Source organism: Anguilla rostrata, chromosome 1 (assembly GCF_018555375.3).
Source record: "Anguilla rostrata isolate EN2019 chromosome 1, ASM1855537v3, whole genome shotgun sequence".
Taxonomy (NCBI): Eukaryota; Metazoa; Chordata; class Actinopteri; order Anguilliformes; family Anguillidae; genus Anguilla; species Anguilla rostrata.
This window is the reverse complement of record NC_057933.1, coordinates 73,694,916-73,807,686: the sequence shown is the minus strand read 5'-3', so window position 1 is coordinate 73,807,686 and position 112,771 is coordinate 73,694,916. Positions and strand designations below refer to the sequence as shown.

Below are 112,771 nucleotides of genomic sequence, written 5' to 3'. Positions count from 1 at the left end.
ATTGATAAAGAAATTCTTTGTTTTTACTGCCCTGTTGCAATGTCATGGCACATTGAACTGGGCTGTCAGGAACAGGAAAATACACATCTCAGATTTGGTTGAAGGACATGACAAATACTTTTAAAAGGCTTTAGATTTAGAGTAGTGCAGTATAGTTTTACAGTAATGTGAACCTTTTACATAAAAAATATACCATATTTTAAGGTTTACTGAAATGTACAGTATTCATCTGCAGTGTGGTTTGTTATTGTTTTGTTCAGTGTCTTTACTTCAAAGGAGGAGATTCGGAGATTCATGGAGCACCTGGCAATACTGGGTTGAAAATAACCCAGTCGTTTGGTCCCTTTTGCATAGTGCAATGGCTGCCATTGTCATTTTTAGGTTGCGACAACTAAATTATGTTTACTATGTTAGCTATTGTGAGCAACCAGAGGTATAGTAGCCTGTTCATAATACCAGTGATAGCTTGATATATATTTTAAAGAAAATAAGGCTGACAAATGCATATTTTGGAAAAAATACCCTTAATGTAACCCTCTCAATGTTGTCAGTCGTATTTCAGTGTGAACAGTTTTTGAAAAAATCAGCCCAACTGCAGCTGACATATTAATGTTAGAGTCCCTATTCTCTAAGCCAGTTTTACTGTATTATCAATGTGGCAGCTTTACCATCATTGTCAAGTGTCATTTGGTGGGACAAAGTATTCAATCTGCTTAGATTTCAGCACTGTGTGGCTAGCTCAAGTGATCTACTGAATGTGGAAATATATTAGTATCATTGTGTTAATAAAAAGTGCTGTAAATGCTATTCCTTGCCTCTCTGCCTATGCCAGACATCACCGAGTCATTTTGCTCGTTGTATTCATACAACTGCAGCCTGTAGGGTACCGCTGAAGGTACCGACTGCTCATGTTTTTCTCTTTTCTGTTCTATCTATAAAATGTATTGATCCAGGAAGAATGTAAACTGGTATTGTCTGCTTCTGTTGATTACCACAGTGTGAGCTTTCAGCGCCTAATTTTCGCTGGAGCAAGTTCGATTTATTTTTACAACACTCATAGGAAATACAAGGCGCTCATCAGTAATACTATTTCCGGGCCGTGACAGCCGTCTGACTACGTTTCTTTTCTAGTTCATGCAGCTAGAGTTCTGTGGGCAGCAGGCGGTGCAGTTGCTCAGCTGCAGTTGCTTTTGCTGTCCCCAAAAACACTGGGTAGGTAACGATATACTCCATGCCACTAGTGGGAGCGTATATCATAACACAACGGGTAATACAATTTCGCGTCACTTTTTAACCATAGAATAATAGGTTTTTTGAGTGGAAATCACACCACAGGGAACGACCAGGGATGTAGATATAGAAAGAGTAGTGTTGTTTAGCTAAGTTAGTTGTATGATTGTACGTCGAAAGGTAAAAAACCTTGTTTTCTTCGGAAGGTGTATGGGATTTGTCACCAAAGGTAAATAAACTTCTGTCTATATGCATTCTTTTGCGGATAAATTAGCCACAAAATCGAATGACTACCAAACATTAGGTAGCCCAGAAGCTATATCCGGTGGGATCTTTTTAGCGCCAGAAATAAGGGTATATCGTCGATAATAGTTCATCAATGGCGAGCTAGCTATATAGTCAGGCAAATGGGAGGAACAATAGCACAAGTGTTACGGGTCAAAACCAATCCAAGCCCTAGATATTACATAATGCATGCTGGTTCACTTGAAGTAACGTGAAAATAATTCAGTTTCGCAAGGTTAATTGTGGCTAAGCGTGATTGGGCTTATAGGTACACTGGCTTCCAGTTTCTTTTTGAATTGATTTTTTAATTTTTACTTGTCTTTTTTAATGCAAGTCTAGGCCGAGAATACATTGCCAGTCTTTTAAAAGAATACAGCCTACCACATTCCCTTATATCCTCAATAGAAAAAAAACTTGCTGTCCCTGCCACATTTTTTAAAATGAAGACATGGCTTGATTTGTAGCTTAACATTGACATTTGTAGCTTGATCTTGAATTTATGAAATACTGTGCCAGATTTGTAGGGCTTATAATTCTGTTTTTATTGTTTAAAAACCCATTTTTCTACACAAAACAAAACGTGTACCAGATCTGTTATTGCAGCTAGCCAGACAAAACACAGATTTTTTTTATGTGTTGCAAATTTCCAGTGTTTCTGCCACTGGATTATTATTTACATTTAGAAAGATAATATAACAGTTTGGGCATCTTTATGGCTTAATGGCGAAGGAATGCGTCTTGTAACGTGTATGTTGCCAGTTGGAGCCCCGCAGTGGAATTCCTTTATTAAATATTCAGCTGTATAAATGACTGTATTCAAAGACCTATTTATAATTGTATGACAACAATTTTGATTTTGAACAATTTTTAAGACAAAAAAAGCTTTCTTTGTCTCTGCACCTGTACCCCAAAGACGTTTGCTGGATGGCTCAGGATGGTGACCTGTGATAATTCCTTTCTGTGCTTTGTTCTGTGCCCCAGTGATACCGTGTGGATGAAGATACAAGAACGCTGGAGCAGCTGGAGCATACTATTCTTTGAGAGGACAGGCAGTTTGCAAAAAAAGGACACTCAAGTTCAAGAGAAAACGACTTGCAGAGAACAGTATGGATATTCAGAAATATCAAGGACTTGTAAACTTGCCATCGTGTCATTCAAAACAGAACAGCTTTTATGAGCTAATGAAAATTCACCACAATTCTGCTAGCACTTCTCCTGTAACTTTGAAGCCTTTGTTCTGTTTTGGCTGTAAAGGGACATTTTCTGACAGATTTTCATTGGAGGAACATGCATGCACAAATGTCAGTTACATCTGTACCTGTGGAATGGTATTTCAGCAGTACTTTGAGATGAAAGGTCACCAGCTGGAGCATGGAGATGGAGATCTAAGCCGCTTCCTGCAGAACTGGAAACCGACGAGACCGCAGGAGCCTGAAAAAGTACTGACGTTTGATTCATTTTTCCCAACCAAGGTAGCTGATCTGCCTAGGCATGTCAATCCAATGACAGAACAAGTGAAAACGATCACAGCGAGTCCCACCCGTAATGTGGGTTCCCTGGAGCCCAGTTGTCCCCGTGGAGCCACTGTGGATCTTCGCCGACGCTTTCTGCCCGTGGTGCGCCTGTGGTCTCGTCAGACATTTGAGACAGGAAAGAAGTTCAGGTGCGGAGCATGCCGTCTGTCCTTCCACAGAATGGATCAGCTGATAGAGCACCACCGATTTCACACAAAGGAGGGGGTGTACGGGTGCCTCCGCTGTGGACTGCTCCTGGTCAGCCAGGTGTCCCATCCCACGCACCATCAGTGTGGCACTTACTTCGCAAATCCCAAAACAAGGTACACTGTCGGGAAAGTTCTGCCAAGGAAGCTGGCAGAGCAAGAGGGGAAGACGTTTTTCCGCTGCCCGTGGTGTCCTGTTGCCTACCAGCTGGAAATACAGCTGCGAAAGCACGAGATGTTATGCAGGTTTGGGAAATATGGGATGGTGAATGGGCTACGGGAAAAGAACATGCTTCGCTGCAGCGTGTGTCAAGGCCACTTTAGCTCGGCTAAGAGAATGCAGGAGCACCGTTGCTCAAACCGGCCTGGTTGGGTCCCCGGGCAGGTAATTGGAAACAAGGTTCACAACCACACAGGGGTGCCTAAAGCAACAAGGGTGCAGGCAAATCAGTATTCAGTGCCCCAGAGGCATCAAGAGGAAGAAGTAACTGTTAGGTTCCTCTCCTCTCGTAATCTGAAAACGTACACACACCAGCCTCCGGACAATGCTGGCAGCCATAGGATCATTGGGGAATCACTGAAACTAAAAGGTTTGGAAATGGCACCCATATCCAAGCCAATTATTGTAGAAAAAGGTGACGTGGATATAGATGAGGACTGTTATGTGGTTGAAAGTGCTTCTACAAAAGCCAGTTACCCTCGACCATGACCCACCCCCTGTTTTGCTACTGCCAGAGTATTGAAACTAAGCACACAGACGGGCACATGAGCATGTCTCATTGGTGGTCATCATTTGCCAACTAATACAGAGGCAGACTAGCTTCTGAATACTGGAATGATAGATCTGCCCAGCCATGGGTTAGGGCCCCAGCAGCATTCAAGAACTGAGATATGGTTTATATGTCCTTGGGCCATGCAACATGTGTTAACATCTAATAAGACCTGTGCTACATTATTCAAATGTACGTAGTATGTACTTCTATAGATGTACCCCCTAGTGAACTATATAGGACCTTGCGCACTGAAAAACCTGTCCTGTTATGTCTTTTCCCACTTTCTATGCTGTAACGCTCCACCACTGGGGTTCCTATACCTTTTAATCCCAAGGCCTCCTCGAATGACCACCATGTGGCTGAGGACGCCCTCACTTCCATGAAATGGTTTTTTACCGCTTTGTCCAACTCCCACTGCAGGCTGCAGTTCAAGGGCTCATTAACACACGAATACATGGACGCATATGTGAGTCATGATCATACTGTATAATGGGTCCTTCTGAGACAGCTATTTAATGCATTATTAACATTAATAATTGAACTCAGTGCACTCCGCATCGATGTGTGAACCAAGAAAAGTTTATTTTAATCTAAAACGTAATTATGTATTAAAATAACCTACGAAGAGAAAATAGATTTCTATTTCTCTGAGGACTTCATGGGGCTTCTTTGTAGACTTCAGTTTGCGAACCCCTGCTCTACAGTGTGAGCGCAAATAGTTTTTAAATGCATTTTGGTATTGTATATACGTACCTGCTGTTCTCAGGTATTGTGTTGCAGAATGTTCAAGTTACCAGTAATAAATATTATGTTAAATCTTATGTCAACCTTTGCCTCCTACTTGTCTTTAATTGCTTTGCTAATAATTAGGCTTTCGGTATTTTGGGTAAGGTTGGCAACATTTTTGTGACCCTTGTGTGTTAAGTTTTTGCGCATTAATGAACTTTACACTGAATGTAAAATCAAAGTGTGTGAAAAGTGGCAAATTCTTAGGATGTATTGACTTCTGTTGAAGAGAATGACTGTCACCAAATGGAAAGGTAAGATTTAGTGTGTTGTGGTCAGATGAGAATACAATTGAACTTTTTGGCAATGCACACCATTGGGATGTTTGGTGACAAACGATAAATGCATACAAGGAAAAGCACCTGATACCCACACTACAAAATATGGTGGCGGATGCTTTGCAGCTGTTTTTCTGTTATTGGTCCAGGGATTCTGGTTAAGATAAATGGAATAATCAATTCCACTAAGTACCAGGATGTTATAGCCCAAAACCAGGTTGCCTCTGCCAGGAGGTTGAGACTTGGTCTTAGGTGTACCTTTCAACAAGACAATGACCCCAACACACATCAAGATCAACACAGAAATGGCTGCATAAACACTCCTTATCCTCTCCAGGAGAGGCTTCAGCAAATAATATTCATACGGGTGCCAACAATTTTGAAACCAAAGTTTTGCAGACAAAAGCACTACTCAATAAAAAATATATATCTTTGAAAAATTATTGTGTTACAAGTATGCATCTACCCTATATGTTTAAGCTTGAAATATTACTTGTGTGTGTTGTTCATTTTTTTCAGCCATTTTTGCTCATTTTCATGACAGGTGCCAATAATTCTGGAGTTGAGTGAATACCACATTCTTATCCAACATATAGCCTCAACAGTGAACCCCTGGACTGTGACACCCTAAAAGAAATATGAGGCGGAGCACTAGCCAATAGCCCCCTGTGCAAAAAGAATTGGTGGGACAAAATGAACACAAAACCAAATGAGCAAAATATTGTTGGCCCAAAATGAGAAATTCACCATTAGCTCAACTCGAGACAACTCAAGCTAACTGAACAAGCCAAACAAAAACATGTGGATCATTCTAATTATACATATGAACTCCAACCTTACACAAATTGAATATCCTGCAGTATACTGTAAATATTTAACCTTTTTTGAAAGTGTAACAATGTATTTCACAGCAGTGTATTTTAAAATACATGGCTAAACATGTGAAAGTATAATGAGTATAAATAATTTCATACATTTTCTAATATCTGTAATCTGTAACATTTTAATGTCCATCAGACCAACATTTGACCAGGTTTTGGCCAGTGAAATTCAATGACATTTTTAAAAATGGCCGCCATGGGGAGTCTTTCCTGGGACATGCTCTGCCTGTGTGAGGAATGTGGTGCTTTTAACATAAATCGCACAATTCCAGTAGAAATTGTACATTCTTTACTGCAGTATCCGCAATTCACCTAGTTGGGAGGAAACAGGCAATCGCGTTCTTACGTAGTTAATTGCATTCTAGGCATGATTGTCCTTGTAGTTTATCTCTCCGAAACTTCCGCCGTCTGTCCACTATCGATGAAGTCAAATGATAGGCAGCTAGTTGTAGCAAGCAAAACGGAGCATCGACTTCCTGTCGACCACGGATGTTGCATGAGAAACAATAGAAAACCGCACAAAATATAAAAGAAAAAAAAACTAGCGAAACAAGCACGTGCACGGAGTCAAAGTATGCGTGCATGTTTTGGGGAAAAAATAGTCAATGGCGAAATTATCTGTTTTTGATTCCAATTGGTTGTAAGTACAAACCATGAAAACAGAGCCTGAGGCCGAAGACTAGGACTGCTGCAGCTAGCTAGCTAGCTAGCTGGCTTGAAAATCGAAAAGGACTGGCGCTGCTGCTGGTAAGTGGCTGTGATTTGGGAAGGAATGCTGAGTGTAGCCAAATACCTGACTACCGAACTGAGAGGTTAATACCGACATGCGACGTTTAATTCACGAACTAGTGAAATAGTGGGTCAGAAAAACGGGAGACGCAAATACAACAAATTTTCAAGGTAGCTAGTTGGCTATATCATTGCCACTGAAGCTAGCTAGCTACAACGACAATCTTTTACAAGCGAGCTACCTTAAACGGAAAATGTCCTAAAGGTTTTGAAGGTAGCAAGCACAATATAAATGCAAGGCATGAATCTGTGAGGTCATAGTATTAGCTAGCTATACCAGCTTGTTACTTCAGCTATGTGTAACTAGCTAGCTACTTGTATTTCACTATTTGTTAGCTGTAAAAGCTGACCTTATTTCGGTATCCAGTGACCGGCTTGCTAGATACTGTTTTTTAAGACGAAAACTGTATCGCTAGGTGCACTAGTGGCTATTCCGCCCATCTTTAAAATGTAGCTAGGATGTCCTTGAATTCCTTGAGCTTGCTTATTTCATTGCTTATCTTGTGATTTGTCCCTAGTCTTAATTATAAGCTAGCTAGCTGTCACCTTCGGTTATACTCATCATTTTCCAAATGATTTGTAGGTAGCTAGCTAAAAGTACAAAAACACAGAACGTCCATAGCTAGACTAATGTTAGCTGTTTATCTGGCAGGTTAACGAAATCCGAATCATTGACTCACAAAATGGGGGCTGATGCTGTGCTGGGCATAGTTGTGGTCAGGGGTCTCCCAGAAAACACGTTAAATTAACTAAGTGATTTTCATTGGAAAAACTAACAAGAAAACATGCTTGACGCAAATCTTTTTCACACACGAAGTGTTCAACGTTCTTTACTAATCCAAATCTGCTGTATCAAATGAACAAGCTAGACTAGGCTGATTCTTTCTATGCATCAGTTGGCTAAGCTAAACATGAATGTGGGCTATATTTAATTTAGCTAACGTTACGTAAATTGTTTCTTGAAGTGTGGTGAATTGTTCTAGGTATGGGGTCACGCCCCCCTTCGTTACTCTTGTTAGATTTATTCTATAAGAATGTCCATATGTAGCTTTCACTTTGGCCTACAGTTTTGTTAAAGGCATACTATGCATGATTTCTTTGCCTTGCTGTTGGTCCTTTTCTACAATCAAAGAAGTCTCCTCCTCCGTCTTCAACCCCGCCCACTCACCCCCCAGTTTCCAACCTAGTCACAGATGGGGAATTCATTAGAAACTACCAGTAAATTTCAACCATCAATTACGGGACCAGACCACAAACAGTACATGTACAAATAATTTGAAAACCAGACATTTTGTCAAAAAACCAGATGTCTGGCAACCCGAGCTGGGTAGGTACTGGTAAGATTACGTACAGGTCCAGTAGAAAACAAGCCAACTCCTCCAAATGTGTCCCAAACACATTTTAGTACAAGAAACAGGCAAAGGTGCACAAATTCAGCTCAAATGCATGAAGGCAGAGATTGTTAGTGCAACATAGATATACCTTGCCATGGTTATTTTATTATATTTTCAAGGTAAAAATCCAGCATAGTTTGCCTTTAATGAGAATAGGGAAACATTGCTTGAAAGGAGATTTGCCTGGCTTGGCCTATTTTTCAGTTGTAATATGCAACTAGCTATATAGAACATTGTTCTCATTGTCAACATAAATCGTAATTAGAGGTTGTTTAAAATGTAGCTCTGAATCTTCTGCTAGATAACAAGGTTGCTTGATTCTAGGTATTGTTTGCTAATAACAATTTTTACTATGAAAATTAATAGCTATACATTGAATTTTCTAGCTTTCTTGCATGTCGGGTAGCTTGCAAATTTTAGCAGTTCTCATACTAGCCCCATTGGCTTTGTGCTCATTTTTATTTGAGCTACAGTTGTAACCCCGGAATTGCAAAAAGATAACCATTGTTTTAGTTAGATATAAATAAAACGGTGTCTTGAGACACTTTTATTGCGTCGCAGAACGATTTGGCTCATAAGGCCCTCAAGGGGAAACAAATGCCAAAAATGCATGTCCAATATTCGTAGCCTAGAATTTGTATTCAGTCAGATCAGCTGACACCGGTTCGTAACATGTCGTGAGCAAGCAAATGTCTGAGGAAAGTATATCTCTTTGGAGTGTATGCTGGCAGGATCCAATTTTTTTCTGGATGAAAGTGAATGAGTAGTACCTCAGTCTTAATACAGAAAAGACTAAGTTATTAAATTAAAAATTATTATCATCGTCTGGTCAGTTCTGAAAACAGTACCTACCTATTTGGTGACATAGACCAAACAATCTCCAGCCATGCAGCTTCTTTTTTAAGTCCTTGTGTAAAGTACTTGTGACATCATAGATAAGCAGACACTTCTATTTCATGTTTTAGCCTCTTTTCGTCCATGTCCACAATGTCTCCTCAGCATTAATGAAATACAGTAGTTCAAATGCAGTTCCACCAATATAATTTGGATTTGGGGTACACCACCAAAATGTCGTTGAAATGGAGACAGAATGAGTGATGAGACAGAACTGGATGACGTTGCACTCTAAGTTAAGCCCTGTGCTTTGTTCAGGGTCTGGTTTGTACAAGTGACTGCATTTCAGTGCCAGTTTTAGTGAGGCAAAGCACTTCATAGTGTGTGGTTCGTACTGTATTGACAGTCATTATTTAGAAGAAGATGGCCTGGAATACAAAATGGGATTTTAGACGAAGCAGCATGTCTGAGCAATGTATTGGCACAGGGATCTCAAGCTCAGCTCCTTGAAGGCTGCAGTGTTTGCTTGTTTTTGCCGTGCTGCAGAACTCAGGTAATATTTATTAACTAATGAGTCCATGTAGCCTACTTGGTTTCCAAAGCCTTAATTGGCTACTGATTGAAACAAAGCCGCAAAAATAGATGCATAGGTCCATATTTACTAAGGATTTGTGGGGCGTTTATAGACCCTAAGGAGACAAATAGCTTTTTCCCATATTTACTAAGGTGCTGTATCGGAGTTGTGTGCAAGTAAAACAACAGAAATGCAGCATCCCTAAAATTTCCATGTTTGGGTTAATGTTGTATTTTAGAGTGTTCTGATGTTAGACCCAAAAATATGGGAGGATAGAATGGAATTGTATGCATACAGCTACAGCTTATTTATCATGGCTGGTGGTCATTGCAGCAAAGGTAATTGCATCTGTTTTTAACATCTGCAAACAGTGGGTGTTAACTTCTTTCCAGCACAAGATCAATATGGCCATTTATAAGAGTAGACATTGCAGTGTGCTAGAGTATGGAAGCGTCATTTAGAGTTTCCCTTTGGTGTGTGTCAGTATTGGCACCACTACTAAACACTTCTTGCTGGAATACAGGCAGGTACTTTTTCAGCACTTGTTACTAACCCTTGGAAAGTTTCGCTCATGGACTTTTCACCATTCCAGTGGGTCCTCCTCAGTGTCTGCCTTTAGTGTCGAAAGGTTGGCCTTCAATTCACACACTATTGCCTCGTTCAAAGAGGCGGAATCAGATTTGGCTGCAGTTTTTTCCACCTGATGTTTTGCAAAATTGCAAACAAAGTTGCAAAATACTAATTTGCATAGGCTCCATAAGGCAATATTTTACTATATTTCATAGGAACCCTCATGGAAGTGCATGTTACCCTATGGAGCTACCAACCACAGTGGGCACTCAAATAGTCCGGATTCAATCTAAGGCTGTGAGGGTCACTTGTGCATCACAGTGTAATGCCATGACTTGAATGAGCTGCTCAGCAGCCATTTTTCCCTGCTTATACAGCTAGTTTAGTGGGCCGCTGACTACCGAATGCAATATAGTTTTCCATTACTCTGGCTTAACACAGTATTTTAACTTCTGAATTGTTCGTCCAATGATGTGCTCCAAATCTTGCAAATGCTTTTATGTAAAAACGATGTCACAAAATGTTTTGAATCATATTTATTTAATATTCACTATTATATATTTACCTGCGACAACTGAGCAATCCTCATCTTGCTCGAATCAAGCTATGAATCTAGCTAGTGAAAATGAAGATAATTCCTGAGTTGTTTGGTTCTGTTAAACGCATGACAACAGTCGGTCAGCTAACCATACTGCACAGAGTAACCTGTATCCCCCCTTTCATACCAAAGCCAAGCCATAGCAAACTCATGTTAAACTCAGGTCAAGACCAGGGTTGCGATCCTGGGTCAGATAACACAGGTTGACCCATTCACACCGATGGCAGACACGCATTTTACCCTGCGTGTTGCTTCGGTGTGAAAGGGGTATTCATTTATGTCAGAGGGATATAATTCTTTCCCCGTTAGTGCAACAAAATGTAAGTGTAATGTGTACTATTTAGTGATTTATGAATGTGCATTTTTTTTCTTTTTCCAATTTTGACAAAATTTTCTTGTCTTCCTCCCGAGTGAGATTATTGACACTTATTGTCCCTGTGTACTTGGGAAAGGAAAGTTAAAACTGCTCAATTACAAATTGCTTGGGTATTGCTTGGTTAGTTGGTTGGTTAGTTGCTTTAAAATATCTTTATGTGCATTGGTCATGGTTTTTTCTTACATGCAGACTGAAAACCTGCCATTACTGTCTCAAATTTGCAGATAGAAGTTAACAATAAATTAACCAAAATTGCAGATTTTTGGTTAATTGAATGCATTATAAGATTTACAGTATGGGTAACCAAAAAACTGAATATAGCAATGGGCAGTTTAATGCACTACGTATAGCTAATTTTACACCAAATACAAAAGAAAAACAAAAAATGAAATCTGCAGTGCACCATTTCCAAAATATTTTCTTTTTGAAATTATTTTAGTTTTTAAATAAATAGAGGGTATGCACATGACGTCACCGCAGGCGAAAGTGCCGCGGTTACACCCACTGAGTGGCAGAAAGACTATGAGTGACAGCGTTAGCATTCAGCTTGAATGCCGCAAAGACACAAAAAACATCTAAAATGGGAAAGAGCTGTTGTGCGATTGACTGTACAAATAGATTCAATAAGAAATCTGAGCTATCTTTTTACAGACTGCCGAAAGCTAAAGAAAAGAGAAGCAGATGGATCGCTGCAATTCGCAGAAACAACTGGAATCCAGGCACTGAAATGTGGATTTGCGGTTGTCATTTTGTGTCAGGTAGGCTATGTTGGATTTTTGGGTAAAATCATGCCTTATGTTATGTACTGTATTGACTACTCATCAATGAAATATTTAGCATCTTTCATTTATATTCTGTGTAACTGTAAAGTTTTTGTCAGCACTTATTAAAAAACATCCATGATGATGAGCCTTGTGTTCTATAAACAAAGGGGGATGGTTAGATCGTATTAGCTAGCCAAGCATATAAATTATTAAGGTATGATTTTACCCAAAAATCCAACATACCTGACACAAAATAACAACCGCAAATCCACGTTTCAGCGCCTGGATTCGAGTTGTTTCTGCGAATAGCAGCAATGCATTTGCTTCTCTTTTCTTTAGCTTTCGGCAGTCTGTAAAAAGATAGCTCCGACTTCTTGTTGAATGTCCATGGACCACTGGTTATTTGGTAAGTTATAAGGATCACTGTCGAGTCCAACTGCCTTTAATTTAAGCAGATAAGAGTTTGTTTTTCTCTCGGTTTTGCTATTTCCTATACTAAAGACAGCCATGTCACAGCATGTTTGCCACTCAGTCCTGTCTGAGGGGGCGTGTTCCGGTGGGAAAGTGAGGTCAATGCATACCCTCTATACATGAGCTTTTTTATGCAGTACACTGCCATAGTTGTGGTGCATGTATGCTTTCATAAGAGTACCTTTTTCTTGTTAATGAGTGGTTATTTCTCCTGTAATTTAGAAGAAACATTTGCATTTATCTTTTGAACCTTTGAAAATGATACATGAACGTGGAAAAACAAAATATGTATCAACTCATTTTTAGCTTGCATTGTTTTATTGCTATATTTAATAATAAATTAATCTAATGAACTTTTCTTTTTAGTGGCCTGCCAGTTCTCGTGAAACAACCCTCAAAGAAGTCTGAAAAGGCATTGTGAGAGAAGACAACACAGGCAAGGTTTCCCTATGATGTTTGAAGAGGAAGACGTGGATCACCAAACTGGCAATGACAATGAGGAATATGGAATGAACAGTGGAGGAAGAGCACAAGGAGAGATTGGAGGACTCCCTGTGGGAGATGTGACACCAGCAGCAGTTGTAGCAGCTCTCTCTGAGTACCTGCCCCACAGTAAAGATCAGTCTCAAAAAAATCGAAGGGGTCGATCCAAAAAGATTTTGCAGCTGAAAGAGGGGAACCAGAGGGAAAAAAATGATTTGGAAGCAGTATTACATGGTGGACCTGGTAATTTAAAGACTCATTCCACTTCTTGTCAGCAACAGAGTACAGATTTAGATAGAGCCTTTGAGAATGGAAGTCCCTTTGACCAAGTTCCTGAAGGGATAAGTAACCAAGAACATGGGTTTGCTTTGTCATCTACTAAAAAACATAGGGACATTTTTACCTGTACCGTAGCTGGTGAGCAACAGGTATCTCCTGAAAGTAGTGGAACAGTAGCCACGATTCAAGATGACTTTCCTCCCTTTTCAGGTAGCAGGTACAACGAGGTAAAGTCAAACACTGAAACTCAGTCTCACCCAGGTGCTACAGAGAGGTTGCACAGAAAGCCTCCAGATAAGTACCCGGGAGGAGGCGAGGGCAGGATTGTAGTTGCACAGATGCCCTGGATTAGCAGTCTCACAGAACAAGATGATGTAAAGGGTGAGAATGATGCTAGACTCCATCCCAGTGGCAGGCTGTCACAGAACTCTTGGAAAAATTGCCAGGGGCAAGGCAAAGACAGAGGAATAGCAATTGAGGAGCAGGAAAAAGTTAAAATGGCAGAATCAGTGATACTAACAAAGACCCCTGCACGGACTGGTGAACTAACGGATCAATTCAGAGACTGTCAGTCTTCATCTGTTATTCCAAGTGTATCTCAGAGTGAAATGTTCCAGTCGGCAGGAAAAGCAGTGAAAGAACTGGTACATGCAGGAGTGCCACATGAACCTAAGGTCAAACGTGGGCAAAAAGATGGTCCACCAAAAACAAACTTGCACTCCAAAACACAGGTTAGGCGAACAGTCAGTGGTTCTCATGAGCTTGGCAACTACTTGGAGGAGAATAGAACCTGCAGGAAGAGAAGTTCAAGCAGTTCTGACCAGTCAAAAGAGAAGATTAGAAAATGCAAGATGAAAGAAAGTGATAAATCTCTTGAGAGTGTTAGAATGGACACAACTGTAAAGAAGGCATCAAGTAAGGCAGATGTTAGACTTGTGGATACTAATGTGGGCCAGATGCAACCCTCTAGAAGTCTTTCTAGTACAGGACCTGACCCTGTAAATCCTGCTAATGAAAAGCCGAAAAATAAGATGGGGCGGCCACAAAAGAAATGTGAATATATTGTAACCAAGAAAACCATAGGGATATTGGGAGCTGACTGCAGTGCCTCTGTAAAAGAATGCTCCCAAAAAGCATTGTCTCCCAAAGACTTTAGTGACAAAAAGACATTGGAGACAACTGTTTGTGTTCAGAAAAAGAAAAGAGGCAGGGGGAAATATATTCGGAAGCCTGTCTGCATAATCCCACCTCAGGAACAAGTTGTGGGAATGGCAATTGAAGGCACAGCAGAGACTCTCTCTTCATCCAGGAAACCACATTCGGTACAGGAAGTAATTGTAGGAAAACAGGTAAAAGGTCCAGAGTGTAAGGCGAGGGCACTATTGGACCTTAAAACCACAACTGCACCAACCCCAGTTGGATGTTCGCCACATGAACAACAGAAGCGAGGTCGTCGAAAGAAAATTATTTGCTTGACTGAAAAGACCTCTAATTCTTTTGAGCCACAGAATTGCAGTGTTTCTCAGAAGGTTATGTTGCCACCATCAAAAATTAAGACTGAGTTAAAAGGAATGGCTATAATGTCCACCACAGACAGAAAAGGGAAGGGAACTGTAAAAGAGAAAACTGAAGTAGTGAGTCAACACGGTGATGGAGGCAGCATTGCTGTTGGTTGCAGGAACAGGGCGGCAGATGAAAAATTGAAACGTAAAATTGGTCGGCCATTCAAGAAAAAGACTCTAATTAAAATGGCGAAACAGTTAGCATTAGCGCAAGTAAGAACTGCAAATGCCACAGACATATTTGAACGGAATCAACCAGAAAATATTCCTCTCCATCATCCTCAAATATACAAGCTAAAGAGGGAAAGGAAGAAGGTTGAGTTGTATTCCCCAGTATCACCGTTGAGAAGGTACAGTCGGGCCTGCAAATTAAATGCGAATTACTTAGATGAGAAGCAGGAACACCATCCTGCAAGTAGCCATAAACCCCTTTTGTCTTCTGTCTCCAGTGTCACTGTTGCTCATTTGGATTCAGGGAAAACAGTTTCCCGATCTTCAGCTGTTCACTCCAAGAAGGATTCAGAGACCACCGAATCTGAAGGACATGATTGTGTTAAAGTGACTTGGAAAAAAGCTAAGCATTTAAAGAACAAAAGGAAAAGTCAAGTGAACATCAAGGTTGAAGAAATTCAGCCATCCGTGTTCACTGAATTTTCAAAGATACAAAATCCCAGTGCCTTCCAGGAACGTTTACCTATGCTTTCGAAAGAGACTTTAACTTCTTCCGAGTCTGTCTCAACTGAGAAGATACCGTTGAAAAATTGGAAAATGCGAAGTAAGGCAAGAAAAACTGATCAATTGAGGTCCAATACAGAGAGTGGCCAGTCGCTCAGCACACAGTCTCGCCATCAAATACACAATGACAGTGCAGCAGCAAAAGACACTGTACCTTTACTAATCCCGAAAGAAGAGATTGAAGAGACACCTAATGCAGCCGCAACTGAGAACAAAGTGGTGTCCCACAAAGATACCCGTACTGTAACAATGAAAAAAGTCAGGAGAAAAGGAAGAATGTCTCAGAAAAAAGTTGTTGCAAAGATCAAATATGAGCCAACAGTAGATGCTGCTTTGAGTAATGTCTCAGCATCAAAAAATAAATACGAATCTCACTCCAAATCTTTACCAACAACTCAGAGTTTGATTGAGTCCAATTTATCTGGTGATAAAGGATCTCGAAGGCGAGGGAGACCATGTAAAACTAAAGCAATGATTCCGACTGTGAAATCTAGTGAAGAGGTAAAAAAAGAAATAGTGGATTATGAGTCATTAACGGACCAAAGTTGTCCCTTGAAACCCCCAGGCAAGGTTATGTCCTGTCTGAACATTTCTGGAGAGAGTGAAATGAAAAGACCACGGAAAGTGGACAGGAGACGGAAAAGGTTTAGACGTCAGAAAGCTCTAGAACTTAAGGCATCATCAGAGGTTTTGTTAAACCCCTCAGAACCAGTTGGGAAATTTACTTCACAGATTGACCACAGGGAGGATGTACATTACATCTCACAAACCCATTCCAATAAAAGAAAACTAGAGGCAGATGATCAGCTTTTTAATGATTCAAATTCCTTCACAAAGAGGCCACGGAAAGCATTTGGCTCAAGGAAGAGGCGGAGAAGAAAAAGGTCCTGGTGGGATGATAGGGGAAAGGATAAAGACGTGCTCACAGAGAAATACCCGGATAGTTCGCTGAAGCCGTCTTTGCCGTCTGTTGAAGGCAAAGCAGAAGTGGCGGTGGTTGTGAAAACAGACTTTGATGTGAAAAGGACTACGAATCAGGAGTCGATTAATTCATATCAGCATAAGATGCAAAACGCAAATAAACTCCCCTCACATACCCGAGCAGTGGCTCAGAGATCTGGGACAGACAGAATTTCAGGGGAAGTAGAATTTTCTGACCAAATCAACCTCTCTACAGAGGAAAAAAATAGGCCTACTGAAAAGTCATGTGGTTACCAAGGCCATTCAGAGCCACTGAAAAATGCTTTTCTTAATGAAACTGAAGGGGTGCTATTTCACGATATCAGCATTTCAGAAAATCAAAGATGGGTGAGTAATCCAGAAAATCTAAATGACCAAAACTTGGCAGTTAATAATTCAGGACCACTAGCAGAATCATGCAAAGGAACTGTCGGCTTGGTGACTGATGAGCTTCAAGAAAAACAAGTAAGCAATGAAACAGTGACTTCCTCATCTCATGCTTTAAAAAATGAAGTGAACGTGCTTGAGACTGACAGTCCAAAACCAGATGAACTTCTAAAAGAAGACATTACTAGACAAAGGTCTGGAAGATCCAAAAATGAAGACCAACAGAAACAAGTCGTAACAAATGAAAAAAATATCTCGAGAGATGGGTCAGTCATGCTGATTCCTAAAGAGACCGACCAAGTGGAAACAAATGTTGAAATGTGTGTGTCTTCAGAATCCAAAACCCTAAATCCAACAAACCTGAGGCCCTCCAAGACGCTTGATGAGGAATATAGTTTATCTGATGTCTTTCCGAATGCCCCTGATGTTGAGATAAACCAAGCAATGTTTTTACAGCAAAATGTGTCCATACAGGACCTTCCACCAGATAAAAAAGGGTGGGAAAACTATCAGGATGGAGTGGAACAAAGTGACCAAGAATTGGAGGAAGAAGGATGCATTGAGGAAGATGCTGTGGAGAGCATGGCAGAAGAATTGCCTCTAAGTATCCATTCTAAGATTCGAGGTCCAGGACGCCCACCTAAGGATAAGGAGAAGAAGCCTATAGAATGCCAAATTTGTGGCCGTGCTTTTCATCACATCTCGGCCTATGTCATTCACCGCCGTGTCCATACAGGAGAGAGGCCCTACAGTTGCCAGGAGTGTGGTAAAACCTTTGCTCAACTCTCTAATCTTAACACTCATCGAAAGACTCACAAGTTACCCGATGATCTACGCAGAATGTTTTCTGATCAGGAGGAACTTCTTGTCCATTGCCAGAAGAATGCCGAAGAGCTAAATCGCCAACGTTTGACCAGACAAGTGAGCAATGAAGAAGATGGGGAGAAGAACCAACATCGTTCCTTTCCTTGTTTGAAAGACAGGAAACCCCATGTGTGTTCTGTGTGTGGAAAGGGATTTCGCTACAGCTCTATGCTGAAGATCCACATGCGTGTTCACAGTGGGGAGAAGCCTTACTCATGCAAAATTTGTGGCAAGTCCTTCAGCCAGGCATGTAGTGTTCGTGTTCATGAAAAAATACACTGGTCAGTAAAGCCGTACATCTGCAACCTTTGTGGCAAAGGATTTTCTCAGCTCGGGACACTGAGAACTCATTTTTACTCACACACAGGATTGTATAAAGAAGGTGGCAAGCAGGTAAGCAACAAAGTGATATTCCAGTGCCGAACCTGCAACAAGAGCTTTAGTATTTGGCATCAGTATAACTTCCATCTAAAATCGCATATCGATGTCCAGTTTTTTGCTTGTGATATCTGTGGTCAGCAATTTAGGCAGATTTCTGATCTCAGCTTCCACCGCCAATCCTGTGGTAAGCAGACTATAAAGGATACCGTACATCATTCATTTGTATTTGACACTTTGCAGAAATCTCAAAAGCAAAAAGGTCTGCCATTTCAACCACACCCTATACAGCATTCACAGCTCCAAAGCAACCATCAGTATCAACCACAGGGCCAACAACAAACATTTTTTCCGAACTATAGTATATCTCAGCAACAGGTTTACCATTTACCTGAACATAAAACCTTTTCTGAACTGATGAACCCTCAACCACAAAGAGATGCTTCCCAGCAGAGGAAGCATTCTTCAAGAAGTAAATGGAGGCAGATGGCTAGCCCTGCCTATTCGCAAATGATAATAAAATCCCCTCGTAAACGTTACCACTCAAGGCACACTCTCTCAACATCAGCTCATCTAGATCATAAATTTGACCCACGGAAGTATTTGTGCCCGCGCTGTGGTCGACTATTTAGGCACTTAGGGAGGCTTAGAGCCCACATGCTGACCCATGTCCATGGTCACAGCTATACCTGTGGGCGCTGTGGGAAAACACTGGAAAACTGGAACAAGTTCTGGCTGCACCAGCGTATCCACCGACAGAAACGAGGACGTTTCTTTTGTCCTAAGTGTGGTCAGGGCTTCCGCTTTGCTGGGATGTACAAACAGCATTTGCAGGAACACAAAGAGCTAAGAGTATTTGCTTGTTCCTCATGTCCACAGACATTTTCCCATAGAGAAACTTTGAAGGCTCATCAGAGAGAGGAGCACAAACCACATAAGTGTAATGTTTGCGGGAAAAGTTTCCACCTTCAGGGAAACTTGCAGCGACACAACCTTGTTCATCGTCATACCCACCCAGAATGTTGTCCTCACTGCAGTTTGTTATTCCCCAACATCAGTGGTCTACAGGATCACATGATTACTCATAAAAGTCCAACTGGCCCACTCTTGGATGTGTCGGCACAACAAAATCTATTGCCATACCAATGTGGGGAATGTGAAGCCAGTTTCAAAAACTTGGATTTGCTTTTCCGTCATCAGCTCTGCCACTCTCCCCCCAGGGACAGGAAGCCGTGGCGTAATGGAGAGATTGTTGGCTTGCAAAATAAGGGTCTGCATGTCTTTACTTCCCTGGATGACACAAGTGTGTACCCTAGTTCCTCATCCTCGGATCCCCAGGTCTCTGCTCTTTACACTGATCCATCTTCCCACCAACAGGGTTCTCGGATCAGCCATACCTATTCTCCTGATCATTCTCAACTTGCAAGCAACAAGCCCAGTCAGTCTAGCAAGTTCCAGTCTCTAGAAAACAACACACACCTACCTCAGACACTGACACCCTGTACAGCTGTGCCTTTTTCTGAAGCTCAACCTCTCAGTCTCCCACAATATCCCCAGACATGCAACCCCGTCCAGTCCCCTAGCCATAAACAGGTCCAAACCTCTCCAAAATTTGGAAAAGTATTTACCCAAAAGCCGCTCCGCACCTATGAGAAGTCCAAGAGGGGTGCCCCTTGCACCCCATCAACATCTGTGAAACCCCAGAGTGAAGAGGACAGTAGGGACAGTTTAGAATGTGTGGAGTGTGGGGCACAGTTTAATCTTGTTCCAGAATTATATGAACATTACTTGCAGCACGCCAGGGGAGAGCTGTAAGGGACGATAAGATAAAGAAATGTTTTGGAAAGACTAAAAGTATATTGATTTTCATTGTTCATTTTGGACAAACAAAACCTCACCCCCTTTCAGTGGAGGATTTGCTTTCTAAAGATGCTCAGTACATGTAAAAATTCAGATATTTCTATTAGTGGTTGTCTCACAGGTGGGGGGAGTGAGTACACAATACCTCAGTGGTATAGACAGAAGGCTTGCAATGCTGACCTTTTAGAATATATTTGTGTTGGGGGGGAAGGGATAAAGTGCTGTGTGGCAATTGCACGCATCTCAAATACTGCAGGTATCTTGGTATGCTTTCTAAAGTAAGGATTATGTACTTACAAATCACCCTGTCATTAAATGTATTCCTTATGCTGCCTCTGGGCATTAAAGCTTAATGTAGTTTTCATGTTAAGTTGAATGAGAGGATCTTTGTTACTTTTCAGTACAACTTAAAATGTCTCTATTGGTATCATCATAATTTTAATTTCCATTAGTCTGATTTCTTTCCCATTTCCACTTGTAAATCTACCACAAAGATATCTGAGATACCATTTTGAATAGGGTTGTAAGTTTTCTTTTGCAAATGGGAACTGTGATGTCATTTAAGTTAGTGAGCATTGTTTAAACTGTGAATTCAAATGTATGTCTAAGATTGAGTAGTGCAGCATACAGATTGCATCATTTGTGCCCTAGGACATTCTGACTGCATCAAATAGCCTGAAAACATGTATTGAGTGTCCCCATGTCCTTGGAGAGAAGCGAGTGACAGAAAGTGTCTTTGTAATATAATGTTGTAATTTGTTTTACAGTGTTTACAGTTATGTTAAGACAACTGACTGCACTGTCTTGCAAAAAGTTTTGTAGAGTTTGTGTCAGAGCACTTGGTTGCTGATGTGAGGATTAGTATTTTTGCAAGAAGTGTGAGGTAGATTTCTGTACTTTTTATTTACATTTTGTCTGCCCCACCTGTACCATATTAACCAGGTGTGCAGTTGCCTCTGTGATTTCCTTAAGCAAAAATATTTTTTGTTTTGAAGTGGGAGCATTGCAAAGTAGAAGTCACCGCAACACCATACCGTTTTGTACAGTTTTAAAGGGGTTCCTTTTTTATCTCTTGTAAATGTCATGAAGAAAGTTGCAGACAAGCCTAACAAAATAAAGCAAAGATTTTTACTCATTTTTCCTCTGTGTTTTCACTTCATGCATCAGCTTTTCAAGAGAGGCAGATACCCTTTTCTAGAGCAACGGCTCTAATGCAAGGGACCATAAGTGCAGCCACCATAAGTATTTAGCAACATCATTAAAGTACTATATGCAAGTTCAAGTCAATTTATATCTACAGAATACAAATGAAATTCAGTACTACTACTACTACTTCTAATAATAATAATAATAAATTGCTCAAATACATGCTATTAACAAATAAAAATAATTATGCACTCAGATGGCATCCATAAAGCATGCAATGCTACACTGTCACTATGACTTCCTGACTCAACTGATTAACTAATCATGGCCTCAGTAAAGACCTTGATAAGTAGAGTGAGGTGTCTTGGTGCCAGACTAAAACAATAACCTGCATACTGCACAGTGTTTTTCTTTCTTTCTTTTTTTGGATAAGATTGGACACCCCCGATTTACAGCATCTAGGTTAGTATTTGTAAGTAAATTTTTAACAAGAAATGATTTCTTATTATAAAACATGATTCATGTCATTTAGAGTTTGATGTTTTGAAGGGGCAGAAATTGTAATGCCAGTGTACATTAGTCAGGAATTGTCCTGACTGAACTACCACAACTCACTCCTGGCTTGTCTCCCTGCAGGTGCCATTAAGCCTCTACAGCTTATTCAGAACACTGTCGCTCACGACTGACCTACAGTCAGCCAAAATACACACTTCTCATCTCCCTCAAATGGCTTCCAGTGGTGGTCTGAATGATACACGAATGTCTAGTCCTGGGCTGTGGTACTGCAGGAGGAACATCACCCTCTTACCGGCAACCTGCTACCAAACCTTACGCTCCTGTCAGGCCACTCCTTTCTGTATCCACTACCTTGCCGTGCCGTGCCGGAATCTGTGCTTCCGCTTTGTTTTGCTTTCCTCACTGCCAACTGACCCGCGTCGGGCCGCAAGTACCCATGCCTATTTTAGCTACTGCTCTGGGGTAGGTACCAAAGGTACTATCCGTGCTGCAATTCGATACTGCAGACAGTTGATTGGTCAATGGAAATTGTCACAAATACGTCATGTTCATGTTTATTCACCGGCAGCAACCACCATTTAAAAATTTTTAAATAACTACGGTTAATCCAAAACCAAATGCCATGAAAAATGAAAAAGTACAGCATAGCTTCAAGTTCCTCCATTGTGTTGCGTTGTGTCTCGTGAATATGTACGTCACTACCATGGCGTGCTCTTATGAGGCTTTACTCCGCTTTACTCCTCCCATGACTCCCCCTACCTTCACGGGTCCGTTGTGTAATGGAAAAGCGCAACGGGCAACACGGCACGGGTAGGATACGAATGCTTGCCGTCCTGTACCGTGCCGTGCCGGTCAATGGAGAAGCACCATAAGTCTCCTTACTGTCCTAAAGTCACCTACTTAAAGGGGCCCCTCATCTCCATTGCGTTCTCTTCTCTATCCTTGGAATGAGGACAGCAGAGTCACCTGTCTGTTTCCACTGCGAACTGACCTCCGAACCTTTTGTGCAGGTTTACTAGCCTGAAACTATATTCTATAACCTATTCGCTTCCTATTTATGCTCCCTTTTATATTTCCCACTTGAACCTGATTTGGCATCTTAACTTTATATCATAAGATTATGTATGAACTGCTACAATTGGTTGTGGTCTTGATGACTATGCATCAACACTGTTCATTGCCAAACCCTGCATATGCATGTACTAGCATAGTGCCGAATTATACATTATACATTTTTGCACAACTTCCCGTTTAAGACACGGCCTTTTCCGGTTTTCTATCTGAATGCAGATAGGTAACGACTGATAAGTGGTTATGTACAGATAGCCTATGACATCCCTGCCCACCCCTTTTGACACATAAATTATACTTAAAATGTATATGTATTTGTTATGCACCATTCTTTACAGTGTGTTTTTTTTTTCTTCTTTTTTTTTTTGTTTTTTTGGGTGGTGGATGTATGTAAATCGCCATGCTTTTTTTGAGCCGTATCGTATGTGCAGTGTTCACTACGGGGCAATTTAGGTGCAAGTATTTGGGTATGGGTATTACGATCACGCACAACGTAACAGGGAAAGATAAGCCAATCCCTTCTTGTAGCGTATTCATAAAGCGACAGTTCTTTTCCATCCGAGGAATAAACAATTCAGGTTACCTCATAGTAATGGATGGATAGCGAGCGAGCACTTATATTGTTTACAGATAAGCTGTAAATGGGCAGTTTCACCATACAAATAGGAATGGGAGCAGGCTTAAAAAAAAGTTTGCAATGACAGATTTTAAATAATGGCGAGCCGACTCTTGGCTGTATATTCCTAACAACGCTATTGAACCACAGACAGCTGAGCTGTCCTGGAACGGACAGCAAATCAGGTAAGATTACCATCGACGATATGACAAGTAATAGACGGTTTCTGTTATAGCTGGTCAGTGTTTGTACTTAATTTTAACAGTGCCGATTGTGACAACAATCATGAAATGCATTATTGGCGTCATTGCGGTGGTATTTCTTTAAAAAATAAAACTATACATTGGGAGAGTATGCGCTCAATGTAACAAAGAATAGAATGTGTTGACATTGAATTGGCGCGTTTGCTAGCTACCGCTGTATGTCTCGGGCGGAGTTTCGGAGCAAAATTCCGACAAATAGCTGTTATACGGCGGGCGAATTATACCGAATTGCGGGGCTTCTTACGCACTCTAATAACGTTCAGTATTTAAATTCTAACTCTCTCTTCGTAGTTGTCAAGAGGCTAATTCAATGTGACACATTTCTAATAATAATTTAAGCGCTCCCGAGGAAAACAAATGTAAGAGCAGTACAATAGTTATCATGCCATGTCAAATATTTACCAGCAATACCCCATTCTACTTACCACGTTTTGTAGCAAACCAACTAAATTGAAATTGCAACGGAATGATTTCCTTTGGGACTGCCATCCGTATCCAGTCTAAAAAAGAGAACAAACAGTGGCATTGCATTTACTTCACAAATGAAAAACGAAACGTGACCCTCGGTAACTGTTAGCCCATGTTTGCATGTGAGCAAAAAACTAATATCGTAGTATATTCCCTTGTCCACTGGGAATCTTGCGTTTTTTAAGGTATTTCTTTTGGAATAAATAAAAAAATAAGAATGTAGGCAATCGGTATTTAAAAATTATTTGATGAGTATGTCTTTACACAGGCATCACACATGTTCCGTTAAAATAAAGTCTAACCCTTTTAACCCTTTGTGTAGTTAGTTTTTTTTTCAGAATTCTTAGTCAGTGTCCTAGAACTCAGTTGCTTTCAATTGCCAGTAGTAATTGTTACATCAGCTTTATAATTTCTGTTCTGTTAAGAACATTGTAATCACATATTTGTGATCATACACTGTTAAAGTTTTATTAAATAGAGCTTATGACAAAAGATTATCAAAATGCCCCACCAGCATACCATCCACCCAGTAATAATGAAATCTAATTACTCCTAGGAGGACGAATTAATAAAACGTTTTATTGTACTGTACCATGATGTACCAGTACAGTTACTTTCAATAAGCTGCTGCTGCTGCAAGTGTATCATTTTGTAGCTTTTGTTGTCAGGACCCATAGATTCTGGAACAGCCTTCCAGAGTCTGTTCAAAAGTCCATTTCATCCTTTAAATCCAAATAGAAAACTCACTTTTATAGGCATGTATTTAACTGATTTGATCTTTTTTTTTTTTTTTTTTAATGTTGGGCCATTTATTACAGTTAATTGTATTTTATTATAGTGTATTATATTTGTTTTTATTATATTCTGTTTATCTTGTATTTTGTTCTTTTATTTTGTTCAGCAAGCACTTTGTAACACTGTGTTTTGAAAAGTGCTATACAAGTTATTATTATTCTGGCTCTGATTATTATTTTTATTTTTATTATTATTATTATCATCATCATCATCTCTATTCAGTTGCGTTGTGGCCATTGACTCCTGTGCTTTTAGACATGTTTAACTGTGTGCAGTGTCCTGTCACGTGGCTTTCTGTTTTTGTCGAAGTGTGCAATGGAGTCCATTTGTGTGAAGGGTGGAACCCTGGACACTCTGATGGTCACCGTCAAGCAAGAAGAGGAGGAAGAGCAAGAGGAATCGCTATCCGATTCAAAGGCAATATCCCTCCTGTGTGTGAAACAGGAGGAGGGCGAAGACAAGGGTTCGAAGGAGCTGTTAGGTTTGTATTTATTTAGAGGATAGTGAGTGACTTTCTGCTCTTTCTTTCAATTTTACAAACCGCCCTTTTGATTGGATTTTTTTTTTCTTGTAAACCCGTCGTCTTGTAAACGCTTTGTCCTCCGCCCTACCTTGTGTCCTCCAGGCCATTCCCCGCTCTGTTCTGCTAACGCCCAGACCCCAAAGGAAGACCCCGACGCTCCGGCGGGAGAGAGAGAAAGGAAGAAGGTGAGAAGGCGTAGGAGAGAAGCGAAGGCGTGGCCGCCGTCGGTGGCGGTGGAAGGCGGGGCGGGCGGCGACTCGCTGTGGCGCTGCCGGCTGTGCCAGCGCTGCTTCAGCTCATCCTGGGAGCTGACAGGGCACTGCTGCGCGGGCGCGGCGGGCGCGGCCGGCGGGCCCGACGGCGACGCGGCGGCCAAGCTGGGGTTCTGGTGCCCCGTGTGCGGCGACCGCTTCCTGCGGCCCACCGCCTTCATCCTGCACAAGCGCAGCCACGTGGGCCAGTCCCGCTACGTGTGTGGGGTGTGCGGCCGCACCCTCAAGACCCTGCGCAGGCTGGCCACCCACCGCCGCTCCCACGCCCGCGGCCCCTTCCTGCCGCACCTCTGCCAGGACTGCAGCTGCAGCTTCCGCAGCCTGAGGGCCCTCCGCCGCCACCGGGCCCGGGAGCACGGCGAGGAGAGGGAGGCGCTGGGCGAGGCCGCGAAGCAGGAGGAGGAGGAGGAGCAGGAGGAGGACGGCTCCGTGCCCATGCTCTCCTGCGGCTCACCAAACCACTTGCGTAAGCGTTATTTGCGTTGCTACTTCTTGTTTGCTAGTTGGTCTTCGCCTGTTTATTTATTTTTTTTACACGATAAAATTTTTCCAAAGACATCACAATCCACTTTTTTAAACCTGTATGATTCAGTAAATGACAAACCACTTCATTTTTAATAATTGCTTGCCCACTTTTTTATATTTGGCATTTGTGCCTCTGGAGGTTCAATTGTACCCCTTTTGCACTCCTGCAAGGATCGAGGTAGGTATAGCCTGCTCTGTACACCCCAGTAATACCCCCACTGTGAGCCAGTGACTTATTTCCCCGACTGCAGGCCCCACAGTACAACAGGGCAACTAGTACAGATCAGAGGAGAGCTGATGATAAGTTCTGGCCTATAGATGACTGCCATGTCATTGGGGAGGAAGGAATGGGGTTTTACATCAAAAAACCATGTCACCAGAGAAGCCTTGTCACCATAGCAAATTTAGCTTGCCAGCTAATTTTGGGACAGCCATGATGACAGTGTCCCTGTCAGATAATTAAGTAAATACATTTTAAAATACTGCCCTCGTTATTGACCCTGGAGCAAACAGCACTGGAGGGTCATGCGCTCCTCCCCCCCTCCCCCCTCGTGTTGAAACCCTCTTTCCTCTGACCTCCCACGCCCTCTCAGCCCAGCTGTCCCAGACGCCCCAGTGCGCGCGCTGCTTCATGACGTTCCGGGACGCCGAGACGGCGGAGAGGCACCTGCGCTTCAAGCACCCGGCGGAGTACGAGCGGCAGCTGCGGGGCCGCACCGTGTTCGCCTGCTGCGCCTGCGACCGCACCTTCCCCTCCTCCCGCCTGCTCTCCGCCCACCAGCGCACGCACAGCAAGTGGAGCCTCAGCTCGCTGGGCTCGGAGGGCGCCCCCCAGGACAGGAGAGGAGAGGGTGGGGCGCAGGAGGGGCGGGCCGAGGGCAAAGGCAAGCACCTCGCCTCTAACGGTGCGTGCCTCTCCGCCTCGCCGCTGTCGCTTGTTGCAGCCGGGTTCCCGCTCTTTTTTTAAATGTGTGTGTTTGGCAGACGCTGTTGTCACGAGCAGCTTGCGTACCTTATGTTTCTTTGCCCATCTGTACACTTCGGTACATACCAGGAATCTCAAGATCAAATCCTTGGTGGCTTTTGGAGTGTTTCAGCACACAAGTGCTTAATGTAAGTCATTGCTTGGCTACGGTCCACACACTTTATTCTAAGGCAGGGATGGGCACTTCTGTTCCTGGAGTGCTGGTGTGTTTGCAGACTTTTGTTTCCACCAATTGCTCTGGTCCACTCATTGATTAGACATTGTTAAATGTTTCATACAGGGACACAGAAACAGTCGGCAACTGCCATTCCATGGGCTTATCTAGAAATGTAGCTAAAATGTCAGATGGCATAAATGTTTGGGCTGATTAAGTAATTAAGGTCAGTAGTTAGCATGAAAACCAGAAACTGATACAGCTCTTGTTGCCCACCTCTATTCTAAGGACTTAAATGGCTACTAAGGAAATCACTAGAATCTACAGGCATTGCAGTCCTCCCAAGCTTTAATTTGAAATCGCTGGTATATACTTGAAGCATTTGCGGTTGCTTTGCTTTATCGTACAGCAGCAGTGGCCCACTTGTCTTTAAGCCCCACAAAACCTTGGAGCACCATTTTTAAGGCTATTTTTCTCGGCTCGTGTTTTCTAGGCAACAAGATCGACAAGGGCGGAGCTGGTTCAATGCGCTGTCGTCACTGCCACATCATTTTCGCGGACCCTCGCACGTGGGGGCGTCACATGACTGCCAAGCACCCCCCGCCCACGTCCGTCCAGGCGACCCCCGGCTGCTTCTCACTCAGGCCGCCGCGGGGCCAGCCGCGTCCCTACAGCTGCTCCACGTGCGGCGAGAAGTTCATACAGGAGAGTTCCCTGATGAAGCACCACACCGAGTCGCACGCCAGCTGAACACGATGGAGCGGAGGCGAAGAACCAGGGCTCGAATTACAGGGGAGCCAGGGGGAGCTCAGCCCCTGCCTCCTGGAAGAGACTGGAGCTCCCTCAAAAAGAGACCTAAACCCCCCTTGCTTCGTCATCACACCCCCCAAAACACCCCCCCCCCCCAAACCCCCACCCCCCCGAAAGCCAGAGTGTAATTTCAACCCTGGATTGAACTGAGAGGTAATGAAGGAAAACAGCAGAATGGTAGCTTTGAGGGAGAATGAGACATTGGAGCATCAGGTCTTCTGTGTAGAATGTGATGGATCCATGTCTCCAAGGCAGCTGTTGATACAGAAAAGCAATTCTGCAATGTTGACGACCAAAACCAACCCAAAGCTCTGGAATTTCCGAGAGAGTGTAAATAAAAATACTGTGCAATTTTGAAACTGTCAAAATAATCCCTAGCCCACCCACAACCAGATTGGTTTTGTTCATAATAACCCTTTTTTTTTTACTTGGGAGTCAACAACAGAAAGTAATTAATTTTCATTACATTTCAGGACTGTTGTGGAGTCCATTTAAAGGGAAACAACAGCATGCACATCTTTATATGTTAGGTGCTACTCCAAGAAAGGAATAATGATATTTTTGTGTGATTGTTGATTAATCTGTCTGGTGATTAAGAGTGATGACTATGTGTAACTTCATTCATGTTTTTATTTATTTTTATTTTATTTTTTGCTGCAATGCCAAGGTGGTGTATTGAGTTTTAACTGTTATTCAAATGTATATTTCCTTTGAATTGGTCATAAAAATAATTTTGACACTCTGACATACCTGGGTGATATAGTAGAGAACTGTAATGGAAGTCTGAGTCCTCAAGAGCACTAATAGACAACACATTAATGTCCTTCATCAATAAACCAGTCCAATTCACTGTTTTGAAGATAAACAATGGGTTTTTATTTTACTATGAGTGTTGATGGTGCCACATCTTGCTCTCTGTGCCACTTGCTGTCTTAGTTGGAAGCGATGGTATTCTGAATCCAGGAGTTGTAGTTGCAGACCTTGACATAAACCCCAGGCCTGTTTTTCTGGGCACAGCCATATCCCCAGGACACAACACCCTGGAGCTGACCACTGCACACCACCGGGCCACCAGAATCACCCTGAGAGAGAGAGAGGTGGGTAAATTCAATACAAAGAGAACCAGCAAAAATAGATTTCCGGGAGTGTGCTGGTAACGATGTGGACCGATTGCTCATTGTGATCGAATGATCCGGGAATTTACCTGGCAGGAGTCCTTGCCACCCTCCAGGAAACCAGCGCAGAACATGTTGGCTGTGATTTCCCCGGGATAGGAGTTCCTGCAACTGCTGTCACTGAGGATGGGAGCGTTCAGGCACATCAGACGGTCGGGGTAGGAGGCTGGAGAGGAGACAGAAGTTGACAAATTGTTCCCCCCGAATTGAGTCCCAATGCCTGCAGCCTGCCTACAAACTTGAGCATGACTGCTGACTTCCCAAGGCCCACGTGTCACTCACTTCCACTGCTGAGGACGTTGCCCCAGCCGGAGATCAGACAGCTGCTGCCGGCCCCCGCGCATCGGGTTGGCAGGGAGACGGTGTTCACGTAGCTGTTCAGGGTGGCGGGCTTGCTCAGCTTGATCAGCATGATGTCGTTGTCCATGGTGTAGCTGTTGTAGGAGGGGTGAATGATAACCTTGACGGAGTCGATGAACTGCTCGGTGCCCTCGTTGGTGGCGATGTTGTGCTCACCCATGCGCACCTGGACACGGCTGCGGAGAGACGGAGGCCCGGGTCAGTTCTCTTAACTGAATTAACGCGTTGGCTTTATTGAGGACATGACTCTTACTGAGGTGTAACGCCCTCAAAGTGAATTGTCTCAATATAAATCTGCGTCATTATTTTTGAGTCTATGTGAAAAGATCAAGTCAATACAGATTCCTTGTTTCTACTTCTAGAATGTCTTTATTTTGGTGTAGATGTTTGTGATATCTACTACATATAGATTAATAGACAATAGCACCTTTGTACCAAGTATATTCTATGCCTGCTTACAGCATGGGAAGGCAAAGAAATCATCTGTCCGTCCATTCGTTATCTATACCCGCTTATCATGGGAAGGGTTACGAGTATTGCTGGAGCCTATCCCAGCATGTATTGGGCAAGAGGCAGAATTACACCCTGGACAGGCTGCCAATCTATTGCAGGGTACGCACACCATTCACTCACACACTCATACCTATGGGCAATTTAGAGGCTCCAGTTAGCCTACTTGTATGTCTTTGGACTGTGGGAGGAAACCCACATGGACACAGGGAGAACATGCAAACTCCACACAGAAAGGCCCGAGCCGAGATTCAAACCCACAACCTTTTTGCTGTGAGGTGACAGTGCTACCCACAGCACCACCGTGCTGCCCGCAAACAAATCATAATATTTTTATAGAAGAGCACTTACGACTTGCGGCAGTGGGCTGCAGACACAACCCAGTCCCTGGTGATGAGGGACCCTCCACAGAAGTGATATCCGGCATTCAGGGACACTTGGTAGGGCACCGAGTTCTTCCTGCACTCGAACCCTCCAACAATCTTGTCACCTTCATCTTCCACAGGGGCAGCAACTTGAAGAGAAATGAAAGATGGGTTCTGAACAAATTTTAACATAGATCCTAAAATCTGGCCCTGGTTTTCTTTTCTCCCAGGTAATTAACTGAACAATTTGTTCTACCGATTGGCCTGACTTGACTCCCAGGTGAAGGGGAAGGTGGAAAGCCAATAGTCTCAGCCCGCAAAGAGCGTGATTTCAGTTACCGGGACCTGTACTCATTAATGTTACTCCTTACAAGATGTGGAAGGGAGGAAAATACAACTCCAACAAATTAAAATATACCATATATATCATATGTCCTCTTTTATCATAAACAATTACCAGTAGTCCCGTTCATTAAGTACGTTTCAGAAATGTTGGAACAATGAAATTCTATTTCTCTGCACCAATTTATAAAATTATTTGAATGCCACCTTACAATAAGTCAGGAATATCAACAAAATTACATTAAATGACATTAATTATAAGTTTTTCTTACATGCCACTCCGAACAAAGCCAGTAGAATGAGACACTTCATAGTTGCACTGTCCGTTTGCTCCTCAGTACCAAGGTTTTCTGCATGCCTACTTTTATATGCCCTGTTATCTCTGTCCTTTTTTTTTTTTTCCCCCAGGAGTGTATATTTAAACTTTTAAATAATAACTTGTCTGGGAATGGACATATGGCAATTGAAGAAAAAAAATCAATGGACAAATACAGTTTTTCCCATTAAGGTTTGTTAGTCATTTTCACTTTCCATAAGTGCTGCACAAAATTCTACGAATTTCAAGGTATTGATTTAGAACTAGCTCAGGTGGACAGTAGCCATTACATTATATATATATATATATATATATATATATTTGGGTGTCGGTCCAAAAAGGTGTTCAGTTGAGATCTGGTGACTCCGAAGGCTATAGCATATGATTCACTTAATTTTCATACTCATCAAACCCTTCAGTGACACTCGTGCCCTGTGGATGGGGGCATTGTCACCCTGGAAGAGACCACTCGCATGAGGATAGAACTGTTTCATCATAGGATAAAGGTGATCACTCACAATAACTTTGTATTGATTTGCAGTGACCCTTCCCTCTAAGGGGACAAGTGGACACAAACCATGCCAGAAGAATGGTCCCCACAGCATAATAAAGCCACCAGACCCATTTGTTCTCTTGGTGTACACCACACATGCACTTGCTCACTTGTTGGGAATATGGTGAAGGATGAGTCATCTGACAACATCACTTCAGGTGCATATGGTTTTTGCACCTCTGAACTCTCAGATGTGCATTTTTCTTTGTAATGAGAGGTTTATGAACTGCAACCCTACTATAATATCCCTCTCTGTGTAGTTGTCAACAGACTGTTCTTGCTGACACAGTTTGAATTAACATTTTCAGTCACCTGAGGGAGAATTGCTCTTCTGTTTTTCCTTACATATCGCAGTAATGCACAAGCATCATAATCATTCAATGTTTGCTTTCGACTACAATTTCCAACTCTACTTACTGATGTCTTTCCTGTAGATTTAAATGCAAATGTCACTTTTATCTCTGTTCTTATTGAACCACTAGCCAGTTGAGCAGTCTTTGTGACTGATGCTCCTGCCATCCATGTCCCAATAATATATATATATAGTACACACATTTGATTCCAAATGATTACCGTGAAAGACCTGTGTCAACAAGAAGTTAAAATGTAGCAGGCCCTCTGGACCAAATATTGCGAGCTTCTTACAAAATATTAAGGTTCATTTTTCAGAGACGGATCAATTATACCACCAACATCAAAATCTCATGAGAAATATATATATAATAAGTATATCAAGAAATAATCGATTGTAGATTATAGATACAGAAATGAGTAAAATAATCACAACTGTCCTAATGGAAATGGTCACCTGTACATTTGTCCCTCTTGAATAACCATGATTCATCTGTCCACAGTAAATACAGAGAGGTCCAGTTCAGACCAGTTCAAAATGGTGTCTGCAGGTACATTCATGATTTTTTTTCTTCCATGGCTCAAGGACAATTCATTGATATACCTGGGAACTGGCATCTGGCAATGGAACTTTATGTTTAATCAAAAATAGAAATGTGATAATAGGGACATTTTTTGTACCACTGGTAAGAACGTACATTGGTTTGTGCTTTTGGAACACAGTCTAAAGTCTTGACCAATGTAATTTGTGTACAATATTCGTAATGGGCCATATAAATTGTAAATATGTCTATATTTTTATTTGCTTAGCATGTGTATGTATGTGTTCTGTTTGCCCATTGTAAGACTCATTTAAAAAAAAAAAAAAGACTTTTTTAACATAAAGAATGTATGGTAGTGAAAGGGAATATATATTCATATATATTCGTATATATAAAAATATTTCAAAGCATTAAAATGTGTATTATTAAATAAGATTTTGGAACTGATTCGTATTGTTGTGTGGTCTTCAATAAAGCTCAGAAAACGACACGAATAGTGAGCAGCTGATGTGTTACATCATAATTTCTCAGTATTGTCGTGCGAACACTACCAGTGTTTCCATTACTTAAATCAAAGTGGCGAGGAAGTGGGACGGGATTTGTGAGTGTACCCATTTGGGCTTGAACCCCTGTTGCAAGTGGGTGGTATTGTCACATGGCAATGCCGGTACCAATCCAATCTATGATGCGTCGTAATCGCTTATTATTTGTACGTTAAAATATATATACACTCTCAAAAAGGTGTTAGTGTCCAGCAGACTTTTTGTTTTGCTACTTACTCTAAACATATTTTTGTGTCAAAATTACTACTTTTGTGTTGCAAATATACAATGTATGTGTCACAAAGGGAGACTTTAACACAAAATGTGTTGTCCTAGACATGGAGATGCGTTAAAAATAATGACACGTTATGTGTTGTTTTTAACACACGCATGTTACGCAAAAATTGTTTTGAGCTGTTGCAATTTATGCAAACAAATATGCATTGCCTGTACTTGTGAAAACGCTATGCTGGTAATACGAGTGTGTCTTATTGAGAGAGGGAAATTAAGTTGCACTTTGATTTTTAATTCACGTTTTATTTATTTATTTATTTTAGAACATTTAGTATTTTCCGTGCAGTTTTATTATATTATATCCCAAGTTGAGTTATAATTGAATTGATAAAGTAGCCTAACTTCCAGTTAATAGGCTATCACAATGCTGATTTTCTTAGTTCCCTATAGCCTATTTGGCGTCTGTTTCAATGTGATCCATTGAAATTTCACCTCCTTTTTATTTCACATTTTTACAGTTTCAGAACCGTACTTGCTTTTTAAAGTTTTCTTTTAAACAACTTGCGGGATAGAAGGTTAAGGCACAACAGTAATGAAAGTTGGTCCGAGAAGTATAATAACGGCAAAAAAGCATACACGCTGCGTCTGTGGTAAATGTACCGCAACAGCTTATTCAAGTGACAATATTACACTGTAGTTTAGTAAACTACCATGTCAACTTATCTTTAAATTTTGTAGGTTAATTATGTAAACTTTCCACGTGTATCCAAAATATCAGTGTGCATTAACCACATTTCAGAATAAGCTTTGATGACGTCTATATCCAGCGACGCTTTCAAGTCTGTGTACATTATCTGAGAGGAGTCGGACATACGTAGAAAAGGGCCAGGGGGATTTTATTTTTCATTTATTTTAATCATTATTTCTTCGATTATTTGTTACCACCACTTTAAGGTGAGAAGTGCTATTTTGCCTTATTTAGTTACTTTCACTCGAATTATTAATGTCGTTGCCAGTCATGTTTACGACAGCATTGTAGCTGGCTAACTAGCTCGCTTGCTAGCGTAATTTATGCGGAATGCGCAACCGTTGCGGATGTGGTGCAGAAAAATGCGCATTGATGCGACAGCTAATATTTTTACATCAGCTTGGTAATAGATAGCTAGTATTATCATAGTTCTTGAACATTATTGTATTCACGATGAAATGTTAAGATTTGTGGAGAATTCTGGCTGATAATATTTCTTCTATTGTTCCCTTTTTTCTGTAGGAGTGAGCAACCCCCCTTAGTTATTTTACTGGTATGAAAGTGGCTTGAATGAACATGTCTGTACTGTTGCGGTGATCTCAGTATTTATGTGCCTTAATGGTTTTAGTACTGCATTTGTGTTTGCACATGTATGTCTAGTGTTTGCATATCTGTGTATTGTCAGTGCATTTGTGTGACTTATTTGAAATGCCTTAGCACTTTATCACTCAGTACAGGTGTATATATATGATGAATAAATGTTTTAAAAGTATTTAAAGCTATTTTGTCAAGAGACATGAATGGTAGTATATGCAAGTGAGCTGGTACAGTGTGAGCAGTGATACTGGTGCCTTTTTGTGTGTCTGGCCACCTAGCTCATTGATAAGTGAAATCACTGCATTTGAGCAGGGGTATGAATGCCTTTTGATTTTCAGGCCAATCAGTTAGTTAACCAGTCAAGCGTATGTTCAGAAAAGGCACTGTGCAGTGTACAGCCCACTGTTGTGTAAATGTGATTGTGTATCTGGTTGCCTGGTCTGGTCAAGCACGTCTGCAAACCAGGCTTGATCCATGACTGAGTATTACGAGGAGGGGGGGTTGCTGTATGAGCACTCACCCCCCATGCACATTAAAGTGGAGTCTCCAGAAGGACCTTTTGGAGGGGGCGTGTCTGAGGATGGCTTCACTAGGGAGGACGACGACTCGGAGGGGAGCTGTGACAACGGGGAGTTGCCGGGGGCCCTACCTTTCAATGTGGTGGTTGTGCACCCCAGTATCATGACCCCGGGCATGTCCGCAGACGATCTTATCCCCCATGAACAAAGTAAGCAGTTGCCCCCGCCCCAATTAAAGCCCCATAAAATACAAACATTTACAGACAGTGGAAGGGAGACTCACTTTCTCCCTAAATAACACCATAGGGAGACAGAAACCAGCTGAAAAATGACTTCAGTTGTGTTTTGCTGTTGTAGATAGCAGTGTCTCTGCCGCCATGGTGGCTGGGGGCGGGGGCAAGCGGAAGAGCCGGTTCAGTGGGGCGGAGCTGGAGGTGCTGGTGTCGGAGGTGACGCGCTGTGAGGGGGAGCTCTTTGGGCCAGCAGGCAGGCTACGGCGCCGGGAGAGGGAGAGGATTTGGGGCGGGATCCTGGAGCGGGTCAACGCCGTGTCCCGCGTCCCCCGCACCCTTCGTGAAGTCAAGAAGCGCTGGGACGACCTGAAGAGACGCAACGGGGGCAGGCTGGCCGATGCCCGTCACCGCAGCTGCTGCCTGCCGTCCGGGCGAGGTGCCTCCACGCTGGGCCGGTCTGCTCAGGGGAGTCCCAGGCTCCATCAGGCCCGACAGAGGCAAGGGAGCAGGGGGAAGGCTGGTTACCTGTGCTTCTCTGATAATGATGTAGGTAGGTGGAAAGTGGGGCTTGATTGTAACTGAAACATTGAACAGTGTACCTGAAGTTATTTTTTTACTCACTCGCACATTTGTTAGCACGGTCTTTAAAGACACTTGTGGTTTTCTGTTCAAACAACAGACACATTTGGTTGGATTTCCCAGTCTGTATTTGAATGTCATTTCTAAGGGCCACTTACTTTCTGGGTTTTTGGCAGGCCAAAATACTGGTACAAATGTTTATTTTTTGTGTTTGTTTCTGGTGAACTTAAAGTTCATTCAAAACTATGGATTGGTAAATCATGTTAATTTCAAATGACAGCAAAAAAAAAAAAAAAACACATTCTTAAAATCTAAAAATTCTAAGGAACACAAAAGATTTATTGTGTGCAACCATCAAAGCTGTTCCTTCTCTCTCACTTCCCCCCTCCCCTTCCCTCTCCCCCTCCCCCCAGTGGCTGCTGGAGCTGTGGACGGGTTGGAGAGAGATGGCTTTGAGAAAGAGGAGGAACAGTCCGGAGGAGGTGGGGACGAAGGCGACGGGGACGGTGAGGGAGGAGACAGCAACATGGAGGACAAGCTGGGACTGGGGCTAGGCCTGGGACTGGGGCCGCCCCCTGCGTCGGAGCGTTGGCTGCCTCCGTCCCCCCTCTACAGTGCCCCGTTTCTTAACGGAACGCCCCAGCCCAGTCCCCAGCCTTCTCTCGGGGCCCCACACGGCCCCGTGGAGGTGCCCCTTCGCGGCTCATGGCTGGAAGACGAGCTCAGGGGCCTGGGAGAAGCTGCGGCCCATCTCGGGGACCGGGTGGAGCAGCACCTAAGAGAGTTCGGTGAAAGTTTTAGACGTGACGTACGGACGCTAGTGGCCTCACAGGAAGCCCTGTCCACCAGCCTACAGCAGAACAATGTACTTTTGCAAAGACTACTGGGAATCCTTGAAACGCAGCAACAGCAACAGCAGCAACAACAGCAACAGCAACCGCAACAACAGCCCCAACACCCAGGCATTCCTCCACCCCCAGCTGCACCACCAATCCCGGCGCCACCTGATATTCTAGATGGTACCGTCCAGGCTGATCCGTCAATAGAAATGGCTGGGAGAGCCCAACGCCCACGGCGGGGGAGGACTGGTGACCAGAGACGCAGACGAAGGCGCTAGCCAGAGAAAATACAAATTGGCTAAAACAATGGCTTTAAATATTATGAGCAGCCCTTCTTTGCTTGGTCTTTAAGTTGAGCTTATTGTTAGGTTACCCCAGAATTACCAAAGTTTTCTTCAGCTTCTCAGCCCAATAATGCCTTTAAGCATCACAGACAACTTCATTTGCAAAATCAGTCCTAATAAGTAACAGCACTGACAAACTAGATCCATTCCGATTCATTATATCCACAAGCTCACAGTAAATATTCTTGTTGATAGACAATCAAAATTCTATTGGCTCAAGTCATGATATGGAGACATTAAAAATTGGAAATATGTTTTTCCATTTTATATGCACCTGTGTAAAGACCTAATTTAGAATAAGCACTTTAGCCGCTGGTTTAATAGTATTATTTTCTTATCCCTATTTTCTGAAACTGAAATATGCTGGTTTTATTGTATGCGCTGTTATCTTGCATGCAGTTCAGACTGGAGAAAATAAAATGCAAAGGATCTGCGAATTGAGCTCAGCATTCATGTACAATTTTGCACAATTTATATCTTGTAAATATTTAAAGGATGTGTTCTGTCAAGTTGTATAAAATAATTATCTAAATGTAAATAAAGACAACCTGACACGGCAGCATTTCAGTTGTTGTTTTGTTAGATTGCATTTAATGTGTATGATTTCCTGGATGTACACTTTGATTAATTTGACATTTTAAATAATCGTAATTAAACTTAAATTAAAAGGTTATAACCGATACAAGCACTTTGAAACACATTTTGTGTTGCAGAAACGGATCACTACAGAGACATCTAATTTCAGGAAAAGAGAAAAGGATATATGTTTTTGTGTGTTATTTTTGCATATATATTTCGTATAAATTGATGCACCACCTCTCAAAAAGGCATTGAGATCCTGTTTTTGTGTCTGACATGCGGTTGACTTATGTCCTCAGTAACTACTCATGTTGCGTGCTTGTATTGTACGTGGTATAGCGCTTCCCTGGTTGAACTGTTCTTGGTCAATTCATTGCCCTAACCCGCCCATAGTGAAAAGAATGTTCAGGTAGTTCAATGCATTTGTTTGAGCGACTCACTCGATAGAACGCGTCTGAAGGCATCGCACATTTAAACAACTCCAAAACGTATATTATGTCAGGTGTTTTGACAAATCGTCGGTTACAGGGTTTGATGTGGTAGATGAAGGTGAACAATTCGTAACGTTATAACAAACGCAAATTCGGTCAGCCAGTGTTTCAATCAACAACCTTAATCAATGAATACATGTTAAGTAATTGAATGTATAAGATGACACAACGATACTCGTATTGTTCTGTAAGAAGCAACTCTGTGACTTTGAGTGAAATGTGTCAGAAATGTATGTCGAGGTGAAGGCTGAAGTTAGTTCTGTTGCGGTCGATCGGATAGGGAGCTGAACAGGGTGCTAGCCATGGTAAGTGACGTCATCGCAACCGGAGTCTCTTGCATTTCTAAGTAGGGAACAGGGGTAGCGTGGGACAAAAAAAATGGCCGATGTGCATTCACCAGAACCCCAGAGACACCAGGTCGAGTCGCTCAGCTGCTTGGAAGATGACCCGAGGGATATGGCAGAGAAACACGAGGAAGGGTGTTCATCGAGTCCGCCTGGTTTTGCCGTCGGTCATGACGACAGTAGTAACAAGAACGAACGCAATTCTGAAAGTAAAGTATCTGGTGATGGTGTGGCAGGGTTGCGCGGTAGTCAGACTGAAATTAGCATTGCCCACCAGACAAATAATGCTACAATGGTACCCAATCTTGTGATTGACTTAACAGCGTCCGAACATGAGGCCCACACGCACCCCGTCGTTTCCTGTGATAACCAGCGGGAATTTGAATGGTCCGAGGCGGAGGAAGAGTCGGAACTACACAGAGATGCAGTGGAGTACGATGAGAACAACGGTCAGTAAAGCGTATTGTTTTCAAAACGCTCTTAGCGAAGAAGCTAACTGGCTAGCTAACATTAGTTTGTTACAATTTCGTGATTAAACTACAGCGCAGTGGGATTAATTTAGGAAACTAAGGTACAGTTCGCTGGTTATTGTAGCCATCTTGGCAACAGACCGGTTTTAATAAATAATATTCGTGGGTTGTTTAGCTCGATACGTTATTTTAGAAAAATACATTTTTGCCTAGCAGTTTGTATAGTTGGGCTACTTCTCTGTAGATATGGCAGGACACTATGTATGCAAATACGAAAACAATGCGAGTTATAGATATCTGCTCTTGCTGTTGTTCCCACCACGTTGTTTTGAATATTCTGTAAACATCGGTCTCCCGTGTTCCTGTGCAGTGCCAGAGATGGGGGTGGACGTCTCACCCAAACTAATTGACAATGGAGTGGAATCAAGCCCTGGAGGGGAGGAGGTGGAAGCTGCCAAGCCTTCTTCGCCATCCCAGGACAGGGAGAAAAAGGTAAAGGGCACGGACAAGGAACTGGGAGAGAAGGAGGGAGGGACGGCGAAAGCCGAGGCGCCGGTGAAACAGAAGAAGAGCCGGCTGATATGCCGGGAGTGCGGCAAGCTGTTTACGCGCCGCGAGACGTTCAACCTGCACCGGCACTTCCACACGCACCAGGACGAGCTGGCCTCCCTCACCTGCAAGGAGTGCGGCCTCACCTTCCAGCACCGCAGCAGCCTGATCAAGCACCGCAGCGAGCACAAAGAGAAGAGCGCGCCCGTCATTTTGGAGAAGAGGGTCCACGGCAGGGAAGGGAGGAGCCTGCAGTGCGCGCACTGCGGGGAGACGTTCCGCACGCTGGTCAAGCTGAGGTGCCACGCTTGCCGGCTGGCCCCGGAGAAGCCCTACCGCTGCCCGCTGTGCCGCAGGGAGTTCCAGTACAAGGTGTCGATCAACGCCCACATGCAGACGCACTCCCTGGAGAGTCCCTTCCGCTGCCAGGAGTGCAACAAGGGCTTCCAGTGCGCCAAGACCCTCCGCGTGCACCAGCGGTCCCATGCCGCCCTCAAGCCCTTCGAATGCCCCGAATGCGGCCTGGTCTTCCGCCATCGCTCCATCATGGAGGACCACCGGCGCAAGCACTCGGCGGGGGGGCGGCCCCACCAGTGCGGCATCTGCGGCAAGCGGTTCAAGTTCAGCAGCCTCCTGCACCAGCACCAGTTCCTGCACACGGGACAGAAGCCCTTCCAGTGCCCTGACTGCGGCAAGAAGTTCGCCTTCGCGCAGAACATGCGGGCGCATTGGCGGCAGCACCGCAAGCTGGTGCACGCCTGTCCGCGCTGTCCTGTCACTTTCCCGGACCAGAGCGGCCTGAAGGTGCACATGCAGAGCCATCGGGCTTCAGAGGAGGGCCTGGCAGGGGCGGTCCAAGTGAACGCAGATAGCGGCAAGGTTCGAGAACGGTCCCACACTTGTCCCCTCTGCCCCCTCGTCTTGCCTGACCTGGCCGGCCTAAAGGCGCACATACTGGTCCACGAGGCGGAGGAGAGGTTTGGAGGGTCGGAGAGGGTAAGCATGAACAATGGTGAAAGTCAAGAGCGCCCCCTCACCTGCCCCCACTGTCCCCTGGTCTTGCCTGACCAGAACAGCCTGCAGGCTCACGTTGTGATCCATGAGGTACCAACGGAGGAAGACGGTGTGGTGCTGAGGGTAGGTCGAAAGCCAGGCCCCAAAAACGTACAGGAAGTACCCGGGGGAGGGTTGAGCGGGGACCATGCAAACCGTAAGCCCCTGAAGTGCCCAGAGTGCGGCAAGACCTTCCGGCACCGTTCCGTTCTGGAGCTGCACATGCGCATTCACTCCAGAGACAAGCCCTTCCAGTGCAAAGTGTGCGGGAAATCCTTCAAATTCAGCAGCTACCTGCAACAGCATCTGATCATCCACACAGGCCAGAAGCCCTTCAAGTGCCCGGACTGCGGCAAGGACTTTGCCTTCCTCCAGAACATGAAGACCCACCAGAGGCTGCACCAGCAGAAGCCGTATCGCTGCACCCAGTGCCGCAAGGGCTACAGCGAGGAGAGCGAGCTCCAGCGCCACATGGTCTCCCACACCGGTGACAAGCCGCACAAGTGCCAGCTGTGCAACAAGAGCTTCGGGCTGGCCTACCTGCTGCGTGACCACCTCAACACCCACACTGGGGAGCGGCCCCACCGCTGCCTGGAGTGCAACAAGTCCTTCCCCTGGCTGAGCAGCCTGCTGGTGCACCAGAAGATCCACGCCCGCAAACGGCAGGGGCTCAGCCAGCCTCTCTCCCTCCCGATGGCGGCCCAGAGGGGCAGGGGTCGGGCCAGGGGCGGCAGGGGCCGGAGAGGGGGTAGGTGGGCATCTGCCTGGCCCAGGTGGGGTGGAGGAGAGGGCGCGGGTATGCCGCCTTCGCCGTCTTATCCGGTTGCCGTGGCGAGAGAGCCAGAGTGGCCGGGAAGGCTGGCTCAGCAGCCGCCCGCGATCTACGCCTCGCAGTTCAATTTCCAAGAGCAGTGGCAGCAGCACCAGACACAGCAGCAGTGGAGGTCAGAGGTTTTGGTCCAGCAGCAGCAGCAGCAGCAACAACAACAACAACAACAGCAGCAGCAGCAACAGCAGCAGCAGCAGCAGCAGTGGAGATCAGAGGTGTTGGCCCAGCAACAGCAGCAGCAACACCAACAACAGCAGCAGCAACAACAGCAGCAGCAGTGGAGAACAGAGGTTTTGGTCCAGCAGCAGCAGCACCACCAGCAGCAGCAACAGCAGTGGAGATCAGAGGTTTTGGTCCAGCAGAAGCAGCAGCAGCAGCCCCTGAGTTGGGCAGATGTGCCCACGTCAACCCAGGTGGGCCGGGCCAGCATTCAGTACGGTTCCCCTCTCCCTCCGCATGTGGACGTTGCCAGCTTGTGGGGCTTCCAAACAACTGCGTCTGTACCCCGCACCCTGAGCTCGCCTGCAAAATCTGGGGAGGGACTTGAGCAGAAGCAGCAGCAGGCGCCCGCGCTGGGCTGGGCGGATGGAGCCTCGGCAGTGCCGATGGGCGTGGTTCAGCGGGAGTCCTCCCGTTCCCACATTGGCAACGGGCCTGCCGTGTGGGGCTTCCAGACACCCCCGTCTGTGCCCCAGACCGTCGGTTCACCCAAAAAACCCGGGAACGGGCAGGACCAGCAGCAGTCTGCAGTGTGGACTAGTGCGCCCGCTCCAGCGAAGATGGTCCCGAGTTCGGTCCAGTACGAGGAGGCCCATCCCAGACGAGGGAACGGAGGTGCTAAGTTTGGATTTCAGCCTTCTCTAGACGGCCCAAAGGCCCTGAGTTCTCCAAGTAAGTTTGGGGAGGCGCAAGACCAGCAGCAGCAGAAAGCGCAACAGCCAATGATGGCTAATCTCCAAGCCCAACCAGATCAGACCACCCCTGTTCTCTCACTGCCCCCACCCCCCGCTCCTCCTCCTCCTCCTCAACACCATGCTTTACCTTCTTCTCCCTCAGTTTCCTTAGCCCTTCCACAGACTCTCTCTTTACCCGCCTTGCAAACCCTCGCTCTCCCTCCCCCTATTTCTCTGTCTCTTTCTCTTCCCCCTCCTCCTCCTCCTCTTCCTCCTCCTCCTCCTCCTCAGTCCCTGCCCTTACCGCCCACTCAGCCCCACCGTCCTGACGGCAGCGGCGCCGGCTCGCTCCCTCCCTCCGCCCAGAACAACTACCTCGCGCAGAAGCGCATGATTTGCGAGAGGCTGCCCTGCCCCCCGGCCTTGCCGCCGCTGCAGCCTGCGCCGCTGGCCAAAGTGCACCAGGCCGACGGCGGCCGGCCCCTGCCATTCGCCCGCAACCCCCTCCTCCAGTGCATGATCTGCGGACGCTCTCTGCCTCGGGAGCTGGACTTGCACTTGCACTACATGCAGCACGCGCAGGGGGAGATTTAACGCCCCTCCCACCTGCGAAGCTCGCGGGCACGCATCGATAAGTATTGCTTCCTTACTGTAACGGTCATTTCAACTGCCTCTCTCGTTGTTCTCTCTTTGCTTCAGCCAAATAAATATCGGACACAGGTCGCTCAGCTGTTGTCAAGCTGCTACAGAGTATCAAGTCTAAAATGCACTTGGTGGATTTATCAGTAATTTTCATGGAATTTGTAAATGCTGGAACATTGCTGTAACTTTATTGGTGGGAAGTCATGCAACCACAAGAAAGCATGCAGCATGTGCTATAGGTTTTATACCTTAATGCATAGAGCTATATAGTGTGTGGGCTGGAAATGTACCTGCATACATACGTCGTTTTAAGTGATGACTTTCAGTGAGAGGACTTCAAAATCAGTTTTGGCGATTGGAACTCAGTTTTGATGCTTGTCATGTTCAAACTTTTTTTTTTATTATTAACAAATACACTTACATTTCATAGGATTTGTTGAAATGTCTTCATTGAACTGGCCTTTGAAATGATGTCAAATGAAGTTGATGATGCCACACAGTTTGGTGCCTGTGGCTTGTATGCGTCAGGTTGTTCGCTAGTCTATTTTTGGTTTCCTAAGTATTGTTTTTACTGTTGCTTATTTAAAATGCAATGATTTTCAGTGTCATTTAAATCCATTCCATCCATTGGGCTATTTTTTTGTCTCATTTCAGTGGTAAATTGTCCCCAATCAATGCAGCCTTCCAAGAAGCTTGCATGGGCAGTCTCGTTTTGGAATAGTAACACCTCATTGAATATTAATTTTTCTTTCTTTCTTTAAAAAAATTTTTTTTTAAAGAACATTTGCAGTGTTGAATTACAGACGGTGCGTCATATTAGGCGGACAATGCCTTTTAGGGACTGTGATTGCAGGGGCCAGTGAAGTGTCTGGAAAGACCTGCTTGTGCTTTACTACTTTATTTACAATGACTATGTGATTTCTTTTCAAAGTATAAAAGAATTTTGTTTCAACTGAGCTGTTGCTCCACGAGAAAGTCCGTAACACTGCAAAGTGGCAAACAGTCCACCTCCGATATTCAAAAGAACTTTATACATATGTACATTTTTTTTAAGAGAATTTATTTGTAATCTCTTAAGTCAGAATATGTGAAGCACCACCATTTTAGGTTTGGTGTGTGTTGATGTGTGCTTGAGGATTCAGAATTTTGTGTAGAGGCCCGATTGCAGCGAACAAATAATTTTGGTCACTGTTAATGTAGACCTAAGGCTTAACTCATTACTCCCATTGGTACTTAGGATGCATCAGAACAGGAGTTTGGCGCATGCTTGATTTATTGTGGTCTTCTGAACATCTGATCTCTGTTTTTGAGGCCATTCATAAAATGGGAATTTCCAAGGAAATAAAGCAGAACGATTCAGTCTTTAACTTTGACATTTGAAGAAATCTGGTCAATATACACTAGTGCAGTTATATTTAAAGGTTGGTCATAATAGTAAATCATTTAACAATATGTTTCTTTTATAAGTGAGAATACAGATGATACTTTTTAGTACTGTTCCTCTGTGGGGGGGGGGGGGGGAACAAAACATCAGTGTTGATTCTCTGTTGCACATGGCATGTGATGATTTCTTCTGTCGTGTGTTGCAATAAATCTCAAGTGCCTATGAAGGCCTCTGGATGCAGGAAAAGTACTTGCTGTGGAAGCAATGCTGTAACAATCTGTCATTTTTTAGTTTTCTTGGCCCTGTCCGTTCCATTACAAAGCGGGCACAAGCAAAACGTTCAGGAAAGTGAAAAGAAAATATTCTAAGATTATTAAAAAGGTGGAAATGCAAAGGAAATAAGTAACTGTCCAAAATGTATCTTAATGGTAAAACTGTTCAGTAAAATGCTTTTGCCAACATGTGTGCCTGTGTCCTTGACTGCAGGTTTGATTACTACATAACTGAAAATGGCAAATTGCATGAGATCCATGGTGGACTTTGTTTAAACATTATAATGCAAAAGATCTGACCGGGGTTTTATTTAGATTTTTTATCATGCCCTACAATCCATGACTATTAAAACGACTAAAGTAGACAGTATACTTCGTACGAAGTAGAACTTTTTGAGCAAAACGAAGCAATCAGAATAACGGACGAACAAAAGGACGCGGTGGAGAACTTTTCGAAAAGTTCTTTCTTGTTCTCCGACCTACCCCTCTCAGCTATTGGTCCAAATGTCACAGTTGGTTACGTCACGGTTGAGAGTTCAGAGCAAGCGGCCAAAACCACACTTTACAGACAAAACTCTCCATTCTCCGTCCTACTCTGATTTAGAGGGCGAACGTACCATCTTCTTCGCCTTTTTTTCTTTTGCACAGCTAGATAAACTAAAGCCACTTTAAACTTTTTGTTTTGTGTTGTGGTCTCGCGTAGCCCTTATCTTTATACATCCATGGCGTAGCCGCGAGACGGAGGTCTGGTTGAGATTCCAGCCCCGGTTAATAGCTGCCTCGTTATTATTCGTAGTGACTTTAAACGGTGCGGTGTTCTCACTGAGTATACCGACAACAGTGTTCGTGGACATGTTCGCCGGTGGTTCTCAATCGTGAAGTTCTTTCTTCTTACTGAGTATATTGCCAGCTTAAGAAAATGTTTCCCCGCAATGCAAGAATAATATATTACATTACATTACATTACATTCATTTGGCAGACGCTTTTATCCAAATATATAATAATAATAATAGTGTTACAGAATCATATGTATAACGATGTGGAATTTGTTGCTGGGTAGCACATTTAAACAACCCTTTGTTGGGTAATTCACTTAAATTTGACCCCTAGGAAAGAATTAGCTGTAACCAAGGTGTTGCTCTGATGCTGGAACTAAGTGGTTTTGTAACCCCCTGTTGGGCCATAGAACTTGCTCTCAGCAGTCAGGGGTGACCTCGGCAACAACCTATGTAGGGATACAACAAGGCCCCAGTCCTTTCTGGTCATGGGGAAATCCCAGAATGGACGACGGTATGTTCTGGGTCAGTGCATTCATGGGGGCAGTACTCAGTGAGCACTAGGTGCCACTGATACATAAATTACCTGGTGGGAAGATGCTTGAGAGCATACACCTGAGCATTGTGTTTCTGCTCATTGTTTAAAGATGAATCTAAAACGATTGACCAAATTACTTTTGGGTCCAGGGTCTGGCTGCCCTTTGGGTGGGTTACCGTTAGGCTAGATTTTCAAAAAGCTACAGTTACCTTATTACTTTGAGGGCCCTGGACAATCCCAGATTGGCCCTCCATGCTTGATATAAAATGCATGTAAAACAACAGTCACAAAAAAGTTGGTTATTTTACATATACTTCATAAAAGAAGAATTTATTTCAAGATTCAAGAACATGGACTGGCAACATTTTAAAAAACTGCAGTTATTAAAAGATAAACTGAATCCGTTTATGTGTAGTTTTTTTTTTTTTTTTTTTGGTTTGCAGGTCAATGCGTGTATCCTTCTTTGGGGGCTATAATAGATGATCAGTTCTTTCCAGTGGTCTACCCCTCATTTTTCTCTTGCCATTTTATTGTTTTCAGCGAAGTCCACCACAACACCATCCCAGAGGAGGGTCTTGAGCTTCCTCCTGAAAGTAAGTGGGTTTGTTGTTTGTTTTTGATAGACCTTGATTGACCTTGCCTCCCACAGGACCTGTTTGATGGTGAAAGATTTATACAATTTGATGAGAAACTAGAGTGTACTGAGTTTTTCCACCTTAAAACAGCTGACGGTTGTTACACCAGAAATTGTGACTGTTGTGTTTGTGAATTCTGTGACCCTAGAGGGCGCTGAATAGCAATGTCAGCGAATTCACTGCCAGATTACATATTTTGACAGCTGTTACCATACCGAGTGACCTCTTGTATAGTGGTCTGTCTGTTGAGTCCTGTGAAAAATTCTTCAGTTACAATGGCAATGAGTGTGACAAATCTTACCTGACAATATTTGCTGAGCCTCTCAGTATTTTATTTTATTTTTTACGTAGTTTTCATCGGGTCACATTTTTCTAGGGCCACAGAATCTGACAGCCACAGATTTTTGGTGTAACACCGCAATAATAAGTTTGCGTATCCACGTGTAGGCCAGAAGCAATCCATGTCACTAATCTCTTGGATTAAAAAAAGTATAAATAAAACGGACTTTTATGGAGTGAGCATGGCTACTTCCAAGTCTAGTCCCTTCACTCTTTTCTTGCTCTGGGCCTTTGGTGCAAGTGCATGAAAATTTTCCATGGGATGTTGTGCCCTTCACAGAGGACCAGAGGAGGACTTACATTTTTTTGCTTCCACTGTATTGTTTACATAGGCTATATAATTTTATTGAAAGTATTAGCCATGGGCATAGTATAGGGCATCATGCCTTGCAGAGACTGGATATTCTCTGGGCTTTCAGAGTATTCTATTCAGCTAGTATGGTGGGTAGTGGTTACAGTTTATTACAGATTGATCAAGCACATGAATGATTTGCAAATTGGTACACAATAAGTTCCACACGATGCTCAAAGTCACTGTTGTACACTGTGACATCATAGGGTTGTGACTGCTCAGAATGGTTAGCCTGCTTAGCTTCTTGCTAGCAGCAGCTGGGTGCCTACAGTGTCGGTGTAATTGGGGAGGTTGGAGCCGGAAGGTACTGATCCAGCAGGCAGTTCAGTCACAGAGGCAGGCTTCGTAGGATGGTGAGAGTACAGGGAGGCATCTGTACAGGATACAACAGACAGTGGAGAGTGTAAGCAGTGTGAGAGGTAGTAGGCAGGAATGGAGCCTAGTGGTGGTTAGACTACGTCTGGGCCATACATGGCTTAATCATTCCCAATGTAGGGTTGACAGACATGCAATCGGGCGCTGTTGTGTGTGTCGTGTGGCTGAAACAGTGGAACATGGTTTTTGAATGCCCAAGCTATGTGACAGAGACAGGCAGATGGAGGAGAGAATTAGTGAATGGTGGCTGTGCTAATTTGACTCTTTTCAACGTATTAGGGTACTCATAGATAAGCGGAATTTAGCTGAATTATCTATTGGAATTCCTTAAAGGTACAGGACTATATTCCAGGATTTATTAGCAATGTTCCTTTCACCACAGTTAGGGCTAGAAATTCAGTTTGTCAGCAATCGAGTGGGTGGCAGTATGTGCCGTATAGGTGTAACTCGCCAATGAAAACCAAACAATTAAAGAAAAAAAAAGCCTGTTCTCAGGTTGTCTATGGTATGGTTCGCCATTAGAGAGGGTTGGAGAATTCAAGTTTTTAGGAATGTGGTTCCATGAAAGGCTTACATGGAGGGTTCACATTGATAAAGAAATTCGTAATTGTGGAAAAATATTAGGTGCTCTGCAAAGCTTTGCGGGAAGCGACTGGGGAGAAGAGAGGGTGTCTATGATCTTAATTTATCAAGCGTTGATAAGATTTGGTTTTGACTATGAGAGTACGTATGTGCGTAGGCTGCTAAATCACTTCTTGATATAATGAATATTTTTCAGGCAAATACACTGAGAATTTGTTGTGGGGCTTTCAGCATTACACAAATTCCTGCTTTATTACTAGAGGTGGTGGAGATTTCTTTAGGTTTCGTGTAGAGTTGAGATTGCAGTAATGGGCTAAATTCAGTAGCTTTAACAGTCATAACTGCTGAGACTTCTTCAAGAAATTTTAGTTTTAGTTGTAAGAATTTAGAAAGGGTATTTTCTGGGAAGTGACAGTGAATGGGCTATGTCAGGAGAAAGGATCATTATAGTTAAATTGACTAGATTAAGATGTGGGCACTGTGGGCTGAACCAATGTCTAAAGAGGGAAACAGTCATATAGGCTATGTGAGTGTGCCTGAGACAGTTGAGCTTGTTATTACAACATGTAAGAAATATAGGAAAGAGAGGAAGTTATTATTCAAAGGTTCCAGAATTAGGAGTTTCTTCCTTTAAAACTTTACTTGGTTGAGACAAAAAGAACCAGCTATTTATTTATTTAATGATTTTGTTTAATTGACCAGTAGAGGGCAGTAATACGACTGTAGACTACCTGAAATCGCACAAGAAGAAGAAAACCAAAGCAGTAGTACCAGCAGCATGGCTGTAGCGGGGAGAAGTAGCCGAGCTGGTCCGAAATAACGATAGCTGGTAAGGTATTTAATCTATTTGCGACATGTGCACATACGAACGCAAAAGTCCAGCATGTGAACCGCATCGTAAAAAGCAAAGTTTACTGTTACTGAAAGCATGGGTATGTCGTTTCCTAGCGATAGCTAATGTTATAGACCAGTTTCTGCAGCTAGCTTTGCCTGTAGCGTGACTTCCCATACAAATACAACGGTTCCTTGGTCTGTAGACAAGTTCTTAAAATATTATCTGAAGCAATGTTTATCAGATACCCTCATAATGAACCTACCATTTGTTAATTATGAACACTAACATTGGTGTCGCTGGTTTAGCAACTTAACGGCGTGAATTTGTCTAAGTCCCTTGGGTTTCTTGCCTTTCCCTGCACTATCTCTTCTGTTTCTGTTTTAATTGTGCTAAAAAAAATTTTTTAAAAACGGCATGAATTTAGCTTCCTAATCTGGTCTTACTTGAGGAGTCTTACTTTTTTTGGTTTATTTCCCGCTTTTTATTGTGCATTAAAAGCAGCCTGTTTTTTTTCCAAAACAAGAAGGTTGTTTGATTGGTAATTCTGAACACACAAGTTTGCTAAGTAAGGCTAGCTGATGGCTGCCCAGCACTGTGACTAAGAGAACAGCTCGTGATAACAGTAACTTGCTTATAGTGCTAATGCTGGCTATAATTTTTATTGTGTCCATTTCTCCTTTTCGTGTAAGCTGGACTTTTAAATACGACGTGTCCTAATTGTCTGTACTTCACGTGAAACATAGGCTATCTACCAAAAAGGGGAAGTGTTTACATTCTGTTGTTTGTTAGCTAGCTGGGCTACTGATATTTGAGCCTGCAAGGAATATGTTGTCTACGCTTCTTCAGATTCAGTTTTGTATTTAGTCAAACAATTATGCTTTGACGGTATGCAAAATAATTGCTAACTAATATAACAATCGTTTTCAGTAGAAGTGAGTATGGGAAGTGCAGTGATTATATCTCTCATCATCCGGCCATCTGCGCAAGTGTCTCTCCATTTCTGACCGCTCCCGCTACAAGTGTGCTCTGTTCCCACCCGCAACCGCGGACATTCTAAGCACTCCCGCCTGTTTTCTATTGACATCATGCTTGCTCCAATCCCGCGTGGAAAACTTAATTTAGCCCTTCCTTTTTATATAGGGACGAGTGTTTATTTGTAATGGAGTCTACTTGATGTTTAGAATAACTAACAGAAAGCAAAAAGAATGTCGCACTATGCTCCAATTCCAGTTATAAGTATTAGTTTACGGTTAGTCAGCACCTTGCCAAGTTATTTGTCCTCCCTCTCCGCAATAGAATATCCAAATAAACATTAGCTTAAATGAAAAACATTAAATGCATTTATTGGTAATAGGAAAAAAAGTAAGGCATCATAAGTTACGGGTTCATTTTTATTAAAACAAACTAAAACAGTCGTCAAACAGTCAAAATCCGCGTTTTTTGTTTCTTTTTGAAACAGTCTACTTTGGCTAGGGAGAACGGCACAAACATGTCGCCTCAGTCCAGAGGTAGCCTACTGGATTTGTGCCCGCTGTTGTTTAATACCTTGCCACGTTGGTTGCAACTGACGAAGTTCCCTTTGTTCCCATCTTTGCCAACCGCAATGGGAAACCTTTCCCATATCTCAGATTTGCAGTTTTTCTTTTTAGTAGTGTAATGGGCTACTTTTATTTTCTTCTGGACATCAATTGCCGACTCCTTCGTTCAACTGATGAGTCTAAAATGACAGTTGACGCTTATGCAACGTCATAGCTGTCTGACGTTCTGAAATAGGAAACTTAAGATATTTGGTGATAAGTTGAATGCTACTTGAAACTAGAGGGCTATGTATTTTTTGTGCATGATTATGCTTAGTAAGATTGTGATTGTCATCCCGCGAGCTTGAATCTGACCGCCCGCAGCATTCATAATAAGCAGCCCTCATACGGAGGTCTCGTATGAATATGCACATAGCTCAGCTGTGATCTGTATGTGTTCGGATAATATGTTCCACTGTAGGATTTTAAAGATCTAAAAAGTTGGAATGATTTTGTATTTGTATGACTTCGGTTTTTTTCTGTGACAATACTTCTCCAAATTTGCTCCTCTCATTTGCTTCTTCTCTGATCAAATGATAAACTCAAACCGATCCCTTTCCCAGGTTCAACTCCATGATCCAGGAAAGAGCCTTGCCAACAGCCATTTTCCCCTTCAGCCATCCTCCGTACTCATAACAAGAACAGTGCACTGAGCCATTGCCATTCGCCAAAAACAACGCAGTACCAGTGCTCCTGTGGTGAATCCTTTGCCTCACCTCGGACACTAGGCCTCCGCCTACAGTGCCACAATAGGGAGATACTCTTCAGCTGCACCCAGGCAAACAGGACAGGCAGACTACCGGCATCACATCCTGGTGTCGCATCCTGGTCGGAGTGTGGCACAGTGGGTAAGGAACTGCGCTTGTAACCGAAAGGTCGTAGGTTCGATTCCCGGGTAAGGACACTGCCGTTGTACCCTTGAGCAAGGTACTTAACCTGCATTGCTTCAGTATATATATCCAGCTGTATAAATGGATACAATGTAAAGTGCTATGTAAAAACTTGTGTAAGTCGCTCTGGATAAGAGCGTCTGCTAAATGCCTGTAATGTAATGTAATGTAATGGTCCACACAGGTGAGCGCCCCATTGTTGTCCACTCTGCAACTGGGGCTTCAGCCAGTTAGGAAATCAGTGGTGGCACATGAAGATCCTCTCATGAAAGAGGATTTTTTTCTCATTGGACCAAGAGGGCATGGAGTCCTCTGCCATGGATGGTAGTCTGGCTGAAATTCTGGCCCCTCTGAGGTCAGAGTTGGACAGGTTTTTTTAATGCAGAGGGTGAAGGGTCCTCTCCCGCTGTGCTTGTAACGAGCATTGAAACAGGTGGAAATTCTGCACGAGAAGAGCAACCTGAGGTAGGGACACGCAGTGGTGTACACCAATGTCCCAAGTGCAGTCGTCAGTTCACTTGCAAGTCCAACTTCAACCGTCACTGGAAGGTCCACTCAGGACAGAGGCCCTACAGCTGTCTAGTGTGTGGTCGCAAATTCAACCAGGAGTCCAACTGCCAGAGGCATCAGCAATTACATATGCACCCAAGAAGATCGAAAAAGGGAAGGTCTGGGAGGAAGAAAAGTGGGCATTCCAGGACAAAGATGTCCCTGGGTCAGGATGATAAGGCAAGGGAGACTTCAGAAGATGGCAGCCAGCTTTTAGTAGTAAATCAAACAGAAGGCGAACTTGGTGACGATAAAAATCTTAGGGAAGCCTTCAGAGAAGCAGAATCTTTGTGCAAACTCAGTTTGGAGAAACTGAACATGGGAAGAGAGGAAACCAAAGGAGGAGGTAGAGTAGCGGAAGAGGGGAATGAAAAGCCACAGATGCCTGCTGTAGATGTGTCAGCAGGGGTCAGGAGTGAGGTAGAGGTGAGTTATGAGGTGGAGGTGCCCCACAGGGGAGAAATGGAGGCCAGCCTGAAAGAGCATGAGCCTCAGGGGCTAACCATCATGTGCCCTCTGTGCGGACTGATTGTTGGCACTTTGTCCAGTTTGGACCAACACATTAAGGCCCAACATCCGAACGAGGCCATCGCCGATCAAAATAGAAAAGCAATAGGTGTGTCTGGTTCAGACACCCAGTGTCTTCAGTGCGGACGCAGTTTCTCCTCGAAGTCCAATCTGAAGAAGCACATGTTGATACATTCGGGGGTACGACCCTATAGCTGCCCTGATTGTGGCAGGACCTTCAACCAATCGGGCAACGTCTTGAGGCATCAGCGCACTTGTCACCAAGTCCACTCTGCCCTCAGCAACAAGGGAGAGGCAGCAAAGACAAGCCAGCGGAAGAAAAGGTCTAGGAGAGGTAGGTTGGGGGTTCAGCACACTTCAACATGTTGTAAATTGTTATGTATCAAATGAGAACACCGCAATTACAATTCTGCCATTAATAGCAATAATAATAATTTTCATTTGTATTTTGAACGAATTAGCTAGCAAGCTATAGTTTAATTTACTCAATTTACAGTGATAGCTAATAGATGAATGAAACATACTGCCCCAGAAGGAATAAACAGAACAATAAACAGAACTTATAAAACATAAGAGAGGTGCTGAATGCAATGCAAATTATTGCAGAACACAACCTGCCGGGTTCACGGTAGGCTGCAGCTTCTCAGTTTTTAAGTTTCTAGTGTAGTAGCCCTGCTTGTTTTGGTTCGATGTATCCCAGGCCAGGGTCTACCTTTAAAGCTGTGACTGGGAAAACCTTTTCTCCCTTACCTAAAACCAAACTGTCCAACTGGGCTCTCCGGAACAGAGGCCTGACGGTACATTCTTAATTCCCCATGCGGCGCGCTCTGTTCACTCACAGAGATACTTTCTTAGGCATTCCTCAGAATATTTGAATATGTAGTGAGTTCAAAGTGTGGTGTTATGTCACAACCATACTGGTCATAATATTTTCAGTGAGTTATTCCAAAGGGTTGCAAATAATGTCTAGTTTTTAAAAGGCTTAATTTTTTTTCATCAGGCCAGTTTGAGTAGAAACAACACCCCATGAATAAACCGAATGACTACCCAGTTTTTCCAATTCTGGTCTTGGTCAGGATAATGGAAACCCATTGGCTGCCTGTGTAAATTTGCCTTTAATAATTTTAGCTGGCGTTGTTCACTTTTTCCTTGGTAAAAAGGTTTCAGTTTCCATATTTTATTCATGTTTTCTGTGTGTGTGTCTTTCCTTCCGTTCCTGCAGGGAGTGGAAAGGAGAGCACAGATCCTGAGGAGCAGGGCAACACACCTGCTGCCCAACCTGCTGTTCACGTCCAGTTCCTGTGCTACGTATGTGGCCATGGTTTTCTCTCCCAGGATAGTCTGGAGGTCCACGAACAGAGCCACAGAAGGGAGCTGCCCTACCGCTGCTCCCACTGCGGCAGAGGCTTTGCCCACGTGCAGAACTTTTCCCGCCATCTGCTGGTGCACACTGGCGAGAGGCCCTGGCACTGTAGAGACTGCGGGCTTCGCTTCAACCAGGCCTCCAATCTCAACCGGCACTGCCGCACCAAGGGCCACCAGGGTGCCACTACTGAGCATACTGGGGTTTGGCACAAAAGTAAAAGAATGGGGAGACGAGGCAGAATCCACAAACTAAATACGAATGTAAAGGAGGTAAAGGTGGTAAAGAAGGTAAAGAATGTAAAGAGGGTAAAAAAAAAGTAAGGAGAAAAGAAGGGGGGGGTGAAGTTGTATTCTGTCCATATTGGATCAATTAGGAGTACTGACATCTTAACTTGGGTTCTCTTGCTTTTCAAAATCATCTCAGTTTAATGTTCTGTTACATTTTTGAGTTTATGCAACATGCTTATACAACACAAGCACCCCCCCCCCCCCCCGCACATATGATCATTTTTATTTCTACCAATAAAACGTTTTACAAAATCATGCTGATTGTCAGTTGTGAAGACTTCATATTGACTGGAATCATATTTTCTTATTCTCTCTGACTTTCTGTATATCAAATCATTTTATCTAGGCATCTATCAGAGACGATAATCAATGGAAATTTACACCGATAACATATTTTATATGTTTTGTATAGAACACCTAGAAAATACTGCAATACTCTTAAATAATTAAGGCAGTTTAAAATAATGCCAATACTGTCTTGAGATGAAAAAATATATTTTGTTTTATTTTATAGTTTGATCAAGTTGCTAATATGGAAGTCACTAAAGTGGAATATATTTTTCAATTGGCTAAGAGAAACACACAGCATTCCATTTTAATTCATAGTTATTTATGGGTTATTTCATGGTGATAATGCGTTGAAACATGTTCAGACAGTGTTTTTAAGTCAGTGCTTTGGTGGCCTCTTCAAAAGCTTAGTGTTGTTATAAAAGATATACTTAAGTGAGCAATAAAATTCATATAGGAAGGTTACTTATGTATTTCAGCTTTAGACGTGTTTCCGTTACAACCTCAGCATATGACATTACAGGCATTTTTACAGGCATTTGGCAGACGCTCTTATCCAGAGCGACGTACAACAAAGTGTATAACCATAACCAGGAACATGACGAAACCCCTAGAGAGAAGTACCGGTCCAAGTACAGGGAACAACCGCATAGTTCAACTTGGACCCTGATGGTTAAACTGATTAACACTAACAACGAGAACGGCAACAACGCAATCTATGGAAAAATAAAAATACAAGTAGTCGTTAAGATCACAATTTAAATTTAATTTAAATCACAATTTACATGACGGCAAACGTCAAGCCTATGGCAAAATATGAATGGGTGACACTGACCCCTAATTGAACCGATTGCTCGAAATACCTGCAAAAGCCACCATCACACAAAAGGACAAACATTATATAGCACCTGCATGTGTATAGGAAAAAAATAAGTCAACATGCAACATTCACTAGGTGTGACTGAACTTTGAAAAACAAAATTAAATTTATATGACAAATTGCCAATTTTGATTACTGAAGACTAAGACAAACGTGGGTCTATTGTTCAAAATTGTTTTCGATACTTTTTAAAGTAACTTCACGCCTGTTTGCTTCCATTTGCTCATTTGGACAACTACCCATGGAATTGGGATCCCTTCAAAATGTAGGCCTATTCTTTTCCATAAAACCTTGTTAGCTGTGTGTGTGTGTGTATGCATGCATATCGCTTTATGGGTACTATAAAGCATAAAATCGGTTTGTCAGTATAGTAATTTCAGTGTCGACGAATTCCTCGTGCTACGCGATAGGCAGAGTTGACGTGTAAACTCAGGGTGGGGAGGATCATAATGCCTTCGCCCATGCAAAATAAAAGGGTTTGTATATGCGATCATAAATAATAGGAAAGCAGTAATCCAAGGTCAGTAAATACAAGGTCACATAAGGCTGTAGGCTATATTTATGTCAACGGGGTATAGTTTGAGAAATTATTAACATCTGTGACTATAAAAGCTTTTGAGGGGAAGGCGGGATATCCTGTTGGTGGGGGGCATCGCGATATTTGAGATGACCGTAGGCTACATCCAAACATGTAACATTGATTTAATTTTTTTATTTTATTATTTTACAAAAGCGAGTTCGCTTTTAGCGAATCACGTAGCTAGGCCTATCTAGATGGCTACTAGGCCTAAAAAAGATAATTCAGTGAGCTTCTGTACTGGAGAAGTAATGCACAGGCTATTTATCATATTGTTCTTGTGACCAATACCCAGAACGAACTAGCAAGCCGATGCTAATTACACCTACGTCAAAATATATTGAAATTCACAATTTAAGGAAAAAAGCCTTTATATTTTTGTTGAAAATGTCATAATCTTTAGAAAAGTATCTTATATTTAACTCTGTCGGCTTCTATAAATCTGTTTTGTCAACTGAATTCTCCTGAAACCAATTTACTAATCTAGTTTATGTTTTTGACTCCTTTTTAACACATAATGCGCAGCCATATTTCGCTACGCAGGAAGTTGTCAGTAGTATTGTTGCGTAATTTCCTTGGGCCAGACAGCCGCGTTTTCTCTGTTGCTTTTGTAGGCTAGTCTGGTGTGTACAGAAGAAAGTCGAGTGCTGCGCGCAGAAACAAGGTGAGCCATCATGGCTGCTGTTTACACGGTAAACGGAGGTCGTATTGAGACAAACGTAGAAGAATTATCCGTTGAAAACAAGCAGCCGGGTGTCAAGAAGACCGTTGTCTCCCCACTACCCATGAATTCCAAAATTATTAAAGTGGAACAGTCAAGCGAGGACGAAGATTCAAGCAACGCCGAACCAACACCAACCAAGCGTCGCCCCGAAACTGCAGTGATGGACGCTGCCCCAGCCATAGCAATCAAAGAAGAACGCATCGAGGAAGACGAATATGTCCAAATAAAGTTAGTCGATGTCGACGAGAGTTTGGAGAGAACCCCAAACAAGGAGTCTGACAGAGACAATGAAAGTGTAGACGGTGAGTGACTTCACGAATCTTTACTCTAAAAAATGTTAACCAGTTGAAGCATATACTGACAGGGCACCATAGCATAAGCTACTGCTAGCCTAGCGCTAAATGTTGAAGGAAGTCTCAAATGTGATTTTGTTGTATTTTCATGATTTATTTGCAATTGTTTGTATCCAGTTTAGAGCACGTTTGGAAGTCGTTTAAATTTTACGCATCTGGAAAAGCTTACCACAAAACTTTGCGTGGTAACGTTGTTTATGGCCAGTGAGCTATTTTGCTAGTGAGCGACACGTTTTTGCTTGGCTAGCTTGGTGTCCATCATCGATAAAGTATAGCTAAAAACGCAACTCCGCGATTAAATTAAAACTAGTACTTTTTCTTATACCAATCTGGTATGCCTGCTGTATAGTTGTGTGTGTGTAAAATATAACGCTGGCAACTATTTTTATTGAATTTTTTACGTGCAAAACGAGCAACATAGCATGTCTTGGATGTTTTTTCTTTTGTGCCGTTCTCGCGAGGATATGAAGGGCTCACGTTTTAGGCGCGTTTTGTTCGATCGGCGATTTTTCGTTCGATCTGTGGCTTAAAATGGTGAACGTTGATTTGATGTTGCCACTTGGAAGAAACGAAAGGTGGCTGAAATTGTGCTCTTTAATACGACAAAAGTGCAGTAAAAAAAGTTTATATATATGAGTTTGAAAAATATATTTACAATTATACTTTTGGTATTTTGCCTATAATTGATTTTTCTCTCTTGCTGGCTCGTTAATTACAGATACCTTGTAATATAAATTGTGGTTAGCTAAAGGGTTGTAACTTAAAATTTAAGAATTTCATATTAAACCGTGCTGTTAATGCAAAATTATTACATAATATCGTAAAATGATTTTTAAAAAATCGACTACTGAATCATTCTGAGTGTGAAAAGGAACCCAAGAAATGCCCTTTTTACACTAGATTGGCAAGTGTTACTGTACATTTGAATGAGTTAAGTGATTGGTTCATGTATGATGCATGAGCTGGGACCACCAAATAAACATATAATGCATTAGGGGAGGGCATATATATATATATATATATATATATATATATATACTTATACTTATACTTGAATTCAACTTCATTGTCCTCCCCTAACCCATCAAAACTTATAAAGTAAATAGGGCTGATATTGTATAGATTTAAATGTATTACAGAATACATGTCCTTCCTTGAATGCCTGAAAAGCAGAGGAAAATTTATTGATTAACTGGTGCTTTGTCTTCCCATAGCTTTTATTGTATTTGGAGTCTGATTGGTAATGTTTAAAATATTTCATATTGTCTGGACCCATAACAACTGTTTTTATGTTTGCATACTGACGCCTTTATGAAAATGGTTCAAATGAATTTCACGGTCTTAGCCTAAATAAAGTTGTTCGTTTGAAACTCTTGCATGAATAGAGGCCAGCAATTTCTGTTGGAATTGTTACATCTAGTAGGTCTGCATTGACGCGCGAGGCGAGGACCGAGTCAGCCCAAGCCTGACGTCTTAAAGGCCCGAATCAAGCCAGCCCATTTTCAAGCCAAATTATAAGATGAGCTCGATCACTGAAATAATAGGCCAACCCCATACAGTGCAGTAGAACATAATGCACTGTTTTCCACAGGAAAGCTGCTAGCGAAGGTGCTTGCGATCGATCACGGAATTGGGTGGGTGTTGGGTGGAGGCGGAACGACATGGTGACCATATGTTGGATTTCAAAAGAAGAGAGCAGGGATGGGCGGGCATTATGAACATAACAAACATTTTAGGATATGTCGCAGACCGTCCTCTTTTCCTGAATTGAAATGGAATTGCCCCAACATCGCTACTTGTGATCTTTGAGTAACACAGAGTTCTTAAATTCAGCCCTCTGCTGGCTTTTTAGCCATCTACAATAAAACTCAGCCGGCTACTTTGTTAGCACAGTAAAGTTTTAAGAGCAACATTCTTTTCTTTTCTTTTTAAGGCTTGTATTCACCATACCGCTCTGGCACTGTGTCTTAGGGAGTAACCGGATATTCTGTTAATCACCCCCTCGCGATATGGGCTACACTCACCCTGGCTCAGCCAAGATACTTGCAAGTTAATGAAATGTACCCACCCTGAAGTGACGTTCGCTCCCTGAAACTCCGGTTTTGAACTCTCATCGCACATCAAGTGTTTCCAAGGTTATGGCGCAACTCTGCTGTGTTGCACGCGCACACGAACGGTTGATTCTTGGAACAGTACTACAGCACAGCTCCACAGCTGATTCACCAATGTTCATGTCAACATCGCATTCATACGTATTATATAGCTGGTCATTTTTCGCTCGTACGTGTTTATCGTTTGTTACCGATGAGCTGGGGTTATGAGGAACACCACTCGTAACAGACTCTCATAATGCCCCCCCCCTCCCGAAACAACTAACAGTGACCAAAGATGTTATATATTACAAGTGAACTTGAACGCGAAAGTAAATAAGCACAACCATTTATGCAAATTTCATGCCTTCATAAATATGAAAAATATGGAAAAAGATTAATGTTCTGCTGATAGTAGTGTCAAGGAAATTACCGGATAATATTTGCCACAGTTTTACTCGTTTGTTTCAACAAAGTTATTTTGTGCTAATGGGCTCGTTTGAGTCTAAGCATAGTTAAAATAAATTCTAGCAGTGCCATAATTTCAGCAGTGGTGCTGTGCAACTGGTGCCTCTGTGTAGTCAAACCTTCAAAATTTTGTTTTTGAGTTGTCGTTGTAGGCTGCATTTGATGAGAGAGATGGGTGCTAGTTTGGCTAACTTTAGGGGTGATTAGTCGATGAGAAATTTAGCCTATAAGTTGTCATATGTGTTTCTTTACCTTCACTGTGTGCATGATAAAGCTTTAAAAATGAAAGCTCTAGCCATAAACTATATTGATAGTAGAGGTCTACATTGATCTCAAGGCCTGAGCTAGGTTCCATGTCTGTACGGCCTGACCCTAACCAGCACAACAAACTCTAGCCATATTTTCACCAAATAAAAAAAGATAAAGTAAATGCAGTGTTTCCTGCTGGAAAACAACTAGTGACGATGCTTGTGATCTTGGAACCGGAGGGAGCAACGTTTCCACCAGCTATTAGCTATTTACAACAGTGGTGGAAAGCTTCTGCGGCTCAACTAGCAAACTAAAATGACTGTATTTGAGCTTTCACGCTTTTCTGCTTTTCTTTCAGTTGTGTTTGCATAAACTATGTAAAATAGCGGAATAATTTATATTTTAATGTCAGTAATGATCAGAACCAGATAGCCAGCTAGCTTGAGTCTTTCTAAAGCTAGTTTTTTTACGTAGCAAAATGCGTCTGTAGGGGCTGTGGTCATAAAGAAATGCATGACAAAATGGTTAGGGAAATTAATCATAAGTACTTATCTGTCACAGGAGTCTTCAGTAATGTTGAATGGTTGTAAGAGATTGCACTTTGTTTTTGTGCATACAGTATGTGTTGAATTACATGAGTTTTATACACCCTTACAGTTGTAAGAGATTGCACTTCGTTTTTGTGCATACAGTAGGCCTATGTGTTGAATTAATATTATTTAAAAAGCATTTAAAGCACTTATTTTAACAGAAGATGTAGCCTCTGTATTCTATATTGCAGTCACAGACTGTCTGTTTTGTAATGCTATGTCACTTTTATAACTCTCATCTAAAAAAAGATGAGAACTAAAATATTTCCAGCTATTTCTGTGATGTGCAGTATGGTTATTAGCATATGAAGTGATTACATATGACTCTTTCCTCATTAGGAAGCAGTATTAAAAAAATTTTTTTCCTTGACTTGCAATTTTTGCCAATTCCCACAATTTTACCTCAAAAAAATCACACACCTTCGCAAATTGCATCGCAATTTTTGAGAAAAACAACTGCAAAATCAAGCATTTTTGATCACAACAATTCCAAAAAAACTCCCCGAAATCCTGGAGGGACTATGTATTAAACAGGGACAGTGTACAACATGAGAGATTACACCGGAGTTTGCAGTCAAAGGCTAATATGAATCTGTAATCCTACCGCAAGTGTAATCTCAGTTAAATGTTAGTGTAGATGTTCTTGACATGAGAGACGGGCAACTGCATTCCAGAAACCTTTGAATTTAGCTTCAATCTAGAAGAGAATAAAGCAGGGATACTCTGATCTGACCCTCGGGGCCAGTAGTACAGTTGGTTTTCATTCCTTCAATCTTTTCAGCACACTATTGTTACAATTTTGTTTAACTTAAATTAGGTTACTGTCACAATGTGAATTTGTATGTATTTTGCATTCAGTTAAAATGTTTGTTTCTGTTTTTGTTTTGTTTTTGTAACCCAGCATTTAAAAATCTGTACCACTAAATGGAAATAAATTGTTCTCACATAAACATGTCGATGTTATTTTGTTTAGGGGGGTTGGAAACTATTATATATTTGTTTTTAATTCTGCATTTATGGCTTTGTTATCATTTTGTTTTTTTCTTTTTTTTCCTCTTTTTTGAGAGCAGGAGTGGCCCTGACCTCCCATTTTCCCCTTTCTATTTTTAGGGGATTGGCTTTTCCGCTGTGTGGATTGCGGTGAAGCCTTTGGTCAGAGGGAGGCCTACCTGGAGCACCAACGTGAACATATCCACGATGGCCCTATAGTCTGCCTGGACTCGGATGCGCAGTGGGATGATCTGCTGGTCTCTGAGGATGGGGGCCGCCGAACATTGTGCTGCGCCATTTGTGGCCGAAGGTTCTCCAGTTCAAGGGGCTTTTTCACTCACCAACTTAAGCACCGCAACCAAGCCCTCAAACAGGAACCGGGGGCCGAAGTAGCAGTGCCAAAGCAACGTCTTTTTGAATGCGAATACTGTGGCAAAACCTACTCCTCAATCGGCCTCTGCCTCAACCATCAACGTTCACACAAACAGGCCTCCAAGTCTGTTTTCCACCAGTTGGCTCACCTCAAAAAAAAGTCATTTCAGTGCCCTACTTGTGGCCGCTCTTACTCACGTGCTTCGGCTCTTGACGCTCACCGTCGTTGCCATGAAGTCAAACTGATCAAGTCCCGCAACAGTGGTGCAGAGAAGCCTCTTTCCACTCCTGAGCCCGTGGTTGAAAACGGAGACGTGGCAATCGTGGAAGACAAAAAGCACAAACTGCTCTATGAGTGTCGCGAGTGTGGACGAGCGTTCAGCACCACCACTGGCTTGAGTACACACCAGCGCTTCACCTCGCATTCCAAATGCTCGGAAGTAAAGCTGAAGGAAGACGCGAAGAAGTCATTTAGTTGTTCCGAATGTGACAAGAGCTTTCTGACAAGTACTGCTCTTGCCATCCATCAGCGTTGGCATATCAGGCGGGCCAAAATCGGCAACAGTGGACAATCTTTTTCGTGTGAGGAATGCGGGAAGATCTTCACCTCTCTTACCTTTTACGAAAAGCACCAGCGGGTGGTGCACAGTGGAGAGACACCAGCGAAGTCCTTTTTGCATCAGGTATGCCAGCTGAAGAAGAAGGCATTTGAGTGTCAAGACTGTGGGCGCCGTTTTTCAAGGGCCACGGCTCTTCAGTCCCATCAACTTTGCCATACTGATGTTTTTGGCAATGCCACTGAGAAGGCGGCCACGCAGAAACCAGTCACCACCCCAACATCTTTGTCTCCACCACAGAAATTGTACTTGTGTGACAAGGTAAAGCCTGAAAGCTTTGCTATTGGAGCCCTGGTCTATTCCCAGGAAACCCCTCAAGCTAATCAGGTTAGCGAAGACCTTGGCTATAATGAAGCTGATGACCACGCAGTAGTGGATGAGAATGAAATTGATGATTTAATTGTGGAAGTTGTAAGCATAAGTGGATCAGATGACTCCTTCAGAGAAAATGAGCCAGAGCCAGAGCCAGTGTCTGAGTCAAAAACTGAGCCTGAGATGGAGTGTGATTCACACCAGGAAGCAAAGAAAGGAAAGGTTCCCCTGAGCCTTTTGGATGAGGCACCTCCTCCTTTGAAATCAAAGGCAGGTGCTGATCTAGAAATGGACTATGAGGCAAAACAAGTTGAGAGTGAGAGAAACCCACCACAAAAGACAAGCTTTGATTGCCCAGAGTGTGGTCGGAGGTTCTCCAGTGCTAGTGCTATACGCTGTCACAGGTTGTGGCATAGAGGACCAATGGGACGGGCTGCAAGTATCAAAACCTGGAAGCGGAATGCTCCCACACAGGCTTATTTGGAAAATGGTCTTTACAAATGCAATGAGTGCGGCAAGGAGAGTACCACACTTAACTCGCATTACAACCACATGAGGCAGCATGAAGATCCAAAACCTTATAAATCTTTGTCATACCAACTCGCAGGGCTGCAGAAGAAGAACTTCAAATGTGAAGTGTGTGGATTGCGTTTCTCTCGAGCATCTGCTTTGCAGTCTCACCAGCAGCACCACGCAAAGCAAGTGAGAATAGAAAGAACACACAAGTGTGCACATTGTGAGAAGTCATACTCTAGTTATGGTGCTCTTTACAACCACCGCAAAGCTTGCCATTCTGTTGAGGACAAAAGCGATACAGCAGTCAGCATTAAGAAGGAAGTGTTCAATCCTAGGAAGACACTGCTTGGTCCGAAGGTTTACCACTGTGAGCAGTGTGGGAAGGGTTTTTGGTCATTTGGCGCATTCTCTCAGCACAAGCAAAATCAACATTGCACAGAAGTCAAGGAAAACAATGACACATCTGAACCACTTACCTCTGTCAATGGCCACACCCGTTCCATTAGTAAGAGGGCTACCTGCCCCATTTGTCGCAAGAGGTTTCGTCATAGAGGGATTTTGGCTTGTCACATGAAGCGACATCGCTCTGTGCCACAAATGAACCACACGTGTAAGGTATGTGGGAAGTCCTATCGCATGCTCACCTGTTTCCTCAAGCACCAACAGGTGCATGACTCTGAAGGCATCCCACCCCCGGTGAAGTCTTTTGAACAACAAATAGAGCAGCTGGAAAAGAATACATACAGCTGCCCAGATTGTGGAAAAAGATTCTCCCGTGCTATGGCCCTCCAGTTCCATATGAGGAGCCATGGTTATGAGACTGGATACCCATTTTCCTCATTGTCAAATTCTGATGCTCAAGTATTCAAGTGTTCCTTTTGTCCTGCTCTTTTCTCTGTTGACACGGAATTGCAAGATCACCTCAGCAAAAAACACAGTGGTTGCCTCAGTGAGGTCACAGAACAAACCAGTGAGCTTGCACAGGGTGTATCCAACGACTCATTAAAGTCTGTTTCTGATGCTCCAAAAAGGTCCTTAGATTGTGGGAAATACCAATGCAAAGAGTGTGGGAGAAGGTTCTCTGTAATTGGAGCTCTGAATTTCCATAAGAGAATTCATCGTAAGAGTCAGACTGCTGTAGACGTTTCAAGCTCCTCAGTCTCCGTAGTTCAGGAGACGAAATGTAAAGAGGAGGGCATTGAAAGTAAAGGTCTGTACATTTGTCCAGAATGTGGCAGGAGCTTTGGCACCAACTCGGCTCTGGGGACGCACAGACGGTGGCACACTGATAAGAAGTTTGCAAGCACTTTATCAACTGATACGTCTACCTCCAGGAAGGACAAGACTGTGAATGAGGGGCCTTATCGCTGCAACATATGCAGGAAAGGATTCTTCTACTATTGTGTTCTTCGACGACACCAAATGCATCACCCAGAATCTGAAGCCCAGACACAGCCTGAGTCTTCACTTGAGTCCACTCAGGTGTCCAGAAGCAATCCTTCAAGCAAGATATCCTGTCCAAAATGTGAGAGAAGTTTCCCCCGTGCCTCCATCTTGGCTACACACTACCAGACTCACCATGCCAATGTCTCTGACTGTGACCAGTGTAACCTGAGCTTCTCTTCAGAGAATGATATGCTGAAGCATCGTTCCCAGGTTCATTCTGGTGAAGAATGTGCCCAAATTGGGGAACCAGTCTCAGAGAAGCCAGCATCTGCAACCTCAAAGAAGGTTAAGCTAAAGCTTCACGGTTGCCCTGACTGTGGTAAACGTTTCTACAAGGTTAGAGGATTACGGGCACATCGATGGCAGATGCATCGCAAAAGCCGAAAGACTGCGAGCTCTAAAACGGCATCCAAGTCCTTCATTTGCACTGGATGTGAGAAGCGATACAGTTCTCAGGGGGCACTCTATAATCACAGGAAAGTCTGTGTAGTGACAGAGAGGAAATTAAAATCTGTTGAGGCGGAGGTGCAGGACCCCGTACCACCACCTAAACTCCCTGAACACACGTATAAATGGCTCTTTAAATGTCATAAGTGTGGCAAAGCTTTCCCCAGTCTTGAAAGACTAGAAGCTCATAAAGACATAGCCAAAAGCCGGCCATTTTGTTGTGCGCTGTGCTGCCGTGGCTATTGGACGGAGACGCAGCTCCAACAGCATCTTGTCTGGCATGATGAGGTCCGTCGACGCCTTCCAGCTGACCTACGATATAGGCTCAGCACATTTTCAGCACCCACTGAGGTCGGTCCTAAATCTGAGGACTGTGTCACCCAGTATACCCAAGATCAGACTACTGCAGCCACCACTGGTACTCCGTCACGTGTGCATTACAAGTGCCCGCACTGTGAAGAGACGTTTCTAAATTTCCTTGCCCTACAGCAGCACCAGACCGTACACAGCATGGATGACCCCTACCGCTGTTCTTTGTGTCCCCGAACCTTTAGCCAGATCCATGAGCTCATTGACCATCACCAGGAATGTATGAGTGAGAAAAAAGAGCGGAATGAGAATGGAGGGGACTCGATCTTGGTAGATCGAGCAAGAGACGGCGATGGCCTGACTTGCATTGACTGTGGAATCACATTTAGTCGAGAGGTGGAGCTTCACCAGCACTACATTGCGCATGCTAGTGGTCAATACTGAGTTATTTGTGTGACTTGAACCTAAAACCTAGCATGCAAACTCTCAGAATACACCTTTTTGGAAACTGCAGTGAGGGTGTGGTCTGGGTACATTCAGTTATTTAACCTGAGGAAGTCTTAACACTGACTTTCCACTGGGGAATTTGTGTGTGCTTGAGCATTAGTTCTCATTAAACTCTAACCGCACTGTGGCCCAAGCAATGTCTCACTTGTTTATGTATTTTCATAGTTTTTGCCTTGTTTATGTATTTTCATAATTTTTGCCAGAGAAAGTTGATCTAGAGACTTGCTAGCAATTGACTGATTCTGGCACACAACAAATCATGGCAGTGGTGGGAAATTTTTTTCTAACAAGTATGCAACGATGCAAAATAGGGCGGATGTTCTTGAATCTTAAATACCTTCTTCAGGTCATAGTAAAATAACCTTTTCTCTTTTCTCAGGCTCTCGTTTGAACTGGACTTATGCCTAAATCCAATTGCTAAAACAAACGTTTGTTCATGTATACAGGTGCCCTCCAGAAAGTTAGCTGCAAATCTTTATTCCTAATATTTTTTAAGTATTAAAAAATAGTTTAAACCTTTGTCTTTATTAATATGAAACTGGTGCTCCATATTTTTTGTTTGTAAATGGTCGTCAACCTGCATTAAGTAGACATGTTTCTGTTAAGCACACAATTCTGAAAATGTAATTCTATTGTAAAGGACATGAGCGAGGGAGAGGAGTCCTGAGGTTGAGACTCACTACACTACCTGTCTTTAAAAAGAGCTCATTAAAATTGGATGCACTTCTTTATTTTACAGTTTGTAATTTAAATCTTGACAGGAAGCAAGGAGATCTGTGCAGAGAAAGGTACTAGTGTTTACAAAGGGTGTGTTGTAGGTGGTTATTTGGATCGGAGTGCAATGATCTTTTAGCAAGTATTCAGTTTGCCCATCACATCTGGATTTACAGTGATCTGCGCACTAAGTGTCGTCTTCAAGCCCGTTGTTACTAGCATGACGTCATGGATCAGCCCTTCATGTGGTTATGACTGACAATTCACTCTTGGTTTGATTATGAATACTGGTTATACCTTTTCTGTGTACACTTAATTGAAAACTGATATTACTAAGTGGTATTGTATGCATTTTTCTATAACAACAGAAACTTGAAAGTTATCAGTAAATGTAATACCAAAGTTCATAGTACATTTGAATCTGATTTTGCATATATTATGTTGTATTGTGTGAATAGCTTAAACATTTAGCAATTTGTGGTCTAAAAATAAAGTAGTTTAGATCCTAAAAATAAAATTCTTAAACTATGTTCTCTGTCCCAACTTTTGACTACACCCTTGCAGGTGTTTAAAAAACTTCTTTGTATGTGTGCGTTCCATAATTTACTGCTAATGTTTGTTTTTTTAGTTTTGATTTTCTTTTCTTTTCTGTCACATAATTGAAGTTTCTTTTAAAGTATGTTCAGTCTGTATATACCTTAGAATTATTTATACAAGCACAGCCAAGAATGTAGTCTTCAAAATCAGGAAGTATTTAATTCTAAATATGTAGATGTTCTGGTTGAAAATTTGTGCTTTTAAATATATGTCTAAACCATTTTCCAGTCTGATCTTCTTATGATAGTCAACTTTATATATTTCTAGAAGGTGGCATATAGTTGCAAGCCTTTTTTCTCCAATTGAGCATAAAATCTATGTTATGAAAGGTACCATTACAGTGGTTAGTTAGTCCTGGTCCTTAAGAATTCCATGTCTGAATAGTCATACAGCCAGAACTTAAAGGCTGCCGTATTTTTGTTTGTCTTGGTGTTGATTGGTAACTGAATACAGGGCCTCTGCAAAATTATACATGTGATGTTTAAGGGTTTACGCATTTTTCTCGTAGAATATCTAGGACTATTTACAAGTTGAGTGCAAAAAAAGGGGTGTACAACTTTTAATACTAGATCCGTAACTAGGGACAGGGATATACTTACGGTTTTCACTTTTTCTGTCAATGACAGATCATAGGAGTTGCCTTGCCGAATGTAAATGACAAATGGTCATGTTACTGCCACTGCAGCCCATACAGCCACAGTTGTTCTTTTACAATTATGACAAACCCAAAATAGGAACAAATGTAAACCGTGATCAAGAGGTTGTCTGTGTGGTGAATGACTGCTGGCTGTTGTCGGTCCGGACACAGCTGTGTTAGCCAGTCCTCCATTTTGTTTTTGTTTCAGATCTTCACACTGGCACCGGAAACTGTAGACCTACGTAATTCTACCTATTCATATTCTGCACTGTAAATGTTTATTGATCTTTGCAATCTGGTTTAGATGATTCAGTAAATATTGAGATGATAATGGATGATACAGTAAACACAACATGTTCCTTCAGTAGAGTTTCATTAATGCCTGTAAAATGTTGGACACTGTAGTAGGTATCAATGTCTACACAGAATTGTTTACAGATAAGCTGTTCTGTTTACATTTGGAACAAGCTTCTGAAAGTGTATTTGCAATTCCCTCCACAGCATTCTGAAATTAAAGTAAATGTGGCAAACTACTTGTTTATGCGTGGTAGCTAAGGCAGGTAGGACAAGTTTCGTATACACATTTCTGAAAACTTTGTAACATTTGAAGCTATGTTTTAGCCCTTAGTTACATTTGCTTTGCAATGAAAGTCCACTTACGGGTTGTGTTTGGATCCCTAAATAAACATTCTTAACTTGAATGTGTGTTTGGTTGTTTTTGTTTAGTATTTTTTGCCCTGAAAAGGTTGATTACATTATATTCCACAGCAGTGCTCTTCTTAACCATAAGAAATGTTTTAAACGAGGAATGCTCCTGAGTTATCGGGTCCTATTGGTCTGTTTTCATTTTGCTTTCTTTTTCCTCCTCCTTTAGTGAAGCTGCGTAGCATGAGATGCCAGGATTGTGGACAACAGTTCATCCGCTGGGAGGCCTTCAAGATCCACCTCCGTCAGCATGAACACGAGGAAGAGGAGCAAAAGATAAAGAAGTTAAAGAAAAAGCCACCAAATCAGGAAGGAAAGAAAATGAAAAAGGCAGGAGCTGGGCTTGACAAAGATAACAAGGGTGAAGGTGGTGATGATGATGTCAACGACGACGAGACCTGGTTTTCCAGTGGCTGGGAGCTTAATCCCTCTGAAGTGTTCAAGGTTCGTCCCCGAGTCGCTATGCTCTCGGAAGAGGAAAGGCCCGTCTATGGCCCCTCACACAAAGTCTATGCCTGCTCTGTTTGTGGTAAGGTTTATTCTTACCTGGAGTCCTTTAAAAATCATCAGAAGATGCATCTTGAGAAATTGCCACCGCCTGAGCTCTTCACCTGCCCTGAGTGTGGCAGAACATTCCAACGCCAAGCCAATTTGATAGTCCATTTGAAGACGCACAACAAACCGATTGTCCCTGAAAATTACAAATGTGACCAGTGCAACAAGATCTTTAATTCCCAGCAGACCTGGATGGCCCACAAGGTTATTCATACGAGGAAGCCATACTGGTGCCTTTCCTGTGCAAAGGGGTTCAAGGAGGCGAAAGGACTTGACCGGCACTTGCTGGGACATGACCTCAAACGTCATAAGTGTGACCTTTGCCCCAAGGCCTTCCGTGTGCCTGCTGAGCTACGCTATCACCGCAACACCCACACTGGTGCTAAGCCCTACGTGTGCCAGATGTGCAAGAAGACCTTCTCTCAGCTAGGCAACCTGATCACCCACCGTAAAAAGCATGTGGGTGTCTACAAGGAAGGTAGCGAGACCCCTATTGGGGGAAAGCCACAGAGTGGAAACCGAAGAGTAACCGAACTGAAAAAGCTGATTGTCATGGCAATGGATGATGTGGATATGGCTGAGGAAGAGGAGAGTACGGAGCCGGAGGAGGAAGTGGTGGAAAGGGAGGAATCTGAAGCGGAGTTTGAGGAAGAAGAGTTGGAGGAAGCGGAAGCTGAAGTGGTTGAGAAGGAAGAGGGGGCGCTGAAGTGCTTTGAATGTGGCAGCTGGTTTAGTCAAGAGTCTGCGTTACACCTGCATTATATGAAACATGCCAGTGGTCAATTGTGAGAAGATTGGCTCATCTTGAGTTACCCTTTGCCCCAAAGAGGTCATGTATAAGGGAAGAATGATTTAAAGCAGTGGTAACCAACCCTATTCCTGGAGATCTACCATCCTGTAGGTTTTCATTCCAAGCCTAACAAAATGCTTCATTCAACAGCTAGAGATCTCATTGAGCTGCTAATTTGTAGAATCAGGTGTGCCAAATTAGGGTGTAATGAAATCCTGCAGGATGGCAGGTCAATAGGAATGAGATTGGTTACCACTGATTTAAAGGCTCCCATGAACCCTAAAGCTGCTACTAGTGTCATTGATGAATGTCCTACAAATGTGTGCATAAAGGAGACTCCAAGTTGGCCTCTGCCATCCTTGTTCTGCAGAGCCTTAAGATCTAGGTTTTTACCTTAAAATTGGCAACCATTTCTGTTGTGAGGTGAGTTACTTGTTCTGCTCTGAGGTGAATTTCAACTGTTATAATTGATGTATTAAGTTGAGAGTAATTGTGAACCAGCGCCCATGCTGCATTTCTGGAGCAGTGTGGCAGACATTTTTTGATTTTTCTTACTTTTTTTCTCATTACTCTAATGAGGGTGCTGGTTGTTGTGTTCAGAAGCTTCAAGGCAAAAAATGTTTGGTGACCTAAACTTCAGAAACTGGCATTCTATTTACTGCTATTGTCCCAATTTTTTTGAACAAATCTTGAACAAAACACTTCATCTGTGTGATGGATTTTTCTCATGTACTTGACAGTTCTACAATATTGAGTCTAAAAAGTTTACAGTTTTACATTTTCCTGTGTTCCTCGCTGAAATATATAAATTTTATTCTGTATTCCTTAATAGTTATTGTGATAGTTTGTGTCTGTTTGGATGGGCTTTTCTTAACGTGAGATGTTGCAGTAATGGGGTAGTGCTGAGAATTTGTGAATTAGATTGGGGGGGGAGGGTAAATGACAAGTTGAAAGACTGGGTGAATGGGTGATTTGTTTAAATGTTGTGAATCTGAGCTGGACACACCAATCTCACTCCCTTCTTGCACTCCCCTGCAAAGGACCTCCTTCCAACTCATTGTGGTCCTTATATCTGGAGCTTGGATGTGCAAGGTTAATCATGAGATGAGTAGGGTGCCTTATTTCTAATGGATTCACATTTTGCCTTATATTAGAGTGGAGTCCATCCATAAATTGAAAATTTGAAACTGTATTTTTTAAGTTTTCTCTGCCCAAAAAAGGGATTGTACTCTTATTAAGAGCCCCAATTGCAGTGGATGCTTTTGTAATTGATATTTGTTCTTTTCAAACTTTTGCAAACTGGGAAAACAAAAGTGTAGAAAATGTGTGCATATAGAACAAAAGTGGATATGGAAGGCTGTATCAGTTACTGGATTTTATGACTTCAGTATTTGCTGGGCCCAGTCATGCATGATCTGCCATTTTAGCTGCATTTACTGATAAGTTCATTAATCACAGCTGAACTCTGTGTGTCACTACACTGACCCTCCAGAAATGGTCTTGCCCACCACTGATGTAGAATGTCCTGATCTTGGAATTGGAATTGCATACCAGACAAAATTCCAGCTTACTTTAATAAAATATGATTTCCATTTTGTGTGAATGAAAAAAAGAAGTTGGTTCTGTTCTTTTCAGCTTCCACTGGATGGTTGTGCCCTTAATGTAATGGCATTTGAAGAATGGAGATACCTCACTAAGTAGAATTAAAGTGGTGATGGGATTAATTCTCTGAAACACTGGTGTTCTCAAAATATTGCTTATTTACACGGGTATATAATGGGAGAAGGGTGCATTTGGAATGCTAAGTTTACCAAAAGTCTTGAAAAAGTTGCATGATCATGATTTCGAAAAGCATGTAGACTAATTTTTACTGTGCCTTTTTTACTGACTACTACTGAATTACTATTATTGCCATTATTTTCTCTATACTGTTTGTTATACTAATTTTCTATTTTTCATGTATCTGTTTTTCCCCTCCAATCGTCCATCTTTTACTTGCAATGTCATTGTTACAAGGGGCAAACAACTAGTTTGCTCACAAAAACATGCAGGTTTTTTGGTTTATTTTTTTGATACCACAGTACCATATGATGCTGCATTTACTGGATTTCATTTCCAACCCTTGAATGTGAATCGGTTATGTGTATTAGCTACTTTGTAATGCTACCTCCATTTAACATTTTTTTTGTTAAGCAACACTAATATTGTAGTACCTTACTTTCCTAGACTTTACTTGTATCCACACAAATATGAAAATGACAAAATTGCAATAAATAAAAACTTTTGACATAATGTGAAGTCTTGTGTTTTATTAAAGTTTTGATTAGAGATGGTGTATCTGAAGCATGGAATGTGGCTGAATGTTATGGTTCATGGATTTATATTGTGCACATTCAATGAGAGGAATCTCTCTGGAGTGTTATGTAGTGCTCATACACTACATGGCCAAAAGTATGTGGATGCCTGTCATCTGACATCTCATCCAAAATTTTGGGCATTAATATTGTTGGTCCACCCTTTGTTGCTATAACAACCTCCACTCTTCTGGGAAGGCTTTATTGTAGATGTTGGAGGTGGAAGGGTAGATAAATTGCACTATAGGCCAAAGGTATTGGGCTACCTGGGGTTTAAAAAAAAACTTAGAATAGATATGATTTAACTCAAATTTAATTACCAGTCCACCTCCCTCCTACCCCTCCACCTCCCACAAAATGATTGTATAAACTTCCAATAATTCATTTAATTGTAATTAAAGCCAAAGGAGGCTATTTTGAGGAAAGTTGTAGTGCTTCTTGCCTCAAGCAAAGAGTGTGCGCATTACCTTGGCACTGTAGCAGGTCATGGAAGAACTGGATAAGAACAGTTTATACAGATGGAATATTTCACAGCAAGCTTTATCATTTGGCTATGTTCTCTGTCCAACAGTCTGATATGTTCTATGTATAGGCGTTTCCACTCATCCAATCCAATTCGCAGTGTATGGTTCTGGCCCCCAACTACTGCCCCCATGTCGATATGCGTGTGCATATATGCACCTGTTTTAATGCTGCTCTGCTACATTTGCGGACTGCACTTCTGAGCAGAGATGAGGACCGTTTTATTAGCCTTGCTGATTGTGGCAGCTGGTGAGTTAACCACACTGAGGAGACAGTCATGCTTTTTAATGGGTATTATATGTTGCTTTCAAAGTGAAATGTGTTAAACTTAGAGCGGCAGTGTCCACATGGAGGACTCCAGTTTGAGTCGTTTTCGGGAGCGATGGTGCCACTGAGGTTGTCTTAGATTGAGCTCCCTTTCTTTGGTGCTACAGTGTAGTACAATGGGCACATTAAGGTCACAGGTTCAAAATGTAATGTAATGATTCCCTGGTAGAACACTGCCGTTGTACCCTTGAACAAGGTACTCAACCTGCATTGCTTCAGTATATATCCAGCTGTATGATTGGATGCGATGTAAATGATGTGTAAAAAAAAAAAAAAAAATTTGTTCAAGTTGCTCTGGATGAGAGCTTCTGCTAAATACCTGCAATGTTTTTAAAAATAAATTGAACCGAATCAGCGCTGTTGAACATGGCGGCTGTTGTGTGGCAGTGTGGAGCGCAGAGGCGGAGGACGATAAGATCATCGGCGGTTACGAATGCCCCCGGCACTCCCAGCCGTGGCAGGCGTACCTCACCTATGACGACGGGGTTCGCTGGTGCGGCGCCTCCCTCATCAACGAGTGGTGGGCAGTGTCTGCAGCCCACTGCTACATTCCGTGAGTGGCTGTCACGCGCACCAGTTCTGACTTCTGTCAAAGAGTTTCTGAAAACGTTGTGTTTTCCAATAAGGGCTTTGATACCAAATTATGAAGTTCTTTATTTACTGTATATTTTTAAACAATGCACCGTGATTATTTGCTGACATGTGGCTGCAGGCACGTAGATCGTGCCATACACAATGTAAATCTGAGGTATGGTATCACTAGTTATGTAATGCATACCACTTATTTCAGGTTCTTCACCTTTATCTGCAGCAACTATGCAATGACCCTACCCTAACATTTTTTCCCAAGGAGTACGTGTTCCTAAGTTGAAAAATATAGGAGCACACTAATGCATCCCAATTAGCTCCTAAATTATTTTTCCCAGGTAGCACATCAGTTTTCAGAAGCAAGTTGGGAGCACAGTAGAGCCCTGATATGTGCGGGTGACTCTTGATTTAAACTCCTCCCCCAGACCTCCTCGATTGGCGATCCATCTTGGGGAGCATGACATATACAGTGAGGAGGGGACGGAACAGAGGATCTGGGCCGACAAGGTCATTCCTCACCCTGGCTACAGAACGAGTAACCAAGACAATGACTTCATGCTCATCAAGCTGAAACGGCCTGCCACCTTCAATCAGTATGTGCAGCCTGTTCCCCTAGCAACTAGCTGTGCCCAGGCTGGTGACTACTGCCTTGTGTCTGGCTGGGGAAACATGATCAACACCGGAGGTGAGCGGGTTTGTGGGGAAGGGAAGGTGCATCAGTGGGTCGTGCTATGGTGGAAATTTCCATTAATGTCATACTTAATTATGAAAGATTCACTGTTGAGCTCCAGAACCACGCACACAGTACATTTTCAGGTTGAACAACAGGTTGTCAACTGGTTAAATTATTATTATTATTTTGGCTTGAACACGCTATTGAAACAGGTAAGTATTGTGTCTATGAGTCTTGCACTGGCGATGTGACATCATGATGCCGTGTCGCTTTTGCCTTCCAGTTAACTATGCATCAGTGTTGCAGTGCCTGGACCTGCCTATCCTATCTGACTCACAGTGTAGAAACGCCTACAGCGGCCTGATTACTGATAACATGTTCTGCGCTGGATACCTAGAAGGAGGCAAAGACTCTTGCCAGGTTTGTTTGTGTGCATTCTGATACCTTCCATGGATTCAAGCGTCGATTAGATTTTTGGTGTCCTTCCCTGCTTGGGTCTAAACCTCTCTCTTTGATCCTGAAATAATTTCATTCTGAGAATTTTAACATAGCCTTTCTATACATTTGGACATCAAGGGTGAACATTAAATTGCTTTATTCTTTAACTTAATCCCATTTATGTGCTTAGGTGAGACAATCCACTCTTATTTATGTCTGCATTTCTTTCTAATATTTCCTGTGCTTCTTCTCTGTACAGTTATACTCCTCTCTGTCTCTTACTCTCTGTATCTCTCCCTCTCTGTCAGGGTGACTCTGGGGGACCTGTAGTGTGTAACGGTGAGCTGCAGGGTGTTGTGTCCTGGGGATTCGGCTGTGCAGAGAGTGGCTACCCTGGGGTTTATGCCAAAGTCTGCCGTTATAATGACTGGGTCAACAAAATCATGGCAAGCAACTGAGACTGGAAGACGAGACTCATTCCCATACATTGAAATTAGCAAGAGGACAATCTTGGACAAACAGCTGTCACATATTTAATAAATGTCTGAAATGACACTTGCTCTCCATGTTCCTTCGTAATGCGTTGCCCTGTGCTGTTTCTGTGGTACATTATTGATGGTTTTCCTTTTACTTTTGTCTTCATTCTAATGTCTTAAATAGCAGTATTTTCTCTAGAAGTACAAATACAATTATCCAATTGTGAAGGTGTGCTGTCCTATGTGAAGCCAGCAATTGTGTACAGAAACCAAGAATGTTTTACATAATAACAATATTAAGGTACAAATGTCATTGGTTTTACGTTTTTTTAAATATTTCATGTATCCATTTTCCTAATTTCTCAAAAATGTTTTAACGTTAGAATATTAAAATCAATATAAATACATAAAAAAGAATCTATACAAAATATAGGCACGAACAGCAGCAAGTAGGAAAAATGCTTCAGGTGAATACTGACCGTTATTTGACGTCATCTCCATGCGACTATTTTGAATGCTGATGTCGATAGAGCATTTTTAGATTTCAACGGTCTCTAATAAAGCTAGCGTGTTTATGATGATAAGGAGTGCTAAACTGAATAGTCTGCGGATTGTATCCCACAGTCAAACACATGAAATTACCTGAGGTAGTGTTAGCTAAATGTACAATACACGTCGGTGGCTAATTATGATAGACACCGCTCGGTAAATACTAGCTGGTTGTCTGTTGCTAACTTAGTTAATATACCTGCCGTTTTACTTTCAGGCCACGCTAAAAACGCTGAAAATGTTAGTTGTTTATTTACCTTTCAAGCTAGCGACAAAAATGTGTTAGATGAGTTGCTAATATGAAGTGCCATGCAGCTAGCTAAGGTGTAAGACGTTATTTCTATCGGTCTACAGGGGGCTAACGTAGATCACTTAATTCACTTATGTTAGTGAGAGAGACAAAGGATGGAGTTGTGCCAGATGGCGATCAAAATAGAGGGCGATGAACCAGAAAAGAGGGCTGGCGTGAACGTGAAGGAGGAAGAGCAGGAGTCAGAGATAAATCGACGGAGACCCTTAATACTAGTAAGTGTGGCTACGAGTACCGGTTAGTATGACAGGAGTCATCCTTGCCCGACCTTGTATTGATATTTATGTTTACGTTCTCATTGACATTTATGTACGATCATTTTCATGTTGTTTATATATATATTACTTAATCAGCCTTTTTTAATTAGCCAGTGGAAGACGGGCTTCCTCTGAGTCAGGTTCTGCTTATGGTTTCTTCATATTGCCAACCAGGGAGTTTCTGTTGCCCTGGGTGTGCTTTTGGGGGGGGGGGGGGGGTATATATCTGACTAACTACTGACTATCATACCTGTATGCAGGGTTTCCCCCAGAAAAGTTGTTAGGGCCGGTGCCAAGTATCTTTTGACGGGGGCCGGCGGCCAAGTGTCTTTTTTGATGGGGACCCGGCACGGGCGTGCGACAGACTGATGGCAGCATTAAGGTAGGGCCCTATAGTTTCTGTGATAACAGAATCACGGACGGAATCGCGGAATTGAGAATTTAAAAAAGCTATAACACAGATTCCATAGGGCCCTACATTAAGTCAGTGCTAAAAGCTGACTGAAGATTTGAAAATATAACTACGTAATGTGAATGTTGTTATGAATAAATGACTTATTTATAACAACATTCACAACACACATTTTAAAAAATCAACAACTATTTACAGCATAGTCTTACAAAGAATCTGACAACAATGTACAGACTTGGAATGCTGTGTTTTCAACAACAACAAAATAAATTAAATTAAATTAAAAGAAATAATATCAAAGTTTTTGCACTCTACAAAAAACTTGAAAGAAGTCCTGATTGGCTACTGATTCTTACAGCCTTGGAATGCTGGGCACATTTCAACAACAACAAAAGAAATTAAAATAAATAATATCAAAGTTTTTGCACTCCACAAAAAACTTGTATTCAAGTCCTGATTGGCTACTGAATCTTACAACAAGCCTTGGAATGCTGGGCACATTTAAATAGGGATGGGAATCGCGAACCCGTTCCAAGTTGTCCTATTCATTGGGATCGTAGGCTCCGAGCTTATCGATTCCGCTTATCGAAGCCAGCATGTTTTTTAAGACAGCTGCGCGTTGCAAAACAATGACGTAACGTCTTGGGGGAGGCAAGCACGCAGGCGGCCTCTCTCAGGTGTTTGTTTTGGACGGCAGCTGTCACAACAAATTTGATCCGGGCTGCCAGCCTTGATACATTCTGTTGCGATAAAGATTCTAAGACGACTCAACAATTTCTCTGGATTAACGGGTTATTTTCTAGCCTGAAATGCGATCGTATTACGAAATGGCTACACATGTCATGTAACGTGCAAGTAGTTGGATACGAAGTAAATGTTTTTACCAATAAATAATAATAATAATAAATGCGATTTTATCCATGGAAATAGCTATACAAAAAGGCAAAATAAATGTCGTGTTTGCGATTGCCGTCGTAGATGTCATAAGGAAGTTTGCTCTCTTTGTTGTGGTTTGAGCTGGAAACGCACAACACTGCCTACTTATTGGCTACTAAATCTTACAACAATGTACAGCCTTGGAATGCTGGGCACATTTCAACAACAACAAAATATCTATGTATCTGTGTTACTGACTGTTTGGCTAGCTAGCTAAGTTAGCTAAATGACCACGTTGTCGTGCACATCAATGTCACCAAGCTAACGTTATTAATAAACAAATGAAGTCGTTATTTAGATGGCGATTAATACATCATGTAATGTTACAATGTATCGAACATTACATTTATGCTTCTAGTTTAACGTTACCTACACACTGCTTAAGTTAATATAAAAAGAATGTACTTACCGACGAGATGAAGTGATAACACAGTTTGTAACGAGGTTAGTTAGCCTACTAAAGAAATGGTGCCTTGCTAGGTAGCGTTAGCTTGTGATAGTTGGAAGCATCAAGTGTTGAACGTCACTCTATGCACAATGAGGGTAAAGAACTGACCTGCTGTTTTCCTATAGTGCGTTCATGTTTTAACCAACAGATGTCGCTGGTGAGCTGTCCAACCAAGCCGCCCCACTGTAACTGTAGTTTAAAAAACATCTTAAAAATACGTTGAAAAAAAAAAAAAATCCCCGTTGCTTAGGCCTGGCGGGGGGTCAATTTAGGCCGGCGGCCCGCCGGTCTTGCAATACACTGGCGGAAACCCTGTTCATGCGTCTGTCAATTATGTGCCCGCAGGTCAGCCAGCCTGCATTTTTAACCAGGGTAGTATGTTACTGCATGTCAGTACTGTGTCCTTCAGCTGAGATGTTAAACCAAGGTCCTGACTCTCTCCACTTATTAATCGCCGAAGCATTTCTCAAGACCCCCTAGTGTCCTGGTTAAATTCTCACCAAAACCAGATTTCCACATCTGGCGTTTTAACATACATTATAGTCCCGTATATCTGATTCGTGACACAGTCTCATACCCACATTGATCCCTAGCCCCTCCCTCCGTCCCTCCTGCAGTCCTGCAGTGCTGCAGTGCAGGCAGTGTGGAGCGGGTTTCTCGCACAATCAACAGCTTGTTGAGTACATTTCATTGCAGGTCTGTGTTAATTAAAGACTTCAGTGGCCACTGCTGACGTTACAGTAGGCTGAAATTGAGCTACCTTCCTGCGCATTTCCTGTGTATTTCCACTTGCGTTTGTGCGTAGAATGTTATTTGTGTTCAAGTGCACGGTCAATAAAGTCAATGCTACGCCTTCCACACAGCGAGTCACAGCACCTTTTACACATTCATTCAGTGTGTAATGTCTGCCCCCTGCAACACAGCCTTATCCACGTGACGTGTGGAGAACCTGGGCAGTCTGCGAGTGGTTGCTTGCTCGTTCCAGGGACGCCCGTTCCAGTGCCCGGTCTGCGGGGACAGCTTCATCCAGGCTCACGCCCTGCTCAACCATCAGCGCCGCCACGTCCGCCAGTCTCCCTACACCTGTCGAGATTGCCCCCCGCACCTGCCGAACCCTGGCTCAGCTTCTGGCGCATCGCCACACCCACCTACCCGTCGGCCATCCGCTGCCCGCACCTCCAGCAACCGCTGCCGCTGAAGGACCTCGACCGCCATGTGAGCGGGGGCGGGTCTGGTATTGTGTGTCGTTTTCATACCCCTGTGAGCTACCATAACCGTGCATTTAAATGGCTTATGAATGCTAAGCATTGCCATCTTTGCTTGGTTTCTAGCTTGATGTAGCTTTCGATGTTGGCAGTGTAGGATTTATATTCTCTCAGTAGCGCCTCCGGTGGTTGTTGCAGTCCTATTTTGCTGAAATGTCCCCTGCAGAACCTTGTCAGACCACTGGGTAGAAACCCCTACTCTGTATCTTTACATTATACTGTGCACCAATTACTTTTTCCTCCATCTCTCTGTCTTTGTCCCGCCTGTTGTTGTGACCCCATCTGTGTCCCGTCCCGTCCCGTCCCCCCCCCGTCCCCCCAGCCGTCTCCTCCCTGCAGTGTCCGCGGTGTTTCATCACCTTCCGGGACCTGCAGACCAGCCTGCAGCACATGCGCCTGCAGCACCCCGCTCTCTATGATGGTGAGATGGTGAGAGATACTGTTTTTTTTTTCCTGAGCTCATAGAGGAAGATGTTCTGTCTACAGCTGTAACTTTTTTTAGAGTGAGGAACTTGCAACTTACTGGCAAATTATTTATGCAAAATAAATTATAAAGGTTAAACAGATGAGCATGTGGTTGCCCGACGGTGGGGAAAAAAAGCCATATCTCTTCCCCCCCCACCAGCCGTCTTCTCCCTGCAGTGTCCGCGGTGTTTCATCACCTTCCGGGACCTGCAGACCAGCCTGCAGCACCTGCGCCTGCAGCACCCCGCTCTCTACGAGCGCCGGCTGCGGGGCCGCACCGTCTTCGCCTGCCGCCGCTGCGAACGCACCTTCCCCTCCTCCCGCCAGCTCTCCACCCACCAGCGAGCCCACCGCCAGGGCCGGGAAGCAGGCCGGGAGGAGGGGGAGGGGCAAGAGGAAGAACGCCAAGATGGTGAGAGATACCTTTTTTCCTGAGCTCATAGAGGAAGATGTCACAGCTGTAACTTTTTTTAGAGTGAGGAACTTGCAACTTACTGGCAAATTATTTATGCAAAATAAACTTAAAAGGGTAAACAGATGAGCACGTGGTTGCTCCACGGTGGGAAAAAAAAGCCATATCTCTTTTTTTATGCTTCTTCGTGTCTGCTTTTAGCCCAGCCCACATCGCCCTCCCTGCTTCCCCTTCCTGACCGGCACAAGTGCCCACACTGCAACTTCCTCTTCAGAGATGCTAAGACCAAAATGCGCCACATGAACGTCAAGGACCCCACAGGCTGCCCCCTGCCCCCTCCACTGTTCTTCTCTACAGGAGACGAGGAGAGGGAGGAGGAGGAGGAAGTGGTGATGGCGGTGCAGGTTAAAGAGGAGGATGAGGGTGAGCATGAGGAAGGTGAGGACAGGAGTAATTCCTGTACTGAGTCGGAGTAGTTCTGTAGTCCCTTTGCACCTGCTCCTGTCAACCTCCGCCACATCAGGTCTATTTCATGTCTCACACCTCTACAGACGATTTCTCCACAGCTCTCCGTCACCGTGGCAACCTGAATCCAGCCTCACCGCATCAGGGCGAGGGCAAGGAGGGCGTGGTCAGGGTGCCAATCAAGCCTGATGCAGGAGACGTGAGAACGAAAGAGGAGACGATAGAGGGAGGTGGGGAAAAGAGTCTCATGTGCATCTGAGCATTCAATCTAGAAATCAGGAGTCCTAGTTCTGCAAGCCTTATACCTTCTGAACATTACACAACTTCACAAATTCATTAAAAATCCTAACGACGGAGAGCATCTCAAATTTAATGTCCGCCTCTTGTAAAAATCACTGATATTTCCATCCTAGGAACGTGCACACTACAGGCGTAGACACAGGCTATGGTCACAGAGGGTCAGTCACTACACGTGCCACGTCTAAAGAACTGTGATAAAATCGAATCAGTTTGATATTCTCTCAAGAGTCGCAGACTAGCTAAAGGCCGGATTGCGAGAGCTGCGATTGAGTCTCTGACCACCTCGCGTTAAACCACCGTTGGAGGCGGGTGCGCGCAGCCATCACACAAAAACTGGGTATCTTCTTAAGATCCTGAAAACTGAAAATTTTGACTAAAAATCTTGTAGTGTATGCTAGGCGTTATTTGCTGTAACATCATGCTTAAATGGAGATGTGTGCATATTTATTTTCCTAGCTGCTCGTTTTCTCCTAACATTTCAGTGTCCTGTCCTTTTATCTCCCTCCCTTAGTGTAATGGTGCATCCTCCCTTAAGTTTCTGTGCAGTGACTGGACCGTACAGAGCGACTCACTGCTGTTTTTTCTCAATGCACTCTGCCCTCCTTCTCCTCTTTCGCCCCTCCAGTCTGCGAGTGCGCCCTCTGCGGGAAGGGGTTCGAGCAGCTGCTCGCCGCGGCCAGGCAAAAGGCGCCGTGGCCGGCGCAGGGACCACTCCGCCCCCCCGGGGGCCCGGGGCCACGCCTGCGGGCACTGCGGGCAGCTGTGTCACAGCCAGGAGGCGCTGCGGCAGCACCAGAGGCTGCACACGCTGGAGCGGCCCTACCTCTGCCAGGTACCGTGTCTGTGTGGTACTGCCGTAGCCTGCTCTACCGGGAAAGGTGTGGCTGCTCTGCGGGGAAAGGTGTGGCTGCTCTGCAGGTAAAGGTGTGGCTGCTCTGCAGGGAAAGGTGTGGCTGCTCTGCAGGGGAAAGCTGTGGCTGCTCTGCAGGGAAAGATGTGGCTGCTCTGTCGGGAAAGATGTGGCTGCTCTGCAGGGGAACTGGCTGCTCTGCTGGGAAAGATGTGGCTGCTCTGCAGGTAAAGGTGTGGCTGCTCTGCAGGTAAAGCTGTGACTGCTCTGCAGGTAAAGGTGTGGCTGCTCTGCACGGAAAAGCTGTGACTGCTCTGCAGGGGGAACTGTGGCTGCTCTGCAGGGGAACTGGCTGCTCTGCTGGGGAAGATGTGGCTGCTCTGCAGGTAAAGGTGTGGCTGCTCTGCAGGTAAAGGTGTGGCTGCTCTGCTGGGAAAGCTGTGGCTGCTCTGCAGGTAAAGGTGTGGCTGCTCTGCAGGGAAAGCTGTGGCTGCTCTGCAGGGGAAACTGTGGCTGCTCTGATGGGGAAACTGTGGCTGCTTCGCTGTGTTGCGACTCTGTTTGTTTAGCAAATGTCTGGTTTTCTGTCTGGAGGCTGCCCCATTTGTTCTGTGGCTTCTGTATTCTGAGGGAACCAACTGTGTAAAAAAATTTCTTTCTGAATAGTAATTCGGCCATGGTGGTGTCAGCCATAATTTTAAACTTGCACTCTCAAAACAGATTTGTTTACCACACCTTCATATCTAGTTAAGGGCAATACATTTTGTGTTACTAACAGTCTGTGTTAAAAAGTTTCCCTTTGTAAAAAAACAAAAAAAAATTGTATATTTGTAACACAAAAGTACTTAGACAAAAAGTGTGCTGGATACTAACACATCCTTTTTAGAGTGTGTTAATCAGTCCGGCTTGGTTTCCTTCCTGGTGAATTGCTCTGTTAGAAACGAAGCAGCGCTCACTGCCAAACCTACAGGCCCTCACTGGAGTCAATTTTCCTTCTCTGATTCCAGCATGGGCGCAGTGTGGGCCTGCCATGTGCTTTTTGGAGGCGAGGTAAATAACATTGCCAGAGCTAGAACTGAAACCAAAAAAACAGCTCTCAATTTTAAGCTAGGGTTACGCCAACACTTCTAAGAAAATGAAGAATTAACTTCAGGATACTTATCAGACACCTCTCTTTGTCTGGCGTGGGCAGTCTTATTGTTGCGTGCATGTTTGCGCGTCTCTTTAACGCACAGGATTGCGGGAACACTTTTAAAAGGGCTTCGGGGCTCCAGAGGCACAGAAGCATCCACACCCAGGTCCTCTATAGTGCGACCGCCTCCACCCAACCTGCTCCTGAGCTCCAGGACAGACTGCCTCCTCCCGTCCCACAAATCCACTGTGAGTGAATTTGTTGCCTGACTTCTGACCTGGGTGTCTACTGCTGTGCTTGAAACAAAACCTGAGAAAACGAGACAAATTGGGCACATAAGATGACGCAGTTGTGTCTGTGTTGTCTCCCTCTGTCATTTTGCGTCCAAACGTTAGTGGGATTTGCTTGCATGACTGTGATGTCCGAGTCATATTAAATTTATCTCAAATTTGCTGTATTTACATGGAAAGTATACACTACAGGTGTCCACAAGTTTTTCAATAGCTTCACTGCTTCTTTTGTTAATCCATTAATCTCTCTGTCCCTCTTGTTTTCTCTCTCCCTCTCTGTCTCTGTTTCTCTGTCTCTAGAGGACAGTCCTGTTATGTGGCCTCCAGATACAAGAGGAACTGGGAGAAATTCTACACCATAACTCCTGCTTTCCTCTAGAATCTCAGCATAGCACCACCTAACCTATCGTGCACCTTCAACCTGACACACAAACTGCAACTTTGTATATATTTTACCAGTAATGACCCTCTGCAGTCAATATCATCTTTTTTTATAAGTTGTATTTTTCATAAAGAACCAAAGAAAACAAATACTAAGATATTATGGCTCTTTATTCAGCCGTGATTTTAGATTAGTTTTTTTTGGTACGTGAAAGCAGTTTGTCTAGTACTGCCCATTACAGGAGAAATTGGTGTTTGCCATTTGAAAGCCATATTTATTTTCAGTCCCATTTACATTCTAACCAATCATGAGTCAATATCCATGGAATATCCACGTAGAATGAACATGCTATGCTAGACCCTTTTCTCATGTTCAGAAATGACATACTTTCCAAAAAATTGAATTTTAGCATTTTGTGTGTTTAAAATTGTTTCTTAATGAACACTAAATTCTAATGCAAGAAAATCATATTGCAGAGGGCATTTAAATGCATGTTGCCATCTGCATCAGAGAGAATGTTTTACCCATCTATCTGTATTTTTTAAGGAAAGCAGTCTGCCCTAATTTTTTTACTTTATTCAGATGAGGGAAAGCAGAGGTGGGTTATGGGTAGAGACCATTTGAAAACCAGACAGTTTGAAAAGTGTCCTGGCTGGGAATCAAACCCCCGGCAGCATCGGAGCGGTGGAGTGTGAGTTCAGAGTTGACTGTCCTGCAGACAGCTGCCTTGTGGTTTCTCTGCTGTTTCTGGTCTTGGTGAGAGTTCTTCTCACTTAGCAGGACTGTAAGAACGGTGTTGCTTCCTGTGGCAATCGTGTTAATGTGTCTGTATTTTTGCGGATGTAAATTTGCCTGACAAGTACGCACACACTGAGAAATAGTTACAACATTTTCATGTAGTGTTATTGTTGCAGTTAAGTGGATTGCCCAGAAGGTGTGTTTTATCGTGAGGGAAAGTTGCTTTGATGGCTGATGCATTTTTTAAAAATCTCCTTCCAGCAGGAAGGAGAGCGGGAGAGCTGGACAGGAAGTGTCCTGATGGGCAGGTGTGTGTAGGCGAGCCCGTCTCAGGTGCTCAGGGCGGAGGGGTTGGGACAGGGAGGGGGGAGAGGAGGAGGAGGAGGAGATGGCAATGTGGTCAGCAGGAGATATGGTGGGAGGTGAGCGAAAGAGAGAAGGCGAGGTGCTTGATTGTTTGCTCACAGAGGTGGCAAAAACGGCTGGGCGAGGGGGAAAGAAAGAGTGGGCCATTTTCATTCTGTCCCTGAGTCTACGTGGAGAGATGATCTGAACGTGCAGAGGGTCAGGTCACTGCTAAGGTCAGTCATTAGCTTTGGGTTTCCAGATGTTTCCTGTGTGGCCAGTTGACCCACAGGCCTGTGCGCAATTGGCCGTGATGTCGCATAGCGGTAGGCTGTCGTGTGGTTCGTGTGGAGGAAAATCTCCTCTTAGGTTCGATGGGTGAGTCGGCGATGTAAGAATAAAGACTAGAAAATATGATTTCTTATAATAATCATTTTTTCTCTTTCAGTCAATAATCCTGTTAATGTACGTAGGCCTACGGGAGGTCTCCAGTACCATAAAGACACACAGAGAGCTACCTCGAATTGTGTTTTACATCCTTTTTATACAACCAGATCTCCTCCTACCATGATGTATCTTCCCTTTAAAATAACCAATCCCAGCCTAGGTCAAACTTATGTTTCACCCTTTAGTTTAACAATAACTATTATATAATCTTCAATTTTAATCAATGACAGATATTTCACTACACACACTTACAGAGGAATGTATATGCATGACTTGAATAATTAAAAATTGTTTAATCTTCCAGTTCCAAAATACATGCACTTTAAATGCATTCAATACATGCTGTAATCCAAATGAAATATTTAACTTATATACACACCACCATGTTCTAACAGACTATGTTTATCATTACTGTTGCTGTTATTACTTTAATTTTCATTCTTTTATTTTAATAGAATATAATCTATACAATTACTAGATAGAGCAGGTCAGTTCTTTCTAGGTCAGTATCCGTTCTCTTCTCTTGCAACTCAAAGGTCTTCTGCACAAGACTGTTTCACAACAGAAGTTACAAAATACCACCAGTAAAAGTGAATGTTTACAAATTTTCCTCCTGCAACTGGGGTTCAAAGATTCTCTAGGTAGTAGGGGTGTGCAGAGACGTCATTATCTGTATCTGTATCTGTGTAACCAACAAAATTATCTGTATCTGTATTCGGATAGAAGACTGGAAGTGGTTTATACCGGAAGTCAAGTTAAATCCCCCCCTTTAACTGGGGGGGACATTGAACAATCTGAAGCTGAAAAAATATACAAATGGAAAGATTCTGTTTTGCATTGGAAATAGAACCTATTTACAGTGAAGATATATAGAAAAATGTCCTTCAGATGAAAGGAATAATCTTAAATTCCAATGATGCTGCGTTCGCGTTTCTTGATGTGTTAACAGTTCGCTAGGGAAACGTGAATGACCACTTTACAACAGTAATTACATAACAGTAATACATGAACTTTTGCCTTTTTATTTTTTTCCCCCTACTGAACTAAGTTTGGATAGACTGCAAACCATCTGATGTCCTCATATTTTCCCTTGGTGGCAACTGTTAACCCACCATGAAAATCTGGACTGGATTTCGTGTCCATTTGATAGCCAAGACCTATGGCTGATACATACAACATTACATTACATTACATTACATTCATTTGGCAGACGCTTTTATCCAAAGCGACGTACAAGAAGTGCATTTTCATGATCGTAGACAACTGCTGAACACGGGTTCAGTAAGGTACAATTACTTATTTTGTACAGCTATTTCTAGCCGAGAACAATGAACACTATCCTGGTCTAACATCTGCAAAGCCAAACTAGGCAGAAGATTAAGCTAGAGTATTAGGACAAATACAATTTACCAAGAAGTGCAGGGATGGGGCAACATGTAACAAGTGACAGGAAAAAGGGTTTCTTTTTTTTTATTTTTTATTTTTTTTAATATATATATATATACACAGCATGGTGGTGGTTATTCTAGGTATAGTCTGAAGAGATGAGTCTTCAGGCCACGGCGGAAGATGGATAGTGAGGGGGAGGTTCGGAGAGGGACGGGGAGTTCGTTCCACCACTGGGGAGCTAGGGTGGAGAAGCTCTGTGATCCCTTTGGGTGGGTGGGAGGGGTTACTAGACGCCCTGCTGCTGCAGAGCGGAGTGGTCGAGCAGGCACATAGAATTGAGTCATGTCCTGCAAGTAGATGGGGGCTGTCTTGTTGGTGGCAGTGTAGGCAAGGGTCAGGGCTTTGAATCGGATCCTGGCAGCAACCGGTAGCCAGTGAAGTGATCGCAGCAGAGGAGTGACGTGGGAGAATTTGGGGAGGTTGTAGATGAGCCGGGCAGCGGCATTCTGAATCATCTGTAGTGGCTGTATGGCACAAGCTGGCAGGTTTGCAAGGAGAGAGTTGCAGTAATCAAGGCGAGAGGTCACCGTAGCCTGGACGAGCAGCTGGGTGGAGTGCGTCGTCAGGTATGGTCGAATCCTCCTGATGTTGTATAGGAGGAATCTGCAGGACCTTGATGTTGCCTTGATGTGCTCCTTGAGGTCCAGTTGGTCATCCAGGACCACCCCCAAGCTCTTGGCAGAGTGAGAGGCAGTCACTGTGGTGCCATCAACCGTGATTGAGAGTTCACGAAGCAAGGAGGTCTTGTACGGGAAAAAGAGCAGCTCAGTTTTGTTGAGGTTGAGCTTCAGATGGTGGCTGGCCATCCAGGTGGAGATGTCAGCCAGGCAGGAAGAGATCTTATCATTGACCAGTGTGGCCGAGGGGGGGGAAAGAAAAGAAGAGTTGTGTGTCATCTGCATAACAATGATAGGAAAAACCATGTGAATTAATGACTGAACCAAGAGATCTGGTGTATAAGGAGAACAGCAGAGGACCCAGTACAGATCCCTGCGGCACTCCCGTAACATGTGGATGAGAAGCAGAGGCAGACCCCTTCCAGGTGACCTGGTAGGTCCTATCTGCAAGATAGGAAGCGAACCAAGACAGGGCAGTCCCGGCAATTCCCATCCCAGCCAAGGTGGAGAGGAGTATTTTATGGTTGACCGTGTCAAAAGCTGCAGACAGGTCAAGAAGGATCAGGACAGAGGAAAGGCGTGAGGCTCTTGCAGTGGCAAGTGCCTCCGTCACAGCTAGGAGTGCAGTCTCTGTTGAGTGCCCAGATCGGAAGCCAGACTGGTGAGGGTCTAGCAGGTTGTTCTGATGGAGAAAAGAGGTTAATTGTTTAAGAACTGCTCGTTCGAGGGTTTTGGACAGAAAGGGTAGAAGGGATACGGGTCGATAGTTTGCTACATCGGAGGGGACAACAACATGTTACATCTTAAACGGATGAATATTGACTGAAATACAAGGTAAAACGTTTCGTAAAATATTTTGACTGGATTTTTTTAAATGGAGGAAATTAACACATACAGCTGAAACTACAGGTTCCAAGCTTCATTTTGATGTATAGGTTGCGGTGTTTGAAAGAAATCCAACTGCCACACCAGGATTTTGTCTCGCTAGCTCCCGCACCTGACGATGTCTCCTCGATGCGAGAGTTTCCCTGAGTGATAGCCGGGAATGGTCAGCTCTCAGCCCGCTGCCTGCTGTGCGCTACCTCGGTGGGGGCGACTAAAGAATATAGCGAACACTTTTGTGTAGTAACTGAAACGACTAGTTAGTGAAATCAAAGTCCTATGTTGCAAACAGAATGGGCATTTTTATCTTGTGGCCACCCACAATGATATAAATCGATTTGAAGAAACATAATGGCTGACGCACAGAACTTATTTATTAAACGTTTTGCAGCGCAGTGGCTCAAAGTTTATTAGTGTGTGTGCTGGAGTTGCATATACAGCTAGCAACCCCCCGGATTCGGATACATCCCTACTAGGTAGTATGCATCAGTGTACAAGGAGGCCACTGTCTTTCCTTAGTTACACATTCTTAGACAACACAGAATACCTGCTCTTCTTCATTGATCTTCCCATAATCACATACATTTAAATATATTCTTGATCAGTACAATCTTTAATAAGAAGAAATGTAAAAACATTAAAAGAATGAAGGAGAAGCATATTTCCGCATTCACCACAGCGGTTCCTCCGGCCGAACGGGCGCCTGCGGTCTTCCTGTTCGGGCTGCTTGTGTCCTGTTCTCACGGCACGTCCTCCGTGCGGCCTCAGACCAAGGGGTGTCCAGATACTTGTAGGTAATGTAGTGCAGCATCTTTCAACTGTCAACTCCATTACTATGTACTCTGCACAATAATATTCACTTTTCTATGCTACAGTGATTGAGTCAAGTGGTGGGTGACCCCCATGTGCAATGTCCTGGGGCCTCATTTATAAAACGGACTTACATCAGTTTTGATCTTGTATGACTTGTATGATAAGTATGACTCATGCAGAAAACCTTACTTGGACATGGAACTGATCTTATCTTTACGCAAAGTCTAGACTTGACGCAAGTGATTTTTCTGCATGGCTATTTTTTCCCCCTTGCAGTTTAAGGTCAGACCATTTCTTTTTCAGATCACCCACAGTTCTGTCTCTCCTGGCCCACCTCGTTCACTGCAGCAGCGACACACTCCCAAGCTACCTGTTTTGCTTTGTTTGTCAACCCACTATTTAGTCCACCCAATAGTACGCGTTGCCTGTCTTCAATCTTCTCTACCATCTCTATGATCGCGTCTTCCAAAAAGTTTGCTTTTCTCTTTTGGTCCATGGTTATTCCTGACTAAACCCTAATTTCTGCTAGCCTTATATAAGGGGAAATTGCTGATTGTAAGGCACATTCAGGTGCCATCAATTTTAAGTTAATTTGAGATTTATAGATCACAGATGCGTAAGTTACAAATGGGCTTCTTTGAACCTGCGTAAGCAAGGTTTTTTATGCTCAATATCTTTTATGAATCGTACATAAGCACACCGTCGGAAATTATCTTAAGACTAAGTTAAAGTATAAATCTAAGAACATTTTTATAAATGAGGCCCCTGCCCTGGTGTTGGATGTGTTTTCGTGGAAATGTGACTAATAACATTTCAGTCAAATATTATGAAACTGGAAAGCCCTGTGGTTTTTGGTAGTTATTTGCAGAAGTTAGCTGTCTAGCAGGGTTCATCCTGCAGTTATTAATAGGCCACAGGCATTTTTGGAAGTCAGGCAGTTTACATGCACAGTTGAAATCGATCTATATGAATAGCTTGATTTGGCCAAAGATGAGATTTAATTTGACTATTCCATATTGTCCCAATATACATGACTTGGAGAATGGATTTATTGATTGATGTGTGTATGACGAAGACTTTCTTCCGGTTAACCTTTTAAAACCTGCTTCCTCCAATTTTGTCGCAACTTTTTTGAATAGTTCGCCATTCTGTGTTTTTCTTCCATTCATGTATTTTAGGATATTTAACTCATTTAGTTGCGATAGCATGAAGTTGGTCTCCTTGTCTGTCCAGAAATGTGTGTTTTTCGCCATGATACCTCCTTGACTGTGCGCTCGCTGTTCGACTTCTGGGTTAATTACCTGTCACAGTGGAACCTCTAACCTATGGAACATGCGCAGAACGCCTAGGCCAATTTTTGGCCTATTGAAGCGTATATATGCCATAGTAAATTGACCCCCAACCACATTATCTAGGTATGTTAGTCCGACTTAGTACGATTTCAGTCGGACTAAAATGTTTACATGAGTTTACAAGTCCAGTTTTAGCCAAACTAAAACAATAAACCTACTGAGTGTCTCTAATGTGTTTTATTCTTTCTCTTTATTCACAGGGCTTATACAAGGAGTATCATTCTCCATACTACCCAATGTGCCTGCCCAATTTGATTTTGTTTTTCTTTTTACTTGAATATATTTTCATCATATTTCATTACATGTTGTTTTTTGGATCATATGACCTTTATGTATATTTACAGAAAATATAATATTGTTTAAAAATTGGTCAGAGTTTCTGCCAACTGTACTGCAGGCCACATATTTAGTTCTAGATCTAGTTTTAAACCCTGACCAATATATAAATAATTATTTCTCATGGCAATTATAAAGTGGCACCCAAGTGTGGGACATTCTTATTTTATTATTTTCTGCTTTTTAAGTAACTGTTTTCTTGAGTCTTACCTCTCTGACCGTTCCTTCCAGGTTGCCTGGGCGGGTAAGGTATCACCACCCCGTCCCCTCACCACCGGAGTTCCCCAGGGCTCAGTCCTTGGTCCCCTTCTCTTCTCCATGTACACCAGATCCCTTGGCCCTGTAATATCTGCCCATGGCTTGTCCTATCACTTCTATGCCGACGACACGCAACTCTTTCTCTCCTTCTCCCCATCGGACACACAGGTCCCTGCCCGCATCTCGGAGCTAATCTTTATTCCTGCTCTATCCTCTCCCCTCCTCGACTTTTCCATTTCCTTAGGGGACACCGTAGTGACATCATCACCCTGCGCCAAGAATCTCGGAGTGATGATGGACAACAGGCTGTCCCTCTCCAACAACATTGCAGCAGTAACCCGGGCATGCAGATTTTTCCTATACAACATCCGCAGAATCCGCCCCTTTCTCACCACCTACTCAACCCAGCTGCTGGTCCAAGCAATGGTTCTATCCCGCCTGGACTACTGCAACTCTCTTCTGGCTGGACTACCGGCATCTGCCACCAGACCCCTGCAGCTCATTCAGAATGCTGCGGCTCGTCTGGTCTTCAACCTCCCCAGACACTCCCACGTAACTCCCCTGCTCACTACCCTCCACTGGCTGCCTGTTATAGCTCGCATCAAATTTAAAACATTGGTCCTAGCATACCAGGCAGTCAATGGATCAGCCCCAGCATACCTCCACAAGATATTCAAACCCTACATGCCAGCCAGATCCCTCCGTTCTGCTACCTTAGGACGCCTAGCACCTCCCCCTCTTCGCACCTGCACTTCCAGAACACGTCTCCTGTCTGTTCTGGCCCCACGATGGTGGAATGACCTCCCTGTGGAGGTCAGAACAGCTGAGACTGTGACCCATTTCAAACGACGACTGAAGACCCACCTCTTCAGGCTGCACCTCTCCCCATCCCTCCCTTCCCCCCTGTAAATGACTAAACTTAGGGTTGTAACTAGGCAGCTGTTTCATAGGTGACTTAGTTGATGCGCCTGTCTTAACGACTACTTGTATTTTTATTTATTTTATTTTTCCATAGATTGCGTTGTTGCCGTTCTCGTTGTTAGTGTTAATCAGTTTAACCATCAGGGTCCAAGTTGAACTATGCGGTTGTTCCCTGTACTTGGACCGGTACTTCTCTCTAGGGGTTTCGTCATACTTGTTCCTGGTTATGGTTATACACTTTGTTGTACGTCGCTCTGGATAAGAGCGTCTGCCAAATGCCTGTAATGTAATGTAATGTAGAGCAGGTGCCCATTATGATAGAGATCAAGGTGGTTTCCAAAATTGGCACCCAGAGTTGTTTTGGATGTTTATCTCTGGCATTGAAAATGTGAGTACCGTATGGATTAAATCTCCAAATAAAAAATAGTTTGGTAGCTTGTCTTGTTTTTACAGAAAAATCTCATACTCTGGGAGATGGGTCGTATTTATTGCAGTCAGATGCTTTTTCCTGGATTTACTGAGCACACATTTACATTTAAATCCATGTTCAAATACACATGTACAGTTGTGCACCAGTTCTATTGATGCCCATCATGGCAACAGTATAAGCCATTTTTAATGCAGTGTGGTCATGTTTCTGTCACATTTATCCATGGCTGTCCTTGGAAGTGGCGTGAAGAAGTATTTGCCCTCTTTCTGGTTTCTTTTTTCATTGCAAATTTGTCACACTGAATTGTTTCAGGTCTTAAGACAAAATGTAATATTAGACAAAGGGAACCCGAGTAAACACAAAACATGTTAAAAAATGTATTTCATTTATTTAATGAAAAAGTTTTCAAACACCCATGTTTAAAGTTTTTCTCAAGTAACCTCCGCTTAAATGTTTGTGTAACAGTCACATTGAGTCACATTGGTTAGCTCTCGCAGAGGTTCCTGTTTTTCTTTACCGACATCTGTTTCTTAACCGTCTGGTTTGTTGCGGGATGCATAGTAGAGTAGCTGTTTGCACATCCAACCAGTTCTTTGGCCAGGCGCAGGATAAAAGTACATGTGAAGATTGAAGGATAATGGATATCCGCACACTGGATTATAGCTCCCAATATTTTATTGGCTAAAAAATGCCAACACACTAGACAGCTTTTGCTGGTGCAATGCGGTCATGAGTAAGCACCGAAAGGATAGCTGTAGACAGGCTTTCACCAACATCAATACTACCCTGAGAGAACACTTGCCTTAAAAAGACCAGCTAGCATCTATAGCTGGGTCCCAGTGGCACGTGGCCAGTGCGTGTACATTGAAAATAATATTGTAAGCTGCGATTCAGGTGAACACCTGATCTGACAATTCACTTATAAAGTGCACAATCCTCTGTGCCTTCTTGTCACGGTTACCCCCTAATTTTCTTTTTTTAAAAATCACTTTTATCTAGTGAAACACAGTCCTTGTGAGTGAGGTGAGTGTTTTCCTTTTTTTCCTCCCCATTTGGAAATTGCTGACCATACTTAGAAACCCCGTAAACCTCCACCAGCTGAACTATGCCATTCTTACGATGGAACTCTCCCAAGTGGCAGGTGGCACAGGCAACAAAACGGGCACCCGTGCGGCGAAGTGAGTTTCTGGTGCGTGATAAAAAGCGGGACATTTCCACCGGCTAAAACTCCATCTGATAAACACTGCGGTCGATGCGCGTGCCGTGCTGACTGCCTGCCACTGTCAGGATTTCGTAGACAGTCCAAGTTCATTTCCCCACCATCACAGGAGAATGAATGTAACTGCCAAATGCTGCTCACAAGCTGGTTAACACGTTATACACCAACAGAGTAAGCCTTGTACATATTCCTTAATCCTTCCATGAATGATATGAATGCAATGCAATTGCAACTCTCCCAACTACACATATTCCTAGATTGTTTTAAGTATATATAATTTAGCAAAAATATAATATAATATATATAATGTAGCAAAAGGCTGTACATACTGCTGCCCTAAAATGAAGAATTGTCAATCATTTTGTAAAGGTGTTGTTTCACAATGTATTCTGAGTACTGCTGAGGTTTCTACTAAAATTATACTGCACTAATTTTGTTTTACCAAGGAAATGAGGCAGGAAATGACAATGCTGATAAGGAAACGTTCATGTCCCTAAAAAACCTCTGCATCATAATTCCTCTTGTTACATCCTTGCTACCATACAGCCCACTGAGATAAAATGTTGGGCAAGAGGGACTTCAGTATTTTATTCTGTTGACTAAACATGATTATTTTTTGTTTTATGAGTAATGAGAGGAATAAACACTTTTGGCCTTTCTTTCATTTATTGTTACATTATCTTCATGTGGCGTTAACCCCCACCCTTACAGAAACGTTTGTATGTATACAAGTACATATACCCATATGTGGGCTTCTTGCAAAATATGATAAAAAAATACTTCACAGAAAATATCTAAAAATACATATTACAATTTCTGAACGCAATAGTAATTTGCATATTTGCCCATATATTGTATGTTACAAATTGTTGCTATACCTTGAAAATATATTTCATTTCAGTTTACTGCAGTGTATTCCATGAGGGAGCATCCTGGGCTGTTCACACTGCGTCGATGGTGAGATGGCATTCGGTCAAGCGTATCATAGATAAAATAAGGGAAACACACGGGAGGTCCCGTCCCCACTGTGCCGTACCCGCCGCCTGTGAGCCCAAACCACCCGGCACTGCACACCCGCTGTGGGTGTGGGGGGGGGGGGGGTTGGGGCGTCTAGAACCTAATGTCTCAGCGCACTGTAGATGCTGCCGTCGTCCTCTGGCTGCTCCGGCCGTTGCGCTGACCTGTGCACGCGGACGAGGAGAAACATTGTCGAAGCATCATTGTACCGTCGTTCTAATGGTGACCTACTGCCCTGCAGGTTTTCATTTCAACCCTAGTTTGGCACACCTGATTCAACTAATTAGCAGCTCAATGAGATCTCCAGCTGTTGAATGAGGTGTTAGGGTTGGAGTGAAAATATTATTATAAATAAATATTATTATTATTATTATTATAAAATTATAATATACTATACATACACTATTCTCATAATTTTGATTTGGTTTATTATAATTATCTTCATCAGCATCACCACCACCACCACCGCCACCATAATGAGCAACGACTACAACAAATACCACCAATAGTGATGCCCCATACCACAGCTGTTAACTGCATGTTAAAAAAAGAATGGTGCAAACCTCTTCGGTTGCTTCTTTGTGAAGTGAACGGCGGCGTAGCAGACTTCCTCTTCCTGAGACGAGAGAGCCAGGCTCGGGGGCCCTGGCGGTCGGAGCTCTCTGGTGCGGGCATTATCAGCGGCCTACACGTGGAGAACATGGAGGGGGGAGAAAGACGCACTTCACGCCAGCAGCGGATTGGGGGAGAAAACCCAGGTTCGCAAATGCAGTCGTAAAAATGAAACGGTTGAAGCACCATTCAAATCTGAGAATGTTTTTCTGAAATGCTGTTCAAATGCGCAAAAAAATAAAATAAATAAAAATGTGGACAACAAAGTATTTTAGAGCAAATATGAGCATGGCTCTTAACCTGTGCAAGCAGAACTGCACATTTTTACCAAGGGTCCCATCAGACAACAGTGCAGAACAATGCTATACCTGTATGTTGTATCATACACCTGCTCATAAAAGTGCTATTTAAGGGCCCTCCCTTCCCCTCTGCTTCTTTTTTGGCTGATTTTCCACAGCGCACTTAACCACTTAAGCATTTAGCTCCAATGAAAAGGAGGAAAACATTTTTTACCCCTCATCTTCGCTTGTTGTGACACTTATCTTTGTGGGTTCCGACTTGCACCATGCGGCCTTCCTTGCACAGCACCCCAATAGAACCCCAATAAGTCAGGTCGAGAACCCCAAAAACCGTGTATCTTACCTGAACCCCCTTGGCGCAGCCAGGGTCTTCTGTTTGGCCCTCTGCGTTCCTCCTGCTTTTCTCAGAATTTTGATTTGGTTTATTATAATTATCTTCATCAGCATCACCACCACCACCACCGCCACCATAATGAGCAACGACTACAACAACTACCACCAATAGTGATGCCCCAACCCCCCGGCTGTTAACTGCATGTTAAAAAAAGAATGGTGCAAACCTCTTCGGTTGCTTCTTTGTGAAGTGAACGGCGGCGTAGCAGACTTCCTCTTCCTGAGACGAGAGAGCCAGGCTCGGGGGCCCTGGCGGTCGGAGCTCTCTGGTGCGGGCATTATCAGCGGCCTACACGTGGAGAACATGGAGGGGGGAGAAAGACGCACTTCACGCCAGCAGCGGATTGGCGGAGAAAACCCAGGTTCGAAAATGCAGTCGTAAAAATGAAACGGTTGAAGCACCATTCAAATCTGAGAATGTTTTTCTGAAATGCTGTTCAAATGCGCAAAAAAATAAAATAAATAAAAATGTGGACAACAAAGTATTTTAGAGCAAATATGAGCATGGCTCTTAACCTGTGCAAGCAGAACTGCACATTTTTACCAAGGGTCCCATCAGACAGCATTGCAGATGAATTTCATACCTGTATGTTGTATCATACACCTGCTCATAAAAGTGCTATTTAAGGGCCCTCCCTTCTCCTCTGCTTCTTTTTTGGCTGATTTTCCACAGCGCACTTAACCACTTAAGCATTTAGCTCCAATGAAAAGGAGGAAAACATTTTTTACCCCTCATCTTCGCTTGTTGTGGCACTTATCTTTGTGGGTTCCGAATTGCACCGTGCGGCCTTCCTTGCACAGCACCCCAATAGAACCCCAATAAGTCTGGTCGAGAACCCCAAAAACGACCGTGTATCTCACCTGAACCCCCTTGGCGCAGCCAGGGTCTTCTGTTTGGCCCTCTGCGTTCCTCCTGCTTTTCTCAGAATTTTGATTTGGTTTATTATAATTATCTTCATCAGCATCACCACCACCACCACCACCATAATGAGCAACGACTACAACAACTACCACCAATAGTGATGCCCCATACTACAGCTGTTAACTGCATGTTAAAAAAAGAATGGTGCAAACCTCTTCGGTTGCTTCTTTGTGAAGTGAACGGAGGCGTAGCCGTCTTCTCCTTCCTGAGATGAGAGAGCTGGGCTCGGGGGCCCTGGCGGTCGGAGCTCTCTGGTGCGGGCATTATCAGCGGCCTACACGTGGAGGACATGGAGGGGGGAGAAAGACGCACTTCACGCCAGCAGCGGATTGGGGGAGAAAACCCAGGTTCGCAAATGCAGTCGTAAAAATGAAGGGGTTGAAGCACCATTCAAATCTGAGAATTTTTTTCTGAGAAGCTGTTCAAGTGCGCAAAAAAATAAAATAAATAAAAATGTGGACAACAAAGTATTTTAGAGCAAATATGAGCGTGGCTCTTACCTGTGCAAGCAAAACTGCACATTATTACCAAGGGTCCCATCAGACAGCATTGCAGATCAATTTCATACCTGTATGATGTATCATACACCTGCTCATAAAAGTGCTTTTGCTCTGGATGGGTAGCTTTCATGTGCCTGTGATGAGTAATCATCTAAGACAGCTTCCCTCTGCTTCTTTATTGGCTGATTTTCCACAGCGCACTTAACCACTTAAGCATTTAGCTCCAATGAAAAGGAGGAAAACATTTTTTACCCCTCATCTTCGCTTGTTAAAACATTTATCTTTGTGGGTTCCGACGTGCACTGCGCGGCCTTCCTTGCACAGCAGCACCCAAATAGAACCCCAATAAGTCAGGTCCAGAACCCCAAAAATGACCATGTATCTCACCTGAACCCCCTTGGCACTGCCAGGGTCTTCTGTTTGGCCCTCAGCTTTCCTCCTGAAGTGGAAGCAGGCAAACATCACAGCCAATCTGTTTTTTTTTTGCATCTTTGTCTGACAGTTTATGGCATGTCAGTAATTTGATCTTGCTTTAAGTCTGGCTTTTAAAAAAATGACCTGGAAAGTTATGATAACGGGGCCAATAGAAGGAAATTCAAATCAAATTCAGTATCAAATTTACTTGTCTCACCTCTTGAAATAAATGATGGTTGCCAAAGCAACAGCCAGGACAGTCAATACAATCCCCACTGCCAGAGCGATTAGAAACTGAGAACTGGGCTTGACTGGAAAGGTAGAAATCACATGAAACGTTGAAATCACATGAAACGCGAGCAAGAAAGGTTTGAAGACCTCTGTGATGCTGCTGAGCTATTCATCAAAAGCAGAATCAGAATCAAAGAAATGTGCACACACCTGCTAGAGACAGGGACACTGCAGTCGAGTTATGAGCTCCATGCTCGTTCCTGACCATACAGTGATACTGTCCACTGTCCCTCGAGCTGATATTACTGATGGTGTAAGTCATTGCATTCTTCGAGGGAAAAGTTCTATTATTCTTAAACCAGGTGTAGTTCTGCACTCGTGGGTTGGCATCGCCGCTGCAGGTCAGTGTCACTGAACTGCCCTCCTCTGCTTCCCTAGGACTGACTGACACTGAGGTTTCTCGAGGGGGATCTGACAAAAGAATATTATTCACTCACTGGTTGCCACTGAAACTCAAACAATTCATTACAGTCAAAAATGCCTGTTTTTATACAGTACATACAAAAACAATGATATAGTTCAAAAACTAAAGATATCTCAGCCACCCTCTGTTGTGATCTTTGGATCTGACATCATGATTATCACCTGTCTCAACGATAACCATACAGTTGAAGTTCTTCATGCAACAGGCAGAACTGTAAACTGTGCGACACACAGATTGCTACAATATTTATAATGACAGAAAGGATTCACTCACATTGAACATCAAAAATGATTTCTTCAAATGTTTGTTTGTTGTCCTTCAGAGCACAGGAGTAGTTTCCAGAGTGTTGGTTGGAAATAGATTTGAACGTATGTGGAGAGGATATGTGGAGCTGCTTGTTTTTCAACAAGGTAAGTTCTGATTGGTTCAGATTGCAAGAGTTGTTTGCGGCACATATCAGAGTCACATCATCTCCCTCCATTATTGGTTTATTTCCTCTTGATGATGTAATATTCACTCTTAACCCTAGAATTAATTCATTCAAAGAATAACTAAATTAATTAAGGGCAGTGGGTAACTTCATGATTCTAAACTTAATTTGTAAAACAAAGAGTAAGTCTAACAATGGAGATATGTTTGAGACGCAGAGTCATGTTTAACTTACAAAAAACCTATCACCAACGGAAGTAAAATGTTTGTACCTGAAGATAAGATGCAATACAAAGCCAATAAAATCCCTTCCATAGTAAAAACTAGTAAAATACAAGATTTATTTGGATATACTGCAGAAACAAATAGAGTTGTGGTCAAACTTGTACTATATACTAGCATAAAAATCTTACCAGTGACTTCAATTTTCAATTCTTCACCAGTCCATTTATTTTTACCCTGAGATTCAAATCTGAACCAGTAACTCCCAGAGTCCTCGTATCTCAAGTCCTTAATCTTTAATGTGCAGTTGTTCTTTTTATCCCCCAGGTACTCTGCTCTGCCTTTAAACTGTGATGTGACGTCATTTGCACTTCCGTTATCAACGTGGTAATCAGAACACGTCTCAGGTTTACACCATATCACATTCTCCACTGTCATGTTTTTATCGGGATATGAATAGTTACAGGGGATGACCACAGTGGACCCTCTCACTGCGCAGATTGGTGTCTTTGGGGTCCACACACCCCAGTCATCACCAAGGACACCTGGAAAACATTCATGTTATATTGAAACTCATGCAGAACAGTCAGAATTGCTGTCATAGGCTGGTTAATATGCACATGCTGTTAAACACAAGCGATTGGTATAAATGCAAATGTTATTTAACAGGGAACATAATACTTCATTATCAAAACAGAAATTAATAACGACTGAGGCATTATTAAAGCAGTAATGGAATAAAAATACAGAATATTTAATGGCAAAAGGGATATATAATTGTGTTATAACACAATTTCAACGGTTTATCAACCCAAAGGTATAGGGTTTTATACCTTCTAAAACTTAATATTTACTGTAAACTATTGCAATGTTTGGCTCATCTGGAGAGCAGAGCACTGAAGCACACATTCATGGTTATGAACTTGTAAATCCATGCTTATGCGCTCCATCCTAATTTCACTTCATTCTCCATGGAACGGAAGCACAGCATTCACAGTATGACAAACAGAGTGAGACTTTTTATGCACTTAAGACTTTACCATAACACAGGGCAGCCAGGCCTAGATTCGATTCAAGATGGCATTGGAAATTAGGATCTTTGGGCTTAGACTAAGTTGTTCTTGTAACGTTATTCTGATCTTATTCCAGTAGTTTTCTTCACATGGCATCGAACTGTTACTGTATGCGTATATTTGGTGACTTTGTGATACGGGAAAAAAACAAGTGAGATACCTTTGCACTTTCAAATAAATTTTTTTTTTTTTTTTTTTAATTTCAAATGTTTTGTGGACAGCTTCCGTAACGACACCGTGGATGAGTGTAACAATTCCACCCAAAAGCAGTATACATTTCACAGAAGTGACAAGGCAAAAGGCAATCGTACTGTTTATATTTTTTGCTTCCAAAGATTTTTTCAGAAATCTGCGACACTGGACTCCCTGTGCATATTAAAAACCACAACACTTTTCATAAAATTATTTGGAAATAATTGTTAAACTCCACTGTCTTGATCAACATCACCTCTAATGCACTTCAGATATTTGCCACTACTTAACCATACCTTAACCTTAACCAATGACAGGGTTGTTACCTAGGACACACATCTTCACGCGAAAGTAAAAACATTGTGATAATGAAGCGGCAGCTTTAGCGTGACATTTCACCGGAAGCCTCCATCATAGAAAGCAAGGCTGCCGCCAGTGACAGGCGGTCTTACCAGGCAGGATGAGGAGAGCCAGTCCCCAGGAGTGCAGCGTGTCTCTGACTCCCATCACTGCTGTTCCTCCTGCTGAGCACCTTTAGTGAAGAGTTACTCTCTCTCTCTCTCTCTCTCCCTCCCTCCCTCTCTCTCTCTCTCTCTCTCTCTTGCCCCTGCGCACACTCAGCGCTTCCAGAAAGATGCTGGAAGGAAGAGCTGCCTCCAGCTGTGTAACTCACAGGAGTCACTGATGCCGCCAGTGAGGGCGGGGCCTGAAGAGGCCAGGAGGAAGATGGCCCCCGTTCAGTTTGACACTTTGGGTTCTGACTTCTTCTTTTGTCTGTCTATTTTGCAACGTCCAAACCAGAGACGAATGTTTGAGCGGCATATGTGTCTGAATAAGTGATGCCATTTCAGTTCAGCTGACAGACACATCTTTGTTTCTTGAATAATTAAAAATATCCCTGTTTCAAATCAAACGTTCCTATTATTATTGTTGTTGTTATTATCATTATTATTATCATCACATAAGTTCACTCACACTGCAAGCAACGTGCGAGCGTGTCACTTTTGACAGGAAGTGTATTCCACCTAGTGGCAGAACACACTTCCTACCCTATTCAGGACAGCACAGTCGCTCACCACCCTATCATCTTCTGAAGTTTGAATTCTTCAAATTGCACCTACAGCTTGTTGATAGTTGTTGGTGAAAGCAAATTGTTACTGTGATATTGCAGTAGAACACAGCTACACACAGCAATCTCAGTTTTAATGGTCTTTACTGTTCATATTCCACACAGTGATCTAAAAAATACATTCACCATTAATATGTCCATTCTCCATTATATCAATTGACAGTTTGTAATGTTTAAAGTTTTCAGAATGCAAGATGGGGAGCATTTTCCACAAGTAACTGTCAGCTATAGGTCAGTTATTATTATGCCTCTTATGGAAATCTGATGCAGGAAGAAAATAAGGTTCTAATGATATCCCCTTCTACGTTTGTTTGATTATTATTTTTAATGTATAAAACACATTTCTTATATTCTGAGCCTCTATAAATCTAGCGTAATAGCAGTAACCATTCCAATAAATTATTATTGAAATTAAAACAGGTGTATTTTGATTCACATTCAAATGCATGAACATTTCAGAGTTCTGAATGACCCCCTTTCTCAAGGGCTCAGTACCTCTGAGGTTCTAGTGTACTTCACTTATGTATTCACTATTATCATCTGTTTGCCTATATATCCCAGTTTCATCAATAAACATTATTTTGTGTGATCTTGATGATCAGCTTTCACTGCTGTTTGTGTACAAGATTATGAGGCCTATGCAAATTGAGTTCCTTTCATAAGAACTAATTGATGTGCGTGTGTGCGCAGCAGAACAAGTATAACAAGTCATCGGGTTAAGTGGGGTTGGCATGGGCAAAGTGTATCAATGTAATGTGAAAAGGACTACGCCCTTCCACGAATAGGGCCTATGAAATTCTTATTACCTGTCAGACCATGTTCATGGCCAACTAATTATTAATATTAATAATATATCGTGCAGTAATGTTCCAGCTAACGTTAGCTAGATCACGTAAACAGATTTCCAACTATATAAAAAAAATATCGGTAACAACATGTACCTAGTTATGTAGGAAAAAATGTCCTTGTCATCCTCCAGTGGTTATTTTTTCAGTGCTTCCGCGATTTCTATCAGTGCCGGCAAACAATGGCCCAAATTTGCTAGAATAGGCCTACTGTAAAAGGTAACTTCAGCCCATTGTCCTGCGTTTCCACCACGGTCTAAAGTCCCGCGACGATTAGGCAAATTAGTCCGCTGACGTATGAAAAATAGACGTCGTTGTCACTCCATCTGTCCTAACTTCTGTAACTCCATACTGCCACCGATACGTTATTTTCCAATAACGGGACAGCCCGGATGGGTTTGTTCCACTTATACAACAGGTTACCAATAATGACTATATATGGCTACTTTAGTATTTATTGATTTTTATCGACTTAATCACCTGACATTAAAATATTTTCCCGCGGCCGTTTGGGCATATTATTTTACCGTTGTCAAGCAAAACTCTCGTTGGTGGTTCGACTTGGACTGTTGTCATGCAACAAACAGGATATAACAGACCAATATACAGATTGTAACTGTTGTATTATCCTCTCAAACACATTCATTATGTTTTATACGAACATTCACTTTCATGTCTTGACATCCGAAGCGACAGAATGCATTCACATTCCACAAATAACTAGTAACAACATGTATAGCAGAAAACATGCACACGTCGTAAACAATTTTGGCTGTTGAATTGATTAATTAGACTCTCATCGTCATTTCCATATAATCACAAAATGACAAGAATAAATAGAATGAAAACTCGGACTTGCGTGAAAATTTAAATTAATATTGCACTGTACAGCCACCGTTTGCTTTCATTTTTAAAATTACTGTTAGCGGAGCAGCTAAATAAATAGCCTACTTGAAGCATGCCCTGCAGATGCGAACCATGCACCATAAATTAAGAGTACATAGGCTATGTCTAGTCTTCCTGGTCTTTTTGTGGAACCGCAGAATCGCAGAGTAAAATTACGGCAGTTTGAAAAGCAAAAGGGACGATTACTAGAATTAACCTGCTATTTTACCCAGACAAAAAGTGTGGAAGGTGATTTTTTCCAGTATGCTTTTACTGTACCCCCGATGTAAATTACGCAGAACTACCGCATACCTCACATAACTGTATCAAACATTTTGAGTCAATTGCAATGGGCTAACAAAGAAAATCTGGAAGAAAATATTCAGCAACCGAATTAAACCGTTTGAATGTTTTGGTACGTAATATGCTGTCCCAGCACGAATGCTTAACATTTTATAAAACGAATACTAAAGCAAGAAAAGAACAGAAGAGCACACATGTTATAATTCCAAGACGTTGGCAGGCTATAACCAAAAGTAGGCTACTGCGCCGCATAACATACACGTTTGATTTCAAGTTATTATGAAAATAAATCAGATTTTTAAAAATGGCAGTTGAAATAATACACTGCGAGTAGTCGACCAATCAGAAATTTTCAGCGCTTGCGCCCCACCCCAAATGTTCCGGTACTTTTGGAAAGTACTACCCCCCGAGCAGGGACTTTTTTGGGGGTAAAATAAAGTCCCCGGAACTTAATTTAGACCCTAGTTCGAAACGAGTTCCTCAAAAGGTTCCTAGTTCCGGGGTAAAGTTCCTGCTGTGGAAACGTGTCTATAGAAAGGGTGGTCGCTATCGGCACGCCCAGGAATCCGTCACAGTTGTAACCCAAGTCGCAGGACACAAAATAGCTGTTCGGAAAGCAGTTTGAAATTATGAAGCAACCTCTGCACCATTGGGTTTAATGGGTCGCGACTCACGATGAGATAATTCCGAGCGTGTTGCTTGTCTTAAAGTTGATATAGTAAATAAGGCTGCATTAATATAACTAAATATATATGTATGAAGTTGTTTTTTTACATTTAGATAGTTTATTACGTGTATTTTTACATGACTTACATTTTAATACGTAACGATGTCCAGTTCTCTCTACTAAATACGAAGTAGGCTAAATACACTAGCGGTTCAGGTGGTCGATACACATCTCGCTCTAACGTTACTTTCGCTAGGGAGGGGCTCAAGGTTCTTAGCTATATGCCCCCGCCGGAAGTTTTGAAGGGAAAAAATGCCTTCTTCCTTCTAAAATATGTAACGTTAGTGGTGGCTACTACAATATTTAATATTCTTACTGGTTGCGTGATCAAATATTTGTGATGTGAGAGAATTATCTAACGTTGCTCATTCTCAAATGTAACCTTATTAGACAAGTACACAGGCAGGAGTAGTGATGGCGAGTGGAGCAGAAGAGCAGAGTGAAGCAGGAGAGCAGAGTGGAGCAGGAGAGCAGAGTGAAGCAGGAGAGAGGACAGAAAGATGAGTGGAGGAGGACAGGAGAGAGGAGAGAAAACAAAGATTAAGCACATACTATCAAGCTGGGACCCTAACTGGGTAGACAAGACAAGGTTCCACCCATGGCTCTCAACCAGGCTGCAAACTTTGTCACTTAGGCAAATATACAGTGCCCTCTGTAAGTAGTGGGTCAAAGAGCCATTATGAATGAATAAATAGATGTCAATAAATATGTTCTACAGTTTGTTTTGCAGTCAAGTGTCATTTTATTTCATATTTTTAAATTACCTACTGATATTCACTCTGATGCAGGCGGCACGTGCGCACCACCCAGGTACAACAAAACACTTTCCCCCGCTGCTGAAAAAAATCCTAGAGGAAACACTGTTAGGTCCAGCCATATACTAGGTTTTAACCTGGCCTTGTTAAAAAACGATTCCAAATGTCACACAGACGGCAAAACGATACTTGTCCTTTCCAGCCAGCTCCTTTGACAAGTTTACACTGTGCTATAAACAAATATGCTCCTGGCACTGTCTATTCACCAGTTGAGTGAAATGTGCCTTTCTGTGTAACCTCAGCCTTCCACCACACCCTTGCTAACCTTGCTAAGGTGAACAAACTCACAGGACAACCATCCAATCCAAATTTATTTCCCTGTCCAGGTATATGTAAATGCCGCTGTACACAGCAGTTGAGTTCTGTTTTCTGTTCGTCATCAGACGGTGCTTGTTGGCGTTAGAAAAGTTTATGAAAGCAGTGAAAAATTCAGAAGTAGCTGGTAGAAGCCACGACTTAAGGTAAGTTTTTTTTTGTTGGTATTTTTCCACTTTTGCTGAAATTCTTTGTGATATCCAAATCAGCTTGTAGAAAGCATAAATAGCAAAAAAGAAATTCTGAACTGCAGTCGATGCTTTTGAAATTAGTGCACACATCTCAGTATTCAATACTGTTTGTTACTATGACATTGTATGACAGTAGTGTAGTGGAGGTGCCAAGCCAAGGCTTTTTAAAAGGTATTCTCCCTCTTCCTCCTTTTTCACATAAGAGTACCACGCACATGTGGGAAATAAACTCATCCATATTTCTCAGGATTATTATCATTGAGCTTTGGATTCCCTCTTTTTTGCTTTTGATCTGATTTTCATTTTGTTAAAAAAATTACTGTCTTTTTTCATTTGTCTGATCCACTAAACACTTTGGTGGGATATTTACAATCAACACTTCACTTTTGTTGAATTAACAGTGCCACACAATTTCATAAGCCATCATCTGTGATTCCTCTCTTTAAATAAATTTGCTTGTGAAATGCTCATGGATTCCACGCACATTTGTGTACCATTGTACATGCATATTCCATGTCTGTGGGAAGCCCCTGATAAATTATTAAGCAGGATGGGGTTAATTTGCAGCATGTTGCATTAGGCCCGGTCCACACCACTTACCTCACGTGTGCGACGGTCGCGAAACCTCTTGCTATTCATTTCGGCGCCCATGTTAACAAGTTAGAGCAGCCACACAGCCTGCGTGAGACGCGCGTCTGAGGCGCGGCTCGAGCCTCGCTGCAGCGGCGCGTCATCTAGAGTTTCGGCGTGGGGCCTATTTTTCATGCGTGAGGCGCGTTTTTATTTTTTGATAGTTTTTTTTTAATCAGCAAAAATAGACAGTGAATAGATCTGTTGATAGTCATATTGACATCATTCCAGCAACATTACATAACTGACATCTTTCACTAGCTTCAGTGTCTAGGCTATATCTGAATATGTCACAGACATGAAAAAAATATAAATATTAGCAATTTCTTTATTATTTCTTTAATATCTATTATTATTATTATTATTATTATTATTATTATTTTACCATTGAGAATACGCTTCTTAACCTTCTTCTGTCTAAACTATATATATATTAAATTTATAATGAAGTGAAATCAAACATTCTATTATTGATGTAGAAAGATAGGGCTGGCAGTAGCAGCACCACAGCAGCAACGCTGGCGGTGTGGACACACACATGCGTGCAAGTCGCAGCAGTTTAGTGAGGTAGCCGTCACGCACACGTGAGGTAAGAAGTGTGGCCCAAGCATTAGTCTAAGACACTGAAAACCCAACCCCAGCACCCAAATCCAATCAATCCATCTGTTGGATCCGCCAGTGTCCACGGCACTCCTCCACACAGTGTATCCCTTAGGCCAAGTAAAGGAGGATGCAAACAGGATTTGGTTGACATTTATAAAGGAAAACAACACATGGTTGGAGAGATGCAAATTACACTCATTATAATATAACAAACCACAGCCTGACTGTCACTGTTCCAAGAGAAAGAGCAAACCAGGCACTTGATTCAAGAGGAATGGGTCACTACATGTACCCAAGCATCATTCATATAGCAGGTTAACATCCTTTGATTATAGGAAATGGACAAACAGCAAAAAATGATATTATGCAAACAGTGGTATTTTTACACAGGTGACATTTGTTCTGAATGGACTATGACATCTTTGTATTCAGTGAAAGATTTAGTTAATACAGACAGATGTCATGAAAACTCATAAGCTGCAACTATATTAGACATGGACAGTTAGGTATGCCATTTAAGGCAAGAAAGGTGCAGTGTATTGTTTGTCCCTTTCATAAAAACGGATTTATGTGTGTGTGTGTGTGTGCACAGCAGAACATAAAAACTCAGTCATCGGGTTAAGTGGGGTTGGCATGGGCAAAGTGTATCAATGTACAGTGAAAAGGACCACGCCCTTCCATGAATCGGGCCTATGAAATTCTTAGTACCTGTCAGACACGAAATATAATGAAATGGAAAGTTCCATCAAATTCTTTTATATTTTGCTAAGGAAATTGCAGCAAAAATATGGTTTTTCTGGGATGCTCGATGGCTCATTTGGTTAAGGCACTATGCTGTGGTGCATGGATGAGCCTCATGGACCATGCCAGTGCCAAATGTAGCCAGTAGCTCCACAGGGTGATGTGCAATTGGCAATGGGTGCAGTCACTGTACAGTGACCCCCCCACTTGGGCACCTGTGGATTGCTTATCCCATGATCTTGATGTAGGAGTGCTTTGAGCTCGAAATGTCCCCAGTTTATTACATGACTTGTGGGGAGAAACTCTGGGTCTAAAAACTGCGAACTGTCTCTTAACATGTAACATTCCCTCCTTTTACAGAAGAAAATGCCAACAAGAAAGTGAATGAGTTTGAATACAGATTCAACAAATGATTGGTAAGTACACTAACACCCTGTCTCAACAGAAGGACAAAGCAATGGAATCAATAAATACCCAGCGTGTCAAAATTTTAAAAGTTTCAAAATGCTTATGAGAAACTGACAACAAATTACAACCCCAATGTACTGCATTCAAAAAGAAAGCATGGTTTTTTGAACTAGCACACGTACTTTTGGGTGGTTTTTGTCCTCACATAAGTCTGCAGACGCAACATGACAACGCTGCCACTAGGCTCGATTCCAGAGTGTTACATTACATTACATTACATTACAGGCATTTAGAAGACGCTCTTATCCAGATCGACTTACACAACTTTTTTACATAGCATTGTGTGACTTAAGTATTGTACTTCCAAACTAGTTGATTGAAAAGACACTGCGCTGATACCTTAATATTTCAGGTTTTTTACACCAAGGAATGAGGGAGGGGACATTCAACATTAATTAGTCCTTAAAATATCGTAAACAAATATGCTCCTGGCACTCCCTCTTCACCAGTTGAGCTGTGAAATTTGCCTTTTTATGTAACCTCAGGCTTCCACCACACCCTTGCTAACCTTACCAAGGTGTACAAATTTGTGGGACAACAATCCAATCCAAGTTAATGCGAAAGAGAGATTTCCCTGTCCAAGCATATATGAATGTCATTGTACACTGCATCTGTTTTCTTCCTGTTCCTCTTCAGAAGGTTACTGCTGGCCTTATCAAAGCAGTGAAAAAGACAAAAGTAGCGAAAAAGACAAAAGTAGCTGATAGAAGCCACGACTTAAGGTAAGTTTTTTTGTTGGTTTTTTTCCTCTTTTGCTGAAATTCTCTGTGATATCCAAACCAGCCTGTAGAAAGCATAAATTAATAACAAAAACATTTTCTGAATTGCAGTTGATGCTTTTGAAATTAGTGGATACATCTCAGTATTCAGTACTGGGTAACACTTTACTTGAAGTGGGTCTTATGTAGCACTCATAACACCTTTATAAGCACTGTATAATGTGTCATAAATATTGGCATAGGCATTCATAATGATTATGACCACTTTATAACAGCTGCCATAATGTCTCATGATGCACTGAATGGTGATGTTCATTGTTCAGTGCCCCATGACACCTTATGGCAGCTGTTATAATGTGGTTATAATTCTTATGTAGGCCTATGACAACAATTATGTAGTGCTTATAAAGGTGTTATGAGTGCTACATAAGACCCACTTCTAGTAAAGTGTTACCCAATAGGGTTTGTTACTATGACATCGTATGACAGTAGTGTAGTGGAGGAGCCAAGCCGAGGCTTTTTAAAAGGTATTCTCCCTCTTCCTCCCTTTTTCATAAGAGTACCACACACCCGTGGGAAATAAACTCTGGATGGCTCAGGAGGCCTCTCCGGGGCTCTGGATGGCTCAGGAGGCCTCTCCGGGGCTCTGGACAGCTCAGGAGGACTCTCCGGGGCTCGAGGTAGCTCAGGAGGCCTCTCCGGGGCTCGAGGCGGCTCTGGAAGCCTCTCCGGGGCTCGAGGCGGATCTGGAGGCCTCTCCGGGGCTCGAGGCGGCTCTGGAGGCCTCTGTGGGACGGCAGGCCGAGCAGGCCACTCCGGCGGGAGGGCAGGCCGGGGAGGAGGCTCCTGCGGAACAGCGGGCTTCCTGCGCACTGGGCCGGGAGCACTTCTCGGCCAGAGGGCGCATATCCGCGGCCCCCTGGAGATACTTCTCCCAGTGGAGCAGGAGAGCAGAGTGAAGCAGGAGAGAGGGCAGAAAGATGAGTGGAGAGAAGAGTGGAGGAGGACAGGAGAGAGGAGAGAAAACAAAGACTAAGCACATACTATCAAGCTGGGACCCTAACTGGGTAGACAAGTCAAGGTTCCACCCATGGCTCTCAACCAGGCTGCAAACTTTGTCACTTAGGCAAATATACAGTGCCCTCTGTAAGTAGTGGGTCAAAGAGCCATTATGTATGAATAAATAGATGTCAATAAATATGTTCTACAGTTTGTTTTGCAGTCAAGTGTCATTTTATTTCATATTTTTAAATGACCTATTGATATTCACTCTGATGCAGGCGGCACGTGCGCACCACCCAGGTACAACAAAACACTTTCCCCCGCTGCTGAAAAAAATCCTAGAGGAAACACTGTTAGGTCCAGCCATATACTAGGTTTTAACCTGGCCTTGTTAAAAAACGATTCCAAATGTCACACAGATGGCAAAATGATACTTGTCCTTTCCAGCCAGCTCCTTTGACAAGTTTACACTGAGCTCCAACAAAGAATGACAGAGGGGACATTCAACATTAATTATAGAGGGCATGCACATGACGTCACAGTAAGTGGAAGTCACTGTGGGTACACCCACTGAGTGGCAGAAAGACTACTGAGTGTCATCGTTAGCGTTCAGTTTGAATGCCGCGAAAACAAAAAAAAAAACACACCTAAAATGGGAAAGAGCTGTTGTGCGATTGACTGTACAAATAGATTCAACAAGCAATCGGAGCTATCTTTTTACAGACTGCCGAAAGCTAAAGAAAAGACAAGCAAATGGATCGCTGCAATTCGCAGAAACAACTAGAATCCAGGCGCCAAAACGTGGATTTGCGGTTGTCATTTTGTGACAGTTATGTTGGATTTTTGGGTAAAATCTTACCTTAAGTTATGTACTGTACAACCTCACTATGCCTAAATCGAAATATGTGCAGAGCTGCAAGGACGTGACTGGCCTTCTTAAGGAAATCTTGCAAGATGTGGGAACACAACACCCCCATCCAGAGCCATACTACCTGTGCTTGCTTTTGCTTTGGCCAGAGAAGAATATGACTGACGCCAACATCGCAGTCTATGTGAACTCAATCCGAAAATCATCCCACAAAAAGTTGTCACACCTGTTCCGTAAAAGAAATACGATTGCTCACTTCTACCTGGGGAAATCTGCGGGACTAAAGAGGCTTGTTCCCAAATCTGACCTTGACAAATGCTTTAGCAGTGTGAGACAACGCAATGCCCTTTGGCAGAGTGCAGACATCTTTAAGGAGGATCTCATCAAAGAAAGGCTACTCAGAGTTAATGGAATCATTGAGAATGGAGAGGCTTACATAAATTATGGCAAACTAAAAATCCCAGTGCGGCCAACTTACCTCGGTGGAGTCAGAAGTGGGTACAGCGCAGAGAAGGTGTCCTTCTACATTGGTTTCGCTATTGATGGTCCACTTGCATACGATATTCAATATGAAACATACTCCAAGACTACAAGGGAGGACCTGGACTGCCCTGTCTGAGACATGGTTATTCAGACATCTCAGGTGCACCAGGTTTCTCATTAATTTAGGAGAAAGAAAACTAGAAGTTGTCCTTCAAATTGTAAACAATCAGCTGCGGCTTCATTCATTCTGCAGTCCAGCAGCTAAGCTGTGCAGCCATTGTTCTGGAGGACAGCACTTCATACACAGCTGGTGCAGACAGACTGTAGATATACATTTGTACAAAGGATCACTGGTGCACAAGCCTTCCTTCTCTTTGCAAATCTCTGGCCAAGTGCATCATCCTGTGGAACTTCCAGGCATAGGTGGGATTAATAGGATTCATTTCCAGACTATGGGATGCATCATTGTGTATCTTAAGAGCGCCTTTTCTGGATATGCCACCGCAAACCAAAGATGAACCATTCTTGTTTTGGAAAAAGATAAAGGCAGCTACCTTACAAACTAAATTGCACCTTATTTAAAATGAATTATTTTGATGGGTTTATTGTTTCGTAGAACATAGATGTTATTTCGTTTATATTATGTGATAAATTTGTCAGCAACTGTTTGCAACTAATATATGAAATCAATGCACATATGTTATATTAAGATTAGGAGTAGTCTTTTTTTTTACAATGAATGTATAGAGACATTTTTGGAAAAATTTAAATTAAATGGGAACCATGTATCAATACAATTGTACTTTAGATCATCTTTCATTTTCCTTCACAGCTATTCAGGGGCTATTCAAGCTTTTCAGTGTGAAAATGTACTTGTGTCATTTGCTCATTCTAAAATAAAATTAAAATTAAATTGTGATCATACTTTTAGAAATAAGAATTGACATTATTTATATTTGTTTTACTTACACTTCTAGTAGTAAGTTTGAATATTATGTTTAAATATTATTTTGCCTTAAATGGACTCTTAACATTCCCTGTATGCCTCACAAAAACTCTTAACTGTTTAAGTGTACCCAGAAAGCAGAAATGGTTCAGAAAAGTGCTCCTTTTCTATAAAATTGTATTGTTATTGCACATAGTAGTGTTCATAAAAGACAATGTGGATATTTATTTTTATATTTTATATACACATATACTGTATGAGCCAATTGGTCCAAACAAACAGTGCACAAATCTATTTAAAAATATGATTTGGAAATGTAATACATTTTTGTCATGGTTCTGGGTGGTAGTGGCTATCCTTGGCCACTGGAGGGCATCCTTGGAACTTCTTGCCCATAATTGAGCTAATTGGATTCACCTGCTTTTGTGTCAACTTTGGTTACATGTAAGCCGGTATTCTGTCAGTGTATTTGTAACATTTCAGTGCTGTAACAGTCTTTCTTCTTATCTTGGAAGAGATCTGTGTTGTACTGAAGGCTGAGACTTATAAGGGATTATTTGCTATAATTGCACAATAATCTCTTGCTCAGCGTTGCATTTTGGGTGTTTTTCTATCAATCCTTGTTTCGCGGGCTGTTTTCTTTAGTTTTCACCTTCTTTACAT

At 42.8% G+C, this 112,771-nt stretch overlaps 10 protein-coding genes and 2 long non-coding RNA genes across 30 annotated transcripts; 10 read left to right on the top strand and 2 right to left on the bottom strand.

Annotated features, from left to right (window-relative positions):
• The first annotated feature begins 1,292 nt into the window (after positions 1-1,292).
• On the top strand, positions 1,293-4,825 carry LOC135234994 (myeloid zinc finger 1-like). Its single transcript, XM_064300175.1, has 2 exons — positions 1,293-1,459; positions 2,497-4,825. The coding sequence occupies exon 2, from the start codon at positions 2,622-2,624 to the stop codon at positions 3,942-3,944; it is 1,323 nt and encodes a 440-aa protein (XP_064156245.1). The 5' UTR covers positions 1,293-1,459; positions 2,497-2,621; the 3' UTR covers positions 3,945-4,825.
• A 1,253-nt stretch (positions 4,826-6,078) lies between these two features.
• Positions 6,079-20,966, top strand: LOC135235021 (uncharacterized). Its single transcript, XR_010324269.1, has 2 exons — positions 6,079-6,700; positions 12,690-20,966. It is a non-coding gene; the product is annotated as an uncharacterized LOC135235021 (long non-coding RNA).
• Positions 20,967-22,785: 1,819 nt separating this feature from the next.
• Positions 22,786-28,829, top strand: LOC135234982 (replication initiator 1-like). 2 transcript variants are annotated; one of them, XM_064300163.1, is made up of 5 exons: positions 22,786-23,365; positions 25,043-25,187; positions 25,332-25,967; positions 26,620-26,931; positions 27,659-28,829. In XM_064300163.1, exons 2-5 carry the CDS (start codon positions 25,064-25,066, stop codon positions 27,913-27,915), a joined length of 1,329 nt encoding a protein of 442 aa, XP_064156233.1. In that variant the 5' UTR covers positions 22,786-23,365; positions 25,043-25,063; the 3' UTR covers positions 27,916-28,829. The 2 variants fall into 2 exon arrangements, with proteins under 2 accessions (XP_064156233.1, XP_064156226.1); XM_064300156.1 differs by having other exon boundaries at positions 22,790-23,365; positions 25,016-25,187.
• On the bottom strand, positions 28,828-31,104 carry prss1 (serine protease 1). Its single transcript, XM_064300214.1, has 5 exons — positions 31,000-31,104; positions 30,372-30,534; positions 29,433-29,686; positions 29,180-29,316; positions 28,828-29,057 (listed from the first exon to the last, which is right to left on the bottom strand). The coding sequence occupies exons 1-5, from the start codon at positions 31,037-31,039 to the stop codon at positions 28,908-28,910; spliced, it is 744 nt and encodes a 247-aa protein (XP_064156284.1). The 5' UTR covers positions 31,040-31,104; the 3' UTR covers positions 28,828-28,907.
• Positions 31,105-34,064: 2,960 nt separating this feature from the next.
• si:ch211-261d7.3 (myb-related transcription factor, partner of profilin) lies at positions 34,065-37,682 on the top strand. The gene is made up of 4 exons (XM_064300145.1): positions 34,065-34,219; positions 34,536-35,337; positions 35,486-35,911; positions 36,354-37,682. The coding sequence occupies exons 2-4, from the start codon at positions 35,085-35,087 to the stop codon at positions 37,055-37,057; spliced, it is 1,383 nt and encodes a 460-aa protein (XP_064156215.1). The 5' UTR covers positions 34,065-34,219; positions 34,536-35,084; the 3' UTR covers positions 37,058-37,682.
• Positions 37,683-38,219: 537 nt separating this feature from the next.
• zgc:66448 (uncharacterized protein LOC327401 homolog) lies at positions 38,220-44,818 on the top strand. Of its 3 annotated transcripts, none has more exons than XM_064300111.1 (3): positions 38,220-38,498; positions 38,861-38,986; positions 39,378-44,818. In XM_064300111.1, the coding sequence occupies exon 3, from the start codon at positions 39,386-39,388 to the stop codon at positions 42,923-42,925; it is 3,540 nt and encodes a 1,179-aa protein (XP_064156181.1). In that variant the 5' UTR covers positions 38,220-38,498; positions 38,861-38,986; positions 39,378-39,385; the 3' UTR covers positions 42,926-44,818. The 3 variants fall into 3 exon arrangements, with proteins under 3 accessions (XP_064156181.1, XP_064156173.1, XP_064156165.1); XM_064300103.1 differs by lacking the exon at positions 38,220-38,498 and adding an exon at positions 38,529-38,746; XM_064300095.1 differs by lacking the exon at positions 38,220-38,498 and having other exon boundaries at positions 38,529-38,986.
• Positions 44,819-51,706: 6,888 nt separating this feature from the next.
• LOC135235002 (zinc finger protein OZF-like) lies at positions 51,707-54,514 on the top strand. The gene is made up of 2 exons (XM_064300186.1): positions 51,707-52,940; positions 53,829-54,514. The coding sequence occupies exons 1-2, from the start codon at positions 52,169-52,171 to the stop codon at positions 54,290-54,292; spliced, it is 1,236 nt and encodes a 411-aa protein (XP_064156256.1). The 5' UTR covers positions 51,707-52,168; the 3' UTR covers positions 54,293-54,514.
• Positions 54,515-55,825: 1,311 nt separating this feature from the next.
• On the top strand, positions 55,826-72,282 carry si:ch211-261d7.6 (zinc finger protein 595). Of its 7 annotated transcripts, XM_064300068.1 has the most exons (4): positions 55,930-55,947; positions 56,619-57,030; positions 61,589-62,523; positions 68,817-68,953. In XM_064300068.1, the coding sequence occupies exons 2-4, from the start codon at positions 56,679-56,681 to the stop codon at positions 68,817-68,819; spliced, it is 1,290 nt and encodes a 429-aa protein (XP_064156138.1). In that variant the 5' UTR covers positions 55,930-55,947; positions 56,619-56,678; the 3' UTR covers positions 68,820-68,953. The 7 variants fall into 7 exon arrangements, with proteins under 7 accessions (XP_064156110.1, XP_064156100.1, XP_064156138.1 ...); XM_064300040.1 differs by lacking the exons at positions 55,930-55,947; positions 68,817-68,953 and adding an exon at positions 55,826-55,903 and having other exon boundaries at positions 61,589-68,643; XM_064300030.1 differs by lacking the exon at positions 68,817-68,953 and having other exon boundaries at positions 55,929-55,947; positions 61,589-68,643.
• Positions 72,283-73,008: 726 nt separating this feature from the next.
• On the top strand, positions 73,009-75,449 carry LOC135235009 (trypsin-2-like). Its single transcript, XM_064300201.1, has 5 exons — positions 73,009-73,117; positions 73,583-73,748; positions 74,209-74,468; positions 74,740-74,876; positions 75,203-75,449. The coding sequence occupies exons 1-5, from the start codon at positions 73,078-73,080 to the stop codon at positions 75,350-75,352; spliced, it is 753 nt and encodes a 250-aa protein (XP_064156271.1). The 5' UTR covers positions 73,009-73,077; the 3' UTR covers positions 75,353-75,449.
• Positions 75,450-75,825: 376 nt separating this feature from the next.
• On the top strand, positions 75,826-85,343 carry LOC135234876 (uncharacterized). 4 transcript variants are annotated; one of them, XM_064299942.1, is made up of 12 exons: positions 75,826-76,444; positions 76,771-76,868; positions 79,268-79,542; positions 79,870-79,976; positions 80,173-80,424; positions 80,631-80,862; positions 80,976-81,119; positions 81,815-82,021; positions 82,131-82,266; positions 83,047-83,089; positions 83,275-83,419; positions 83,762-85,343. In XM_064299942.1, coding segments are annotated over exons 1-12 (1,761 nt in total). In that variant the 5' UTR covers positions 75,826-76,324; the 3' UTR covers positions 83,764-85,343. The 4 variants fall into 4 exon arrangements, with proteins under 4 accessions (XP_064156012.1, XP_064156030.1, XP_064156020.1 ...); XM_064299960.1 differs by lacking the exons at positions 80,173-80,424; positions 82,131-82,266 and having other exon boundaries at positions 75,842-76,444; positions 79,206-79,497; positions 79,887-79,968; positions 80,626-80,862; positions 82,978-83,089; XM_064299950.1 differs by lacking the exons at positions 80,173-80,424; positions 82,131-82,266 and having other exon boundaries at positions 75,843-76,444; positions 79,870-79,968; positions 80,626-80,862; positions 82,978-83,089.
• A 1,727-nt stretch (positions 85,344-87,070) lies between these two features.
• Positions 87,071-93,957, top strand: LOC135234871 (uncharacterized). The gene is made up of 3 exons (XR_010324229.1): positions 87,071-91,025; positions 92,304-92,866; positions 93,823-93,957. It is a non-coding gene; the product is annotated as an uncharacterized LOC135234871 (long non-coding RNA).
• Positions 92,871-103,176, bottom strand: LOC135234860 (B-cell receptor CD22-like). 7 transcript variants are annotated; one of them, XM_064299860.1, is made up of 12 exons: positions 100,891-103,172; positions 99,365-99,718; positions 98,796-99,047; positions 98,249-98,509; positions 98,025-98,118; positions 97,781-97,832; positions 97,046-97,167; positions 96,833-96,887; positions 96,139-96,260; positions 95,922-95,976; positions 95,231-95,352; positions 92,871-94,831 (listed from the first exon to the last, which is right to left on the bottom strand). In XM_064299860.1, exons 1-12 carry the CDS (start codon positions 100,943-100,945, stop codon positions 94,768-94,770), a joined length of 1,608 nt encoding a protein of 535 aa, XP_064155930.1. In that variant the 5' UTR covers positions 100,946-103,172; the 3' UTR covers positions 92,871-94,767. The 7 variants fall into 7 exon arrangements, with proteins under 7 accessions (XP_064155930.1, XP_064155949.1, XP_064155938.1 ...); XM_064299879.1 differs by having other exon boundaries at positions 95,922-95,973; XM_064299868.1 differs by having other exon boundaries at positions 96,833-96,884.
• Between the last annotated feature and the right edge of the window lie 9,595 nt (positions 103,177-112,771).

Bases quoted from the DNA above. Each gene is read 5' to 3' on its own strand.
- LOC135234994 (XM_064300175.1), top strand. From the start codon at position 2,622: ATGGATATTCAGAAATATCAAGGACTTGTAAACTTGCCATCGTGTCAT.
- LOC135234982 (XM_064300156.1), top strand. From the start codon at position 25,022: ATGGAGTCCATTTGTGTGAAGGGTGGAACCCTGGACACTCTGATGGTC. The intron at 25,188-25,331 runs GTTTGTATTTAT...TGTGTCCTCCAG, and splicing joins GGGTTCGAAGGAGCTGTTAG to GCCATTCCCCGCTCTGTTCT. The intron at 26,932-27,658 runs GTGCGTGCCTCT...CGTGTTTTCTAG, and splicing joins CAAGCACCTCGCCTCTAACG to GCAACAAGATCGACAAGGGC.
- prss1 (XM_064300214.1), bottom strand. From the start codon at position 31,039: ATGAAGTGTCTCATTCTACTGGCTTTGTTCGGAGTGGCAT. The intron at 29,317-29,432 runs GTGAGTGACACG...TCTCCTCTCCAG, and splicing joins CAACGTCCTCAGCAGTGGAA to CCTCCTACCCCGACCGTCTG. The intron at 29,058-29,179 runs GTAAATTCCCGG...TCTCTCTCTCAG, and splicing joins GTGGCAAGGACTCCTGCCAG to GGTGATTCTGGTGGCCCGGT.
- si:ch211-261d7.3 (XM_064300145.1), top strand. From the start codon at position 35,085: ATGACTGAGTATTACGAGGAGGGGGGGTTGCTGTATGAGCACTCACCC. The intron at 35,338-35,485 runs GTAAGCAGTTGC...TTGCTGTTGTAG, and splicing joins TCTTATCCCCCATGAACAAA to ATAGCAGTGTCTCTGCCGCC. The intron at 35,912-36,353 runs GTAGGTGGAAAG...CCCTCCCCCCAG, and splicing joins CTTCTCTGATAATGATGTAG to TGGCTGCTGGAGCTGTGGAC.
- zgc:66448 (XM_064300095.1), top strand. From the start codon at position 38,572: ATGGCCGATGTGCATTCACCAGAACCCCAGAGACACCAGGTCGAGTCG. The intron at 38,987-39,377 runs GTCAGTAAAGCG...GTTCCTGTGCAG, and splicing joins GGAGTACGATGAGAACAACG to TGCCAGAGATGGGGGTGGAC.
- LOC135235002 (XM_064300186.1), top strand. From the start codon at position 52,169: ATGCACCCAAGAAGATCGAAAAAGGGAAGGTCTGGGAGGAAGAAAAGT. The intron at 52,941-53,828 runs GTAGGTTGGGGG...CCGTTCCTGCAG, and splicing joins GAAGAAAAGGTCTAGGAGAG to GGAGTGGAAAGGAGAGCACA.
- si:ch211-261d7.6 (XM_064300040.1), top strand. From the start codon at position 56,679: ATGGCTGCTGTTTACACGGTAAACGGAGGTCGTATTGAGACAAACGTA. The intron at 57,031-61,588 runs GTGAGTGACTTC...TTCTATTTTTAG, and splicing joins AGACAATGAAAGTGTAGACG to GGGATTGGCTTTTCCGCTGT.
- LOC135235009 (XM_064300201.1), top strand. From the start codon at position 73,078: ATGAGGACCGTTTTATTAGCCTTGCTGATTGTGGCAGCTG. The intron at 74,469-74,739 runs GTGAGCGGGTTT...TTTGCCTTCCAG, and splicing joins AAACATGATCAACACCGGAG to TTAACTATGCATCAGTGTTG. The intron at 74,877-75,202 runs GTTTGTTTGTGT...CCTCTCTGTCAG, and splicing joins GAGGCAAAGACTCTTGCCAG to GGTGACTCTGGGGGACCTGT.
- LOC135234876 (XM_064299942.1), top strand. From the start codon at position 76,325: ATGGAGTTGTGCCAGATGGCGATCAAAATAGAGGGCGATGAACCAGAA. The intron at 79,543-79,869 runs GTGAGCTACCAT...CCGTCCCCCCAG, and splicing joins TGTGTCGTTTTCATACCCCT to CCGTCTCCTCCCTGCAGTGT. The intron at 80,425-80,630 runs GTGAGAGATACC...CTTTTAGCCCAG, and splicing joins AGAGGAAGAACGCCAAGATG to CCCACATCGCCCTCCCTGCT.
- LOC135234860 (XM_064299860.1), bottom strand. From the start codon at position 100,945: ATGGGAGTCAGAGACACGCTGCACTCCTGGGGACTGGCTCTCCTCATC. The intron at 97,833-98,024 runs GTGAGACAAGTA...CTTCCACTTCAG, and splicing joins ACCATCATTTATTTCAAGAG to GAGGAAAGCTGAGGGCCAAA. The intron at 96,261-96,832 runs GTGAGATACACG...CTCCACGTGTAG, and splicing joins GCTGCGCCAAGGGGGTTCAG to GCCGCTGATAATGCCCGCAC.